The sequence below is a fragment of the Silurus aristotelis genome (genome assembly GCF_946808225.1).
Source record: "Silurus aristotelis genome assembly, chromosome: 11".
Taxonomy (NCBI): Eukaryota; Metazoa; Chordata; class Actinopteri; order Siluriformes; family Siluridae; genus Silurus; species Silurus aristotelis.
The window spans coordinates 15,673,021-15,778,195 of NC_139584.1; the positions used below are offsets into that span (position 1 = coordinate 15,673,021).

The 105,175-nt window shown below is 35.6% G+C and overlaps 7 protein-coding genes across 21 annotated transcripts; 2 read left to right on the forward strand and 5 right to left on the reverse strand.

The window, feature by feature from the left end:
• Positions 1-5,111: 5,111 nt before the first annotated feature.
• Positions 5,112-30,641, forward strand: prdm6 (PR domain containing 6). 2 transcript variants are annotated; one of them, XM_083554794.1, is made up of 9 exons: positions 5,112-5,372; positions 5,625-5,726; positions 5,978-6,515; positions 8,646-8,953; positions 17,866-17,993; positions 20,255-20,379; positions 22,063-22,408; positions 25,113-25,299; positions 27,909-30,641. In XM_083554794.1, the coding sequence occupies exons 3-8, from the start codon at positions 5,990-5,992 to the stop codon at positions 25,291-25,293; spliced, it is 1,614 nt and encodes a 537-aa protein (XP_083410920.1). In that variant the 5' UTR covers positions 5,112-5,372; positions 5,625-5,726; positions 5,978-5,989; the 3' UTR covers positions 25,294-25,299; positions 27,909-30,641. The 2 variants fall into 2 exon arrangements, with proteins under 2 accessions (XP_083410920.1, XP_083410919.1); XM_083554793.1 differs by lacking the exon at positions 5,112-5,372 and having other exon boundaries at positions 5,565-5,726; positions 25,113-25,289.
• Positions 30,642-34,322: 3,681 nt separating this feature from the next.
• Positions 34,323-48,453, reverse strand: cep120 (centrosomal protein 120). Its single transcript, XM_083553695.1, has 20 exons — positions 48,255-48,453; positions 47,461-47,617; positions 47,194-47,308; positions 46,955-47,090; positions 46,394-46,542; positions 44,840-45,037; positions 44,492-44,716; positions 43,228-43,435; positions 42,933-43,125; positions 42,692-42,841; positions 42,379-42,561; positions 42,002-42,098; positions 41,689-41,841; positions 41,429-41,518; positions 41,246-41,338; positions 40,980-41,141; positions 38,542-38,664; positions 38,122-38,220; positions 35,847-35,992; positions 34,323-35,000 (listed from the first exon to the last, which is right to left on the reverse strand). The coding sequence occupies exons 1-20, from the start codon at positions 48,301-48,303 to the stop codon at positions 34,799-34,801; spliced, it is 2,928 nt and encodes a 975-aa protein (XP_083409821.1). The 5' UTR covers positions 48,304-48,453; the 3' UTR covers positions 34,323-34,798.
• A 4,143-nt stretch (positions 48,454-52,596) lies between these two features.
• On the reverse strand, positions 52,597-60,249 carry znf608 (zinc finger protein 608). 3 transcript variants are annotated; one of them, XM_083553693.1, is made up of 9 exons: positions 59,292-60,249; positions 58,170-58,305; positions 57,304-57,391; positions 54,896-57,161; positions 54,207-54,594; positions 53,984-54,123; positions 53,749-53,899; positions 53,550-53,612; positions 52,597-53,459 (listed from the first exon to the last, which is right to left on the reverse strand). In XM_083553693.1, exons 1-9 carry the CDS (start codon positions 60,033-60,035, stop codon positions 53,440-53,442), a joined length of 3,996 nt encoding a protein of 1,331 aa, XP_083409819.1. In that variant the 5' UTR covers positions 60,036-60,249; the 3' UTR covers positions 52,597-53,439. The 3 variants fall into 3 exon arrangements, with proteins under 3 accessions (XP_083409819.1, XP_083409820.1, XP_083409818.1); XM_083553694.1 differs by lacking the exon at positions 53,550-53,612; XM_083553692.1 differs by having other exon boundaries at positions 53,388-53,612.
• Positions 60,250-62,550: 2,301 nt separating this feature from the next.
• On the reverse strand, positions 62,551-77,035 carry LOC310732863 (solute carrier family 12 member 2). The gene is made up of 26 exons (XM_083553561.1): positions 75,356-77,035; positions 74,146-74,268; positions 73,742-73,817; positions 73,549-73,644; positions 73,300-73,439; positions 73,097-73,207; positions 72,784-72,892; positions 72,508-72,635; positions 71,892-71,976; positions 71,648-71,799; positions 70,924-71,031; positions 69,883-70,006; positions 69,690-69,791; positions 69,302-69,457; positions 69,038-69,137; positions 68,842-68,953; positions 68,590-68,730; positions 67,581-67,687; positions 67,358-67,437; positions 67,110-67,241; positions 66,743-66,865; positions 66,505-66,616; positions 65,491-65,577; positions 65,267-65,402; positions 65,058-65,125; positions 62,551-62,989 (listed from the first exon to the last, which is right to left on the reverse strand). The coding sequence occupies exons 1-26, from the start codon at positions 75,851-75,853 to the stop codon at positions 62,854-62,856; spliced, it is 3,342 nt and encodes a 1,113-aa protein (XP_083409687.1). The 5' UTR covers positions 75,854-77,035; the 3' UTR covers positions 62,551-62,853.
• Positions 77,036-78,294: 1,259 nt separating this feature from the next.
• gramd2b (GRAM domain containing 2B) lies at positions 78,295-82,762 on the reverse strand. Of its 6 annotated transcripts, none has more exons than XM_083553564.1 (13): positions 82,593-82,762; positions 81,965-82,108; positions 81,723-81,810; positions 81,498-81,567; positions 81,284-81,387; positions 80,811-80,906; positions 80,663-80,734; positions 80,477-80,554; positions 80,264-80,378; positions 79,959-80,037; positions 79,722-79,826; positions 79,551-79,632; positions 78,295-79,435 (listed from the first exon to the last, which is right to left on the reverse strand). In XM_083553564.1, exons 1-13 carry the CDS (start codon positions 82,700-82,702, stop codon positions 79,394-79,396), a joined length of 1,185 nt encoding a protein of 394 aa, XP_083409690.1. In that variant the 5' UTR covers positions 82,703-82,762; the 3' UTR covers positions 78,295-79,393. The 6 variants fall into 6 exon arrangements, with proteins under 6 accessions (XP_083409690.1, XP_083409688.1, XP_083409691.1 ...); XM_083553562.1 differs by having other exon boundaries at positions 81,498-81,612; XM_083553565.1 differs by having other exon boundaries at positions 81,965-82,084; positions 82,593-82,761.
• A 3,292-nt stretch (positions 82,763-86,054) lies between these two features.
• On the forward strand, positions 86,055-93,167 carry nudt12 (nudix (nucleoside diphosphate linked moiety X)-type motif 12). 3 transcript variants are annotated; one of them, XM_083553699.1, is made up of 7 exons: positions 86,055-86,184; positions 86,703-86,918; positions 90,031-90,602; positions 90,807-90,974; positions 91,065-91,178; positions 92,233-92,432; positions 92,505-92,764. In XM_083553699.1, exons 2-7 carry the CDS (start codon positions 86,713-86,715, stop codon positions 92,613-92,615), a joined length of 1,371 nt encoding a protein of 456 aa, XP_083409825.1. In that variant the 5' UTR covers positions 86,055-86,184; positions 86,703-86,712; the 3' UTR covers positions 92,616-92,764. The 3 variants fall into 3 exon arrangements, with proteins under 3 accessions (XP_083409825.1, XP_083409824.1, XP_083409826.1); XM_083553698.1 differs by having other exon boundaries at positions 86,080-86,503; positions 92,505-93,167; XM_083553700.1 differs by lacking the exon at positions 86,055-86,184 and adding an exon at positions 86,265-86,378.
• A 969-nt stretch (positions 93,168-94,136) lies between these two features.
• On the reverse strand, positions 94,137-103,613 carry LOC310733305 (interleukin-6 receptor subunit beta). 5 transcript variants are annotated; one of them, XM_083554478.1, is made up of 17 exons: positions 103,210-103,612; positions 102,779-102,852; positions 102,622-102,675; positions 101,911-102,012; positions 101,511-101,625; positions 100,873-101,006; positions 100,610-100,764; positions 99,616-99,778; positions 99,443-99,528; positions 98,103-98,319; positions 97,555-97,731; positions 97,002-97,103; positions 95,984-96,124; positions 95,756-95,896; positions 95,577-95,661; positions 95,376-95,457; positions 94,137-95,206 (listed from the first exon to the last, which is right to left on the reverse strand). In XM_083554478.1, exons 1-17 carry the CDS (start codon positions 103,224-103,226, stop codon positions 94,922-94,924), a joined length of 2,130 nt encoding a protein of 709 aa, XP_083410604.1. In that variant the 5' UTR covers positions 103,227-103,612; the 3' UTR covers positions 94,137-94,921. The 5 variants fall into 5 exon arrangements, with proteins under 5 accessions (XP_083410604.1, XP_083410601.1, XP_083410600.1 ...); XM_083554475.1 differs by having other exon boundaries at positions 95,756-96,124; positions 102,622-102,672; positions 103,210-103,613; XM_083554474.1 differs by having other exon boundaries at positions 95,756-96,124; positions 103,210-103,613.
• Positions 103,614-105,175: the final 1,562 nt, after the last annotated feature.

The following is a 105,175-nucleotide window of genomic DNA, read 5'->3' on the forward strand; positions in this document are numbered from 1 at the left end:
ACCTGTTAGTGGGTGGGATATATTAGGCAGCAAGTGAACATTTTGTCCTCAAAGTTAATGTGTTAGAAGCAGGAAAAATGGGCAAGCGTTAGGATTTCAGTTTGACAAGGGCCATATAGTGATGGCTAGACGACTTGGTCAGAGCATCTCCAAAAGCTGCAGCTCTTGTGGGCTGTTCCCGATCTGCAGTGGTGAACCGGCGACAGGGTCATGGGCGACCAAGGATCACTGATGCAGGAAGCGAAGGTTGGCCTGTGTAGACCGTGTAGTCCAACAGACAAGCAACTGTATCTCAAATTGCTGAAGAAGGTAATGCCGTTAATGCTTTACAGGTCAGGACTGTTTTAGCAGCAAAAGGTGGACCAAAACAATATTAGGCAACTGGTCATAATGTTATGTCTAATTGGTGTGTATGTGTACCATGCAATATTGACTGCTTATTTTTAATTATATATCCAATAAGGTTAAATACAGGATAATTTGCTTTGTAGAGAATTGAGTAGAGTTAATTAATCAGAATCAAGAACCCTTGTCTCAGAATTTAGCTTTGATCGGTCTTTATAATTCTATTATAAAGAATGTTTTCTATACCCTAATCAGCCATAACATTAAAACTTGACAGGTGAAGTTAGTAACATTGATTATCTCGTTAAAGTTGGCACCCCTTTCAAGTGTGGGATACATTAAGCAAAGTGAATTGTCATTTCTCAGCATTGATATTTTGTATGCTTCTTTGACATGGGCCTAATTAAGATATGCAGTACCTACCAAAAGTTGTCATTCTACTCAGTCAACTGTAGCACAAATTGCTGAAAACATTAATGCTGGCTATGATATAAAGGGGTCAGAACAAACACACATATGGGACTGCATAGCCCATGATGATCCTGGTCAAACAAAAGCACTTAATATGGGCACATGAACAACAGACCTGAACCTGGGGAACCTTTTTTCATTTACATAATGTTGATAGCTGGGTGTCTGTGTGTCACTATCTTCTAAAAGAGATTGCAAAAAGTTGCACTGTGGTAAAAAGGCCAGCAAAGGCAATGCCATGCTCTGTGCAATGTTCTGCTGGAAACTTTGGGTCTTGGTATTCATGTGGATGTTACATCTTCCAAGGTAAAAGTTCATGCCTTTACAGGTCAAAGCTTTTTGGTAGCATCAGTGGGACCAAAACACTATTAGGCAGGTAGTAATGTTAAGGCGGATCGGTGTGCAGGTGTTAAACAACCAACAATGCCTTAATGAATGAGATGTGAGAAATAGATGTGTCCACATATATGAGAACAAATTTTGATTTTTTTTTACATGGTTTTATGAATAATGATATTGGGATGATTTTAATCCATAGATGCTCTATATGGTGTAGAAACTATAATGTGTTAACTGATGTGTTAACTGATTCCTAATTCTTTAATTCTTCCCTTAATGTCCGGTTGTTCAGTGTGTGGAAGTGATTACTTGTCTTTTAACAACTATGCCAAGTGTGAAATGTTGCAAGAAATGGTACATTGTGGTGCAGACTGTTTAAAACACTACATTCAAGTGGCAACATTATGCCACAAATCTAAATATCTTTAACAATGCAATTTTGATTTCAACCTTTTTGCTCTCTGTTTACTGTGCAGTGCTTGTTCAAAACAGTTCTGAAACACTTTAATTACTCAAAAGGGTTCAAAACCTGGCTGTAAATGTGACTTTTGGCCTGCACTGCTAATTAGCAGCCTCTTGTGGAGAACTTTAAGCTTTTTTAAGAGGGACTGAGTGTGGACCATGCTTCATATGACAAGTCTCGACTTTCTCTTTGTGGTTACTCTTATCATACTTAAAAAAAACAAAAAACAAATAAGCAATGGTAATTAAAGGACCACAATAGTGTGGGAATTATTTCATTTCAAAACTAAACCTTCTTAAAAGAAGACTCAATATTATACACCCATACATTTGCTCTTCAGAGCTGTAATAGGCAAAGCATACACAGGTATATTTTGATACATACATGAAAAATGTATTGGGAAACCGGTTTGAACTTATTGTGCTTACTATAGCATGTACGCTCGTTAAAAGAAATGATGTTTAGTTAAAAAATGTTATAGTGTTTACATAAATAGTTCAATATAAATACAACTTTTTCAAATTGGCCATTGCGTTTTTTCCTCTCAACAGATTGTTGGGCTGTAATGCATCTCCTAATGTATAAATACATACTAATATATGCTTGTAGAATGTAACATGCTAAATGTTTTCCCTAACCAGGTTGCACCATTTTGCTCTTCCCTTTAACCTTATTGATTTTTCAAACAGATATCAGGCATATGTCGGCTACAAGCTTCATTAAGCTCTCATTACAGGTACAAGCTAAGGCATAAACAATTCTGGAAAAGTATTGTCATTTTAAATTCAATTCAAAGTGACTGCTCTGCTGTCTGATTTCTTCACTATTCATTTATAACCCTCTCCCATCCCTGTTCTCAGGAAAATCTCTTGACTTTGCCTACTGTTCCACCTGCTGACATTAATGCTATTCATTTAATGACCTTTTGTAGGGTGTACACAACCAGTGAGGTCTGTTCTGTTTAATGTTTTTCATAATCATGATCAGTTATGTTTTTTTTTTTTTTTTAATAAAACCATCTGTTGGATTATTTAATGTTTTCTGTTACAGTTTTTTTGTTCACATTGTGTAAAATTAAGAACAAAACTGCAGGATTGTAAGGTTTTCTGTTTATAACCTTAAGCTGTCACTAAGTAAAACAGTGCTTTATAATCATTTTGGTGGTAGAACGTATCATGTTTCCTTGACTATTTTGGTTTAGTGCTCTGGGATATCAAACCTCATATTTTTTCTGTATAATATATACAAGAAACCCACAAAATTTTCACTAGAAACACTTGCCTGGGGTAAGATCAACATCTTTTTTCTTTAACAGGGGCTCGTGTAAATCCAAACCAGTTTAACACTTGAGAGTTTATTCATTGCTAATGATTTAGCTGGACTGAATCTTTGCAAACCTGAAATGAAACTTTCTAAAACACTATTGTAAATGTGCAACAAGCTTCAATTTAAATTAACGTTTGAGTTCAAATGCTCCATGTGAATGGTTTTTCTAATTGTAGATGTAGGAAAAATATTGTAGACCTTCATTAGTCATTTTTGTTTGTCATTAATGATCTCTGAGACAAACAGAAGCTGCTGCATGCTGTGATCTTGTAATAATCCCTGACAGATCAAATGTTTTATTTGAGTTTATCAAATAAAACATTTGTATATAAAAAATTTTTAACACGTTCACCTTTTTATCTACGTATATTAAAGCAAGGTTAAATTGAAAGATCACAATAAGAAAAGGGTAAAATTATTGTAAAAAAAAAAAAAAAAAAAAAAGTGCAGTCAAGTGGAAATCTGTGAACTGCAGATTAAGGTGTAACAACGAGGTAAAAACTTTGCAAAATAATAAAAACACTGTTTTTATGTATGTGATTGTAAATGCAGGTGAGAACTCAGGCAACTGTAGATAAGATGCAGCAGCAAGTTGTATAATTAATAAAAAGAGAGAATGAAAGTACATTTCAGTGCCATCAGCTGGACAACCTAAGAGACTGGAGATTAAGGTGCATTGATGAAATGACAGATTAACATTCTGGTTAATAAACACAGAGCAGAACAGGATCTGTGTCCCTATTTATAGAAAGAGCAGAGTTACAATTCTTACCTTTAAGCGTTTAATTCATCTCAAATTCTGTATTTGTTTTTAAGAAATGAAATTTTAAGATAAAACCAATAATTCAATAATTATGCAATGAACGTTACAAAACGTTACTTAATGCCATAATGCATTTTCTTTGCTTAAAAAAAAATCTCTAGGCATTTGTGAAAACTTAAAACTTACTTTTTCCCCTTCTCAGTAAGGAAAAAAAGAGAATCGAATATTATGTACGCACGTGTTTGAAAAATCATTAACCTATAACAATCAGCAGCTCTTTTCTAAATATATGTCTATGTTAATGAAGTATCTACTCTCACACAGCGTGACCTTAAAAACCATAAGATGAGTTATTGGGGGCACAGGGAGAGGTGGCTAAATTCTTTATCGGCCTCCTGTCACAGAGGACCGTTCATTCGTCTTTCAGGCATCAGGCGAATTAATTAACAAGAAACACACACGTCCTAATTGAATGCCAAGTGCCAGTGGCCGCTAAAGCAGTGCGCAGCGCGTGTTTGGGCACGTCACAGTTTATGCTATAATCCGAATAAAGCAGAGTTCATGCATGCTCCGTTTAGCCTTAATAATCCGTTATTCGGCCAAAAAAAACGACACATTTCAGCAGTTAATGTATCGATCCCCTGTCCCCTCTCGAGTGCACTTTATTTCAACAGTCATTTATCAACAGCACCAACACACTGAAGAATGCGCAACATTACGCGTGGAGCCACTGCGCTGTCACGTGCCGTGTAATGCGTGATTACTATAACATGACCTACGATGAGAAAGCAGAGAAATGTATTGTAAGGCTATGCTCTAATAATAATAATAATAATAATAATAATAATAATAATAATAATAATGTCCGTATAATCATTTCAAATAATTTTAATCGATTGTTTTATAAAGTAGGCGTGACCTCAAAAGTTGTATTAGAATCTTAGCTGTCTATGTTATTGCTCTCGAGTGGGATGAAGTGGGGGGGGGGGGGGGGTCAAATAAATGTGTCATTTCTGTGTGCGTTATTATTATTCGCATGTTTTTTTTTTTTTTTTTCGCAGAAACCGCACTTGTAGCCATGAATTCATTTTCAGACGATTATGTTTTTGTTTGGGTTTTGTTATCAATCTACAGAGACCCCGGCATGATGAATGACCCTGTCAAAATGACGCCAGCCCAAACATTTGACCACCCCTCTGGAGTGAAAATCGTGTAAAATGCCCTGCGTGTAGACATGTAGAGCCTATCCAAACAGCTATAACTTTCTCCAGCGTCTCGGAGAGTCGGGGGGGGGGGGGGGGGAACGAATCGGCTGGACATCGAGGCGCAGAAACAACACGGTGCGCTCCGTTATCTTTACGCACTCTTTTTGGATCGAGCCCACGCGAGAGGACATTGGGTGGGTGGGGGGGGGGGGGTGTCTTATTTTTTGCTTTGTGTATTAATAAGCAGAACAATCTGCGCCCACCCAACTTCTCAAAGTAACTCCAAAAGAGATGATCTCTCTATTCATTCTGACCCTTAGTAATAGAAAAAACTCAGTCCCAAACTGGAAACAGATGAACATTCATTTATTGATCACAGCTGCTCCTCGAACAAGAAACTAAAAACCAGGCTTTTCGCGCGTCTAAGGCCTGATGAAGGGAACACTTTCACTAATACGTGGTGCGTTCATTTTAAGGTGCCATCTCGACCACCCCCCTGCTGTCCCTCTGCCCTGGTCTCACGACTAACCCACGTGCTCCACCACATTAGAAGGAGGGGAGGGAAGGAGAGAGAGAGAGAGAGAGAGAGAGAGAGAGAGAGAGAGAGAAAGAGAGAGAGAGAGAGAGAGAGAGAGAGAGAGAGAGAGAGAGAGAGAGAGAGAGAGAAAGAGAGAGAGAGAGAGATGACTGCTTTTCTTTTCTCCATCCGCAGACTTTACGAAGTGTCTCCTCGGCCAGGACCGGTATGGTGTAAACGTCCAGGAATCGCAGTTGACATTGGTCGGCTCTGACACACTCACTTGGGCTTAATAAGGTAAGTTTTGTGCTATGACGTTTCTGCGCTGCTTTGAAGGAACAGGACGATAAGCATCGATTCATCAAAGCCCACTTCGATAGCTTTAATCCCCTATACATTGTGTTTTTTATTGTGTAAACACCTTTGTAAACTAGATTGCACACATATCATTCAAGTGGAAAGTTAGGTGATTTTGTTAACTAACCCTAGAGCAGGTAGATGAATATATCACACACATTAACCAAGCGTACTCGTCTATTTGTTTGTAGTTGCAGTTGGAAATGCTGAAACCGGGGGATCAGAGCGGTTCTGCTTTTCTCAAAGTGGATCCGACTTACCTCCAACACTGGCAGCAGCTTTTCCCTCAGACTCAGCTGAAGAGCTGCGCAATTCCGCAAATCCCGGTCCCTGATCGCGCACCTGGAGCCGTGGAAAGCCTCCGCCAGAGACCCAGCTTCATTTCCTCCTCCTCTTCCTCCTCAAACAGCAGCAGCAGCAGCAGCAGTGCGCCGGCCGCTTTAACGCCGTCCTCGAGCTCATCGTGCGCTCCGGCCGTGTCCGCGCTCGCGGGGTTAACGCAGCTCTCCGCGCCGCAGCTCGCGCTGTTCGGACACACTCTGTGCACTGAGGTCGCACCGGCCGAACACAGCGGCGCGTCTCAGCCGAAGGAACTTTGCCTGCAGTCCAACTTTAATGTTAAAGCGTCCCGCTTGAAGCTGACCTCAGAGGAACTGGACTACTATCTATACGGACAGCAGAGGATGGAGATAATCCCACTGAACAATCACACCAGTGATCTCAATAACCGTACGTAATTTTAAAAAGAATATGCCCACTTTTAAGTATGTGCGCTTTATCTGAACACACACACACACACACACACACACACACACACACACACACACACACACACACACACACACACACACACACACACACACAAGAGTATGATATTTACATTTTAAAGCCTATAAACAGCAATATTATATCCAGTAACATCCGAAATCTCCAGTGTCGTTAAATATTCAGATTAACTACACACAAGCAGCCTAAACATTGTAAAAGTTTTTTTTAATAAAACATCAAATTCAGCAGTGAAACTCATGTGTGAACACTAATAATCATTTCCACAATGTAGTTTTTTTGCCGCGTGGTCTTCACTTCTAAATCTGGTTAATTTGCAACGCTTTATGTTTATCAGAAAAAAACTTTTATCAAATTATTATTTTTTTATATGATCGTTTCAGAAACGGAGCCCAAATGGCTGCTAAATGTGACGTTATGAAAACATTTTAATTACGTGCAAATTATGTTTCATTAAAAGATGAATTCTATCTTTTGGATAAAAAAAAAATCTACAGGATTTATTGTTGATTAATTTTTTTTATTTAGCAGGTCATTAAACAAGAAAGAAAGTTCTTTGGATGTTGAGAACCTGTATACTAAAATCATCCATTCTAAAATAATATCTGCAATAAACACATGCACGATTCAACATTGTGTTTTGGTGAATTTAGGGTTTAATTATTAATAAAATATCATGTTTATGTCCCGAAATCCCGAAATTAATTTATATGCAAATTTTAATAATATAAATTATTTTTTCATAAAAATAAAATAAATGACAATTATATTAACTGATAATTTTTAAATGATAAACTGATTTATTTCATCACTCGTTGATATTTAAAGCACTTGCATTTTCCGTCTATTAAAACGAATCTTTCTGAATGTGAACGGTATTATAGCAGTCCATTCATTCCTGTAGGTTGATCTAATTGTCTAATAGTATGTAATCAGAAATAAATAAAAAAATAAAAAAAACAGGCTTTATATCCTAAAATTCCCAAAGCTGGAAATAACCATATTAGTTTGAAAAGGTGGTGACTGTTTATTTAAGGTGATAAAACAGCCCATCAGCAGTAATCTCCATCGATACGTGCCACGAGGAGATGAGGCATGGAGGAGGAGGAGGGTGGGGGGGACAAGCCACAATTAATTGCTGTATAGTTTTGTAGAAGAGAGTGGAGTGAGTGTGGATCAGAGATCGATCTGTCCCATCGGCCGCTATTCATCATCCCACCGCGCTATATGGGAGTCTCCCGGGGGCCAGCAGGACTGCTTTATCTACATTTGCTATTCTCTCCCATATTTCACATCGCCTGGGCTCATTTATAAAGAGCGCAGATTACAGAGGGAACATGCATTAAAAAAAAAAAAAAAAAAAAAACCGTGCCTTAATTTGTGTTATATACATGTTCAGAGCGGTTTATGTCAATCAGTCTGAGACACGGAGAAGATTAGGAGCGTTAATATCCCAGACGTTGTGCTAATTGCAATTATTGTCATTATTAAGGTAGATAAACCGTAATGAGTAAATATTGAATTAAACATTCGTTTCACACTGGTCTGCACATGACATTTGCTTTGGATGGATTTGGAAATTCACTTCATTCACAATTATAGACAAAAAAATATACCTAAATAGTGGAATAATGTAATATTGGCAAAGGGATTAGGATTAAACTTCAATAAGAATAACAATGGGTGTGGATTTCATAGAATGATATAAAGGCTTCAATAATAATAATAATAATAATAATAATAATAATAATAATAATAATAATAATAATAATAATAATAATGATAATAATGATAATAATAATAATCATAATAATCATAATCATAATCATAATCATAATCATAATAATATTATAATCAACTAAGCATATATTTATGTTATTTTAAACCTGAGCAGTTGATTTTGAGTGACTTCCTGTGTTTGACCACCAGAAGATAAACGTTTTCATATCCATTTTACAATGTTAGAGGGAGAAGTAGCTGGAGTAGTAATTAAGTGTAGTACTTTTATAAGGGTCCCATCTGGGTTCTGGGATGAGTAACAGTCTCTCACATGAGATCTGCACTGTTCTGCAGGCTGTGACATGTGTGCAGATAACCGGAACGGCGAGTGCCCCATGCACGGGCCCCTGCACTCGCTGCGGCGCCTGGTAGGGACAAGTAGTGCATCCACTGCTGTGCCTCCTCCCGAGGTTCCCGAGTGGCTGCGTGACCTACCCCGCGAAGTCTGCCTCTGCACAAGCACAGTACCCGGCCTTGGCTATGGTATCTGTGCTGCCCAGCGCATACCACAAGGCACTTGGATTGGGCCTTTTCAGGGTATTTCTCTGCTGCTGGATAAGGTGCAGTCCGGAGCAGTGCGCAACACAAGACACTTATGGGAGGTTAGTGTTTTCTTTTTTTGTTTTTTTCCAAAATTGCTGAGAAATGTTGCTGACTTTGAAGTGGCGAGAGGCAAAACATCTTTAACATTATATAAATTCAGGCGCCTTGAATTAAAAGTAATAGACATGTTTTCAATGGTTGAAAAGCTTTCTAGATAGGATTAATTAGAATGAATAATAAATAATGAGTCAAATGAATTTTCAGAAACTTGAAAATGTATCCATGTTGTTTTTTACTGGTTTTAATAAAATACTTTGAATGTTGGAATTCGACCAGCACGGTGAAAAGAGGGTTTCAAATAAAAAAAGGCCATGCACAAACCAAGAAATAAAGGTCACAGCTTTTAAAGATGACCAACCGACACATGAGATGAGGCAGAGAAGGAGGGAGAAAGAGAGTGAGAGATACTGAGAGTGAATTGCCATTCAGCAGAGGATCCAGAACTGTGGTTTAGCTGAGACATAAACTATCGTCGCTCAGACACGTTTACAAGCTATCCTTTCCTAGATTTTCTAATTATAGACATGGACGAATACAATGTATCTTCGTGTACGTCAAGTAGTTGCAACATGAGAACAAATCTCTAATATAGACCCAACACAAGCTGGCAACTACCACCAGGAGGCTGCTTTTTGAGATATTGGTGCAAAGTTTGTTATTGGTGTGCTATGGCTCTCTCCATTTAAATACAGGCCTGCTTTTGTTGAGGCCCACACAGACAGAAAGGAACATTATTACTTGTTATATATGTTCTGTGTGACGCCATTTTAAACACTTGCTTGGCCAGGGAGGGCTGTAAAAATTCCAGCAGCTTAAACAGAACTGAGGTGGGTGAGGGAAAGAAACTAACCCAATATTCCCTTCTATAGTCCCTGTTACCTTTTTCATTTAAGGACAGTGTTAAACTATTTCATTACTCTTTACCACAGATAAACTGCAAAATCACTCTTTGTTGTGAATGCAGATATACTTATACCCTATTATTTTGTGTTTTTGATGTAAAAAATCGACAGAAACAGTTGAATGTTAAAATGTTTTAGCTGTGTGGAAAAATAATCATTAGGTAAACGGTGAAATGGTGTTGGACGCTGTGCTTAGTAATTTGCTTGTAGTGCATTGGACGTTCGAGTTTTTCCAGCTTAACAGTTTTAGCATAAGTTAATCGACTTAAATACTCGATTTTGGTATCTCTGTTATATACAGCATGATGATTATCTGCACTAAAGAACTTCAAATGTCAGGGAGTATAGTTTAATTTAAATTTTCATCAAACTTCTATTTATCCTTGGTGACCCATTTCGAGTATTTCTCAGTGTCGCATTGTCAGACATTTCTAAAATAAGCATAGTATAGTATACTGTAGTGTAGTATAGTATAAAAAACTATTATGTAGTACTGAAACATGTGTGGGCCTCACATTAGGTTTACCATACTACAAATGCTGGCTGCATTATATGACACTGTTGTGCCAAAAAAAAATTCTGAACACTTCTTTTTTTTAAAAACATCTCAGCTTTTTAAAAGTTTATTTACTTGATATTGTACTAAATAACTTTGTGATTTTTATATGTAGTCTATTAATGACATATGTCTATTTTTTTTTTATTCATACAAACATTTCAACTTTATTATACGTTTTGTATCACACAGTAAGTGTTCAAATCTTTTTGTAGAATTTGATCGGGTTGCCTGTGTTGAGCAGAACCTTAATATATCTCTTTATATTAAAAACATTGGGTTCTTGTGTATTTTCATTTCGTTCATACTGGAGGCGTTTTGATGTTTGTACTCTCTGCAGTCTATAAGCCTGTAATTTTCCCAGCAGCTTTTGCTTCACCCAGGTTTTTTCATGTACTTGTCTGTGGAATGTCCATGCCAAAGTGCAAAAATGTTTTATCAAATAATATTAAACAAAGATTTTAGAACTACTATAATTTTTGGTTTTGAACGATTTTGGCAACCGTTAATTTCACGGATACCTTGTTACTTTTAATTAATACCTCAACATGTTGTCAACTATACAGTGTGTGTAATTGTATGTGTGAGGTGTTGGATAAATCATTCAACAATTAATTTTCATAAAAAATTAATTATGACATCTATGTTGTTATTATGTATTCAAAATAGCGCACCACCGCATAGTGTTAGAACACTGAAGCTCTGACATAACTCTTTGTGTTTTGCTTTTCTTTTCTGTTAAGTGTGGTCATCAAATTTAGCTTTCAATTAAGTAAACTATTCCAGCATGTCGGGAAACACTCAAAGCCATACTTTTGTTTTTACAGCTATTCATACTTTAAAATCACTTGCTGTAAGTGTCTTACAATGTCTAAAATACAAGTTATATTTAATGAACAGTAAACCTAAATTAAGTAATGCATTACCTAAACAGAAACTTCTGTTTTAAAAAAAACACTTGCTAGAACTATATATTGTTAATCAGTATAAAATACACAAAGCTCTATTATCTTGAAACATGGAAATATTTTGAGCATTTTTACAGGAAATATTTACGCAAGACCATTGAAATGATAAGGGGTCAGATAATGTATGAAAATAGTAAGTTGAAGTAGACACAAATATTGCAGATTAGGACTTGTTTAGATTGATCAGTCCAGGTGCTGAGGGATTAACTGATAGGAATAATATTTTGCACTAGTGGTCAGGGGGTCACTGGCAAAACCCCTGTATGAACTATCATTGTGTGAACATGACGGTTCACAATGATATCATCATTGGCAGGCACCAGTGGGTGTTCAAGAGTAATAATAAAGTGCCTAGGCCACAGGCCAGGATAATTATTTTTATTTGCTGTATGCCAGAATGAGGAGTGGCATGTTTAATGTCGGTTCACTGACATAGAAAGCTGCATAATTTGTCATTGAAGTTATTTTATGCTTCATTTCCCCCTTGATCCAAGGCTCTGTTGTGTGAGAAAGCACGTTGATGGTGGAACAATTTAATTTGAAATGTATCCGGATCTAAAAGGTAAACACTTTTAGAGACATTTTTTTACGTTTAGTTTCAACAGCAGCAAATAGGTGCTGAAAACGTGTCATTTAGATGTAAAACATGCTGATGTGTATGTTTAACAGCGCAACCTTACATTCATACTTTTTATTTTACCCACCATAACCAGAAATGAGTTTACATATTACCACTACTTTTTTATTTTATTTTTTCATCAATTTCCCTCTGGGATAAAAAAACTAAGTGATCTATCTACTTCTTACAGTGTTTAGATTAGAATGTTTGTTTTGTTTTTTCTTTCTATTCTTAGGTTTTTGTAGTCTGTTCTTTTACTAGCTTTATTAATGACTTGCGATTATGAGTTGATACACTGTCAACTAAAAATGTTTAGTTTGTTATATAATGTACATCTACTGTAAAAAGAAATATCAGTACATCAGTTTCTGGAATATAAACCCCCTAGTTACAGCATTCGTACTCTGTCCAGTAATTCAGATGCAATTTATTCTGAGAGCTTAATGTGGATAAAACCACCATGCAATAACCCACACAAAAAATTTTTTTTTCTATTTATGTATAATAGCATAATTGCAAAGAGAAGTTTAAGCACACTTTATTATTCTTTTGTATAGTTCTGCATTTAATTTCCCAGTTTTCTTATTGCATCCTTATTATACATTTATTAAGATCGATTGTGAAACAATTTATTACATCTTATTATAAAACATATAGAGAAAAAAGTGAGCTTGTAGGACAACCTCAAGTTTAACATCTACCAGAAGGTGTTTTTGTAAGCACATACCAGAACCACACTATCGCAGACATACTGAATCTCTTCTCAGCTGTACCACTTACATGCCCTCATCCCGTTCAGCCGATGGCTGCTAAGTGTTTCCTCAGATAAGGCATGCCAGTTCCATTACACAAAGTGTTCCATGCTCCAGGCTCACACAGACTTTTTCAGTGTAGCCTGTGCCACTGGGACCAGGGCTCTCTCAACTCAGAGCTTAATGGCCAGAGGGCCCTGATTTACTCACCATAATAAGGGCATGAGGTCAAGCGACTTTTAGCAAGGATTAGTTGGGCCTGAGTGTCTCTCTACCTCTCCTGCTATCTTTCTCCATGGCTTGGATATCGATGAACAGCTGTTCAAGGACGATTTACAGCATTTGGTCAGTGACAGGGTCCAATCAGTGTGCCGTAAATGTCGGCCCGAAAGACACTGAACAGTAAGTAAGGGAGTGACAGGACACCACCAGCCAAATCAATGGCCAGATGAACTAAACACAGAGACCAGTAGTAATACCACAAGAGTAGAAGTAACACAGAGAGCGTTTAGAATTGTTGGTCATTTGGTGTGTGTGTGTGTGTGTGTGTGTGTGTGTGTGTGTGTGTGTGTGTGTGTGTGTGTGTGTGTGTGTGTGTGTGTGTTTTCCCAAAGCATTCTTTGTCGTCTTTTTTCTTGCCAGTTTTTTCTCTGTTTCTGCTACCACCTACCAAAAGCATTCCTAAATTTTAATTTAAATACATTATAGCACATCAGTGCCTGTCAGTTAAACTGCTTAGGATTAATGCATGCTGTTCCATTCAAAACTACTTTTTCTTAGACTTCTTAGACAGATTATTAGGACTACCTGTTCAGCCCCATTAAAATCCCATATGAGGATATTTATAAACCACGCAATTTCCCTGATTATTGCAATCATTTACAAAATTGATTTCACCGCAAGTTATAGACAATTGCAGCAAAGCTATTGACACAGTTCGCTTCTGCAATGAACTGACCCTCCTCAATAATGTCATTACACCAGAGGCTCTTTAGCATACAGAGACATTCAGAGATCAGATATGTGTAGAAATTAATGTTTTTTATTATTATTTATTTAATTACATTTAATGAGGACCATTTAATGAGGATCATATGTAAAACAAACAAACAAAAAAAGCTGAACTTTTTCTTCATTTATTTTGGATTTTTACTTATCTGACGCTTATCTTTGCATTAATCCAGGTATCACTGATTTGTGCACTTTGATTTGTGGTAGTTAGTAGCGTTTCTGATATGTAATTAGAGTATGGCCAAGCTGGAGCAAAGTCAGATGCAGAGGCAGGACTAAGGTTGACATAAATTGCTTTTATAGGGCATTTACTGTAATTCTTATTTTGAGCTGTAACAAGCTGACTTCACTCAGTGCATTAGGGCACAATGATGGCTATCAATCAAAGTGTGTTTTCCACTCTGGTTTGCCATAAATTACGCATTCGTTGGGTCAACACGTGAAAAGCAATCAATTAAATTATATCAAATGCAATCCATGTGGTAAAACTAGACTTATATTAACCACAGCTACCTCTTTTATTTATAACATCAAGAGCTTATAAGCAGCTTAGCGAAAAAAAAAAGGAATGAGGAATGTACAATTGTAAATTTGAAATAGTGCACTAAAAAGCCAGTCACTGTGTTCACATTCTGATGAAACCCAGATGAACATATTACACTGAAATGTGAAATACAATGCCACACACAAATAATCTTTTAATGCTATGAAGTAAGAGGACAACATAAACAAACCATTCCACAAACATTTTTTGTGAGTGAAACAATGCATCTGGTCGAGTGATACTGCCCAACTGAAAGCTGAGTAAAAAGAAATAGGGCCAAAAAATCAAGAGTACTTTCTGTGTGTGGACAGATGGGAAAGGAAATGAATACAGATGATATAATCCAAATAATAAATATTGCATCTTGGTTATGAGCAACATTTCTTTAATCTTGAGTTTCTATGTTTTATTGCATGTGCCACTATGTTCCTGGTTTTTAGTAAATAAAAATTAGCAGATAAGTTGTTTAGTGGCCTAACAGCAGCTTACAAAAATAACCAAAAAATGCAAATCTAATTCAAGTCAGACGAGTTTGAATCATTCTGGACTGACTTTAATGCACTTTTTTTTTTTTAAGTAAAACTATGCAAAGCTACTTTTTTCAGTATATGTGCACAGAATGAATGAATCCGCATGGTGTCAGATGGACGTTTTACTTCAGATTATTGATATACACGGGATTAAAGGAAAAACAGCCATGTGTCTTGTCCTCGTCAGGAGGCGCAGCTCACAGAGCGCAACATGATAAAGTCACAAGATGCGCCTGTGGTCTGAGGATTTTTTTAAAGGTAAACCCATCGGCTTTTCCAACGCCTGGGAGAACGATCTAAACACACGCTGTGAGATTATTCACCGGTGAGCCTTTAAAGTCCGGGAATAAAATGGAAATACATGTAACGAATACAATATTTTAACTGATATAATGCACATCATGTAGTGACTCTAGGGTATAGGATAAAGGGTATAAATATTACCCTTTACCCTAATACCTTTCTTTTTACTTTCTAATTGTTTTTTTTATGGAAATGCCGAGTTAAAATTGCTCAGCTAAAGCGTTTTCTTTATTTTTCTTTAGAAAATTCGAAAAAAACCCAACATTTTTTATGCACTTAATATAAAGATAATTGATGAAAGTGTATGTATATTATTAAAAATGTTACCAAATATGGGCGACACAAGATGTCATTGGACGAGCATGTATTTCTTTTCTAGATTATTTCGTCACAATAATCTAGAAACATGAATAAAACATAAACAACACTGGCAATTCCAATGTAGTTTAGGTTTAATGAAAAAACACGCACCTGGCAACATTTTCAGCACCACGCATGCCGCAGATAATCGCTATAGTCATTTGCGCCGAATTCTTTAATGTGTTTTGCGTGGTTCTTCCGCAGATAAATATAAAGTGCGTGATTTTGCGTGTTTAAGCAATTCATTTGTATACTTATTCCGTCCGTGATCATTCCGTCTAACCGAGCAAGTGAACGCTAAAGCATGGGAGCAAAAGTTCCTCTTACACCTGAGCCACCAGGTTTCCCTTTAAATAGTCATGGATAGACTGTGATTTGGTCTCTGTCTTATTTCTTTTGCTGCTCTGGGAAAAAAGGTTTTGCTCTTCTGTAGGCGAATTTGGAGCATATCTTGCACCAAAGGGCCAGCACAGTGGCTAAAAAATAACTGGATGTTTTTCACTAGGACACAGTATGTATGTATATGTGTGTAATTAAGAATGGCATCTTCTGATGGCTAACCATTTTGTTGTGGCCTGGACTGATTTTATAATACACTTTTATTGTTTAACCAGTATGACCACACAAACCTAAACATGCTGCAGAGAGCTACCAAATGTCACACAATGACTAAATGTTTTAGACACATCATAGAACATCATGGCTAAAATTGGCCAGTTTTCTTTTTCTTTTCTTTTCTTTTCTTTTCTTTTCTTTTCTTTTCTTTTCTTTTCTTTTCTTTTCTTTTCCTTTCTTTTCTTTTCTTTTCTTTTCTTCCCTGCATGCAAGACATTAGTCTGACATCATAAGTTACAGCAATATGTTTTAAATAATCACAATTTTACAATGTATTGCTTACCAAAGAGGTTTAATGAATAGTGTGTGTGTGTGATCTAGAGCAAACCCTATCAGAAATAGCATGTTGGCATTTTAACAGCACATTTGCACAATATAAGCTTGCTCTTTTGCATCATACTTGATATTTTTATATTAGTTGTGATATTTATCTAGTCAGAGCTAAACAATCCATAAATAAAGTGTCTCTTTTTCGATAAAGCAGCTGGAAGGTTAGGCTCAGGGCTTGTGTAACAAACTGCTTTGCTGTAAGCAGTGTCCAAGCATTCTATCATGCTGTCAGAGGAGGTGGAGGTTCACTAAAAAGCCATGAGGAAAAGAAAGGGGAATGAGTGCAGACAAACTGGATGTCAGGGGCTCAGTGGGGTCAGAGGGGTCTCTAAATCCCATCCATTCAGGCCGGCTTCAGTGACAAGGCAGAAGGTCTCTTTTACTTCTGTACTCAGAGATGGATGGGTAGTGGTTTAGATAGAGAGTCTGAGATAAGGCTGAAAGCATGACTAGATGTTCTGTTTTCATTTGGCCTTAATATTAGAAATGGCCTTTATCTGAAGAAAATGTTCACACTGTACACAATTCCTCTGATGTACCATGGCTTGAAGATTGAACATTTTTAACCTTTGGCAATATTTAACACTTAACAGTGTTGAGCACATTGAAGTGAAAGGAAACAGTCCAGACCCTCCATTTGGTAACTTAACATTCAGCGCATTTTGACACCTTGTCTTTATTTTGTTTTGCAAAGCGAAACCATATTTATTATTTTATTGACAATGATACAAACTTTTTTTTTAAAAAAACATTAGGCATTGATTTTCCAAAACGCTTTTGTCTCATGGGACATTATTATATTTATGGGTGGGAGTCTGCAAACTGTTCTGATGCAGATTTCAACGGCTAATTGGGCATAAAATGGGTGTTTCGTGTGTTATTTGTTATGTGCTGTAGCCCATACAAAAATATGAATGCTTAAGTGAAATAAAATATATTGCTAGCTAAAATATTTACTGACTAGCCTAGTAGTAAATATAAGTTAGCTATAGTAAAAGAGTCCCCGCCCCTAAAACCAAAGCTACACCCAATACAAAACATTCATTCAAATTAATATTTTTTCTTAGCAGAAAATAATTAAAATTAGCACATTTTTTTCTGTGCAGTCTGAAAAATTATTCCATTGCATGTCACAAAGGTATAATAATTAAATATTTTTCATCCTGGTGCAATTCATGTTCTTAACAGAAATACACATCAAATTTTGACTAATATTTCTGGCTGTTTGTTTTAATAAATTATTTAACTAACTAACTAAATAAATAAAATAGTTCATAGTGTGTGTGTGTGTGTGTCTGTCTGTGTGCATGTGTTCTTGGAGTATTATGTGAACAACATACATGCTGCATAATTGCATGTGAAGTGTTTTTGGTTTTGATTACATTGGTTTTGTGTCTTGTGGTCTTCATTTGTCTTTTTAGATCTATGACCAGGAGGGCACGCTACAGCACTTTATTGATGGCAATGATCCAAGCAAGTCAAGCTGGATGAGGTACATCCGCTGTGCCAGACACTGTGGGGAACAGAATATGACAGTGGTTCAGTACAGGTAATGTTCAGAGTTTTGTCACATTCTGTATGATGTCCAAACACCCCCACACACGTGTGTGTTTGTGTGTGTCTATCTATCTATCTATCTATCTATCTATCTATCTATCTATCTATCTATCTATCTATCTATCTATCTATCTATCTATCTATCTATCTATCTATCTATCTATCTATATGTGTGTGTTTGTGTGTGTTTGTGTGTGTGTGTGTGTGTGTGTGTGTGTGTGTGTGTGTGTGTGTGTGTGTGAATGCAGACGTAAAGGTTTAATCAATGGCTGTCTGGCAGCCCTGGAATTTGAACTGAAAACCTAGCGGTCATGAAACATGGAACCTTAACCACTGAGCTACTAGTTTTCATATTGATATTTCCCATGGTATAGCGGATCTCATGCTGGATTAAGAATCTGTGTATTATATCCAGGTTGATATTGAATAGCTTAGTGTCTGTCTAGACTATAAGCAGTAAGGGCTGTGTATAATTTTGCTTTGATAACCATAAGCATGCTCTGTGTTATTGCTCTACTCTTAGTGCCTCTATTATTATAGCTTGAGGCTTTGGTGACTGTGTAGTGTCAGTAGAAAATCTGGGGCCACGATGTGGAATTATCGTACTTCTGAGCTACAATCGTCAGGGGGAGTTAGCTTTACCCAGTGCCACTTTGTGTCTTCAAGTGTTTCAAGTGTGTACTTTAACAGTACTTTGCATGGTGTCATTTCACTATTAAGCTCCAGTGACCCTTTAGTGCTCTAAATAGGTGTAAACTCAAGAGCACTGCTTTAGCGAACTTCAGAGGTGAGACTCCCCTTTTTCATACACTATTGTGTATACAATTTCTTGCTGTTAGGAGTTTTTCCAATCCTGTGCACACTGCATATTGGAATGTCCTCTCCGTCAGCTGGATTGAGTTCCAGTGTTATGATTTGCAATATCTAGATGGAATTCTCTTCAAAGCGTCTTGTGATTGATCAACCCTGAGCTGGCTGTTTTGTTTTGCCTTGACAATAATGTCCATTGGCATGTGCTTTACTTCACTTGCACTGGGGACGCCCCACCGTTGTCTTTATGACTCATCCAACCACAATACTAAATACATGTCAGCGCTGGAAATGTTATCCAAGACGAAGAGGAAAAAATGGCCTTTGATGTGCTTGGCCAGTGTGGAGTTCTGTGCACGTTTTGGAAGTGACGGCAGCGTTGTAAGAGATGGTGTTCGTTTACACTTGTTCAGCCTCCTCTGAAAATGCGCAAGACCACCCATCGCTCCAAAAACAGCCCTCTTTCAGCAGCCAACCGAGTCATTTAGTGTGAGTACATTTATTTGTGTGCTCCAGTGTTTATGTTAAGTGAAGCCAAACTGAGAGATGAACTGTTACAAGGGTATAAAGTACATGGTATACTGTATTTTTTTTCTCTTGTGGGTTGCAAGATGTTTTTGATTTATGGGCTCACCTCTTGTTTTATTTTGGTGTCTTGGTGAAAGGAATTAATAAAATTCACAGGCCTCTGCAGCTCTACAGAGACCAATGGAGCTTATTATCAAATATTTGTAGTGCACCCCAATTCCCAGTCCAGAGCCCCTCTGAACATGTGAGAACAAATTCTCTGCATATTACAAATGTTTATAAGTTAACGTATAAAAACCAAAGAGTAAATAAATACTACTCTTTGCACTACTAACATACAAATAAAGCATTATAATGTGACCAAAGGTAGTGACATGTGCCCCCACTGACTGCTGGAAAAATGTGATATGTGTAATATTACACATAGATTTAATCTAGTTAAACCTATCAAGCTATTAAAAAGACAAGAAAATGTGAGGTAATAGCTTAGTGGTTAAGGCATTGAACTTCAGGTCTGGACGTCATGAGTTCAAATCACAGCCACACCAGATCTGGGCCCCTGAGCAAGGCCCTTAACCCCCATATGTGCTCAGTCGTATAAATGCGAAAAATCTAAGTCACTTTGGATAAGGGCTTCTGCCAAATGCCAGAAACATAAAATAGGAATTTTGACAAAAATTTTAACGGTTCACTGGACCCTGGTAGTCTCATGCTTAAGATTCAAAGTTCATGATCAAATCATTGTAAATTCAAATCTTACCAAAAAAAAACATTGATGGCCATTACTCATCTGTTTGCCTGAGATTATTATTATTATTATTATTATTTTATTATTATTATTTTTTAAATATTATTATTAATATTCTGTTCAGTTCTATCCTCCCAGTTAAAAATTAAATTAAATCATATTTTTAGATCATGTATTTTCTACCGGGCTTGTATGGACATTCCACGCGGAACAGAGCTTCTGGTCTGGTACAATGACAGTTACACCTCCTTCTTTGGCATCCCCCTGCAGTGCATCGCACAGGATGAAAACTGTAAGTTTTATACGTTTTTATAAGCACGCTCATTTCAAATCTGCAGTGCTGATAACATTGTATGGATACATTAAGTAATAAGAACTTAGTACTCTACATACTTTGTTTGGTAAGCTTAATAGGAGATAATCTACACCACTGGATTTTATCGAATATGAAGAAATCATTTTATGTAATCACTTTTTATTTATCCACTTCTTAGCATTTCTTTAGTACTCAATCTATAGTTAAAGTTCATCCAGTTTGTATTTTTTTAATGACTTCATGGTAGATTAGCTCAAGCAGAGTTCTAGTTCCATGTCTTCATTTTTAAACCTGCGATCTAAAGTAAAAATTGTATAATTCATATGTGAATGATAGTTCGAAAGAATTCGAGTTTGTGCATATGAGGTTGGTGTAACTGCATTTAAGTCCCCTCCAAAGTTCATTGTACATTCCATAATTTATTTGAAAGTACTTGTGATATAAAATATTATTTTCTCTGCATAAATGAACGTTTACCACATACAGTTAGGCCTTGTATTTGTTGAGCCCACTGGCGAGTGAAACGCCTGGATATCTGACAGAGTCTGACAGTTTCGTGTTTACATGAGAGACATTTTATGGCTTTAGTCTGGTTGCTGTTCTGTTTAAACAACTTTCTTTTCCTCCAAACAGTTTTCAGGAGTGTACAGTATGATTTGATCAATGCAATTCTATTGCTAAAAAACACCATAAAGCCAAATCCCTGTGCAGCTGCTACACTATTGTAGTAGTTGTTTAATACAGATGAATAACATTTTATATTTAAACAAATATAAGGTACAGATAAAAGTAAAATTGAGAGATGTTTACTATGTATTTTGTGGAACTAAACATATACATTACTTATCTAAATTAAATTATTTCTTAATGATCCTTAATGCATGTAACTTATGAATGTGCAGTTATCATGAAAACAAACTGATCTCATGCAAAATCCAGTACTATAAGATGTAATTTGGCTTGAACTCCTATAAATGTAGTTCTAATAAAACCTATACTTAGCAACCATTGTCTTCACAATAAACTTTCACATGTAATCTTTCAGACAAATGTGGCTTGTCTCAAATCGTTTCATTTGTGAAAAACAAAACATACGGATGAACAAATGACTATATAAGAGCTGAATAGAAATATTTTGCTTATAGAATAGTTTGAAACCTGGTTAAAGGATCAAGAGTGACTTCTGCATCTTACATTAACCCCTGTGATACACTGATCCAGATGTTTTTCAGGAGAAATGCAACTTTAATGGTAACTCTGATCACATTGCTTTATTTTGTTCATCATCCAACATTGAATTTTGACTGGATACATCTTTATTAAATAAGAAACCCAAGCTCTTCTCATCTTACAGTTTGGTAATGTTATTTGTGTCTACAGCATGTTGCACTACTAAAGAATGTGGAAAATGGTATCATCTGAGCATGAGATAACTAGTTCTGCCCTATTTAATATAAACTTTAATATGAACCTAATATTTGTAAAAAAAAAAAAAAAAAAAAAAAAAAAAAAAAAGGGTTGCATTTGTTCTGTTTGATGTCATATTGTCATGTTGAATCTGATAGTGGCATATGATGCAGAAAGAACTCAGTAACTAACAATAATTAGCACAGAATACTGACTGATCAGCTTTGCTATTATTTCTGCTTCTTTGAACAGTGAATGTGCCATCCACTGTAATCGAGGCCATGTCCCGACAGGAAAGCTTGCAGCCTTTCGGGAAAACATCCAAATCCTCTTCACCGGCCATACTGCAGCGCTCCTTGGTTTTCCCTCACTCACCCTGCTCACGGAGCTTCTCTCTTCTAGACAAGGTGGGGAACATGGAGTCTGGCTTTAACCAGCTGAACACCAAGAACCAGCGGGTGCTGGCCAGTCCCACATCCACCAGCCAGCTTAACAGTGAGTTCAGCGATTGGCACCTATGGAAGTGTGGCCAGTGCTTCAAGACCTTCACACAGCGCATTCTTCTACAAATGCATGTGTGCACACAGAACCCCGACAGGTACTTTATTCCTACACCCTTTAGAAGGCAGTGGTTGTTCAGTAATAACAAAATAATTCAACATTACAAATAACATAAACCAGTTTTAGCTAAATTGGATTTCAGCTAAATAACTTACAATAAGAAACGTATGGTGCAGATACATATATAAGTCATATATATATATATATATGTTTTCTTTCTTTCTTTCTTTCTTTCTTTCTTTCTTTCTTTCTTTCTTTCTTTCTTTCTTTCTAAGGAAAGATCTATGTATTTTATTATTTGTTAAAATGAATGAGTATAGACATATAGTAAGAGCACTAAACTAGACTTATATTTGAATGCAATATAGTATGTTCTTCACATTATTCCCCAAACAAATGATCAGTTATGCAATGTAGAATCTACCATATACTGTACAATTGGCAACAATCACATTCTCATGTAGGTTAATGATTTTATAAGAATGCATGTTTTGCTGTGGTTCCTCCTGGGGGTTATACTATAAGCCAAATATTCTGCATGACCCTCATGACCATTAACATGATAATTACTTCCATTGAATTTTCCGTCATTACATTGGATTTTAATCAATTTAGGTTGGTTTAACTAAAGAAAATAATCACATTCTTTGACCTATATAATATATATAATGGAGCTTACTACTAAAATATCAATAATTAGAAATTGGACATTACATCCAACCTTTTTTCTGCTATAAAATTTTTATTTACATGCCGCTATATATATATATATATATATATATATATATATATATATATATATATATATATATATATATATATATATATATATACATAGTTAAGTTTAATTATTAAACTATTATTAAGAATAAAACAATATACGGTTTTAAAGTTTTATCTGCATAAATGTTTTTAAGGGGAAACAACATATGGTTGAATGTGTTCATATGAATTTGGATATAAATCAATTGACATATGGCTATTATGCACCATGTTCATTAAGAATATAAATTACAAAAAGTGTACAAGTGTATGATTAGGTTCAAACCCTAACCAAAAATTATATGTTTCAATATAAACCTGTGGTTTTATTCAGTTATTTTGTGCAGTGGAATTCTGCTGCTATTCTTGAACATGTATTTAAGAAGCGCAGGGCATTAAGACTACGTAAGCATGTTCATGTACCATAATTATGGGCATTCATTAGAGGGTTCCTGACTAGCGCAATATTTAAGAGGTTGGTAGGAAATAGAATAAATGTAACTTCTCTGCATCACTGTATAAGGGGGAGAGAATCGACAATTTACACACAGTTTTGCATCGCTGACCACTCTGGAATTTACTGTGTGTAACATCTCTAAACCTAATTAAATATGGTCCAGGACGTATTGGAAATTTTTTGCTTAGCACTATTTTTCTTGGGTGCATACAAACCTATAAATCAGTTGCTGCTGTCACAAAGAAATACCCACTCTAACGGTGATGCAGAGGAAAACAGATGCCACTTATTCAATAAACTAATATTCATAGACAAGAAAAATGTTGCTGGGATACCCTAGGAGTTGAAGTCGATGTGAAGGGTTGTCAATATTAAACTTTATGACCCTGGGGTGCAGATAAAATTTAGCTGAACAAGGGAATCTGGATCTGTTGGTATTTGGAGTTGAAGCAAGTGCCATAAATGACCCTGGGAACCTTTTTCCGAATGCTCTCAGATATGCTTTATGAGATTTGGCCTATACATATTTATTGATTCTTTGTTCTATATGAACATTTCAGAGTGGATAAATTATTTGGGTATACTGTCATGAAAGATTGAGCTTTGCTTACATGTTGCTGAGTAAACCACAAAGAACGTTTTTTTCTTGTTTTGTTTTGTTTAACAAGACCCAGTCATTTCTGTGTCCTAATTTTGTTGTATTCCTTTAATAAGCAAACCCTTCCATAGAGCCATTAATTACAGTATTGATCTGCACCATAAACACCCAAACACAAATTCTTATGAAATCCAAACCAATCCAACATCAAATTATCTGCCCTGTCGCCGGACAAACACAATCCTTGTGCACATTCAGGTAGACTACAGTAATACTTTTTTATCTATGCAATAATATCCAAGTTTACATAAGGCTTGTGTATGCTTTCAGTACAGAGTTAGTTCACTGGGCCATTTATCTCTAATATTGTGCTGCGCCAGGGCCCAGTGCGGCAATAAACAATATGTTGACATTAATCACAAGTGCCGCTGTAGTAAATACTCGGCAAACATTTATCACGTTAAAATATTCACAGTCAATGCATCTCCCAACAGAAAAACTTCAGTCACAAATTTCAGTAAAACGCAAGATGTTTGAGCCAATGTCTCTGTTTTTCTCCATCTCTCTCCCTCCAAATACATAATGTAATTGATGGCACTGTTGAATTGTCAATTCATCTAATTACACCTGTAAGTGCTTTCCTTTGTTGTCCCTAATTGTCAATAAATTCGTGATTTGTTATCAGCTCTCCATGATTAACTGAAACTGGGCTAATAATTAACAGAGGTCATTACGGCTGCAGCTACGCACTTGTGAACTGGACAGCAGAGGAAACCCTAACCATCAGAGCAAGTGAAATATTGATAGATGGCCTAAACTGTGTTTCTTTGCCCTGCTGTTGATGAGAGGTCATGCTGCCATGGTAACAGCGGTGGGCTGTCACTAATATTCTCCTGTGTCTGTGTCTCCTATGTGTGTTTCCAGACCATATCAGTGTGGACACTGTTCACAGTCCTTCGCCCAACCCTCAGAACTACGTAACCATGTGGTAACACATTCCAGTGACCGGCCCTTCAAGTGTGGCTACTGCGGCCGAGCTTTCGCCGGAGCCACGACGCTCAACAACCACATCCGCACCCACACCGGGGAGAAGCCATTCAAGTAAGTAACAGTGAGTACCACTGCTTTCTAGACATGCACTCATGTTTTTGGAATTAAATACAGACCAACAATATTAGGTAAAATGATTAGAATATAATAAGAATATGGAATATCTTGATAAGATCTAATATTATAAGATTATAGTTTAATTTTTTTTTTTTTTTTTTTTTTTGGCAGATGCTTTTATAGACTTGGAAAAAAGGTCAGTTTAAGCATGTAGCTAATATTAGAGCTGACAGTGAGACAAAACACACACACACACACACTAATTTATTGTATCTAAACAAATGTAATTTGAATCTTTTAAAAAATAAAATCTTTTACAGTGCCAGCCAAGCATACACACGCACAAGCTCCTTAAAGGTGCCATGTTATATTTAAACGGGAAAAAAGAAACCACTACACAAATAACAACAACTTTTAGAAAGTGTGCTGGTGCTCAGAAACATTAGAACCAAAATAAAAAGTTAAGCACTGAGTGACACAAACTATACTATGAATGATTTATTGAAGTACAGCTTTTGAAATAGTGTGAATATATCACTAACCACACTTTGCCAGTTCCCCCCAACTACAGGAGTGTAAACCACTATAATTTTTGTATAACAGTTCGGTTGAGTTTGGCCCATAATGGTATTTCCAACACTGACATTCTTTCAGCCATGGCTTATGGGAGCAAAATATTATTGTCTAGGTCTGGAATTCCCATTTTGTCTGAAGTGCCCAGATTTGTGGGAGGCAAGATGCAAGCTACACAGATTTCTATTAAAATAAAAATAAAAAAAGACCGAACAAGTTGAGCATGAACAGCATACAGTGGATGTTAGTCACATGTGACCTTTTGACGCTAGCTCATTTTCCCACTCCACATTAAATAGAGGTTACGTTTTTCTACTGCAGCTGATTTTTCAAAATTGAAAGAATTTTTACTTGAAAGGGTTGAATGTAAATGTCATGGCTGCTTGATTAAATATCATGTGCACAGTTAGACCAAATTTGCTTCGTAGAAATCTGAGCAGAAGGTAATTATTTAAAAACAAATTAGCTTAAATAAAAAAATGCCGTTTCAATATTTGACTTGGCATTTCACTGATGATTACCCTGGAATAGAAATGGCAAAGAAAAAAAGGAACCCCATAAATTAGATGAATACTAATTTTAGGTGATAGAGTAGATCTGTGGGTCTTTTGGAGTATTTTGCTACTTAAACATTTTTACTTTATACCATTGCTGTACATTATTCATTTACAAATTGTCCTAAATATTCTGTTCTATATTCTCATAGTGGTCTTTTTCTGGCAAGCCCCAAGCCTTGAAAGAAAGAACTTACTTATTTTTTTAGGCAGTTGCTCTTCACGTGACAAATCTGACATAGACCAGTAACTCTAATCTAATTTATACAAAGTTCATGAGCAAGTGTGCTTTGGCTGTATTTCATACAAATTAAGTCAAAGTTTTGATAACTCCTCATGCTCTCGCCTTGTCACTTTTATCTCAATAATTCATGAATGTTCCCAGCTTTTCGTTTATTTCAAATCGTCTATTGTTGTAAAGTTTAATTGTTTCACAAGTCTCATAAAGGACCATGGCGCATCATCACGCACAGTGATTTTAGAGCAGAGCAATCCAGTAACAAGTCAACTATCTAATAAGCAATCAGTGATACACAAATGTGTCATCAGCACTTCAGGAGCTTTAGAGAGAAAGAAGCACACAAAGACATTAATGAAACTCCCCAGAAATCTTTAGTCAATCAATATGCCTGAGTTATTCTTATTGAGCTGATGTGCTTGATAGGACAAGGCTGGCATTTTTTTCTTTGTTTGTAGACAATGCTGAAGTTTATTTATTTATTTTTTTTTACATAAAATTAATACAAAATGTTTTGTATCAGCAGAACAGTTCTCAATCTTCATTTTGGGAATATTATGTGTGAAAGCCTTTGGTGCCTAATTATTGTTAGATTAAATCAATAATATCTGGCTGTCCATAGTATAATGTTGGGGACAGAACTGCCCAATGTGATGTGTGACTTAATATATACATTTTTTATCAAGTAAAATGTAAAAAAGAAAAAAAAAAAAAAAAAGAAAAAAGAAAAAAAAAAAAAAAAGGAATTTAAACCTGGTTTTCAAAATCAAAGGGTTCATCACATTTTGAGAGATGTTTCCTAAACAAATTCGAATCCAGGGATCTGTATGAGCTAGATAGAGTTCACCTGATATAGAGCCCCATACCTTGCTCTGGCTTTAACTGCTTCCAGCTCAGTTAAAACCAAGCCATCAGGAGATGCTCGTCTTTGATATCCAACCTCCCAAAACTCGCTTTTTGTTCTTTATCTATTGTAAGTGACAATGATGCGGGCCCTTATCTAGACAGGCCTCTCTTGGGGCACCCCTTCTTCTCAGATTATTGACAGGCCCACATGTTGAGAGGCGTCTGAGCCTTCGCTCATCATCGGCATCAAGGCCCCTAGGTGTGGGCAGCAATTACACCTTTCTGGCCCAGTAAGCTTCCCAACCACTTTCAAGTGTCACTTGTCATTAAGGCAACAACAGATGATTCGCAACGTCTGATGGCCCTCGCTAAGTATGCTGTCTGTGTTTCGTGTTTGTCCAGGTGTGAGCGGTGCGAGAGGAGCTTTACGCAAGCCACACAGCTTAGCAGACACCAGCGGATGCCCAACGAGTGCAAACCCATCAGCGAGAGCAGCGAATCAATTGAGGTGGATTAGTTGATTGACCATGCTGGAATTAAACGGCGAGGGAAAGTCATGATTAAATGTCACGGACACTTAAGCAAAACCAAAGATTTCCTCTGAGAAACTCTCAATCAGCCCCAGAAAACCAAAAGCAGTAATAAAATAAGTAAGATGTTAAAAGATATTGATTCTGACACAGATAAGGGACTGGTTGTGGCTGGGGTGGGGGTGTACTGAGGGTTGGGATTGGGGGAGGGACAAGATTATTTATTCATGAAATACCAAAAACATGGCTTATTGCTTTATATCTTAGTCATGTACCTTGTACAATAATACCAAAGGTAGAAGACTAAAAGGGGTGCCGGGACATACCCCTCAAACTGACGATGCACAATATCTGTATAATTGCACCATTTAATAAGCAGGATTTTTTGAGAGAAACATTTGTATTCACAAAAAAAAAAAAGCTTCTGTATAAAATGTACATTTTGAATTATATTTCTCTCGTATCATGCTTTTTTGGCACTTTTGACTGGTATTATTTAATATTTCATTTAAAGAATAGTTCTGAATGTGATGATGGAGATTATTTAAATATGACTGGGATGGAAGGGAAAATGCAAAATAAAAAAAAACCAAACCAAAAAAAATTGTTACCAAATATAAAATGAAGAACCAGAGTTTTAAAGCAATACATAGAATGTATCTGTCATGTCATTCATTGCTTTTATGGCCACATTTATTTTAGTGGGGCCATTGAATGTTGCATTTTGCTGCAAAAAATTAAAAATAATGTTAAACACCATTTCTAGGGTAAACATTACAGTTTTGCGAATACTTTGGTATAGTTGCAATTTTCAGACATTTTCAACTCCCTGCCCCTCAAAGAAAGTGAGGATATTTCTCTACAGAGATAGTTTGCTTTTAATCAGTTGAATGATACAGCAAATGAACAAATAAACTAAAATGTATAGTTGCAGGATATATCAATACTACCCTGTCACAATTATTCAACCCGCATATAATATTGCTGATTATAAAACCTATTGCTAGTTAATATGACCTAAATCTAGGTTAAAGCACGGATTAACCCTATTGGGAACACGATAACAACTCTTAGCTTCAGCTGTGGTGTGTTTCTCACCACCAAGGGATGTATTAAAGGTGTATTGAAACCATGATTAAGACTAAGGAGCTGTCGCAAAAGCTAAGGAATTTTTCACTGCACCAAAAAGGCAGTGGGTGTAAGATTTCGAAGATCCTGAACATTCCCAGCAACACCATTGAGCGCATTTTACAGAGGTTCAGAACATCTAGCACAGCAACAAACCTGTCTGACAGTGTGAAAGTCTAGAATCCCAAAATGTTGTCAAGAGGCCTTTAGCCATCTTAACAATGAAGAAAAACCTGGAGTTAATGCAAAAGACTGATGACTGGCAAAAATGTGTCTGTGACCACCATAAGAATACATAAAAACCAAGACTCCAAGAGGAATGTCATTCAAACAAGAAGCAGAAGAAGGGCCAACTAGACCATAGAAGGAGGAATTCACAGTTTTGGTATATAGTTGTATAGGGAGACAAAACAAACCCAGGACTGTTTGGCCACATTGATCACCAGATTGTGTGGTACAAAAAAGGCCGAACATATGACCAGAAGAATAATATCTCCATGGTCAAGCATGGAGGTGGGTCAGTGATGATGTTTTTCTGCTGTAAGAATGACATGGCCATGTGTCAGTCATCATTGATTCACAGAAATGCCAAGCCATTTTGAGGAGGAATGTAATTTCTTCTGTGGTGAACTTGAATCTCGGTGATAATTGGACTCTCCATTGAACAATGGTCCCAAGCACACTTTCAAATCAACCAAAGCTTGGTTACGATCAGTCCAGGAATGTCCTCGTCTTGGCCTTTTTTTGCGTTTGGTGGGATATAAGGAAAACAGCTGCAGAACAGAGTCCATCAAACTTTAATGAGCTAGAAGCTTTTGCATTCAAAGAACAAGCACAGATTCCACATAAGAGCTATCAGCACTTATTAAAATCAGTTATAAAGAGCAAAAAGATGCACAAGTTAGTACTGAGGTTAGGGGTTGAATAATAGTGCACAGGGCCAACTAAATTTTGAGTTTACATGAAAAACATATCAAATAATAAAACTTTCCTGTACAAATCATTAAAGGTTTTATTCGTTTGGCTTATTTATTCATTTACTGAGACTTGTATATTTCGATTCCATCCTATACACTTTACCATAAGTTGAATATTGCAACTTTATACGTATACCATATAGGTTTTTGACACTTTTTATTTTTTCTAATTTAAAAACACAACAGACTGATCAAATTGTTCTCAGAATATAAAAAAAAAAAAAGATTTAAAATATAAGAAAGAAATCACAGTGATTTACCTCGGAAACAAAGCAGCTCAATCAAAGACAGGTACCTTTTTTTTTTTATAAAACCTCTGCAGCTTATTGTTTAATGGACTCGTCTTTTAAGTTGAATGAAAAAGTCAATCATGTATGATAATCATTACAGTGTTTCAAAATACGTTAAGTTCTGGAAAGTGTGATGAGCTCAGTCTTGTCCACCTTTGATTCCTGTTTGCATGATTTTGCCTTTTTAAATAAAAAATATGAAACAATAAACAGATTTTGCCTCGTAAATTAACTGTTAAGGTGGATAAAGACAGCCCTTTTTAATGGCATGTACTTATATATTTATTACTTGTTTTTATGAATTGTTTCCCCTTCATAGCACTTTTCCTATGTGAATGAGAGCATTTTATACTAATCTACATTTGGTAGTGTACAAATATGACAATATTACAATATAGAAATCTGTATTGTAATAATGAAAATATATTGAATATATACTGAAATATACTGATAATGCTGTAAAGCCCCAGAATATTAAATCTTGATCAATCACAACTGAAAATTAAAAAACATTTATATCACTGAATTGAATGTTAACGAGTAAATCATATGTATATTGTGTTACTCACCTGGTATATACTGTATTTTCCTTCTTTATTGTTTCCTAGTGTCCTATTAGTTATATTGAGGCACATTCAGACTTTTTTTTTTGTTCTCCAAAGCATGAAATTCATCTTTGGTTGTTGGTGATGTATCAGTGTGGCGTCGTAGGTTAGCGCTCAGGCCCCGGCCCCTGTGGTGCCTGTGCGAAAGGTCACGTCCCTGTGGGCCTCTGTTTCTGCGGTTCAGGCAACTGTCGCGGGGTTATGGATCTGGCCATCTGAACATGAACTCAGCACTGCTCACTCGCTCTGGCTCTGATTTATTACGTCTTGATATGCACACCTTTCAAGTGAAGTTCTTTCAAACCCCTGGTCTGGTCTTCAGACCATTTATTCTGCTAGCCACACATTAGTACTGTAAAACTATTGCTTGACATTTATCGTTGACAATCAAGCTAGAACATGAAAATGACTGGAAACTAGTGAATAAACATCACTTTGGCACAGTCTTGTTTATTTTGGCTTATTTAATGATATTCACTTACAAGTGAGATGGCTATGAATCTCAATAGGGTATTCAGCCATATATTTCAATGTAGGCTTCTGACAGCCAAGTTAAAAGTGTTTGCATATACACAAATATATATTCTCTGCCAGTTAGTGATTAATTTTCATATTATTTTCACAGCTCTAATAAACACTGATCTTGCTATAGAAGGCTGTAATAATTTGTTTTTGAGAACTCAGAGTGACATTTTACATAGCTGACAAGAAGTTATGTTCATGGGAACATTCCATTACACTGAATTATGGTAACATGCATAATGCTGCATATTTATCTTTAGCTGGACAAACCAGATGTGAACAAACAGTTCACAAGGACCCTGAAGTGCCTGGTTTACTCATTCTTAGTTTTTGATCAAGGAAAAATTCGGCTGATTTTCTTGCGTAGTAATCGCTACAGATTTGATACAGAAGAAAATTGCCCCAAAGGAGTATTAGCAATTTACAAAACAAATAGTTCAAATTTTAACTATCAATCACAAAAATTCGCTGTGGGAACATCGACCTGTGAAAAACTGCATGGCCCAAAGGCTCCACAAATAATCCAATGAAACATTATTTTGAAAACATACTCGAAGCTTCAGGGTTTCTATGTGAGTGGTCCACTTTCTATGGTATTTCCTGCAGTTGGAAACACTAAACGGACAAAGGACTCATTTTCAGAAGCAATTAGTGATAAAACTAAATTTTCTCATTTAAAATTCTAATTGGAAACATGCACTGCTTTGCAAAAGTTTGAAGAATCCTTGTTCTCTTTGGACTGTATTTGATTTCAGTACATTTCATCTTTATCACATTAGTGCGCCATTAACACCAACTTATCTTTTGAAACACAGTGGGATTCTAAATATCCTGGAACCAACTGCACAAGTGTTCAATAGACCATGTTCAGTAGTGAGCCTGTCGAGTGAAACCAATGTTCATAATCAACCAAAAGTTCATAATCACCTTGAGATATTCAAGGTCATATGCTTTCGATCATTTGTTGATGTGCCCCCAAAAACATCATGCGAGGCCACAAGTTCACAAACCTCAGCATGAAAGCTATTAAATCAGTCCATGTCAACAATCTGACCACATAGCAGGGTTATAATGCTGAAAATATGCTCAAGTGCATTTTTGTGCCTAGATAAAGCAGCTGATTGCACTTTCACTGTCAGCATTCATATTTCATTTGCTATTAGCCAGTAAAAATGAAGCCTGAGAAAATAGTCTGAATGTTGACAATAGTATATACAAACGACAAACGTCAGTCGCAGGCAATGTCTGTACAAACATGACGAGAACTGGATGCTTAAAGCTGTGAGGAGGACGGAAAATGAAAATAAAATAAGTTGACTGATTTAGTTTTTCATGAAAGACATATTTGTTGTTGTCTGAGGCAGTAAATTATAACCTGCTTGGCAGAGCCAGAGGAGCTAGGCCTACAGGATGCAATGGAAACTGGAACATGGAATGTGTGCGAGCTGAAGAACTGAGAACAAAGCTCAGCACTATGGCCTTTTAAAGGGGTATGAAGCTGCTCACTGTGTCAGACAAGCATTAATCCTATAGTTAAGGCTCTCTACATGTGTAGATAGGGCTGTGTGTCTATCCGCTCTGCAAACCGTTGCTGATGGACTGTCCTCGTAAGTGCCCAAAACAAGCATTACGCCACTATCTGCTTAAATGGCTTCACACAGCAGGATTGCTCCTGAGTGATGCTCTTCGCAGCCAGATAAAGTGCACTACATAGTGCAATTTATTCTTTAATTATCCCGCAACTGCATATGGCATGGTAAAAAAAAAATAATCAAAACACACGATTCCATTTGTATCCCTTTACCTACCGTCTTTTCAGGAGATTCTGCTCTGCTACGTTGCTGCATTTATCTAAAAGCTGGAAGTTAAAATTCTTCCTCAAGGACAGGATCAGTTTTCAAAAAATGAGCTAGGTTTGAAAGAATGCATCCAGTATAACATCATGTGTCATTTTCTCTTGGGCTAAAAATAAATGGCAACTATATAACCATATTCAGCTTGAAGAAGACAATGGCTCAATGGGGCTTAAAGTTTGTGGACACCTGACCATCATACCCGCAGCTGCTTTTTAAACAATGCAGACCTTTTCCCTAGTGTACACTATTTGTCGTATATAATAACTTTAGCTTTTTTTTTAGGAAGGCTTGGCACAAGAATTTGGAATATGACTTTTGGGCTTTCAGCTGCAAGAGCATTAGCGAGATCAGGCACTTTAATAGGCATTGCATGGTTCCTTAGACCCATTGAAGGGAATATGGGGAATATGTAATTCTACAGCATATATGGACATTTAAGACATCTTCCAGCTTGATTAATGTACACAGTTGGGTGTGATGGTCCACATACATTTGCTCATTATAGTACACGTATAAGCAGCAGCAACTAATCCAAGTAGACATGTACATAGACAAGTATGCATGTATATTATTTCTGCTAATCAATTTACATTCGGCATGATTTTTCTTTTTTGTGTATATAAATGTATATATATTTCTGCATTTCTGCAAAATGTCAAAGCATAACAAATGTTTAGTGTAAAAGTATTTAGTACTTTCATAACTCTTGCATAGGAAAAATATACAAATAAAATGCAGGATGTCAAAAAGAGCTACTGTTGCCATCCCAATCTTTATGTTCTATCAATACACATCCACGAATGTTTTATCAATCTTGTAAAGTGCATGTTGTATATTCCTTAAAAGATGTATCTAAAAAAACAACAGCTAATTAATACTTACACTGCTAGCAAAAAAAAAACCTAATAGCACATTAGAAATAATTTATTAGGACTGATGCAAATATAAAAGTAACAGTACATATTAATAAGAGTCATATAATAAATAGACACAAAAGAAGAAATTCAGGAATATTAAAAAAGGGTATGTAATATTTTTGCTACCATTTCTTGAGAGATAGTGCCACCTGGTGAAATCCTTCTTTCACCAAAAACTACAGGAATCAGTTAAGAACACACACACACACACACACACACACACACACACACACACACACACACACACACACACACACACACACACACACACACACACTACTGTGCATGGTGAACCGTTAATAATTTTCAATTCATTACAACGGACATATAAAAAACTAAAAATAAGAAAAGCTTAGAATGCATTATGAATTCTAATGTGCCAATGTATTCTACACTCAGCCGTTCCATCATTGAGTGTGCATATTAAGCATAGTATTGTACTTTATTGGGAAACACCAAATAATAATTTAGTTTGAAACTCTGTTAGCCATAGCCTCTTGGATCTGTCTGTTGAGTTCAGCAATGATACGGTCCTCGTGTGTGTACACACCTGTACGAAGCAGTGTGTCTCTCTCTTCCAATAAGCGGCTCAGATGCTCATCAGCACTCTCATTTAAAGACATGCTTGTTGGCTCCTTCCATGTTCTCTTCTCGTCCTGCTGCTTCAGCCTGGACATAATTGACAGGGAAATGAATAATTTTTTCATATAAAATTTTTATGAAATAAATAAATAAACAAACAAACAATAATGACAATAATCATTTTTATTAAATAATTATTAATAACATTCTTTCGGCTGCTCCCATTAGGGGTCGCCATAGCGGCTCATCCGTCTCCACACCCCCCTGTCCTCTACATCTGCCTCTTTCAAACCAACTACCTGCATGTCTTCCTTCACCACATCCATAAACCTTCTCCTTGGGCTTCCTCTTTTCCTCCTTTCTGGTGGCTCCATCCTCAGAATTCTCCTACCGATATACCCCATGTCCCTCCTCTGCACATGTCCAAACCATCTTAATCTCACCTCCCTCACCTTGTCTCCAAAACATCCCTCTAATATACTCAATTCTAATCCTGTCCATCTGCATCACTCCCAATGAAAATCTCTGCTACCTCCAGCTCCACCTCCTGTCTTTTAATCAACGCCACTGTCTCTAAACCATACAACAACGCAGGTCTCACCACAGTCCTATAAACTTTTCCTTTCACTCTTATCACAAATCACTCCTGCCACTCTTATCCACCCTGCACTCTTTTCTTCACTTCTCTAATGCATCTATTACATTGCATTGTTGAACCCAGGTTCCTACACACATAATATTATTATTATTATTATTATTATTATTATTATTATTAATAATAATACTAAGAAACCTAGAATTTTCAGTCAAACTTAAGTTGATCATACCAATTCCATATTCTGAAATGCAAAATTAATTTGTGATTAAAATTTTTTTGGCTACTGATGTTTTGGTTTGGAATATTTTCCTTTTGGTGGTCATGGTAGCTTTTACCTGTTCAGCTCATTGCGGATGTCCTGAAGCTCATGTTTCTCATTCTTGACAGCTTCCTTCTCTTGGGCTGCCAGATACTGTAGCCTCATGTGCTCCAGTTCTTGCTGCTGCTTCTTCAGCCGTGTCATAGCATTCTCCTGTTCTCTCTAGGAAAAAAAAAAAAAAACCAAAAATACCCAAGAGAAAATAAGAGATTCAACAAATCTATTATGCCTCCATGTAGAGAAAAATAAATACACAAAAACCCAAAACAAAACAGGAATGCATCAATGAGATTTGTCTAATATATATATATATATATATATATATATATATATATATATATATATATATATATATATATATATATACACACATTATCATAAATAAACAACATGGTGACACATTCCAGTGTGTATAATTTATTAGTTCACATTAGTTACACTGCCAGCTATTTATTTTGCAGAAATACTGTACATTCCTAATTCTAATTGTCACTTAATTTAATTTGACCCTTAGAAATAGCATGTTAAGGAGAAACTGATGAAATCGGAGGTTAAAAGTGGCATCATGATCTTACATTACCATTAAGTAACCACACATCAATATTCTGGATCCTTTGTTGACAGATGAAAGCCTGTGTGAGAATTTAACAAGCTCTTCCATAATAGCTAGCTTAATGACTTGGTTTAATTTTATCATGAACGGACATGTTTATGTATAATCTAATTTAATTTTGTCTTCTCATGGAGCATTAGAGGCCAGTAATAGATTTGCAAGAATCTAAATTACAAGAAAAACAAATCCACCAAGACACAGACATAGCATTTGAATCCAAGCAAATGGTGAAGAAAAACACTGAAACAATTATCCTGCAGATTTTCATAAGGTCCCTGGGGCTGAAGTGTTTCCTTTGCTACCTGAGGTTGATGGCTAAACTAAATATTATCAGAGCCCTAAACTGACAGTAAAAAAGGTGCATGTCAGCAGGATGGCCCAACTAACCATCTTAAGACCTTGACAAATTGTGTACACAAACGTATTTTGGGTTTCCTTGGCCTAGGGGTGACGGAGGAGTAAAAAAAAAAAAAAATAGCAATTGAGTGGCCAATGAATGACCTGTGGCTTTCCTCCAGAGGGGGTCAGGCAGAGGACTCGGAGTGGAGAAGGCTTCCAGACTGCAGCTCAACTGCAGTTTTCTGCTGAAGACTGAGTTGACAAGACCAGGACAAGCACCTGGGGAATTCATGGCTTAAGTTTTCCCAGCTTTTCAAATTGGCAAAAATATTGTTAAAGTCATTTTTTAAAAGGCAGGGCTGCTCCTTTGAGCAGCTAAAGACAGAGAATATTCCCTCAGTGGGTGAGAAAAATGCATTATGGCTAATAATTTTTTAAGTATTAAGTAACTTTAATGAATTCTGCCATCTGTTCACTTACGGCTTCCAAAATATACTATATTTGCTTATTTATTTATAAAACCCATCTAAAACCCATCAGTGAGTTTCTAGACAGGGATTTCGCTAAACCGGCCCATCAAAAATTACATGTGAATATTTAGATGAATGTAATAACATGTAAATGCAAGCATCACACCTTAAGATCTTTCAACAAGCAAAAATGTTCAGCTGGTTACTGTGCAGGCTAAAGCTTAGCATAATACAGATCTGATTTATAGGTCTCTTTCATATTAAGTTATAGACCCCTTTGTGCACTATAAATCAACCAATGTTTTCTTAACAGATATCTGGCACTTAAAGAGAAGAAAGAAAAAAGGCAAGGGGGGAAAAAGACAACTCAGACTTTCCAGCTGGACTCTGTCTTTAACAGTTATTAGTAAGGCCTGATAAGCTCTTTGCGTCTGCTCTGTTTACATTGGTATTAGTCTTTACAGGGTTCACTTGAGAAGGAGTTCAATGTTTCAAAGCAAACACCACAAGTTAGAGGCTGCCTTGCTACTTCTCAGAGCACCATGTAGAAGTGTTCTTCAACCCTGGAAAATTATAATATACTTCTGGCAGGAAATGCACTAAGAAAATACAAATTTGTCTTGAGCTGCCTTTACCTACATTCTCAGCTACTCACGTGAGATACAACACACCTCACTTTCCTTTGCTTTTGACCTAAGGCTATGATGAAAGACATACAGTATATACAACACGGAGTTTCCAAATTCAGCGTAGTTACTCGAAGACTATGTACAAATCTACAACCTTTATTTCATACCATAAACTTTGGTCAAGCAAATAGATCATGGCAACATACTAAACTGTGTTTTAAAGCATTTACAATGGCTTACCTGCTTAAATCTTGCCAGTTCTTTTAGAGCACGGCCCCACTGCTGCTTGTAGTGAAGTTTAGATTTTGTTGTTGATTCAAATTTTCGTTCCAGTTCAGACTTTAATAAAAAAAATAAAGTTACATAACACACACACACACACACACACACACACACACACACACACACACACACACACACACACACACACACACACACACACAGACAGATAGATAGATATTTTATCTATAACAGTTTGTCTCTAAAAAGAATTAATATCCAGCACACCTATACATAATCTTTTCACATGTTACTAATGCATATAAAATGTTTTCTGTTCCCCCAAGTCAAATTTCAGATTAAGCCATGGTATAAGATCAATGGTATAAAAGTGGTGGGTAATACTACTTTACAGGTCACTTTTACTAATCATTTACTAACCTTCTCTAATCGGAGCAAGTTAATCTCAGACTGCAAATGGATTTTGGGCCGAACGTTCTGCTGGTCACGATAATGCTGAAATTCATTTTCCAGGAGTTTGTACTTCTTTTCAGCATCTGTTACCTTTTGATGGAAACAAACACACACACTCAACATAAACAAAAGCTAAATAAAAAATAATAATAAAAAAAAAAAAAATACAAATAATTTTTTTTTTAAAAACAGTAAATTGTTTTAAAAGTCTATTTTAAGGATGCAACATATTGTTGTGTTGCATGTTGAAATAATAAAAAATAAAAAGAGTAATATAAAAGAAACACTTTTAAAATGTTGACTTTGTTTTATCTAAAAACTGGCAAAAATGTCAGTAATGGAAAATAAAGCTGGAATTACAGGACCTCAAGCATGTCTCTACTCAGGTGGAAAATAATCTAATCAATGGATCATCATCCTGGCACTAAATATTGCTCAGCTATTGAACATTACTGTATCTATTGACAACAAGCTAGCAGTAAGAATTGTGTGCATGTGTAATCTAAAAAGGTAGAATTGTCAGGATGCTTTAAAAAAAACAAAAACAAAAAAAAAGTTCACATGCATATCTGATTCCACATGTGTACATAGAGCTTAACACTTCTGATTGCAAACAACAGCTTATCACTCAGTTAATGAGATACTACTTCAAAACACACTCAAGAGGCACAGCACTTCAAGGGTCCTAGGCAGCATCTATTGTAACTAAATCCCAATGAGCTTTCCCCATTCCAGTCTTCCCTTTGTGATATAAACCAGACACCAAAAAACATAACATAACACACACACACACACACACACACACACACACACACACACACACACACACACACACAAAATAGCATAGTCCGACACAAGGCAAGCAGTGTCCAGCAGAACAGGCAGGAAGAATTCTGGTCTGATAAACTAGTTAGTGTGTGCTGACACAGGACAAATGTATGTTTACACGTTCCTGACACGGGAGGGAAGACAAGATATAGAGTCATGCGGCAACTTCAGCCGAGGATCTCTCATCACAAAGGCCCTTCTCCTTTTCGCATGTCAGAAACCTACTTTGGTTGATTTGTTAGATCCAGGGCCAGTCCAGATGTTTTGGGGAAAGAAATGAGACGGCAGACTGAACTATTTCAGTAGGTGGGCTGTCTGTGCAAAGCATGACACGAGTCTGGTTAAGACATGAAGCATTTGTCTGTTGAAAAAAAAAAAGCCTTGAGAAATATGGTCATAAGAGGAAAATGGAAAAAAGAAAAAAAAAAAAAAAAAAAAAAAAAAAAAACAGAAACACTGTCTGGCAAGTCAAGTCAAGTTAGGAGGCTTTAAAAAGGACTTGTTGGTCAGATGATTAATTAGATCAATGATAAAAATGTGCTCAAGTAAATACTGCGTGTAACATTCAAGATTATTAAAATAGAAAGCCAAGGTTTGCTCAGTGCTGCCAAGAGTCTGTCTGCCAGTGAAGCAATTTCTTCCCTAGTTCTCACTGAAAAGATTCTCTGGTAGAAACATGTTTGTGGCTGGTAAAAGCTGAGTGAATAAAGTGCTTGCAATTCTACTTAAGGTATGATTTTTCTTCATGCCACATTACCTGCATGGAAAACCTTTATTTTAATGCTAAATCCAATGTGATTTAAGACTAAATTTGCACTGATTGTAATATAGAAACACATTAAAAACATGCATCTTCACTACCAGCGCCGCAAATCACTACATGAGCCACAGTGATTTCACTGGCTCCGATGATTTGTTTTCTAAATGAAAATCCTTAATGACAAGGAGAATGAAGAAAGTCACTTGACCCTCTGCGCATATTATATTATATATATATATATATATAGCTAATAAGATTCATGCATCCTGTTATATGATGTGTAAATCAGAGGCCTTCTGGAGTGACTCATTCAAGGACATCTTCCAGAGTATTTTACATTTACATTTCGGTCAGATACTTTTACCCAAATCAGCTAATAGGGCAGATGACTGACCCAGTAATTGCAGCTTAAGTTGTTAAGTTGTTAATGATTAAAAGCCCAGAGCTCTAACTACTAGGCAACAACTACCTACTGAAAAATAGTGACAATTCTGTTTTAGTTTATTTATACAATAATGCAATAAAACAAAGAAAAGCCCAAGAATAGCAAATAAAACATTAGTAAAACTGGGAGCATGAGCTCATTCATTCTCTTCTTTACTTAAGCTGTGTTGTGAGAAAGAATACACAGTAGTCACTAAAGCCATAGCGTTCCCTTGGTCAATCCAGGCCTTAGTAGTACTTACTTTTTTAATCAGGCTTCAGGAGAAGGGGGAGGGGTGATCTTACGCCCCATTGACCTTGAGGTCAGCCCTTTCTCCTATGCTACTCCCTCTATTAAAGCATAAACTTGCTGCACAACCTCGGTCACGCCTACCTGCTGTTGACGCCTTGCAAGGTCCTCCTCAAGCTGCCTGACCTTTGATCTCTCCAGCTCCACCTGGTGAGCACAGTCTTCACGTAAACGCCTGGTGCTGTCCTGGAGCTCCCGCTTGAGGAACTCATGTTCCACGCGCATTTCCCGCTGCAGCCTCTGTGTCTAATAATACACATGCCCGTCACATTCAGTATCTCTGTATAGTGCTGCAAAATAAATATATAAAAAACACACCACCACCACCACAACAAATCAAATAAACCAACCTCCATCTCTGCATGAGCTAGAGTTTTTTCTCTTTTTTCTAGATCAGCTAGAGCCTTCTGAAGCTGTTCTTCCAAAAGATTATACTCCATCTCCTTGAGATAAAAAATAAAAAACAATCTTGGCAATCTGGTTTAAAAAAAAAACAACAACATACAAATCAACCTCAGTCCCATAAGAAGTACCTTCTTTTTAACGAGTGCTTCTCGTTCCCGATCTCTTTTCCTCCACTCCTCAGCCAGGGCCTGCATATGGCTCAGTTCTTTCTGCTTCAGCTACAGATATCAAAACCACAGCAGTCCCCGACTTAATGAAATGTTATAATGCACAAATTTACTCTCAAAATCAGCAAGGAGTGTGGTTATTAAATCAGTACACAAATATTTTAATTAAAATGATATTTATAATAATTTTTCTTAAGATTCATTCTTGAAAAAGAGGTAACCTGATTTTCAAATAGATCTTCTTGCATTTCCTTCCACATCTCAAGCTCCATTGCTGCTCTATACTCCAGGGTCTCCCGAGGTTTCGTCCCTACCTCATTCCCACCGTAAGGCTTAGAAGGAGCTGCTGGCTTATGGCACACCTGATTAGCACTCTGTAATATGAAAAGACTATCAATACTTAACCCAATATAACCCAAATCAATAACACGATATATGGAATTTATGGAAACATAACCTAATCAAAAGGTATTTACTAAAATCACTATTGACTGGGGGAAAAAGAATCAGTCATAAACATTAATCAAGTTTTACCTGGGAGGATTCAGATATGAGGACAGCCTGGGCTTTCACCAAACCCATATCCTCCAGAACTGCCACATAGCTAAGCTCAGCCACCTTCTCATTTGATCTATATAAAATAGAATAAGATCAGATATCAGGTACTCGTGAAATATAGTGAAATCAATTATTGCTATAAGTTATAAACCAGAATATTACATGCAATACAAATCTTATTTATTTTTTGGAAATGGAAGGGATTTAAGTATAACTAAAGTGCTGCATGTCTGCCATCTAGAGGTAGTTTTATGGTAATGCAAATAAAATACCACAATAAATTACAAGAAATACACAGTATTCACTTCGCATGATAAAAGCTAAAGTGGCAGAAACCTAAATACTATACAAACCCCGTTGTTCTGTTAACAGCTAGCCTCTCAGAGTAGGTCTGTCTCCAGTGCTGCTGTCCCGAATGGCCAAGGAAGCGGGTTTTCTCAGAAGTGAGGAGGTGGGAAAGCTGAACGCTGGCCATGCCAAGTAGGACATCTTTAGCAGCAGGGTCTCGATGCCACATTTCTACCAGCAGGGGAACCCTGGAAGAACCAGTATAATAAGGCGACTCTACGCTGTACCAGTGAAATGACTTTTGTAAACCCTTTTCTGTTCATATTCAAAACATTTACATGTGATGAAATGTGATTTTGAGAATACATGTGAAGTCACCTCAAGAATGTATCCTGTAATTGATTGGGCGGTGCAGCAAAATCAAAGGCACAGTAGGACTGAGGCAGGAATACCTCGGTGTTCTTCTTAATTTCCACTGCAGGGTTAGTCATTATTGGGGCTGCACTCCCAAAGAACTGGTAGGCATACCTACATGCAAATGTGACGAATTTTACAATGAGTTTATCACCCTAATTAGTAGAAAAGCCAACTTTTAACTGGAAACATAAATTAAGACTACCTCAGTATGCAGTTCACAGGGAAGCTCACATTAAGATCTCTGACACTACGCAAATCTATGGAGAAGCAGTAATGATGTGCTGAGGCTGGAATGGCGATCTTCGGAGCAGACACAGCAATGGAAGAGGATAGAATTTCTGGTTCACTTTCTGGTAGCACATTTTCAGATGCAGCCAATGGAGGCACAGGCAAATCTAAAACAGCAAAAACATCAAGCATTGGAATAAAAGTCTGTCAGCATCTCACTGAAAATACACATAATTTAACTGAATTATTAAGTCTGCCAACAGTCTCACCAGATTGTTCTGGCTGGGCTTCCCTTGCATCATCAGGCAGACTCTCAGCTTCAGTCTCTGAATTCTGATGTTCAGGGGAGGGTGACTGAGACCTTTGGGACAGGACAGGAGATGGGCTACGTTGTCTCGGCTCAGATGGGGTTGACTCGGGAAGGAAATGCACTGCTGGACTTTTTTTCACTGGAGTCTTCATGGGCAGCTCTAACAGCTTATCAAAAACAGATCATAACATTAACAGCAGATTTTTTTAGTGGTTATTTAAAAAAAAAAAACCTGCAATAAAACTTTAGGTTCTGTCATGTAAAAAAAATCAAACCAAGAGATATCATGTCAGATCTTTTTGCGTATACAAATGAAAAGAAAATTCAAATAAATTTTCCCATCATTTTGGGGAGTGTCACACCACGAAGCTTTGAGGTTGTTTTGAAATCAAAAAAGGCCCTATTCAGGTTTTAGCCAAGTGTTTGAGAATTTACACTAACATGGTTACGCAAGTGCACATACCATTTAATAAGGGTTTATGTGACTTCTCAGAACTAACCAATCAGATTCAATCTCATGTGCAAAGCTCATGTTCTTGATTTCATCTGTTTGCTGAAGCCATGAACCTCAAAGAGTTTAAAAAGCTGCATGTTCCTCAGATCATTGTCAAAAGGCATCAATCAGGACAGGGACAGAAAATGATTTGAATATAAAATGATCAACTAATGAAGAAAATAGTACACCCCAAAAAACATTACCCAGAACAGGTCTTTCCAAAACTGACGAAAGAAAAAGAAAACCAGGGAAGTTGACAAAAAAACAAAAAGAATTTGTTGTAAGTGAAAGTGCTGCAGAAATATATAAGAAAGGGTAAACTAAATACTTGCACAATTTGATTACTACAGTCAAATCACATCCGTGCAGATATTCTGCATAACTACACTCACACAATATTGCTTAATTAAGCAGGTGGAGTTCATTACTTTAATTAATTTACTTTTTTTTTAATAACATCACATAACATACTCAACAAAACTTATTTAAATATTTACTTCTTATTATTATTATGATGATGATGATGATAAACTCATATGTAAATGTCTATATAATTTGTATAATAATGGCTAAAGGCGATTAATATTCAGAGGAAACTAAAGATTGTTTCATTTTAGAATGAGACCGATTTACAGGTAAATTCTGCTTGTGATAGGCCACTCATTTAAATCTGATTCTAATCAGCTTTTAATTCCGACTGAACAACTGATTTAGGCCCATTATATACCTCAGCATCGACTTCTTCTCTTCTCAAGGTCACTGCCACTCCAACTGTTGGCAGTAAATCCTCTGGAACAGCCTGACGATTCTGTTGAATGCGATTTGGTGGTTTCAAGACAAAGGCTCCCTCTACAGTGGCCACTTGTTTGACCAGATCCAAACTATTCTTCATGAGTGCAGCAAGGGAGACCTCAGTGCTTCCTAAAGACTGGTTTCCACAGCAGAGATGGATCTATAGATAAAGATCAGTGTTTATATGCAAACGTTAAAGTGACAAATTAAATACATGTGTAGAAAATACAGAACACCTCTCCATAGCCAGAAAACATTCCAAATCAATGAGCTGCAGAATTACCTGAAGGTTATGCTGCTGGTTGAAAAAAACTCGTAAGACTTTGTCGCTGCTGCGGATACGAACTGAGGCTCGTTCTGGCTCAAAGTTTGGATTCATGAGGTTTTGAAAGGGTTCGCTGGTGACATCATTGCCCAGCAAAGTGTAGAAGAAAAAAAACTCAGAGCCTTCTTTTGCCAGCTTTGTCGAACTGGAGATTAGCTAAAGCATTAAAAAAAAAAAAAAAAAAAAAAGAGAGAGCGCCAACACACACACATATACACACACACACACACACACGCGCACAAACAAAAGAAATTCATGACACTGTAGTACAGAGGTTCCATGCTGTACTATTGCAGAGACAGTTCACACAATTAATAATAAGTAATGTTCAGCTTTATTAGGTTTACTGGTTCAGTAAAGTCATTTATCTGTATTTGACCAGTTGTGGACACTAATTAAGTAAATTTAATTCGTTACTGTACTTATACAGCCTTTTCACGTTTCTGTACTTTACTAAAGTATTTCCATTTGTGTAGATTTTATTTTTACTTAACTACATTTCAAAGTCAAATATCTTACTTTTACTCAATTGCATTTTACGAAATCAGTCGTTCCTTTTTATTTACGAGTGGATAAAAACGTAACTGGTCAAGCGCACAGAAAGTCACCAATCAGGGTAAAGTGCTTTCTGTTTTAAACTTGTTTTGATTGGCGCTTGGTGGTTTTTACTGAACACCAACATACAGTTCAGCGTCAGTTCAACAGCAAGCAGCACATTTTGAGAGTAAATAAATGATGGAAGAAACTCCTGACTCTAACCTGCCACAACTCCAGGGTCTTATTTGCGTGATTGTTTTTGAAGTAAAAGAAAATCATTTTTGGGCTCATTATAATTGTAATAGATATCAATCAGTGTTTGACTCTGTGTTTGAATTTTGATTTAAATTATTATTCTATTAAAACACTGCTGTGCTGAGAGTAACATTACAGTCTTTACACATAAACAGAGTTGATTAAGAGAGTCTTGTGACAAAAATGGTAATAGGAACACCACAGCCATAACAAATCATAGTAATTTGGATACTTAAGTACATTTAAAGGCAAATACTTTTGTATTTTTACCTGAGTAAAAGTTTAAGGGAGCACCTTTAAATTTTACTGGAGTAATATTTTACCGAGGGCATCTCTACTTTAACTCAACTACATAGTTAATGTTCTTCGTCCACCACTGAATTTGACTAACCATTTCCGACATGAAAATGCAGTACTGTAATCTGTTAACAGTTTCAAAAACATCTCACTACAGTATCTATATCCATGGTTTAATTATTACATTAATATTGGATTCATTTAAGCCATTTCCTAGGGAGCTCTGGAAATGACCAAATACAAAAGATCTTTACTACATAACTATTATAATAAATGATATTGCTGATTTTTACTGTATTTAAAACACCTATTATCAGGAATCACTAAAAGTACTTCCATGTAAATATAACTCTAGCTTAATAAAGGTTCCAAAAGAAATCTCTAAGGGGTTGGTGTATGTCACATCTACAAATTTAATTTTACCTGTTCCAGTCTGGATGCAAAGGCTACTGTTACAGACAGAACAAACAGGTCTTTGCAAAGGTCTGCTGGCCCAATTTGATGATATCCTTCATCTTCGTTCAGGATCACCTCTAGTTTTATTGACTCGAGCTTTGTCATGCTTGGAGACCCTGTAGAGCATTGAGGTAAATTAATGGTTACATGTAGCATTTGTAAAACATTGCACACAAAGGTACTGCAATAGCTAAAGTTCTTTAACATCATTTTGCTCCATCGAAGGAATATTTTGGAACAAGGAACAGATATAATCAAATTCAACTAACAATAAAAAAAAAAAAAAGAAAACTCAATGGGAATGCATTCATGGTGCCTAGTAAGGCATTAATATGCAAGAAGCCAAAAATAGGCCTGGTTTGTGCATGCTTTTAACTACATGTATGCAAGATGGCCACCATGTATATCCTGCATTCAATTAGACGTTTGATTGTGTAGCTGCATGTATTGCAGTTACATTGCAAATAGAAAGCAGCAATTTTTTACTTTTTCCCTTTTTTTGAAGAAAAAAATTAAATAAAAAATTACCTGGTCTTGGTGGAGCTTTCTTTGCTTTTAATTGTTCAGGTGCCTGTTTGGTGTCATTTTCCAGGACCAGGCTCAACAGCAATGATGGCTTCAGTTTAGTGTACTTACTACTTAGCAAGGAATACCATTTCGGAGGCTGCCGACAGAAAATATCACGGGCAAAATTCAAAAGAGATTTCACTTTGTGTTCCTCAATGGCATGTGAATGCAATTCTGTTCACATTACCCGCCAGATTTACCTGCTTAACTTCCTGGACTGATCTGAGATCCAAGACGATGTACCCGACACATTCTCTCGCCGAGGTATTCGAATCAATTGCGTAGCACTGTATCTTGATGGGTGTCCGCTGGAGTCTGGAAAGCAGGAAATCCATCAATACATAAAAAGCACACAACATGAGCAAATTAAGAAAAAAAAAAAAAAAAAAAAAATATATATATATATATATATATATATATATATATATAATTCGACAAATTGAAGAGTATAAACACACAGAACCAACCTATGCTGGTGAAGTGTTTTGCGATCGAGCTCCCATGCCAGCTCTGTAGAAAACTGTGGCTGTTCTTTATGCTCCACAGGGTCTGTCTCTAGCTGCTCCCCATCAAACTTTGCTTGTACGACCAAAGTTTGTTGCTGTCTCTTGGGAAAATGACGACCTGTTTCAGTAAAAAGGAAAAGAATAACAACACTTCATCATTATATTGTATAATTCTATGTGTAGACCACGGCAACCATATTAAATATCGTTATATTTATATATTTGAAGAAAGACAAAAAAAAGTAAATGAACTAGCTTCTTCACCGTTTTTTTTTTTTTTTTTAAAACATAGGACATGAATTATATATAACACATTGATTTAGACTGCTATCCTAAAAAGCATACATTTGTATTACGACAATACCATTACAACCATGACAGCAAAAAGCTACAGTTATTTTTATATATTAGGTGCTTAAACATAAATTTAAAAGCTGCTGTTAGTTTTTAACTGGACATCATTGTGCTCAGAAAACAGGGTCTGGGTTACAGTAGGTTTGTTTCTTCACATGTTTGCTTGGATACAACAACAAGCCGTTTAAACTGTCACATGATTGGACATTGAAGTAAGTTAACTAGATATACCGAGTAAGCGCTGTTAGATTCTTATTTAAGAGTTAAAGTATTTAAAGTAGTTAAAGCATATTTGCCACACTTTTACACTAGTTCTTTTTTTCTGTCATCTGCAACTGGCTAGTTCGCAGGCTAACAAAGCTACAGGCGCACAAAGGATTATGGATGCAAGTTGCACAAACCTTCAAGAATGGAAACGACGATAAGAAGTTGGTCTGATTTCGAGGCCATGACATTCGTGACCAATTTTAGTTTGTACGCATTCGTAATTTTCTAAAGATGCTCATATTGCCCGTTCGGCACCAGTGTTTACACCCCGCTCCTTGTTTAAATCCGAACGTCAACGAAACCTGTGGCTCTGAGTGGCGTATGTTTGTATGTGAAAGCCGTAGCCGGGGTCACAGCGCCCCCTGCAGTACAGGATGTGCGTGTAATATATTAATACAATTGAAATCAGGTTTATTTGTATTAATAACAATGTACAACCCAGCCAGTAGGGTTGCACAAGCCAGTGCGCTCTTATGTACATTGTCCCGAAGCAGCCGTAAAAAGATTAATAGGTTATGCTATATTATATATCATATATAATATAAGTGCTTATACATTTATTTTTAAATAGCAAGCCTATGTTAGGATGGCAAGGAAAAACTCACTGAGATGGTATGAGGAAGAAACCTTGAGAGGAACCAGACCCAGAAGGGCACAGAATGCCCATTCATTATAGTCTGATACACGCTTAAATGCAAAACAGTTCATGCCAATCGTAGTCCTAAGCCATTGAAGCAATCAATCCATATTAATTACAGTCCCTACTGTGTAATTTGCAGTGGTGGACAGCAACCAACAAAGTAAATTTAATCTGTTACAGAACTAAAGTAGCTTTTTTATTTCAAAGTCAAATATTTTACTTTTGACTTTTACCAACTTTGTTTAGATTCGCTAAAGCATAAAAAAGAGAGAGACCGCAAACACACACACACACACACACACACACACACACACACACACACACACACACACACACACACACACACACACACACAGTTTAACACCAAACAAAACATTTAAAAATAAGTATTACATTATGGAAGAAACTCCTGACTCTAACTTGCCACAACACCTGTAGCCTTATTTGCACAAATTTTATTTTAAGTAATTAAAAAGATGGTTTTGGGCTCATGGCCATTTTGATAGATGTGGAGAAGTCTTGCTCTGTCACTCAACAACACACACAACAGGGCTGCGTAAGATGATTCACGTATTTTTGGAAATAGTAAACAAGTTTTAGTTGGAATGTGTAGTATTTCAGGCAATAGTAACAAGACACTGATGTCATTGTTATTAATAAATAAAAAGGTAAAGCCTTGCGATCTCATCTGTGGTTAATGTCTTTTTTGCATGAGTTCATCTTTAGCTAAATCATCAGTAAATCTTATTATGTTTATGAAACAGGTATGAATTTGCTTAGCTAGCTCATTTCTCATAGCGTTGGTCACCAGGGCTGGAAATAAACACAAACACACTCAACAAACTGGGTGGCATATATCACACAATCTGGATGACTTCTGACTTTTCAGCATGCTGATATCCACATTATTCAACATTATCATGTTCGCTGTCATGTGCATAGGTATTACTGAAGCACTGTTGAGAAAAATGTGATTAGCTGGCACATTGTTTATGGGTGCAAACAGTGGTCACAGAGTTAAATTAAGCAAACTAGTAATCCTTTAAAAAGCAGACAATACCAAAGTTGTGGAGATGAGACTCCATCACTGGACCTAAGTTTGAAGCCCAGAAGTAACAGTGTGGGTTTAGCTCAGACCATACTTCCCAGACAATTTTTTTTACTCTTTTACAGATTTGTCACAAGTTACTAGAAGTGTTGGATAAAGTATGAAACATGCAGACTTTAGTAAAAGTACTGCTACTGTCATTATAATTAACTTGTGTAAAAATAAATATAGTGCTCAACAATTATTATAGCGAAAGTGATTTTCTTCCCAAAAAATTATAACAACATTCTGAAACCAAAAAATCAAGCACACACAACATACTTTAACAATCCCAAAAAATAATTAGCAGTTAGGTGCTAATAAAATTCACAAGATTAATTAATCACCAAGAAGTGTGACTTCCTCTATCTTTTTATACCTCGACACAGTTTGTTGTTCTGGAGCATTCAGGTATGTTCCTGCATCATGCCAAGAAAGCATGACACAATTTGTGTCAGAAAAAGATTGAACTAGTAATAGTCTAATAGTAGTCTAATGGAAGGAGGTTAGTAAAAAGCCTCCAAAAGTATACATGGCAGCATTACTTTGCAAAATTGCATCTGAACAAACTACAATATTTCTGAAACAATATCTTTTGAGCTGCAGAGTCCAAGCTGGAGATGTTTGATCATCATAAACAAAATGAAACACAGCATATAAGCTTAACACCTCCTGTCAAGAATGGTGCTGAATGGGGTGATGATTTGGACTGATTTGTATTTACAGTTACAGAACCCAGAAAGTCATTGAGACAGAGATTAACGTCACTTTACATCAGAATGCTCTTGAGTCAAATGTTAGACAGATTAGGATGGGATTAGACTGGATTCTGCAGCATTACAACAGTTACAAGCATACCAGTAAATCAACATTTGAATGCCTAAAGAAGGCTTTCAAGAAGGCAACTCAACCAACTGAGATGCTGTCACAAGAACTGTGCATAAACAAATACCCTTAATGGTCAATAAAAATAATTTTATATAAAAAAAGAATGGGTCGAAATGTCTTCAAAATGATGTGAAAGACTGTTCAACTTCAGCAGTACACATTTACATCAAGTTATTGTTAATAAAGGTAGTGCTGCATGTGTTTATATTTTTTCCACCTGGTTTCCTAATTTTGGTTTACTTTTGTGGGTAAACCAGCACACTGTTAATTGTGATTTTCTCTAGAAAAGCTAGATATTCTGCTACAACAGGATGCCCTACCACACAAATGGCCTCACCACTTTTTCTAATCTAATACTGAATTCAGCAGAATTCACAATTCGACAACAGTCAACTTGCTTTCTTAGGCTTACAAAGCACAATGGCAGCCTACTCATTGTTCTTCCAAACATAAAACGATATATATGGCATCCTCATTTAAATCGCTTGTCTGTAGGTCTGGCCTCTCTGACTAAATTGCTTGCTGATATGTGTGATTTTTGAGTTTAGGACACAGGAGCCTTAACATGTGGGCCATGTATGTGCTTAAGTGGAAATTCTGCAAACAGGGTAATGCTGCAAATGGACATTATTACCTGGAACCTGTGCATTGACTATTTCTGTTTGGCTTTAGCCAGTGGTGGACAAAGTACACAAATTATGTACTTGACAAAGTAGAGATATAGTAGGTAAAATATTACTCCGGTAAAAGTAAAAGTGCTCCCTTTAAACTTTCACTTGAGTAAAAGTACAAAAGTATTTGCCATCAGATGTATTTAATTCTCCAAGGTACTATGATTACTTATGAATATAATGTTCCTATTATCATTCATTTAAGCAAGACTTTTGCTTAGTCTTTTGCTTATCAACTTAGTTAATGTGATAAGACTCTGTTACTTAGCACATCAATCTATTAATAGAATCAAATTAATTTGTCAAACACTGATTGATGTCTATTAGAATTATTATGAGCCCAAAACCGTCTTTTTTAACTACATAAAAAAATTTGCTAATAAGGCTATGAGTGTTGTGGCAAGTTAAAGTCAGGAGCTTCTTACATAATTTATTACTCTTAAAACATTATTCTTGTTGTTGATCTGAACTGTATGTTGGTGCTAAGTAGAAACCACCAAGCAGCAATCAAAAAAAAAAAAAAAAAAAAAGTTCAATAGCGTGAGAGCTCTACCCTGATTGGTGCCTTGATACATGGTTGACAAGTTAGGTTTTTATCCAATTAAATATAAAAAAGAACAACTAATTTCACTAAATGCAGCTGAACATATTTGACTTTGAAATGTAGTGAAGTCAAAATTTTTCCAAAATGGAAATATTTCACCTTCCCGTGGGCTCACCACCTGCAGGAGGGACCGTAAGGGACGGTGCTGTGAGGATTGGGCAGCAGTCGAAGGCGGGGGCCTGCTTAGACTGCTGCCCCCGCGACCCGGATTACGGATAAGCGGGAGAAAATGGATGGATGGATGGAAATATTTCAGTAACGTAGTGATACGTGAAAAAGCTACTTAATTACAGTAACAAATTACACTTACTTCATTACTGTCTACCAATGACCTTAGCCTAGAGGTGGGCTAGATGCTTAGCTTCTACTAGGACATTCCACTTTTCTAGTAGCTATCCAGAGGTTATGTGCTGCTGCTTCATGATAATCACTATACACTTTAGTTTCATGACTTGTGGGTGACATGGAAAACATTTAGCTGGAAATGTATATGGCAGTGTAAAATGTGACATATGCAAACTTTACCAAACATGCAGGTGAATCTTTCTGTGGTCGGGTTAAATGCAGCAAAATGATTAAAGAAATCTACAAACAATGTTTACCTTTATTTGGGTTGACAAACGTGTTAAGGCAAGAACAGTATAAAAAAGCAACATAATTTCATGGTACAGTATAGTTTACATTAAGTAGAACCTCATGACTAAAAGGATGAACCAAACTACAACACTGACATATATTTCCAAAGATGTGCTTGTAAACAGATTTAGGTAATGCAGCACGATTCAAGTAATAAAGAGTACTACTTTATCCATGTAGGTGAGGTCGGATAGACAACCATACATTGCACTGAAAACAACTGTACATAAGTTAGTATTGATTGCTTAATAAACTATGTACAAAATGTACATCACAATAGTACAATATGGCACTGAGACATGTCGAGTAACTCTTTTCACTGAACACGATACAGTCGCTTAATGGCTATGGTCAGAGCAATTTCATGTTAATAGGTTAATGCGTAAAGAACCACTGTACAGTCACTTTTAATCTACTGCAAATCATCCTTTAGCACATAGAGGTTATAAAATATCAAATACATTCAATATCATGGTACACAGCAATACATGTGCATTCTACCAGCTAGATGTAGCCATGTACAGGCAGAGTAATTACAGATAGGTTTACATGTTTGTTGTTTATTACAGGCACCCAAAAAGCAAATAGCATATTTTACAAAACTGTATTTCACTAGGGTAATGCTGTTACATATCTATACAGTATTTCATAATATTATTAGCACTGCATTTTACCTCTAATATTACATTCGTTCATTACAAAAATGAAAGTAGCCTCACAAGGAGGCAATGAATAACACCATGGAATTGATGTCTATGAGTCCTTGTGTGAGCCAGGAACATGTAGTTTGAACTCACATCTGCCCATCATTCTCTGCAATTGTAAAATGAAACATAAGTATTTACAAAACACCTACTAAACAGACAGTAGCTTTTTCCAGTCAAGCAGTAAGACCATACATACCACAGGAAGTGGTCTGTATGGTTGCCATTTGCTGACTGGCACACATGGCTACTGTACTCAGACCTTCGAAGATGGTTAAACCAAAAAATAAATAAATAAATAGAGTGATCCTATTTATTTTTTTCCACATGGCAACCAGCTTTTATGTCTTTTATGAATATTTAGTGGTACCACGGTTTTGTTTAGCTTTTCTTTTCACCTTGAAATTGGTCATATTGTCCTGACACAAGAGAGTAGCTCATGCCCAGATGAGTATGATGATGTGTGTGAAGGTGGTGAGCAAATGGAACAGTTTCTCTTTCATGCTCTGTATCCCTGTCCTCTTGTTCAGTGCCTCCTGGCTCCCCAGGCTGAAAAACATTCTGAATGATATCTCAGTTCAATCAACATAACAACATAGATTGTTTTAGTAATAACTTTCAGAAGACACTCACCACAGGACATTTTCCATGGTATGGATGGGTGTGATGTGGAAGCAACTCAAGGTCTGTAGGGTCAGAAACTGTCTTGCTGTGCTGTATCCCACTTGAATCCTCCCTCTCAGGTGTCTTCCCATACAGAGGATAATGGAAACCTAGCGAGCATAAATGTTCTGAATGTTTTTTTTTTTCTGGTAAGAATAAACTGCATGTAAAAAGAAAATCCCTTCAACATTACCTGGATAGTTGTGCACCAATGCTGGCGACATCACACTAAATGATGTGTTATTTGTCTCACACAGATGTAGGTATGGATAAGAGTGCTGGTACTGTATGTAAGTTTGTTGTGACGATGACACAGCCACTCTTGTGCTCTGTGGGTTTTCAGAAGTCTCACTGGGTGTCTTTTCCACCTCTGCCCTGGTACTCTCTTCGATGTCCTCAGAAGATGTCTCACAATGTACATTTTGAAGCTCAGCCTCCAGTCTGGGCTGTGGCTCAGGAGGCACATGCCAGTCTTTCCCCTTGTCTGGGCCTATTTCCTGAGAGACCTTGTTTACCTCTTGATTTTGTTGCTTCACATATTTGGACTGAAATGAGTGGCTCCAGGACTGTGATTCTGAAGCCTAAACCCAGAGGAACATCTACCGTCAAACAGTTTATGGTTTACAACCAACGCAATCAAACATCTACAAAGGGATCTCCATTGTCATACAACAATAGTGATTATTAGTTTTAAAGGATCTGATATTTTGAATTCAATATTAGTTACAACACCAGTTAGGTTCCTCAGGACAAAATAATAAATTTATTAAAATCATACACAATGTTTAAATTCTATGAAAAATGACACCTAAATCAAAGACATTTCTAAAAGTGTTTTAAAAGCACATTTTCAGAAAATGTGTAGTAATATCAGAGACTTACATTTAGATATGGTACATTTGTATCCACATTTGTTTTTGCACTTTGACATTCTGAGTTGAAGTCTTCAGACTCCTTGTTAAGCCCCTGGTCTTTTGTTATTGATGTAACAGAAGACTTCGCCTGGGGCTGCTGAAGAGATAACTGTTTGTCCAACTCTACATAAATGAAACCAGGTTTTGCACAGTTTATTTTAACTGAGTTTGTCCCCTTATGAATGGCTGCGGATGACGTTATCATCTGTTTTGCATCCTCTTTTGTTCGTTCTTTCTGCTCAGGTCCACGTCTAGCTTGGACTCTGCTATGTTTGCTGCATTGCACATCCTCACAGCATGTCTCACTCTGCTGCCTGTGATTGTTCGGAACTATCAAAACCTTTTGATCTATTGCCGCATTACGAGTGTACTGTCCATAGTACAAGGACTGAACCAGAGCTGTCTGTGTTTGTGTCATCGCTAAATGAAGCTGTGACGGAGAGCTGGTATCAGCACTGGATTCTGAGGATTTTGAATCCTCACTTGACTCTCGAACATCCTCCTTAGTTCTAGCATAAGATGTCGAAGCCTTTAGAAAAGCAGCAGAGTTTCCTTGTCCAGAGGTCATGTAACCAGGAAGACCATAAGATTCATATCCATGACTGTGAGATGCATAAGTATCTTTTCCCAGGGCTGTTGTGACAGAAGTAATTGGAATCTTGGGATTGATATTTCCATTCAGACTGGAATCAGGAGCTGAGTTTCTCCTTGATCTGGAATTTAATCCACCATCCTCTGCCACATCGGATATGTCAGAGTATGCTGGACTGTTGGTCTTGGTGGTGCTACTATCACAATTTGAAAGTGTGCCTGAATCCATTCTTGCAGAGCTCCCAATAGAGGGACTGGGTGCATTGTCAGTAAAAGTGTACACCTTGTCAGCCTCAGCTCTGATACTAGCCATTCGGCTTTCTTGCGTTTCACTAAGACCGTTAACAACATCCTGCTTGCTCAGGTGCTCTTTTAACAAGCTAACCGGTAAGTCCTTTCCTATATTTTTCATGTCATCTGCCTTTATGAAAGCAGGATCAACTTTTGGACTTCTTAAATCTTTATAATTCCTGTCCTTTAGCCTGTGCTTTTCCTTTCTCCTATTTTCCTTGCTTACCACTATGGCTGCATTTGCCATGTTAACTTGTGCGACAATATCCATTTTTGGCTTAATGGGTTTCAGTGAAAGATTCTTAGTTTTTGTAAGAGCAACAGATGGTGACGATTGGTGAGAGGAGCCATCTGTGATTTTACTAGGAAATGTAGGGATAGCAATCAGTTTTGGAGGTGCAGGGGTAGAAACAATAAACCTGTTTGTCCTAGTTTTCGCTGAACACCTTTCAGCGACTCCATTTTCCTTTTTAACGTCCCTCTTATCAATGGCACCCTCAGCTTCAAGTTTGGGCATCTCTATAGATGAGTTACGTTCTGTTATAAGACAGTTTTCAAGGACTACAGACATATTTGAAATAAGTGGCAGGTTGTTTATGTCATCACTGGGCCCTTCTTTGCCTATCACATTCCTGCGTTGCTTGGAGTTTGCTGTGGGACTGTGATCACTGGTGAGTAATAACTTTCTGTTCTTTAAAGATCCACTAGAATTAAGCTTATACATTGTTCGTGGCTTCTTGGAAACAATATCGACAGTCTCACTGGAGTCAAGGGGCAGGTTGCTAACTGATTCATCATAATCAGAGAGTCGGTCTTCGCTCTCTGCCTCAAACTCTTGTTTGCTGTTGCTGTCCAAGTGCGCGTGCAATTGGTGATAGCGAAGCCCATTAATATGCTTGTATTTTTTGTTGCAGTTAGGGTGTGGACAGTCAATTAGCATTGGTGAGGCACACACTTGGTCCAAAAACACTGGATCAGATTTCCCTTGCGGAGTGGATGGAGCACTCCTGGATTTGGTGCGTATTCGTTTCCCATTTCCATTCCTAATGTCATCAGAAAGTAAGGTCAAATCTAGATCAGGTGGAGCTTTGCTTATCCTTTTGCCACACATAAGTGAACTTGACTTAATGTCCTCTACCGAAAAGTAGGTGGGGGTTCTACATGTACTAAAGTTTAGACTTCCTCGTCTCCCTTTGTTGCCTATGCCCACACCACGTCTCTTATGCGTCAGTCCTCTTATCTTGGAGAGACCAGGTTCTGTCACAGGCTGATCGGACACTGCCAGTCTCATCCGTTTACCACGTCCACGCCCACATGTCATTTCAGAATCGCTCATTGGAGACTCACAAAACCTATGTAATAAAATTAGACATAAGAATATTTGCATTAGAGATTAAAACCGTACCAAACACACAGCATTTGTTTAAGCCTAATCTAAAAAGAGGATTAAATCAGAGATCTATTTGTATTTATAAGATAATAGTGAAGTGTTACCGAGGGGGAGCCCAGTCGTGCTTGGTACAATCTAATAGAGTTCCAACATAGGTCCTTTTTCTCCATGTTACATTCACAACAAGTACTCCTGAAGTCAAGCAATGAGAAAAAAAAACAACAACAAAAAAAAAAAAAAAACAGATTATGAGTCATAAATCTCTTACATAAATAGCCAAAAAGTAGAAACAGTTTTGCATAATAATGTATTATGCATGTGCTATGCCTTATGTGTCCTTTCTGTATTTAATTGATCACATTTGTATAATAGCCAAGACAAATACACCCACTTAAAATACTGTTGAAACACAACATATTCATTTAACCCTCCGATATAATTGTTCTTAGCTCTTATATTTCTATATTTTAACTTATTTTTCTTATCTTATGATATACAGCCTACATTATAAGTGACTGCTTTATAGTATGTTATCTGGATTCCCTATGAGATTGATCTCAGTCAGAGTTGTTAAGATGGTGTTCTAAAATTTTAATTTGCGCAATCAATATGCAACCAGTGTCTCCACTGCCCTCGAATGCTTAAACGCTTTAGTAGGTGATTCAGTCTCCCAGCTGCTTTGTAAATGGAGCCCAATGGTGCTTGTGTTTTATGGCAAGACCGGTCATTTGCCCTAATACATGCATTTAGCACAAATGCACAATACAAAATAATTGATCACATTGTTCCACTTTAATTTACACCTAGCATATGAAATTGAAAAAGGTATTCTTTTATTTAAGGCTCAGCTAAACAATAGATACTTACATGGTATACAATTATTTATTATTTATTTTCTATCGCGTTATGTGGTACCTTTAAGGTAATGCAGCATTGTCTGCCATCCAGGAGCTCAAGTATTTATGCTTACCCTCCTCTGTTTCATGCCACACAATCCCTTCCAGGTTTACACTTGTTCCTGGTTGACATGGTTCCATGTAGTTTGACTCAACAGCTCTTTCAGCCTCTTGTGTATTGGTCCCCACTGACCTGGTTTTTATACTTAACTGATAAGAAGAAAAAAAGAGCGGGTCGATATTGCAGTATACTTAACTAAATCCTCCTTATACCATGCATGTAAATATATATGAGTGCCAACATCTTGAATCGGATAAAGGATGTAAAATAAATATCAGAACAATGTAGACATTGAGGGACAATAGAAAGCAATGAGCAAGAGAGAGGGGGGGGGGCTTCTCACTCCTCTCTATATTAAAACAGTAAATACCACATGAAATCCCATCAAACACACACACACACACACACACACACACACACACACACACACACACACACACACACACAGTGTGCTTTTGTCCAAATAGGAAGGAGTGATGTTGCTCAGGTCTCCAATAGCAACAGCCATGAAAAAAAAAAATCTAAAGGGATGTCTAACAAAATACACAGGGAAATGGCTGACAACAATTGAATACCTAGAAGTGATGTATTTATAACCAACAACCCCCTTGTTTAATTTTTTTTTTTTTTTTATGAATAAGGAAAATAGAGATGATTTGTGTTTTACTTTCTATATTCATCTACATGTGGAAGATGACTATAATAAATGACCATATCATTGCTTGGTTGGCAGACAGCATTTTGTGTTTGCTCATGAGAGATTGCTTTAATGACAGTTTACACACACGCGCGCGCGCACACACACACACACACACACACACACACACACACACACACACACACACACACACACACCTTTACATTTGTTTAAAATCCTGCAGCGTATTTGACGATGAAATTAAAATCATGACAGGTTTTTATGATGATGTCGTTCACCAGTAATGATCATATATATATCAGCCTGCGGGATTGAATGATCGATCACACTCATCAGCAGCCTCGGATGAGATGTGACAGACGGCACGATCCAAACCCCTAACGTGTTTTTCCCCCCTCTATATGCTTATCAACAAACAGACGCCATTCGTGTTGCGGAGAATGGCGCAAAGAAAGCATCTTAACAAGGCTGTCTTACCGTTTTCTGGTTGGGATCTCGCTCGCAGCTCGCTGCATCCTCCTCCACAACAAAAGCACCAGCCCTTATTCCCTTTGCGTCCATTTCGTCCCTGTCCGTGACCGCCGCACCTCCGTTTGCACAATAGTACGCGCTCTCGTCGTTCCTCCCGAACGCACGGGCATTCTCGAATTCGTAGGCTTCTCCGTGCTTGTCTTTCCGCGTCCGCACGCACTCCTTCTCTTTTTTAAGTCCCTTGCCTTGATGCTTTCCTCTCTTGCCTTCTTTGCCTTTGGCGCAAGGAGCGTTTGCATCACTCGAATTCATTTCAAAAGCCTCTCCGGGGCGTCCTTGAGCGTCACGCCGCTTGGCGATGCACACCTTAGGGACGGCGCGCGGCTGTGGCTGCGGCGGCGGCACGTGCGAGCGCGATTTGTCGCCGCCGTCGCTCGCGCACGAACTGCGCCGCTTCTCTTTGAATCGCCTCACCTCGGGGCAGATACCGGCGGCGGGACCCGCGAGGCCGTCGAACGCGTCGGCGCTGGCGCTCTCAGCTGCCCCAGCGAACGGCAGCTCGTCCGCGGGGCTTTTCACGGAATGCAGAATGCGTTTCATCTCCGATTTCCGGCGATCCTTTTCCAAATCGGCTTCCAGGTCGATGATCAGATCGCCGAGTCCGATCTCCCAATCATCGCCGCTGTCGTACGCGTCAACTCCGTTTGCTTTACTACTTAGCCCAAAGGAAGTGACTGACATTCTCCACATTGAATATCTGACAGATAAGCGGGATGAGTCCTAAATCAACAGAATGGGAGGGTATTAGGTTTTAATCACTCATTATAGTTTCACTGTAAAATACAGCACATGCCACTTTTCTTTGCACACCTGAGCCAGCGTTTACCTGACATTTCTACTAATCATACATTTATGATTATGGCTCATTTTCCGCGCGCGTGCAAATGTGCGCATGGGTATATTTAAGTCACTCACTTTTTGTTTGTGAATTTTTTGGACCCTGAGGGGGTGGCATTGCCCCCCTTAAAAATATGATGGGCCACCCCAGGTGCCCCCTGCCCGAAGATTTGTTTTTTCAATTGTCAATCACAATCCTTGTACTCCTGTTCACTAGGTGGCGGTATTCACGTTAAGTTGTTTAAACAAGGCACCAAAAATGCAAAGAACAATACGGCTGCATAAAAAATATAATCAATAGGGATGGGCGTAAGCACTTGTTTTCTTCTTGATCTAATATTAAGTACGTTCAAGATCAGTATCGTCAAAATATTTATAACGGTATATATAAACCTTCCCTCCTCTTTCTAGTGTTTTTTTTTTTTTTTTGTGAAGGAACAACAAAATGTTGAGTCGGTTTCTTCTTTAACTGATGAACTCTCATGCTTTATTTAAAATAAATAAACAAATAAAAAACCCTCTCAAAATGTATAAGAAAATGCAGCTGTTCAAATATTAAAGTCGCTACTCTAAAATCCCAGGTATGGTCAGGATTGTAATGTGAGAGTTGATAATCTTGATATCACCAGTAATCCCAGATACTTCAAGATCTGTCTGCCCATTCCTAACAGCTGACTTCCCAAATCCCAAATGGTGAATTATCCATGTTTATGAATTAACTGATGCTCCACTAGATCAAGATCAAGATCACAATAACAAAAACATTGGCAAAAATGTTTTGTCTTTTTGTTTGTTCATGTTTTTTTTATTTTAGAAGTGTTAGCTGATCTCCAATTACAGCTCACATTCTCATGTCTGAATTATTGTTGTAAACAAATGTTCATGGACCAGTACTCACCAGTAGCTACCACGATTAATGCTGTTTAAAAGTGCTATAGTTATTATATACAAAGTCAAAGAGAGTACATTTACACACTGCACAGATTAGTTTTCTGTTTTTGACATTTTAGTGAAAATGGCACAGATCAGTTAACACATACTGACTCATGCCTGGCACTAGTTCTAGACGGATCATGCCGGCAGCTATGCAGTTTAAACAGGAGAGCTGTAAGTTAGCTATAAAGCATAATCTCATGGCTATTGCAACATAGTTTTTTTTATTATTATTATTTTGGCCAACCTTTCTGACCACAGCATCCATGCCATGGTCAAAGCCACTGAGATCACATTCTCTCTCTTCTGATGTTTGATGTCAATATTGACTGAATCTTTCACATTTGTTTTATATTTCACAGGTCAATACCGAGTGTCTTGTCTATGAAAGTCACACTTATTTCTAGAAATGTCTTTGACATGGTACTATTGATTGCATATAAATTTCTATAGACTGTTTGTAGCTAAATTACATTCCAATTATGCAATAAAAACAAAAACATCACACAAAGGCAGTAATGTTGTTAAAATAAACACAATTATTTAATCAGTTCAGTGTTGCAAATACAAAACAATATCCATTTAGCAGTGCTCTTTCTTGGAAAGTCATCATGTACATAATTGTTATGTCTTGTAAGTACAAAATCGGTAATGCTGTTGTAACTGACAGCTGAATGTTAGATGATATTGTTGGTATCAGGGATTGTGTAAAAACCATTAATGCAGCGGCAGAATAAAATGAATTATCACATGAATGCAGTGGTGGACGAAGTACACCATTACTGAGGTTGAGTAAAAGTTCAAAAGTATCTGCTTTTGAATGGACTTGAGTATTAAATGTAAAAGTACCGATCTATGAAAATTAGTTCAATCTTCCATTCTCCTGCACATCATACCTTTTCAAGAAGAGTTTTTTGTCACCTGATTGGATATGCTTGTGGTCTCAGGACAGGTTAAAATTTAACTTTTAAATTTAACTAAACTTTTATGTTATTATGCAGTCAAATGAAGTGAAATAAAAGTTTCCCAACATAAACCTCAGATAAAGAACAGATTTTTTTTTAACAAAAAAATACTTTTTTAACAATGTAATTAAGTTAAAAAAAAAAAAAAAAAAAAAAAATATATATATATATATATATATATATATATATATATATATATATATATATATATATATATATATATATATATATATATATATAGTTTCTGTCCACCATATATTCTGCATACAATCCTGGAAAATGTATGAAGACATAATGGTTAAACTTTTATGTAAATTCAGTGTAATAAAATTTGTGGCATTGCAAAACATTTCATATATATATATATATATATATATATATATATATATATATATATATATATATATAAATATATATATATATATATATATATATATATATATATATATATATATATATATATATATATATTTATTTATTTATTTATTTTTTCATTTCTGTCTAGATCCTAATATTGCCTCAAGTCAGGCACCTGATCAGCTTTTACCAAAAATGGTTTCAACATGTGACCCAACAAAAAAAAAAAAAAAAAAAAGAAAAACATTTAAAATAGAATATTGGTTTGTTAAACTGGCTTCACATTTTTTATGTAAAAATGAATAAAGATTTTGCAACACTGGACATAATCACCGTGCACCATACTACAACGCTCTACTGATTGTAATGGTGTCCTTTTCTTTGTACTTGTAAAATGGTAAAGGCATGACTGTATTTTATGAATAGAAAGTTAGGACACTCTGATGGTTTCCTCTTACAAGCAGAATTGGTGGAAGACCATTTGACAGTGTTTCCTGCCAGCACATGTACAGAGCACTAGACACTGTTCCTTTCCTGGCAAGAGGCATGCTCCTGTAAAAAAAAAAAAAAAAAGGAAAGGGTGCACATAAATGAATCATTTTGTTATAATATATGAAAATGTATGTATACTACGCGACTCTATAATAACCGCACATTCCTATTTTATTGTTTAGTCCCTAGTTCATGTTTATGGTTTAGTTATTTAAATAGCTTTGCCAGAATCCCTTTTTAGTATATATTTTATGGTCTTTATGCAATTATTCTGCACAATGAATATTATTGGATATTTTTTATTAAATAATAAAGTCCTATCTGTTTTATGCCCTAGTACATTCTTCAGATACCAATAATTCTCTTATTTTGGTATAGCAGTAGTCTCACTGATTATTTTCTGATGATCATAAAAAAAAAATAAAGTTTATTCAAATTTGTAAATGAATGTATGATAGTGTGTTAGTAAATGAATAATATTACCTGCCAATCCCTCAAGAGTTTTGAACCCTTATTTTAGATTGAATTGTGACTAGTCATCTAATGCATCTTATAGGGGAGAAAATGTGGATAAACCTTTTCAAAAAGCACTTGAGCTAGATTGCTAAACTGAGTATATATATATATATATATATATATATATATATATATATATATATATATATATATATATATATATATATATATATATATATATATATATATAAGCTTGGGTATGTTCAATCAAAAATCCCCACTGTTTAACACATGTAGATATCAACATCAGGACATGGAAGCTGACATTCTTATCTATTGTCTCATATTTACTATTTGATCTCAAATCCAAATGCCTACAGTGTCCTTTAGAAACAGTATCCCCTCCTCATGGGCCAAATGTGCTGCTTCAGGAAATATTAAATTCAATTCAATTCAAACTTTATTTATATAGCACCTAACAACTAGCAGGTAGAACCTAGGTGCTCAACAAAGTGCAAAAGGCAATGTGCAAAAATAGTAATAAAATAAAGCAATATCATAAATGAAAAAAATGTAATATTAAGAACTAAACAGATGAAAATAAGCAATGTACAGTAATCCCCCGTTTCTCACAGTGGTTACGTTCCAAAACTGCCCGCGATAAACGAAAAAAAAAAATTTGTTTAAGCCGTAAATCATCCTCCTACCTAGTTTAAACATTTGCAAGAATATAGCAAGATGTATTTTGTGTAAATCCGCAGAAATACAGTACACTGTATCACATTTATAGTGGGTACATGTACTGTACAGTATACAGTTTTCTAATAGCGTAGCCTATGCGTAGTTTCTCTGCTTGTTGAAGTGTCCTATGACAAGTAAAAGATACACGTCACTGCATCCTTTACTTTCCATACTGTACTGTATTAACAGTTTACATCATTTTATAATGAATAATTATATTTTTATTAATACATTTTATTATTTCAACATAAAACTACATAAAAACAATTCCCTATATGGTTTTGTCTTTCGTGCAATCAGCTAAACAAATTCGTTTTGTGGCAAATGCAATTCCGAGAAATAAACCGGAGGCGCGAAATTCGAACCTCTGTAAAGCGGGGGATTACTGTAAATATTCTGGGAGAGGGTAATATTAATGGTATTAAATATTAAGGTAAGCCCTATTATTTAAGATACTGTTAGTAGATACTGTTGGTTATCTACTGTATGTGTTTATCTCAGCCTTTGGCAGGTATGTGGGTTAAAAAAGATTGCATATATGACTTACTTTAATGACAGCTTATTAGTAAGTTTGAAGTATATGCACAAGAATCCTTCAATGTTCCCAGAAAATAGTAATTTCTTTCACTTTAGAGATGGTCCTCTTTTTTTAAACTATTTTTTATTTCTTAAATTTAATTGATGAACAGTTACACTGCTGTGTATAAGACACATTGTTTTGGAATAGAACAGTAACAGGCAATACAGAGTTATTTAAGGATGGGTGTTAATATCTCATTTTGTTCAGAATCAACACTTGCGAATTTAAAGATAATTCAGATAACAACATGAAATCGGCTCCATTTTGTGTTGTTTAATCTACATAATGAAATGTGTGCCTGAAAGTAAGAGATTCAGAATGACAAACAGCATTTATAAAAGTACTACTCACATGACAATGAGGTTTGCTGTGCTTGAGTGCTCCTTTAGCAATTCATTCAATCTTATTTGGCGATTTGTCTAATTTGAAAACAAAATATGTATGAATATACAGAGATACAAGCACTTTATAAGAAATTATTATTTATAATAATTACTAATAGGAACAGCATTTATTAATAAACAAACTAGAATCAATACATGTTGAACATTCAGCCTCACCTTGGACTTGTACAATTCTAGTTCATTATCAGTAATCCTCCATGGCTCCTCTGCCTTCAACTTCTCAGCATCCTCCTGCTCCATATCCTCCTCCTTCAGTCTGTATGGCTCAATCATCTCCTTAAATTTCTCTTTACTAAAAGGAAGGGGACATTAGGCAGCTGTCAAGCAGCTATAAGTTGTACACTTGTTGGTTCTGCATCAGATAATCATTTCCAGCTTACTTATGTTTCTGTGGCTTTATGTTGATGTCTCCAAGAACAGTAATGTCAGAGAAGTCAATTCTGAACTTGCTCAGTAATGTTGCCATTCTGGAATCAAAATCAGAATTATTTATCTAGTTTGATTGACCTACAATGCTTAAATCTATTACAGGGACAATCAGAAATAGTACATTCTAAACTACAGTCATGTGAAAATAATTGTACACCCTCTTTGAATTATATAGTCTTACTTATTAGGACATTAAAAATCACCTGGTCTTTAGCAGGTCTTAGAAATAAGTGAATACAACCTTGGATGTACAACACGATATATGAGACAGTGTTATTATTTATTTTATAAAAGTAAAGTCAAAAGGTAAAAGCCGTGTGAGAAAAATCACCTTATGATTCAATAGCTTGTAGGACCACCTTTGGCAGCAATAAGTTGAAGCACTAAATTGTTTTCTGTAGGAACTGATCAGTCTTTCACATCATTGTTCAGACATTTTGGCTAGCTCTTCTTTACATTGTTGCTTCAGTTCATTGACTTTGCAAATGGCTATAAACATGAACACAGCATGACTATGTATGTTTTAAGATTATATCAATACAATTCTCTTAGGTTGTATTTATTTTTTATCTCCCATGGCCGTGGGGCCTAAGAATTATTGTTTTTTCCTTAAAGCAATTTATTTACATTAATCACAAAAATTATTTAAAGCTATCAACAGTTTTACACATAGGGTATTGAGAGAAGTTAATATGAGAATTAATTAATTTTATTTCAAATCTGACAACCTTTTTGTATCAAATCTGATTAAATCTGAACGAAAATCATTATTGGTGCTTGAAAAGCATCACTATTATTTGAATTACTGTTTGTAATGTTTATTGTATGAAGGACTAACATCCCAATGCACAGTATGTCTGCAGTTTGATGAGAAGATTTGGTTATATTTATAAAGTGCTAATAATGATTTGTTAAAAACAGTCCACTAGCTTTCGCGTCCTGCTACACATTTTATGGCAACTTACGCTCTGCGATCATGATCAATCCTGTTTATCTTTCCACCAATGAAGACACGAATCTTGCAATCCGCCCATTTTTTCTTGTTAGTCAACAAATATGGTATCAGCAATGTCAGCCCTAAAAGAGCAATTTAAATTTCTTTCAGCAATGCCAAATGCAGGAACTGGAGGTTAAGTATTAAATGAAAACTCTGCAATATACATTTAATTAATATAACACATGAACACTGTTTTTTAATCCTACCGCCATCATCAAACAGCCACCACACATCAATGGTTCCCTTGCACTGCTTCTTTTTGAACTGCTGACTAGCTGCCAGGAGTTTTTCATCTGCAATGCTAAGCTGACCCGGAGGACTCTTGGTGTCTGAATGTATACCAAGAGAGATAAGTATTTTCAGAACGAAGCAAAAAGATATTAGGCAGCCATAAAAAATAATTAAAAATCACGCACATCACTTTCTTTTAACTAAGAATTTTGTATACTGCAATTGTAACTACGTACAAAAGGGCCAAAAAAAAAAAAGCAAAGGTGTATGTAAATGAATTACTATATACAGTTTAAGATCAGTTTCTGCCATATTTATAGAGAAAATTCAGAGAGAGTTGACCTTTGATAATGAGTGGACTGCTTTGACCACTGGATGATAGTTTCAATGAATCGTCCGTATCTTTTCCTATGTTAATAGCCACCAACATTTCCTTCATCCCAGGTGCTTTCTCAGTGGAAGACAGAAATTCATCTGTGTGAAAATGAGAATAATCCAAATTTGAATAAACAATGAAAAGCAATTATTTAAAAAATATATTTTAGTGCATAGTAATAATATTATAAGTTAAGTTCACTGGTATGATATACCCTGGCCTTGGATGTGGGAAATGTCTAAACCCTCCTTTAGTCTTAAGATGACCACACCATACTGAAGGTCAAAAGCATCACTAAAACAAATAAGGAAAATGTCAATTACTTTATATACTTTCAATATACATATATTTTTGGGATACTGTTAAACTCTACCTAAATGCTACCTAAATGCAAACCAAAGTATAAAGATTAATATAAATGATCTGAAATTACTTACTGAATGGTGTTGATATATATTTCCACATCTTTCATTTCACCATCCTTCCAATTGTTTTTGTATCCAAGTATCATTGTGTTTGGCTTTAAACGACCCAAACCAGAAGCCTTAGGAAAGAATCAAACTTCATTGACTATTGACTTACACATACACTGCAAATTATTGGTCAAATATGAGAAAGAATAAACAATTAGATAAATTAACTTAGCATAAAATATCTTATCCATTTGGATTTTTTTTAAACATTAAAGCCTTGTGGGTAAATTTGTAGAAAAAAAAAAAAAAAAAAGAGTGTTAATCTTAACTATTTCCCTGGTAGTTTTTGTTTAATGTAAGACCAAATATTTTTATTGGGTTCAAATCTTGACATTAACCAGGCCAAGTCCTGATTGTGATATACTGGTACTCAAGCCACTTTCTGGTGGTCTTTAAAGCATTGCCTTTGTGAAAAATAATCGAATCACTACTATTTAGAAAGCAGCTTTTTAATTGAGATGCAAACATATCTGTGATATTCTTCTGTAATCACAGTGTAACAACTTAACAGTACCAGCAGCTAAAAAGGCTCCCCACACAATGATGCCTCTACCTACATGCTTGGTTTTGGTTGATGCATTAATCATATTTCTCACCAGATCATTAAAGACACCTCTCTGGAGCATTCAATTGTGATTCATGACTCCACACAGCTCTGCTGAACCACTCTGAATCAAACTTTTAATATTTAGGCAAAGGTCCCAGGAGAGTATTTGCTTAATTTACTGTAATTTTCTGAGAATGATTTATTGTTAAGACCATTAAATAATTTTGCCATTTTTGGCTTGGACAATTTTATTTGCCCAGGAGTGTACTTGTCTCAGCTCATAAAGAGCTGTATAATTACCCAGTAAATAGAAATAGTTTGAGTAAGCAGAATGTTAAATGTCTAGTGCCTGGGAAACGTTCTGTATAAGTTCAGCAATAACATTTTATTTTCACCAGGACCTAAAAAATCTATGTAAAACTTTACTTGTAATAAATATTGGGCTCCATGTCTCAGATCCTCAGCAAACACTGGATTATAAAAAGCCTTGATCCTTTTCTTTAGAAGCCAGCGTTGATAACGCACTTGGTCATTCATAATATCCTTATAATTTGGTCTTCTGGAACCCTTTAGAGAAAATAGTAAGAAATATAATGTACATTATTTATATGAGTATATTTGAAATTTCTAACTTTACAAACTCAACTAAGTGTCAATGTTTGTGTTTTAGGTGCATACCATACGAACATGGCCACAGATCATTAGGCCCAAGCTTTTTGTGAAAGCATGCACTAGATGAAGTAGTGCTGGTCTTGCATTTGGGGCACCAATCATTACTAGACACTGAGGTCTAAGGGACAATTATGGAAACATAACTGTCAGTGTGTTATACTTTTCACAGGATACAGTATAATGTATTTTACAGTATGATTACCTGAAGTTCTTGATATGATCTTCTACACCAGTGAGATGCAGACAGTGTGACAGTGCCTGGTTGTACATAAGAGCTTGTGTGGATGAGCCCCAGTTAACATCTATGGTAAAGAAAGCCTTGCTAATAATCAATATATTTTATCTAATATTAGCATTTATAAATACGTATTTTTAACCAATTGACCAATGAAACATGTAAAACAGAAAACTGCATACACTTCATAGATTCTGTATAATGACTGCCCTCTATATACAAGTGGTTTACCTGGTTTCTTGTAGCTTACATAAATATAGAGTGCCAGAACAATGACATTAGTAAGGAGGGCAGCCCACCAGTTGATCACGAACATAACCACACAGCACAGCACAGCTCCTGCCAGTGATACCCATTTATTGTAGTATTTAAAACTTGGACGCCATCCTGGTAGGTTATGTTGAGGGTAACAGAACACAATGGTCAGGCACAACCATAAAAGTGATGAACAGATTATTCTGGTCAGTCGCTATATCAGTAATGCCAGAAGACCACATACATACTATCACATAAAAACAATTACTAACTGAAAAAAATATTCCTGAAACAGCTTTTAAATAGCAGCTGGTTAAAAGTTAGGAAAGATATCATTCTAGCAAATTCGCTTTACTGCACTCACCTGGCGAATTAGCCAACGATGCATGGAAGACAGAGAAATTGATCAAGGCATAAGAGGCCAAGAAAAAGTTGGAAATGATGGGAGCAATGACATTTAGCTCAGCTAAAGAAACAGCAATACACAACAGTCAGATTAATTAGTCCAACGTAAACTATAATCAATTCAATTAGATTAATGCATTAGAGAAACTTACCAATTAGTATAAAAGCCAGACCAATGATGAAAGTTAGGACATAGCCACGCAGGGGTTCATTGTTCTTGCCATAGCCTTTAGCAAAAACCCGTAAGCCTGGGTAGATGTTATCCTTACACAAAGCCTGGAAGCACATACAAAACCATAATCCTAATTAAATAAAATATTTCTCTTTCGGCAAAACGTTACTCATCGATGTGGTGTGTCCACATTTTTTTTTTAACCTGGGTGGAAAGCTGGTAATAAGCATACTACATGAGGATACCACTAAACTATGCATTGACCATAAATGCTTTTACAATTTGCTGAAATTTGTTGCTGGCCACAAAATGAATGTCCACACAATACCATCTTTTTATTAGTTTCATAGCTGCTCTGTAATGTTTGGTCAAAATACTGTATGTACTGTATAATGCAAATCAGATCTCAATGTTATCATGGTTTGATCTCCATGAATGCAAGTGATGGTTCTAAGAAATATATAATGTAAAACATGTCACACATCTACCAGGTCACTTTACAAGTCCTAACAGCCAGCGTAGTCGACAAACATGGCCACTATTGGACTATGACACCCAAAACACACCCTCCTGCGCTCATTTTCACAAAATTCCTGTTACTCAATTTATACACACACACAAACACTCCAGAGTATGTAAATTACTTTGAAGAATACACTCTGTCTGCCTTGCCTTTAGCTTTTACAAAGCTTGTTATTCTGTGGTTAAATAGTTTGGTTTTCTTTTGTGGCCTCTTGTTTTTGTGGGTTCTATTCATGCTGTTTTATGATCTGCCTGCCCAAGTACCTGTTTTTGACATTGTTTTTGATTCATATTTTGAATCTGTCTGCTTCTTTTTTTACAACTGCCAAACTGCACCTGCATCCATCTGAATCTTCATTAAATGACACCATCTAATTGTTTGCTTGCCAACATAACTAACAATACTTGCTTTTTTTTGACAGGACAATAGCAAAGTGCACCTGAACAATGTGTGTAATTTAACAGGTCAATGTTAATACATGAAGAAGGATGTTGTCACCTGAAATACTTTAGGAGCACTGACTAAAGATGCAAGAGCTGATGAGAGAGTGGCAGAGAAGATTCCAGCTGTGATAAGCGGTCCAAAAACAGAAACCAAGCTCATGACCTAATAATCACAACAGAAATGTATGAATTTGTATGTAATTATAAGCAGTTTATATCTCAGAATTTGTCATTTTTTTGTTGGGATCCAAGAGGATCTCAGAACTGAAAAAGTGGCTATACACCTTTCACATTACCCATAAAATATAATGTATCTTTCGACTTATATGTCTATAAGTAGAGACAGCAAGTGTATTTTAAATGTCATGCTTGACAAACAGGTCACAAGCCTTTTATACTGCTCTCATTAAAACATTAAACAATGTTTATATGACTTAATAAAGCAAAGCATAACGATAACAACAATAATAATGCAAAAAAATATTGTGACTAAAATATTAGAATATTGTGAACTAAAACCTTGCTCACACAAACATTCACTAATATATATATTTATTTTAATTATTTCTTTGCAAATCCTAGCTTGTTAGGAAGCTGGGGTCAGAGTAGGGTTAGCCATGGTACAGTGCCCCTGGATCAGGGAAGATTAGGGGCCTTGCTTTAGGGGCACAACAGTGGCAGCCTGGCAACCCTGACCTTCTGATCAGTAACCCACAATCTTAACCACTGAGCTAAGAAGATGGATTTAGATAATTGGGTATGAATTGGAAAGCTTGTACCTGGAAATCATTCTGTAGCCCATACTTGCAGCCCCCTTCTTTGCAAATGGAGAAGTCATAACCAAGTGTACAAGCTGCATCTGTGCAATTCTCAAGAGAGCCTATCATGGTGTCATTTGCATCACCTGTTGCATCCCGTAAAATGCAAGAACCTTAAAAGAAAGATTAACAAAGATCAAAACAACAATGTATTTAAAATTATTATTTTTTAAATTAGGAGTATAATTATATTAATATTTATTACCATTAGACACAGTGATTGCAATATATACAATCCCAGTAATGAGAATAGCCAGTAAGGTTCCTTTTGGAATAGCAGACTGTGGATCCTGATTGGACAAAAGAAAATTCTAAATTGAAATCACATTATTGTGGTATATTAATAATTCTAAAATCAATACTAATTTTAAAATAGATTGCAATCTCTCAATAATTTCAGGCAGTGATGACCTACAATTCTTGTATTCCTGGTTGGTTTCCTGTCCTTTTCCTTTATAGCTAAATTCTTTAAAAGCAAAAACTTTCTGGCTACACCTTATCAGAACACATTTTTTCTCTCACTTATCAGAACTGGTTATAAGATTATAGTTTATGACTTTTTTCTTATCAGAATCGTACCCTAACACTAATTATGGTCAATTTCTTATCATCAGAAATACAATAAAAAACAAAGCAAATCTAATTTTACTAATTATATTAAAAAGAAAATATTTCTAAGTATTTTGGACTCTTGACACATCTTGAATCAATAAAAAATCACATAAATATCGGAATACTCAAGGATGCCAGTGGTTTAATAAATTCCTCATTCCTTTTTAATACCTACTGTTTAATAAAAATCTAAGGAAACTCAAGCTTACTAAGAGATCCCCTGAGATATTAGCTCCTGCCAATATGCCAGTTGCAGCAGGGAAGAAGATTGCAAAAACCGAAAAAAATGTTTCCTCATCTTTAAAATCTGGACCCATGTTCTCCATCATAATTGCAGCTGTAAGGAAAGAAAAAAGGTGACCTTTTATTATATTTTACATTCTACACTATAGGATAAATGGAGAAGATTCAAATAAAAGTCAGTTCTATTTACAGTGACATAAGAAAAATTTCCTAAAATCTAATTTAATTGAAATAGTCCTAACCATTATATCCAAAGAATCCTTTGGGCTCTTTTGATTCCATGGGGATGAAGGAACCGATAAAGTAGTTAAAAATTGCTGCCAAAAGAATGATCAACAGCACAATCTGGGCCTGTGAAAACAATCATCAATCACACCATGATGAAAATCCCAAAGGTGCTTACTTGACTTGGGTCGATATTCAGCATTAATGAGATTTAATGATATTTAATGGATATGGATCAATGATTGCAAAATGTCATGACTGCTCATATACAGTTTTGTGGTTGACATGATTTACAACATAATTAAAAACATGGAGTATTTTTATCAGTACCTTAGCCTCCCATTCCATTCCTGCCATAGATATGCCAAGCAGCAAGATGATGGTTAGGGTGCCAACTATACGGATGTCATTTATCTCATCTGTGATAAGAGCGTCTACACTCTGTCATACCAAATATAGCAATAATCAAACAATTACAGATGCATTCATGTCTAGATTCTATAGTGTGATTCTATATATTTTTGCATACTCACATCAAGGAGTTCTACCACAGTTTCAGCAAAACCCACAACATACATGGCAACAGCAACAGCATTGGCGAAGGCAAAAATGAGGCCAATAGATCCACCAAACTCTGGACCCAAACTCCTAGATATCAAGTAATATGCCCCACCTGTAAAGATAATTTTCTGGACTCTAGTTCATGTTAATTTGCTAACATCATTTACATCTTTCACAAGAACAGTACATGTACAAAATATCTGAGACAAAACTATTCTAACCTCCTCGCACAAAGCCATTGGTGGCTATTGCTGACGTAGAAAGACCAGTGATAGTAGTCACCAAAACTGCCATTAGAACGATAGCACATGACAGAGCTGGGTAGGGAAAAAAATGTTTCACATTAAACTTTGTAGCATTGCAATTCTATAAATGTAATCATTTTTGATGTCTTTTAGTCAGTAAAAAGATTACCAATGCCAGCTTGACCAACAATCCATGACATTCGAATGAAGAGCATCACTCCCCAGATGTTCAACATACATCGTACCTATACGGATTACAGATAAATGACCTGAGTGTTAATCTAAACAAAAGAAGAAAGTAGCACATTGTTTGTTTATCAGTCTTTCTCCTTGAGTATTTATTTGCCCCTTATTGCTCAGTGACCCTGTTAAAATCTCAGCAGGTAAAGTAGTGCACTAGTGACAGCAAATTCATATATTTAACATGAATGGCAGTCAGACAGCCACAGGATGTACACTGCTTCACATATAAGTTTAGGTGCCTTAAGTGTCTTAAACCTATGATTATTCAGTCATACTCTTAATTTTTGAGAGTGGAATCTTAGAACTACAAATCATCCAACATATACTAACAAGGACACCCTTTATCCACCCAAACTTCACTGTGCCCCCTTTGGACTCGGGCACGTCCTTTAACGTGGCCTCATTTGCAGCCGCTGTCTCCTCCGCATTTGCTAAGCCATCCTCAAAAAGTTCCTGTAAAAGGCAAAAAGAAAGGCAATTTTAAACACCTGAGGTGAAGTGTTTTAACTTTTTTTCAAATTAAAGTAATGCAACTAAAAAAGAAGTATTGTTAGGAAAATACCGTTTGTTCCACTTTATATTGAATATTAAGGTAACTTTTTATGATACATCAAAATTATATTTTACTTTGTTTTTCTACTTTAAAAATGTTGTTTATGTGTGTATTGCCCTCAAAGAATTTTTTTTTAATTTTACTAAATAATCTATATGAGTCCACAATGATATTTATATATTATAAATATATTATATATTTATATATATATTTATATAATTTATGTGCATAACAGTCTTTGGGTAGCCTAGTCTTTTATTTTTGCAGAAAAATATCAACAGTCATAGAACAGCTTACATTAAACTTTTATTTGCATTTGTATTGCATACTAAATGTGTTTGCCTCAAGCAAAATATGTCACATCAAGTCAGATCATGTGATAACCTGCCACCACCCTAAAGAAGTCACATTATCTCCACAGGAGAGCACTACGTTTGTCCCCAGCAAGGAGACACTAGGCCATTGACATAAGCGTTTCAGTTACACATAGGGTTATTGTTATGGGTTCCTGTGTTCTGGCCAAACGTCCATGGTGCTGCATGGAGTGGGTTTAGGAAGAAAGACTATTGTCTAAAGACAAGCGTGTGGGTAAGATCTCTGACATCACACAACCCATTCAGTTGAGGACAAACATGCATGATAATAAACAAATAGAGAGACAGAAGGCATTATGGCAATATATAAGAAAGAATAGTCATTTCCAATCCTTTTTTTTTGGTTCATTCTTATATTTAAACAGATAAATATTGTGAAATGGGGGTATTATTGATATTGTATAACACAATACTTATAGAGTACATTGAAGCAATGCAACTAATGAGATAAAAAAGAAACAAGTAAAGGCAAGTTTATGATAGGAATTTATAAACTACTTTTTAAAAGTTTGTATTAATCTGTTTAACTGTTTGTTTGTTCATGTACATTTTTGCAAATTACTCTCCAGATATCCAGCTATAAATTAAGAAGAAGAGTTATTAGATTGCTTACTTTATCAAGTTCATCATGAAGTTCAGATAGTGATGGCCGAATAAGCTTCTCTCCGAGAGGCGCCTCCGTTTGCCGGTAGAAATCGATATTTGGTACGGCATCGATAGTGTTATGGCCGAAGGTTCGCATATAATATGTACTGGAGTGTGTGTCTGAGAAATGGCTGAGACCCCCTGTAGAGGAGTGCAGACTGGCTTCGCTGCGCACCGTATCGCCTTCAAACGCCACATCTGACCCCCCATCTGCAGGAGCACCTGTCGGGTCCAAAAAGTTCACGACACGAAATCGACCCTTGGCCTCCTCTCCACTTGCAGTAGCCGACCCCTCCGCTGCTTTACCAGATCTCTGAGCTGGTGGAGTTTTTGGAGATCCGCTTGCAGCAGCTGCAGCAGCAGCAGCCGCCTCTGCCACGCGATCCACCTGAAACCTGCTGGTCGTTCCAGTGGACTTCAGAGCAGGTTTCTGGCCCGACGGAGGTGATGATGGTGGACCTGACATGATGAAACAGCCTATTTAGATGGCACTTGTGGTTACTCCTGGCGCACACGATGCTGAATGACCTCGACCCATGGATTCAGAGGAGCTCGCGCGCGCATCCGCTCTCTGCAAAGGACGCAATTCATGAGCTCGTGACTCATCAAGCAGGCGCACTTGGTCACACTGAGGCCAAATTACTTCAGTGAGCAAGTTCAACAAGGGAGTCGAAAATTGCTGAATGCTTAATTGGGAACATATGCTAAATTACACATTTAATTCAAATTCCAGTGTCATCAGAAGTAAAAACACCATTGCATTTAAAGATAGCATGCAGCTCTTTAAAGGTTTACCATGTAGCTAAAAGAGAGGGATTTTAAGTGCGTACTTGTGCATCCTCATCACACACACACACACACACACACACACACAAAATCTCATTTAGCAGTTGACCTCAATGAAACCCATATGAACAACTTAATAGTTATTTTCATCCTGATATGAAATAAAGAAATGAGAAACATTAAACGTTTCCCACGTGCTTTCACATTTGCATTTGCAAGTCAGAGGAATACAATTGTTTTCTGTACGGAGGGAAGATGACACAAATGCCCATTACCATCGAGCACAACACTCCTTTTTAGCCTTTCTTCCAAACAGAACTGGAACTGATCTTTAATAGATATATTTTAATATGTATCAATTAGGGCTGTCAAATTAACTCGTTAATAATGCGTTAACACTAATTAATATTAATGCCACTAATTTTATTAACTCGTGATAAATGCAGTGCACTTTTCAGTTTGACTATTTTTATAAAAAAAATATATAAAATATATATAAAATATAAAAGAGGCAAAATTAAAACCTTTAACGAAACACACATTTATTCACAATGTTATAAAAATGTGATTAAGTTGCGATTACTCATGGGTTAACTCATGACAATCATGGAATTAATTGCGAAATTAAAAAAAATTTTATTAAACTTTTTATCAACAGATGTTAGTACATATCTAGATGTAGTATTTCAGTGCTGAGTCTGAACGCATGTAAAGCACAATCATAATTGAAAAAGAAAACATAAAACATCCTGTATTGAGATTTAAGGATGTCATCAAATACCTCTCAGAAACTTTCCCTAAGGCTATTAGCCTGCCCAGACTTCCATATAGTACAGACAGCTTCCTACTTCCAAAGAAGTATGCTTTTCATTGGCAACAAACAGGTCTTTAGGAGAGTATTTTGGTAAAAAAACTTGAAATTCATGTCTCTGGATGGAGTCTTAGTCTTAGTTTACATGTCGACAACCACCTCCTTTGTCCTGGTCACAATCAGCGTGGGCCTTCTGACGTCAAATGGCTTGCTGAATGCATATATGTACTGTGGCACATATCTGCTTACAGTGCTTTATTCACTAATCAGTAGTCAGTACATCTGTGAGTGCCCCAACCATGACGTATAGGGCCTTAAAATTATGTCATACCTGTGGAGGCAATGAACGAGTTTAAAGGAAATATATAAAGTAAAACAATAAATATATCTGTGCATATTCTGCCTACAAAATAAATGGATCACAGGAACTGTTGGAGCCTAAAATATTAGCATTCTACATTAAATGCATTGCCTATGGTTCAAGCTTAACTTAATATTTGATAATTTGTTTATCAATAAAGAGGAAAACTGCCCTCAAATTGTCCTTAGTGAATTGAAGCATGCTGTAAAACCTTCTGCTTCAAGATGGCTAAATGGTTTGGGTAAGAGGGCTAAGTTACCAACAATGGTTGATGATTACCATCGAGTTAGATTGTGATTTTAGCATTTTGTATCAATAATGATTTCGAGGCAACTGTGTTTTGGACTTGATAATGATAACTTAAAAATTAGCAATTTCCCTGACTATTAATATTTAACGTTTTACCCCACAATAAATCACCACCTACTGTGTTTTTTGAATGCCAAAGTACCCAAACCTCATCAAAGTATGCAGCCATCGTTACATACTTTGTTACATACAGCAGAACTCGTTATTGACATTGTTGTGTGCAAATGTATGTTTTAGACAATTACATTTTTAAAGGGCCAAATGGCTTTTGTCCAAATGACTTTCTTGGTTTATTTGTTAACATGTGGGTTAAGAAAGAAACCAGAAGAAATTGATAAATCTAAGAAATCTTTTGTAGCATTTCAAGCTGGGGATAAGTCACCTTTATCTAGGTCTTTTTGATGTAAACCTCTTCACAGATGATATGCCCCCAAAACAGCTAAATAGCTGTCATTTGTTGACAACTGTTGATATTCATTGATACAGTATTTGTAGGAAGCTGTGATCTGAGAAGAATGACACTTGGATGACTGGATTCTGTAGCTTGTATACATGCTTCATGTACATTACATATTGAAACACTGAACCTCAATAACCAATTCTTATAACGTGGTTACATTTATTACAGTAAAACACCTACTCAAGAGAAACATGACTTCTTTTAATTTATGGCTATTTCTGTCCAAGCATTCATTAAGCCGATAAACTACTGTACTGAGTTTCCAGGAATTCAGCTCAATCTGTCAGGCAGCAAGGATGAAAGCATGAGCTTCATTTAGAAAACTAAAAACAGATCCAAATCACTATACAAACTCATAACAGGAAACAGGTAGTTGCCAAGTGATTAGCAAATGCAAGGTAAGAATTAAAACCCATAAAAAACCAAATAGGATCAAAATTCTATATATCAGATTCATCATATTGTTTACGGTTAGCTGTAGGGCTGTGTGTGGATTTATGGTATGGTTCATGATTGGGTTAAGTGTGTGACTATAAAGATGGTAACAGTGAACACAAGTCTGCGTATTTTAGGTGTTGTTGCTCTTGGTGTCCAAGTTTGTAGGCTGTGTTGCATTCTGGGAATTGAACTGTGACTGATTCTAGCATCGATAAGACAAAATCAACATATTGACACGGCATATATATTTACATTTACACAATATGTTATATAGTACAAAAATCCAAACAAAGAAGGAAAAATACAATGTACATGTAATTTTATCGGAGTAGATTATTTCCTTATAGATTTGCACTGTATTATAACTAAATCTGTCCCTTTTCAATAGTATGGGTGCACTACTATATTTTAAGGAAGCGTCTAAAGTATATATTAATGCGTTATTGTATAGCATGCTTTTTTCCCCATCCAGCTGTTAAAGTTAGACATTCAATGGTGAAGTGGTATATATTAAACCCACTGTGGTCTATCATTGTGTATCTCTAGCACATGCATAAACAAAATGATAATTTCCTGGATTGAACTAAAATCCTACAAAGCATTTTGTGCATGCAAACAATCCTGCTTTTGCGTGCTTTTCAGAGACAAAAAAACATTTATAATAAAAAAAAGAACAACAACATTGTTGTGAGCAGTAAAACAAAGTTGATTGTTGTGCTTTTACGTAGAGGAAAACACTCACTATGTTAGTCTGTATATTTGGACATTACCAGACTTGCAATACCAATACACAGAGACCTTAGCACTTAGTGATGACTGATATCTGAGGAATTATCGAGCATCACTTTGTTGTATCCAGTAGTTTCTGTAGGCCTCTCTGAATCTGTGGAGAAAATAAAGACCACTTTATTAGCAAAGGCTACATTTTCACACAAAACTTTGCAGACCATACAGTTCTTGGAGAACCAACCACTTTTTTCACTAGGTCAATTATGTACCTTTTCCAGCTTCAAAAGGTTATTGGAAACAGCAGAATAGATCCTAGATGGATCCTCAGAGTATATGTTGTCGTATTCATCTCTGTAAATGACACATAGCATCCAATTGATCAAGAAACATGTATTTCATCTTAATTATAGAACTGGGTATTATTGGAATTATTTTATTACCCATCATAAGTAAATTCAGCCATATTGCCTAGAGAGTTTAACGTCTTTTCCAGAGAGACGATCTTGAAAGCCATGTAACACGAAGATAAAACCAAAATGCAGATGCTGAATGGGAAACCAAAATTGGAAATGAACCTTCTTTAATTTGATATATAATTTGATACATTTTTACATAATTTTATACATTTCTTTTTAACTGATTGAAGCAGAAACTGAATAATAAGGCATATGACTCACAGCAATAGGTACACCATCAGAAGAATGTTAAGTAAGCTTGGTCTCAGTCTTTTACTGTCATAAACCTTCTGTTTGAGTTCTAAAAATATAGATAAACATACATTTATCAGCTGATCATTGCGTTTGTCTAAATTGTCAAATGTTATTAGATAACAATAAAAAAACTCCTTTGATATTACATCTCTCATATTATGTCTGATAAATATTTTTACAACTTTTAAAATATTTGAAGCTGTTTTCATTTGCCATATTAAACGTTACTCAGAAGTAGAATTTCCATCAATATAATCTTTTAGAGAACTGACCTGGCATTTTCTCATACTCTGGTGAATCTGGAGAGTCTGAGCTACTGCTATATCCAGTTTCTTGTCTCCTTTGAACGACTGGACCATCCAAATCTGACAAATCTGCTGAGAAATTCTGACAAATCCAAAAGCAAGACAACTGTGTGAAATGAAACTTGACAAGTACCAAGTGACATTTTTAAACATTTAGAAAAATATATTCTGCATAAGAACCATGGGAAGTCTTGAAGGTAACAATGTGTAATTGCCATCTACAGAGGAATGAATAGCGATGCTTCCCAGACACTTGTCCTGTGACAAAATAAGCAAATGAGATGCTACCCTGATTATAGGTACCAGCAATATATTGAATGTATGGAATTAAAACAAAATATAAAATATGCTGTTTCAGACACTTACATCCAAATGGGAGCACACTGACATCAAAACCTTGTATGTTGTATCTCGGGACAAGAATGACACAAAAACAAACTGTGAAAACATTAAAAATCTGAATTATAATTCATTCCTCACTAGCGATTTGCAACTCAAATGAAAGCAAACTTACCCTTTCTTGTGCTGTGGCAATAATCAGTGCATTTGGTACTAAGATGGCAGTTTTAGTTTTTTTTATCTCTGATACAGATATAACTGGAATGGCAATCTGGAACATGTAATGAATTGAGTAAAGGTTAATTATATAACTGAACATAGATCAACAAAACAGATATTTACCAAAGTACTGCACATCAAGGTCATGCCATGGACAAGAAAAAACAAACAAACAAACAAAAACCCCTTAACCTTAAAATTAAACCTAAAATATAAAATAAATAATACATGAAATTTAAGATAAAAGCTCTATCAAACTGCATAAAAATATAGACACCTAATCTTTCAAAATGTATAAAAATAAATAAATGCAATAAAATATATACTACAAAACTAATGAAGACTTTCACAGTTTTAACCCAATATAAACCAATCTAACATTCTGATAATTCTTGGTGCAGAACTTATCAGCGAATGGTATTTGAATACCTTGGTGTCTTTACCAAAGACTTTGGAATGGAAACAGATCCAGTTATCAGATACAAAAAGTCTCCCTTGATAGAGAATATCTTTCTGCAGTGCACATGTGTAACCTGTGGACACAATACTTACTAGATGTTGACAAATTTGACCATTTAAAAAATTACATAAAAATGAAGCAAGTAGGTGAACTTTAATAACAATATAAGAAACGTTTGCTTACTTTGTTTCAGCAGCTCATTCTCACTAACATCTTTGAAAATTTTATGGTATTGGGTGTTTGTCCGAGGAAACTGAAACATCATATGATAATATTTGATCTGAATCCCAGCGTCCATCTAAAGTTATTTGACAAGTGCACAAACCTACTTGTTGAATATAAGTACTAAAAAAAGTACTTTATTAACTTTTAACGTTTTCACCATAATTTATACACACGGTCACTCACATTGCAGCCTTGTTGCTTTTTTCTTTCTGTCTTTGACTCTGTGTCACTTTGGCCATGTGACAATAATGAGGGATCAAATGTTCTGGACCTGCAAAAAGGAAACAAACCGAATAAATTACATATGTGTTCTTATAAGGCATTGTTTCAAATTTTAAAAAAATATGATACATAATCAATAGGAGCTGCATTAGATGAAAATAATGATATTGTTCTTACTTAAACTAGTCATATATACATTATACCTAATTAGTGTTGGTTTTCCTCTTCTTTCCAAGATTTCAGATTGAGAGTCCACTGACATGGGCACATTTGATTTGATTATTTTCCTTAAGTTCTCATCTCTTCCATTTTCAGTATTATGACTTAGGTAAAGAAAAGAACAGAAGCTGTACCTCTTCATTTAGCATGCACATTTGCAGTATGTATGATAAAAAAGAAAAGTGATTAATATATCTAATATAAACTGTTTGAAAATGAAAAACTTGCAATAAGAAGCTGAAAAAGTATCTGTAATTTCAAATTGTATTTTTAATTTTAGTTACAATTAAAACATTTTTTGGAGGGGGGCTCTCCCAACAACACCTCTAACAAACATTTAGTGGCTGTGGGTCTTGTAGTGTCTGCTTTATTTAAAATTTAGATTTAGAGTTCCGATTCAAAATGTAGATTTTTATTTCAGAAAACAAATACAGTGGTGTGGATTGATCTTTGTGCGCTATTTAAATTCAGTTACAAGATGTCTTTTAACAGCAAGACCACAGCATATTAGATTTGTTACCATTTGTTGTAGCTTTGCTTTGTGAAATTGGTTGATTTTGCCAATATAGAAAAATATAGTTATGTCAAATCAAACACATTATCTGAACTTACCATTGCAGCTTGTGCTCATTCTGTTGGCTGGGTAAAACAGAACATGTTGGTCTTATTGAATCCGTTTTGTTTCTGAGGACTGAATCTGCACAGCTAAAAGGTATTTCCATCCCCAAAAGTATCAAATGATTCTTCTCCCTTCATGAGTTTATTTACAAAGACCCTTTTGTGTTATCAGATTTAAGCCAGTTGGGAGGTCTCTGACCCAAATGCGGTCAGTTAATAAGTGATTTGTTTGCTTCTCTAAAATGACAAACAATGATGTGGCTACTGTGGGTAAAGGTTACAATTCTGCTAAAAGATTGTAGGGTCTGAAAACTCTCTGTACATACACTGGCACACATTCGGTACATGTAGAGTACACAAAACGTATCTTGAGTTACATATGTCTTTATTATACAAAATATATTGGTTTGTAATATATAGTATACAATACATATAATATGTAAACTTGCTGAGAAGTAGAGGACCATTACCAACTTGAAGTTTCCCATAAAATCATATTTGGAGAGTTTAGTTCCTATTTATACTAAAGCAATTTGCCAACAATTATGATTTTTTTTTGTTTATTATTTAAGAATTAGTCACATTTCATAGATGTTTTCACTTACACAAATATAGTGGAGTATTACATTATTATGGCTATAAAGAATCAACACTTTTCCAACTGTTGAAAAAGTTACCTCACTGTGCCGACACAGTGTTGGGCATAAATATGTTGCTATAGTGTCATTCTTTACGATGGATGCATGTACATTATATGGAGAAAGGTGCTGGGACACCTGACTCTTCCAGCCATATATGGTTCCTTCCTAACTGTTACAACAAAGTTGGAGGCACGAGTTGTGTTTAATGTCTTTTGATGTGGTCATCCAACAGGTTTGGGTTTGCTACTTCAAGCGAAAAGAAACGTAATGCTACCCCATCTAAGTACAGAAAAATACACATTTGGCTGGAAAAGTCAGGTGTCTCAATACTTTTGTCTATATAGTGTTTGTATGTGGTATATGCAAGAGTAAAATATTTCATCCTGTTTTAATGAATTACAAGCCATAACCAGCAATGTCAAGCTATTCATGGCCAAGGGCCAATGGAACAGTTCTGCTCACAGTGACACTAGATCAGGGTGTCAAACTCAATTGCACAGGGGGCCAAAACTCGAAGCACACTTTAGGTTGCGGGCCGAACAGGATAAATATTTATTGAACACACTAAAACTAAATGTTTTTTGAACACGAGTATGAATAAAAAAGACAGGGATATTATTCCAGAAAAAATCAAACTTGAAATAACTTAAAATATTTCACTCAGCATAGAAATATCTCCTGTCAAACACAAGACGTCGCACACCTTCATCATGCAGCTCTTGAGAAACTCTCCCTCTGTAAATGGCCCAGCTGATTTGGCTCTGATTTCCCACAACAAAACTTGCTGAGTTGGACACATATGCACTAGATAATTGTGGACATCTGTAAGCGAAAGTCTGTTTTAGCAGCTCAGGGGTTAAGGCTCTGGGTTACAGAGGAGACGGTCAGGAGTTCAAACCCCAGCAATACTGAGCTTCTAATGTTGTATACTTGGGCAAGGTGCTAAACCTTCCCTATTCCAAGTGTCATTATCATGACTAACCACAACCTTCTAATAAATTAGTGTATGTGAAGAAAAGAATTTGACTGCATTGCTGTATTTGCTTGTGTAAAATAAAGGCATTATTTTTTTTTGTGTCTCATTCAGAAGTTCTTCGAAATATATTGGGGTCCAAATGTCTTCCAGCAAAACATTTTCACTCGAAAATGTTTGCCAGAAAAACATTAAAAGCTGTCAGCACTGGCTAGTACACACAAAAAATGGTGCCATAAACTTAATTTTTGGTGCCAAATTCTAATAATTCTCATACAATAAAAAAGAATCTGGATTCATCTAACTAGGCTTTTTTTAATGATTTAGTTTTTTTCTGGAGACATGATTTTTCTGTTCTTATCCCTAAACACTGGTGTCTAATCAAGTCTTATTAACGAGGTTAGAGGTTTTACTGTTACTGTGCATACTAATGATGACATTTGATGTGATTTGTGGCTTGTTACTTTGCTTTCAATGAGCTTGTTTGTTCTTTTGTGACTTCTCTGATTCACACGCTGTTCAGCTGTTCAAAACACCATGAGCAATAACGTCAATCCTCATTATGCAGTCAATAAGGACAGCTGTGATGTTGTTATACTGTATATCAGTCAGTAGAAAGATATTATGCTGGAAATGCTGGTCTGCCTAATTTATACCACACACTGTAATGCATGCCTTGTTTGTGTAAAGGTGAAAGTGAGGGTTCCAATTCCTTTTATGTTTATGTAAACGAAAGAAAATGCATTCATAACGCAAGGATATATTTATAACACTAAAACAGACAGTGAACATTGTATGTGTTTTATTAATTGAGATATTTCTAATGTAAACTATGCTTTAATGCTTTTTAAAAGACTGTTTATAAGGTCTACACATACTGTAGTTGGTCCCTTACATTTTCTAATACATTACAGATATGTACATACTGTATATAATTCTTGATTTAAACATGTTTGTGTCCTAATGAAGTAGATGTGCCCTGGTGCCTTACATTAGGGGACCAAAACCACGGCCCTCTGAACAATGCCAGTGATACATTTTGAACATTTAATTTTCAACTCATATAATATCAGTATTTAATAATAAAGGTTGGCTTTCAAGCTTGAATTTCCCTTATTCATTAATAATTATATAATCATATTTATTCATGAATATATTCATATTTATATTCTTTAGCACATTTTCATGTAGTGTTATTATTATTATATTTTTTGTAATAAAGTTCCAACCTAGCTATCGATATTGGTAAAATCCACTAACTGTCAAACTGTTATTATTATTATTATTATTATTATTATTATTATTATTATTATTATTATTATTATTATTATTATAATAATAATTATTATTATTATTAGTTATCATTTTCTTACTGCCACTGCCTTATAGCTATTTACTTGTTGTATATATACACACACACACACACACACACACACACACACACACACACACACACACACACACACACACATATATTTATATTGATTTCGATAGCAATGAATAAGAAAAATGTCATTATGACAGAGTAATAATGCTCTTCTAATATATATATATATATATATATATATATATATATATATATATATATATATATATATATATATATAATTTTTATGTAATGTTCATTTGTCTGTACGATGCATAACAAAATAATAACACTAGGAGGCATAATAAATGCATTTTAAATCATAATAAAATCTCCACAATAATACTGTTAGTGTCACCTGAACGTGACCATGTGGATGGACTACACAGAAAAAAAAAGTCAGACCCCTGCTTCAACCACTAGGGTCCGCATGTGAACTGAGCTTGCCAGGCCAATGTGTCACGTGATGTTTACGTCATCAACATGCGGCGGCCGACTCTTGTTTACAAGTGTCTGAAATCACACCCTATTCACTACATAGTGCACTTTTTGTGGACTTTTGTGCATTGTTTTGATTCCCGTCTAAAACACTGTGGAGAATATCTGGTGATGTTATTTACATTTCTACATTTACACATTAAAATAGGTTCGAGTCCAAGCAATAATCTTTAGAGTGTAAACACATTGTAGGGAATAGGGAGTAGGGCACCATTTCAGACGGAAACCGTCCACCTTACTTATGCAACCCTATACCATGGTGCATAGTACATTCTTTGTGACTTTGGAGTCAGATTTGAAAGGTTAACTTTTATTAATATTAAACATATTCTTGCATATACTTTATGCCTAAAACCTACTAAGCCTAAACCAGATTTCTGCTGACTGAAAGCTCTCATATCACATTCCACCAACTGATCCTTAACAAGTAAGTGATCAAATTAAAAGTAGTACAAAAGCTGAGATTTAAAAATCCTTCTACTTTGACCGTTCACTTACATGACATTTAATGCTAGTAAACAATGTGTTAGATAACTTAATGTATTTCTCATATAAACATACAATTAAACATCCATTTATGTATGCTCCAATGTTTTTTATAATTATTATTTATTATTTTGTTTCAGTACTTAAGACATGACAAGTGTTCAGATGAGTGCTAAGGATGAGCTGCTTGAACAGTTCCTGGATTATGCTTCCAGGGGGGACTTGGCCACAATTTCCAGTATGATCTCTCACTCCAGTCAGCTACTCAATGAAAGTGGGAGACAGGGATGGACAGCCTTAATGCTGGCTGCGAGAAACGGACACTTTGATGTGGCAAAAGCGCTACTTTTAAATGGGTACGTTTTCTAATGTTTACTTATAATCTTTTGTTTCATGACACAAAGGTATGTGTGTAGTCTCAGCATTACCAGAGAAACTGTAATGCAAGGACCTAAACCTCACTTGCTCTCACACTGCTTGAAGAAAAATGTCATATAACATAATATAAAGTGGATTTTTTTAAGTTTTGTCTCGACACAACTTGTACAGAGTGAAACAAAACAACGTTCCTTCTGGACCAAGATGATGCATATAATATATAAAACATAATATACAGATGAATATATATATATATATATATATATATATATATATATATATATATATATATATATATATATATATATATATATATAATATAATAATATATATTATATAATATAATTACAGATGAATATGAATATTATTGTTCATAGTACATATATATTCATATTCATCTGTAATTATATTCATAGTACATATATATATATATATATATATATATATATATATATATATATATATATATATTAATCTGTATATTATGTTTTTAGTACATACAGTGCCTTGCGAAAGTATTCGGCCCCCTTGAACTTTGCGACCTTTTGTCACATTTCAGGCTTCAAGCATAAAGATATAAAACTGTAATTTTTTGTGAAGAATCAACAACAAGTGGGACACAATCATGAAGTGGAACAAAATTTATTGGATATTTCAAACTTTTTTAACAAATAAAAAACTGAAAAATTGGGCGTGCAAAATTATTCAGCCCCTTTACTTTCAGTGCAGCAAACTCTCTCCAGGAGTTCAGTGAGGATCTCTGAATGATCCAATGTTGACCTAAATGACTAATGATGATAAATAGAACCCACCTGTGTGTAATCAAGTCTCCGTATAAATGCACCTGCACTGTGATCGTTTTAGAGGTCCGTTTAAAGCTCAGAGAGCATCATGAAGAACAAGGAACACACCAGGCAGGTCCGAGATACTGTTGTGGAGAAGTTTAAAGCCGGATTTGGATACAAAAAGATTTCCCAAGCTTTAAACATCCCAAGGAGCACTGTGCAAGCGATAATATTGAAATGGAAGGAGTATCAGACCACTGCAAATCTACCAAGACCTGGCCGTCCCTCTAAACTTTTAGCTCTTACAAGGAGAAGACTGATTAGAGATGCAGCCAAGAGGCCCATGATCACTCTGGATGAACTGCAGAGATCTACAGCTGAGGTGGGAGACTCTGTCCATAGGACAACAATCAGTCGTATACTGCACAAATCTGGCCTTTATGGAAGAGTGGCAAGAAGAAAGTTATTTCTTAAAGATATCCATAAAAAGTGTCGTTTAAAGTTTGCCACAAGCCACCTGGGAGACACACCAAACATGTGGTAGAAGGTGCTCTGGTCAGATGAAACCAAAATCGCGTTTTTTGGCAACAATGCAAAACGTTATGTTTGGCGTAAAAGCAACACAGCTCATCACCCTGAACACACCATCCCCACTGTCAAACATGGTGGTGGCAGCATCATGGTTTGGGCCTGCTTTTCTTTAGCAGGGACAGGGAAGATGGTTAAAATTGATGGGAAGATGGATGGAGCGAAATACAGGACCATTCTGGAAGAAAACCTGATGGAGTCTGCGAAAGACCTGAGACTGGGACGGAGATTTGTCTTCCAACAAGACAATGATCCAAAACATAAAGCAAAATCTACAATGGAATGGTTCACAAATAAACATATCCAGGTGTTAGAATGGCCAAGTCAAAGACCAGACCTGAATCCAATCGAGAATCTGTGGAAAGAACTGAAAACTGCTGTTCACAAATGCTCTCCATCCAACCTCACTGAACTTGAGCTGTTTTGTAAGGAGGAATGGGCAAAAATTTCATTCTCTCTATGTGCAAAACTGATAGAGACATACCCCAAGCGACTTACAGCTGTAATCGCAGCAAAAGGTGGCGCTACAAAGTATTAACTTAAAGGGGCTGAATAATTTTGCACGCGCAATTTTTCAGTTTTTTATTTGTTAAAAAAGTTTGAAATATCCAATAAATTTCGTTCCACTTCATGATTGTGTCCCACTTGTTGTTGATTCTTCACAAAAAAATTACAGTTTTATATCTTTATGTTTGAAGCCTGAAATGTGGCAAAAGGTTGCAAAGTTCAAGGGGGCCGAATACTTTCGCAAGGCACTGTATTTAGTCATCTGTATACTACATTTATAGTACATATACATCTTTAAATTACTGTTTATAGTCTATATTTCATTTTATTTAACTATGTAAATTCATGTCAAAACTATATATCCTGCACTTGCTGTTATTGCACTCTGGTTAGACCCAAACTGCATTTCGTTGCCTTGTACTTGTACATGTGTAATAACAATAAAGTTGAATCTAATCTAATCTAATCTAATAAAAAAAATAAATACATAAAAACAATCAGAATCCGTTTTATTGGCCAAGTACACACACACACACACACACACACACACACACACACACACACACACACACACACACACACACACACACACACACACACACACACACACACAAGGAATTTGATTCCAGCTGGTCCAGAAAACATAAATTCACAGTTGACACAAAAATAACTAGAACATTTAGAGCTATACACAAGACTATGCATGTACAAACAATGGCACAACAAATTACAATGAGGCAATAAGACAGTGAACAGACACAAATCAGAGCAAAATGTGCAAAGAAAATCGTTCATATAATAATAAATACAACCTGAATTCCATTAAAGTTGGGACATTGTGTTAAATGTAAATAAAAACAAAATGCAATGACATGCAAATCTTATAAATCCATATTTTATTCACAATAGGAAAAAAACATATCACGTGTAAACTTAGAACATGTACCATTTTAAAGAAAAAACAAGGTCATTTTGAATTTGACGGCTGCAACAGATCTCAAAAAAGTTGGGACGGGGCAACAAAAGTCTGGAAAAAGTCATTGTTACAAAATTAATTATGCTACTAATTCAGTTAATTGACAACAGGTCAGTAAGTTGATTAAATATAAATATGAATTTTAGAGAGGCAGAGTCTCTCAGCTGTGTAAACATTTGATGATAGTGTTAAGTGTAAAGTTCCTTGACTAAAATAAACCTTTCTTGTCGACAGGTGTAAGAAAGACTTGATGAATAAGTCTGGCCAGACTGCACATGACATAGCGAAATTCTGGGGACACCGACACATTGCTCGTTTTTTATCTAGCAGTGGAGATGGCACTCTCAATGGGATTCTACCAAGCAATAAACCTCCAGAGAATGAAAGTTACTTCAGTAGAGAATATCTCAACAGAATGAGTGATAAAAGGACTGATACGGAATGGCTTTCGGCTAAACAGGCTTCTCCTGAAACTGTGTTCATTGTGTTTCATAACTTGGATCCTTTTGTTAAAACAGAGCAAGAAGAAATGAATGAAATTCAGTCCAAGTTAAAGCTCTACAGGTTTGGAAGGGATTCTGTGAAAGATGTTCTCGAAAAAAGTGACACAGTGGTTGTTTTTTTGGGAGTAGAAAATCAGGAGTGTACTACTTCTTCGCCGGTGTTGAAGGAAGACGGACTCATTGCGTGGTTTGCTCTAAATACCAGGGAGAATCCCACAGAAAATCTTAAAGTCACAGCTTCAAACAGCTTCTTCCTTACAGGACCAATGCCAAGGCTCTTAATGCTAAATGAAGATGAAGCAGGTGGGCCATCTTTTTTATTAGGTCTACATTTAATGTTTTCTTTATCTTGCATTTTTTGTTACTTTATAAGTGACATTTGAGGATCGTATAGAAGCAGTAACTTCTGAATTCTGAAAAATTGTAATTCCATGTATCTGAATCCCCTGTACTCGGTTTTCTCTTTTAATCTACACATCATTGCATTTTATTCTTTGACATGCACAGGTATCATCGCACAAGCCAGGTCTGTCCTTGCATGGCACAACCGGTACAGTTTCTGCCCAACATGTGGTGGTAAGACCAAAGTGGATGAAGGAGGTTACAAAAGAACTTGCTTAACCGAAGGCTGCAGGAGTCTCCAGGGAATCCACAATACCTGTTATCCTAGAGTTGGTAAATAACCTCCTTGTTTCTTCTCTCTAGCAGAAATCATGATCTTTACCAGTGAAATAATCACTAGATTTATCGGCTTCTTTACTACAGATCCTGTTGTGATCATGCTGGTCCTTCACCCAGATGGAAATCGGTGCCTATTAGGAAGAAAGAAGGCATTTCCTCCAGGAATGTTTTCATGTCTTGCTGGGTTCATTGAACCAGGTAGATGAAAATCAGAAGTTTGCACTTAACACAAAATGTAGGACTCTCTTTTAAGTATAACAATAGAATAAAAAAAAATACTTATTATAAAATAGAGAGAGTCAATAGTGTTACTTTTTAATTATTAATTTTCTTTTGAGGGAGCAGCAGGAAAATGTGTTAATTAATTTAATTTCTTAAAGGTTAAAGCAATATGCGTTCTCCCCATTTTGCCATAAATACATTTATGTAAGTGCATGCATGTATTAATGTGTGCGCGTGTGTGTGCGTGTGTGTGTGTGCGTGTGTGTGCGCGTGTGTGTGCGTGTGTGCATGGTTCTTTGTGATGGAGTGGCATCTATTTCATAATGTGTATTTCTGATTTCTGCCCAGGACTGTCTTTGAATCCATTACAAAATCAGTTACTGAAGATTAAACTTAAAATCTAAAAATGAGAAAAAGTGCTTAAAGTTCAGAGGGGATTCCAAGTAAAACCCATATTGAATGCTAGAATCAGCAACCATACAAAGAACCTATGAGAAACCCCTCTGTTGTAAGTGTTATAATGTAGAAGAACAATGCACATCTATGCATTCATTTATATATTTTTTTTTTATTTTGGTACTAGAGGTCGACTGATAGTGGATTTTACAGATACCGATAGCTAGGTTTAAAATCAACCAATAGTTTTCTAAATGGATTCTGGATAAAAAAAAAACAAACACTAGTAATGAACAAAATAGTGCTGAACTTTATTACAAAAAAAAAAAGGTAGTGAATTATAAAAATATATAAATTAATAAATATCATTGTTAGCCAATAGGGTACCGGTGAAAATTGGGCCAAAGGAGGAAAAGGAAATTAATAAATATAATTATAATATTATTAAATTATAAATAATAAATATAATATACAGCGCTCTTCGTGTAGTCTCACGTGTAAAAAACAAAAACAAAAAAGGCAGCACGTGGTGATTCGCCTCTAGATGTCGCTCTCGTAATGACACCAGACCTGAAACCAAAAAATCTGGTGTTTTTTTTTTTAACTGATTAGGTTGCTGTTCTTTTTAAAACAGGTGAGAGCATTGAAAATGCAGTAAGGAGAGAGGTTTTTGAAGAAAGTGGAGTTACTGTTGGCCCTGTCCAATATATTTCCTGTCAGCCATGGCCAATGCCTTCATCGCTCATGATCGGTTGCTTTGCAGTAGCAGAATCCACAGACATAAAGGTGGACAACAATGAAATCGAAGATGCTCGCTGGTTCACAAGGCAAGAGGTAAGTGTCTAAATTTTTGGCTTTTTTATTTTTATACATTTGAGAAACTTATTAACATATAACATTTTGCAGGTAATAGACGCTCTTGTGAATGGTAAGCAAGCATTTTTTTCCATGCCTCCAAGACAAGCTATTGCCCATTACCTCGTGAAACACTGGATTGGTATAAACTCAAACCTTTGAACTGAATGTTAATGTGAAATTTAACAGAATGAAATGAATGAAATTTATTGAGGTTTTTTTTTTTTATGTTTGTGTAGTATGAGAGTGGGAGATGGGACCTAAAAGTGCATCTTACACCCGTAATCTTAAACCAAATCTCTGGTAAATTCATATAATAATTATAAATGAAATTGTATTATTGCTGTAGAAATAGAAGTGACCAGACTATCATTTTAAAAGTCTTTAAAAATCACTACAGCTTTCCCTTAAAATTAGCATTTGTTCATTTTTTTCCAAGGTATTACCAGCAAGGTTATCTCTTGAAATCATGACAAGCTAACCTATAACTCGTTGATATAAAGGAGTTGAGGTTGTAAATTGATAGGGTTGAAGGGTCTGCCTTGTCAAAACTAAACTTCTGCTAAAAGCTGATAAATGGCCAAATCCATTCCATAGTACAGCTACTCAAGCAAATTACTGGGCTGTTCCACCATGTTCAGATATAATTAACAAGCACTTATGTGTAGAAACCAGAGTTTGCTTAGGCCACACTGCACTGCTCCCTCAACCCTGAAGACACCTTGTGATATGCTACTTTAAATAACAAGTAATAGGTCTAAGGTTATGAGTTCAGACATCATTTTAATAAAGTTACAAACCATAATAATATTTATTCATTCATTTTCTCCCGCTTATCCGTAATTCGGGTCGCGGGGGCAGCAGTCTAAGCAGGCCCCCGCCTTGGACTGCTGCCCAATCCACACAGCACCGTCCCTTACGGTCCCTCCTGCAGGTGGTGAGCCCACGGGAAGCCATAATAATATAAATAACATAAATGAACAATAAACATCAATTATAAAAATGAGGAAGGAGGTGAAATTGAAAAGGATTGTGGAGAGACTGTGAGAAAGATAAGATAAAGATTCCATTTGAAATCTTAGACAACAAACATGGCATTGTAGCAGGAAATCTGTTTGTTCAATTTAATACACAAATAAGAAAAAGCATAGCCTGTAAGAGAATGTTACACACTGATATCATATGTCTTGTCTCTATTGCTGCTCTTAGGGCATTTATTCCAAAAATCTATTAGAAATAAGTATACTACAGAGAAATTACACGAGATTTGAGTGTACTGGTCTGTAGCACTGACTGAACATGAGTGGTACATTGCGTGGGCCATGAATAATTGAGAAGACTACAATTTTTTATAGGAGAATATTACACCACTCTGCTTTACTTTCATGATCTGGTGTAAACTGAAGCTGTATCTTTTCATTAGTGTCTACATTAGTGGCTACACTGGCACTTGCAGGACATAGAGCGATACACACAGCTGTATACAGCTTTGTTGTTGGTTATCATTGAGTCGATGTTGACTCATGGTGACTCTGTGAATAGTAGTCCTGAATTCTAAACCAGAATTCTTTGCCAACACTATAGTCCAAGATGCCCATCTTCTTCACTTTCCAACTATGGTCAGTTTGACAGCAAAGGATGAAGGATGGGCCTGAATTCTTTTTCAGTATGTTATTTCAGTTATTTTTACCTTTTAAATATTTTTTTCCAAATGGATGCAAATGTGTGTACTCTATACTGTTTAATGTCATCTGATGTGTAAATCATTAAAGAAAACTTGTTTATTTAAAACGTATACATCATACGCTGTGTAATAAAACATAAGTGTGTGCTGCTATAAGGATGTATCTTTTTGTGAAGCGGAGGGCCATCACCAGTCTGAAGCTGATTGTTGTTTTATAACAGCATATGTGAATGTGCACATACCACAGCAGTTTTCCAGGGATTACTCTTTTAAATGTAAAAAACTACATACATCTTTTATGTTTTATATTCACAATTAGTGTTATAACTTGACACCTTCATATCTGAGAACTCAGCAGTGTGTTATAAATCATTCTGCAGAAATGATCTGTAATTAGAGATCATTTGTAGCTGTTATAACGTAAGTATTGTCCTATAAAATTATCAATATCTATAAAAGAGAAAAAACAACATACTGTTTGTTAATAATCTTTATTAAAAATTGTAAAGTTGCTGTGGTATAGCAGAAATAAAACACTTTGGGATGTGATAATGCACACTCAGTAAAGGAAGTATAATTGCATTTTCATGTAGTATATTAACAATGTATAGCATTAAATGGATATTATACAAATTAGAATGGGAAACAAAGTGAGAGTAAAATGGATATGGGAGGCTATATACAGAAAATATTGAGTAAATAAAATCAAATCTGTCTCAAAATGATAAGAAGCCATGATAATCGGCTATGAGGTTGCTGAACTGCTAATAATGCTTTTTCCCAATTATTTGTTTTCTCTTGGAATCTCACAGGTTTTAACATAACCAAACATGGCATGAAGCATAGGCATGTCAACATACTCAGTAAAACCAGGCATAGAATTCTCTAAACTGTCTTCATTTTCAGTTGGGTTCTTGTCTGGAAGGGAAATCTTGGATATGGTCATGTCTTCCTCAAATTCCTCTCTATCTAAGGACATTTTTGGCTCTATCTGAATATGGCCTTTTTCAATCAGGTGACTGTTCAGTGAGAAATCCTCCAATTTCAGCACATTCTCATCAGCCCCCCACTGTCAAACAAATCAAATTAAATGAACAGATGTCTGTAACCACAGTAAAGTTGCATCAAGTAATTAAAAAAAGCATGCATACACAAAACCCAGAAGAGAGAACATATAGTTTAATTCATATAATATTGATCACTGCTGTAGCTGAAATGAGAACACAAGAAGTTTTTACCTTATGAGGAGAATTTAGCAGCCAGTGTCCAATAAGACTATGTCCAGGGTTGGCAATTTTGGGGAAAAAATAATCTTTATAGCTGTGAGAGAGAATGTTAGAATATGTAAATACAGATTTACATTTTTAATCCACAGATTTAGAGAACAAGACTGAATAAGTATGAAAGCATGAATTAATTAAACACAATAGGCTACTTACACGGATCTGGAGAGAACTGAGAAAATGCCAAATGCAATAATAAGTACTACTATTGGAAGAGTAGCTTTTATTATTTCATCAGTTTCTGAAAACAATCATAAAAATGCAACTGCACTTATTAAAATAATCAAATGTATTGTTTTTACCAACATTGCTACATTGCATAGAGGATTACTCACCAAGAAGAGGTGTTGTAAATTCAGCATTTGCCTTTAAAAAGGTACCAACTGTAGTCTTGCCATAAATAGATACCATGTACTTGGCATTTGCCCGTAGGTTCTGGAATGAATGTTGCCACTGATGTGGGAACACTGTTATTGCTAAACAAAATAATAAAATCATTTTTAACGCAGTTTGCTCAGTATTAGGATGTAAGTTTGAATTAAATATTGCATCTACAGACTTACAACTTGTTCCATGGGCACCACTTAACACAAGTCTGTAATGAAGGACATTTGTGGTTAGGGATTGTTGTTGCCACACCCACTTGACGGTTACAGATGTTTTTGTCACTTTTACAGGTTGCAGGTGACCAATGTCCAAAAGGGCTGAAAGAAATAGATAAAAATGTGTGTGCATGCTATGTACATAGGTTTGGAAATAGTGGAAGTTATACTGTATACATTTTATTATTATTATTATTATTATTATTATTATTATTATTATAATTGTTATTATTTTTATTATTATTATAAAAAAAAATAATAGTAGTAGTAGTATACATGATATTGTATTATTTACAGATGTAGTGGGTGTTTGGAATATGTTAGTAGTTTATATAAAAGTCAAAAATGCAAAAACAATCAAAAAAGACAAAAATAAAATAAATGTGTCTATACATCAGTGATCACAGAAATACAAAAGAATATTAAGGCTAGTTGTTTGATATACCTCAAAAAGATTATTAGATGTGATAATAATCTTTGTATGAAACATCTTCTGACAAAATGATTAATTGAAATTATTTTCTATTCATAAATCAATTCTGGAAAATCATGAACATATATTACATTATTTTCGTATGAAATTTTTATATGTTAAATGTTTTGTGAAATATCATAGCTCTTTTGGACCATTTTTGTAAGTATTATGAAAGATAAATATATAAAAAATAATAATTATATATATATATATATATATATATATATATATATATATATATATATATATATATATATATATATATATACATACATATATATATATATATATATATATATATATATATATATATATATATATATATATATATATATATATATATATATATACACACACAAACTAAGGAGTTGGCACATTAGTTTTTTGATCATTGGTGGTACTGTAGGTGTAGTTTTATGTTCAATGTCCTCATCAATATTTAGCACATCACAATATAGTAAAAATTACATAATATAGTATTGGAATATGTGTATATTTACTTACTGCCATTCTCTACACTGGCATGAATTGTTTCTGGAGGTGCACACAGAGTCCCGAAAAGTGAATATACACTGATGCTGTAGGTATTTTGGGGCTTGATGTTACCTGAAATACAATTTGAGGCAGAAATAGATATTGAACCCATTTCAGTTACCACAACCTTTAAAAGTGAGACAAATTATACTATGTAATTTATGATTATTTACCAATTAAATTTTATAAATTTAATCCATGCTATAGCAAGAATAATTGACTGTTTGGTAGGCATAAGTTATTTTTATTTCTTTCTCCTTACAGGGCTTATGTATTATTTTTCTGTTCCAAAATGAACACCTGTACTTATGTATGTAAAGATGCACAAAAGACACTGTGTTTTGTTTCATTTCTAGCATCTGATTGCAGCAACTGCACCTAATTGCGTCATTTTGGCTTAATCGTGCTGGTATCAACGTTATATATTGGCGCAATACTATTTGAACATTCACATATTTATCCATAAAAAAAGTTTTCACTCATCTTCCTGGTGTACTCCTGAATTATCAGTTGCAGATTTTACCTGTCAGAACGGTTGAAAACGTTGAGCCGTTTAGTCTTTTCCATTGTTTAGAGGCAACATCACTGAAAGAGAACCACTCAATGGCGAACTCACTAACATTCACAGCTGTTGTCTCCCATCGAATCTTCAGTGAAAATGTTTCACCACTGGCCCAGAGTCCTTTTACCTTAGGCAGACCTATAAGTAATATTGTTAGAATTTTATTTTATTTTTTGCTTTTCTTTGTTTGTTTATAGTGTGCATGCATTTTGAACTTGGTTTCATAAATTTTCAGTGGCTAAGACCATAATACTTAAGTAAATCAAAAAGGACCAATTTCAATATACATTATATACAATATAAACCATAATATAAGCTGAAAGTAATTCTTTACCATATGAAAGGCACATAACACTCATGACACTGTATTGCATAAACAGGAAGCAGGGCTGTTTCTTCTAAAAGGCAGTTAAAGATCTTATCTAACATCTTTTGCAGAAACCGAAAAGTAACCTTATGTGTTAAAATGTGATGTTTTTTTTAGATCGTTAGAGAAGGAAAAGGCTCACTTTGAAAAACACCAGCACTGACTCGAAGATTAGCTGAAGGAGACTGTCCAGCTTTATTACAGGCCACTACTGTCAGGTCATAATCACCTGCAGTCATCTCTAAGGTTGCTTTCTGATCCGTAGTACGAATTGTTCTCTTCATACCTGGCTGTTTGGTAGGTGTGTAGGTTACCACGTATTCGAGAATAACTCCTCTGGCCTCCTTTATTTCCAAAGCCTAATGTACAGGGATTAACAGCATATTATAGTTAAACATGTAGTGAACTTTTTTTTATTATTATTATTATTACTTGTAACCCCATTTACACAAATTGGGCCTTATTCACCATTTGTGTAGTAATGTTTTGTGAAGATGTTTATGTAGGATACAGCGAATATAGTGGGATACTGCCTGATTTAAGTTTTTGTAACACTGACTTTCTTTTTGCTTTAATGCTTGGGTTATGAATGGGAATTGACCATTAAGTTAAAAGCATATTCACCACACAGTTGATTTGTAATTAATGATAGCCACAAAACTCTATAAAAGGCAAATGTCACAGAAAGCTGAAAGCACAAAATTAAGTTATTTTGAATCACATCTATGACAGTGATTTAAAAATATTATTAAGCACCATATTACCACCTATAAATGATCAAATCGGGAGACAAATTTTTACAAATGTTAATTTGGTGTGAATTAAGTGAAATAAAAATTAAACAAATCAAGTGATCATGAGCATGACATTACATAAGAAAACTGCTGTGTTTAAATGACCTAGCAAGCAGCTCTCTCTTCCCAATGCAATTTCAGTGGCCTGCTAATGGCACACAACAAACCAGAGGTTTAAAGGGTAATTTATACTTGAATCAAAGACTGGCAAATAGCTTAAATTGCTTTTTATATTAGTGCTGGCTCTAACGTGTTGTGCAGCATTAAAAGAAGATGCCAAGCCTAATAATTTTTTAACCACCCAATATCAGCTGTGCCTTTGCATATACAGTACAAACACATAAAAGAATGACTAGTCATATCCGTTTTAATTTATGTGTTATTCTGCATCCATGCTTTTTTCATATTTAATAGTTATAAAGTTAATGAAATATTACAGGGTTTTTTACAGGGCTACTGGGTTTTACACTTTGCTTTTATCAAATGTATATGTGCAGTTGAAATAAACTTAAAATGCAATTTAGAAATAAAATTGCAGCAACTTGTGCCAATTATGCAACATAAAAGCCTTATATGCAAATGTATACAAACTCAGAAACTCCAAAGGGGATTCAGATGTTGTTTTTGAACAACAAATTTTTCCAAACAAGTTGAGTAATAAATGAGGCCCAGTGTAGCTTGAACTTACCTTCCAGATAAGTGTCAGCTTTTGACCCCTAAATCTGTTGCCAGTGGGCTCCAAATAAAAACTGACAGAAGGTGCTGCAGTGGGAACTAAAAACAGAAATCAACAAAAATAAAGTTTTTTAGAGGAACTTCTTTTTGTTTATTTTTGGTTTTTACATTTCCTTTTCTACTTACAAGCTTCTAAAGTCTTGCTTTGAAATTCTTCACTCCAATCACTCCATAGCCCATAACCCCCACTGCAGGAAACAGCAAGGCTGTACTGGCTAAAAGGCTGCAGGCCATCGATTACATATGAAAAATTATATTCTTCTTCTTCCTCATTGATAGAGTGTAAATCCTGAAAATGGATAGGTGTTTATATATATATATATATATATATATATATATATATATATATATATATATATATATATATATATATATATATATATATATATATATACACAGTACAGACCAAAAGTTTGGACACACCTTCTCATTCAAAGAGTTTTCTTTATTTTCATGACTATGAAAATTGTAGAGTCACACTGAAGGCATCAAGGGCTATTTGACCAAGAAGGAGAGTGATGGGGTGCTGCACCAGATGACCTGGCCTCCACAGTCACTGGACCTGAACCCAATCGAGATGGTTTAGGGGTGAGCTGGACCGCAGAGTGAAGGCAAAAGGGCCAACAAGTGCCAAGCATCTCTCGGGGAACTCCTTCAAGACTGTTGGAAGACCATTTCAGGTGACTACCTCTTGAAGCTCATCAAGAGAATGCCGAGAGTGTCCAAAGCAGTAATCAAAGCAAAAGGTGGCTACTTTGAAGAACCTACAATATGACATTTTTCAGTTGTTTCACACTTTTTTGTTATGTATATAATTCCATATATAAATCCACGTGTTAATTCATAGTTTTGATGCCTTCAGTGTGAATCTACAATTTTCATAGTCATGAAAATAAAGAAAACTCTTTGAATGAGAAGGTGTGTCCAAACTTTTGGTCTGTACTGTGTATATATATATATATATATATGCTTTTCATTTATGAGTGGTATATACATTTGGTGCACCCTGGATTATTATAATCTGATAATTTAAAAATAAATCTTATTTAGATTTCAAAATCATATTTAGAACAACAAACTGCATTTCTTGTATATTTCTTTTGCCAAGATTTTGAGCTACCTTTAGTACTAAAAGCACCACTGTCCATTCTTCTGTAGTGGAGCTTTTGTAATGGATTTGGCATTTCGTGCTGTGCCAGTGACCTGTGTTCCAGGTTACATTTAATGATGTTACTGCTGGATTCACTGATGTGATGACAGGACATGGAGCTTGTGCTAAAACACACATTTGTTATACATTTATTTGACAGAAATAAATTAATATGAGTAAAATAAGTACACAATGAGATATGTTCAGTGCAACTATAAGAATCGTGAACTTACTTATTGCTTTTATGGATACTGCGTAGGCTTCTGAGATGAACTGTATTTGGTTGATGATATCCTTTGATATTATATTCATATTAAAAGCAGCCACTGGGTTAAAAATGCTTGGACAATGTATGAAGTTTTTACGTCTGAAAGAAGCCAACAAATTTTATAAATTTTCTTGGTTGTAGTGATTTTAAAAATGGGAAAATGGCAATAGAAAGCATAGATACAGAAGCTTCTGAAAATGAATTGTTTTCTGATCGATGTTCATAAATAAAATATGTAAAAAATTATAAAAAAAAGAATTAAAGTTTTTTTTTCTTCAAAATGAAATACACACTCAGCTCATGTGTTTGTATGTATCACATATTCAAGTCAAGTCAAGAGGCTCTTATCATCATTTCTACCATATATAGCTGACACAGTACACAGTGAAATGAAACGATATTCCACCAGAACCCTGGTGCTACATTAAACAACATAAAGTTACATAACAGAACACAGAGCAAGGACTAAAGTAAGTGTCCTTGCCACATAAAGTGCATCATGTGAAACCTAATGTAAACAGTGCAGACAGACAACACAAGACAGTGTGGGACAGATGCACAAAACATAACATTCAGTAGGTAAACAACGAAATACATACTTACCGACTGAAAATCAATGAGTTTATTGTTTTGGCTTTGCGTTTATTTAAATAAATCCATTTGCAGCCAAAGGATCTTTGTAGAACATGATAACGGCATGATGTATTCAAAAACCTGTCTGAGGTGGAGTGAAAATACAATTGAGCAACTGTATGACATCTGTGCTCAAGTATAAAGAAATGATGAAATCCAGCCTTTATAACTATAGTACTGTACTTCTAATTGGATTGAATAGATAGATAGATTGATTGATTGATAGGCCACTATATTCAGCCTAGAGGGAATTTAACAAAATCACAAAAGAATCATAATATACTGATGATATTTGTCAAGCAAAACAGGAAAACACACAATGTAAACTGTGTATTTAATAATATATATTAGGAATAATAAAACTGTTTACCCTGCCCATGTGGTGTTATTGAAGCACAGTCTTTTGTATCCATAACGCACACATTTCTGTGGTTTTTGCATTTTTTCAGGTGCTTACCACTCACAGTAAGCTCTTTAAACAATAAAAACATAACATTAACATAACTAGTACTTACAGTTACATCTCAACATTACTTCTACACTCTTCCATTTCAAAAGGCTAAAGAAATAGCACATTTGTTATTCATATAATTAGAAATTAATTACAAATCATCTTAGTTATTAGATCGCCTCATCTGGTAAAATCTATATATTTAGCCTATTGTAAAACAACATTTGCTGTAAAAAGTGGTTTACACTTTTCACCAATTAGAGTTTAACTTCCCCAAAAACTTTTGCTTGCAATTTCCTTATAGTGCCTGGAAATATATATTTGTACATTTCTGTGTACATAGTTGATCATTCGTTAAATTTAGTGTATTGTGTATTATGCTTAATACTATTTCATTACTTTCATGTTACACATCAGTCTCCCTGTACTCACGCTCGTTAGCCCCTGCGTTGTGTTTTTGCTCCATCGTTGTCCTTAACACAACACATTTCTTGCCATAGTACAGTATACTCTATAAAACTAAGTTCCAAGTTCTTCAGATGTTTCAGTTTTTGAAGCACTGCTTGAATTTTAGACCTGTATTCCAAACCAAAAGTTACCTAAGAGCTTACAGAGCTTATAAGTGTTTACCTGCATAATTTTGTGTAAGTTCTTTTCCATGCCACTTTAAGGGAACTCCATCTACTTATTCCAAATATACAAGAATTAAACTTGAACTATCTTGTAGTGAATGTATTATTATTATTATTATTATTATTTTGTCTAGTTTCAGTACTATATTGCTTACAATGATATAGAGAGAAGATGCAGAAGAGCAGGCCGAAAGTGCATCTGCACATCTTCCTGTGCACTGAAAGCAACCTTAAAGAAATAATAGGTTTGTGGCATAAACAATTATGACATTACATACATAAGTTTAAGGTTAAGAGTGGAGTTAAGAACTTCAGAGTAGCGAAATCAGAAGCACATTTAAAAAAAAAAAATTGTTCCTTGCAAAATTACATTTAAAACAGCAAAAGTGAGTTGTTTTCATTGCAATTTATACACACAAAGACCTTTTACTCATCTGTGAACAAAGAACAATTAAATGATTGAAATATTTTGTACAAACTTGAATTTTCCGTATTTACCAACAAACAAAATATCCAGAAAAAAAAAAAAACGCTTTAGAAAATATAATCTAAAAGGTAAGGAAATAAAAAAAACTACTTGCCCTACTTGTTATGATCAGACATCTGGAGTGGAACAGCTAAGAAATGGACAACTGTGATGAGTGAGTTGTTGAAAACATTCAGTGGTTAGCACGGTTAGAGAGTTGCTCAATTACAGTGAATTACGTGTTTCATGAAAGAGAATTTTGAATCAAGACCATGACTTTTCATTCTAGAGCCCAGATCCTGTGATATGCAACTAACATAGTATTCCATTGAGCAGACTATACCAGCACACTTAATGTAAGTCTCAAAGAAAAAAAAATAAACATATTTACTAAAATTGGCTCTTGAGGTAAAATGTTAATAGTTCTTGGAAGATGTGTACTTGAGCGACCCTCTGTTTACTGCAGACACATTGTATATCTTTGAAAACAGATTTTACCCATTTCTGCGCATTCATTCACAGCTCACATCAAACGCTATTTTGAGCAATTTTATTTTCTTCAATAATTTTTTTTGAAGAAAAATGTTTTGTTTTACCAATTACCTTTATGTATTACAGTATGATTTGTTTGTTGCTTAGCCCCATTTTAACAGTTTAGTGAAAATAATTAACAAACATAAAAATGTAATTAAAATAAAAACCTTATTTATCAAAAAAAGGGGGGTGTAATGTGTCATATCCTGTGATAATCTCTTTTCAAAGTGCACCTGATTGCTATGATGTACTTGTGTGTGCCATGTTTTAAGCTTGTTGTGTTTTTGTGAGAACACTGGGCACAAGACAGGCATAAATCCCACACATTCACACCTAGGGGACATTTTAGTTAGCCAATATTGTACACATAACCATGTTTATATGCTTTTTCCTCCTATGAAGCCAAGGACTGCCAAAGATTTCAGTTATATAAGACACTTAAGGTCTTAAAATTAAAACCGATTGTAGCGCCTCTGTGTGGCAGACTGGGGCATGATTTTATGGATCGTTGTAGACTGGTAAAGTAACATCCTTTAAAGCAGGGGTCACCGACCTTTTTGGGTACCGATTAATGTGAAGGGCTACCAGTTTGATACGCACTTCTGAAATAACACATTTGTTTAATTTACCTTAATTTAACTTACCTAATTAATGATGTGAAGAAACTGATCATGTGAATGATTTCTCACAATAATTGTCAACAATGATTTAACAAGGTAGGAAACAGATAAATATCAATATGCAAAGCTTTATGTATATAGCCTATATAAACTTATATAACTATATATATATAACTTTATACCAATCCAAGTGTGATTTAAAAAAGAATAGCAACAAAGAAAATTAGATGCAGCTCACTGGTAAGTGGCGCTATGGTGAGCTATTTTTAGATAAGACACCATGTTGGTGACCCCTGCTTTAAAGTATTTAAGCCTTATAGTTTAGCATACCTTTTCTTATTAGAGGGTTAAACACTGTCGGTAAATAGGCACTGAGCAAACTCTAAGGCAATTTTAAAATGAGTTGACCTTCTGTCTTACCAATTTCGTCACATGAAACACCAAAGAGATATACATTATGCGCATTTAAGATAAAGATGATACAATCCAACTGTTTGCAAACACTGTCCTATATCTATTATCATTTTTCTAGGACATTTCTTAGATGGGCTTTTGCTAATTTGCTTTCTGAAACCATTGTGAATTAAGTAGCCTGGGGTTGATATTATTATGTTAATTGCGTCGGACCTGGTAAGACACTCCAAGGACTTTTGGCTTTTCAGTTCTATTTTTCCTACATTTAAGGATTGCTCACTCAGTGCCTATAAAATCTTAATGTGTGTATCATTAATTAGCCTTGACTCTAACATAAAACAGCACATTCTGATGCATAATAAATCCTAAAAAGATACTTTTGTCTTTTGTTCTTGGCTCATACAGCACCCTGATGTTTTTTTTTTTATTTTGTTAATTCTTATTATTTCTGCTAGTTCAACAACTTTGTCCAATTGCATATGTCTTTTCAGGGTAATACTTAGAAAACTTGCAAAGAC

What these genes read in the sequence shown, in the direction of transcription:
- znf608 (XM_083553692.1), bottom strand. Translation starts at nt 60,035, where the DNA reads ATGTGGAGAATGTCAGTCACTTCCTTTGGGCTAAGTAGTAAAGCAAAC. An exon ending in CACGACTGGGCTCCCCCTCG is followed by an intron (nt 57,162 to 57,303) that starts GTAACACTTCAC and finishes TTTATTACATAG; the next exon opens with GTTTTGTGAGTCTCCAATGA. An exon ending in ACAATATGACCAATTTCAAG is followed by an intron (nt 53,613 to 53,748) that starts GTGAAAAGAAAA and finishes CCATCTTCGAAG; the next exon opens with GTCTGAGTACAGTAGCCATG.
- LOC310733305 (XM_083554474.1), bottom strand. An exon ending in CATCTTCTCTCTATATCATT is followed by an intron (nt 102,676 to 102,778) that starts GTAAGCAATATA and finishes ATTTGGAATAAG; the next exon opens with TAGATGGAGTTCCCTTAAAG. An exon ending in ACTTACACAAAATTATGCAG is followed by an intron (nt 102,013 to 102,621) that starts GTAAACACTTAT and finishes TATTGTTTAAAG; the next exon opens with AGCTTACTGTGAGTGGTAAG.
- nudt12 (XM_083553699.1), top strand. Translation starts at nt 86,713, where the DNA reads ATGACAAGTGTTCAGATGAGTGCTAAGGATGAGCTGCTTGAACAGTTC. An exon ending in TGCTGGGTTCATTGAACCAG is followed by an intron (nt 91,179 to 92,232) that starts GTAGATGAAAAT and finishes TTTTTAAAACAG; the next exon opens with GTGAGAGCATTGAAAATGCA. An exon ending in GCTGGTTCACAAGGCAAGAG is followed by an intron (nt 92,433 to 92,504) that starts GTAAGTGTCTAA and finishes AACATTTTGCAG; the next exon opens with GTAATAGACGCTCTTGTGAA.
- gramd2b (XM_083553562.1), bottom strand. Translation starts at nt 82,702, where the DNA reads ATGGAAATACCTTTTAGCTGTGCAGATTCAGTCCTCAGAAACAAAACG. An exon ending in AATGAGCACAAGCTGCAATG is followed by an intron (nt 82,109 to 82,592) that starts GTAAGTTCAGAT and finishes GAAGAGGTACAG; the next exon opens with CTTCTGTTCTTTTCTTTACC. An exon ending in GCTGAATTTACTTATGATGG is followed by an intron (nt 79,633 to 79,721) that starts GTAATAAAATAA and finishes TGTCATTTACAG; the next exon opens with AGATGAATACGACAACATAT.
- cep120 (XM_083553695.1), bottom strand. Translation starts at nt 48,303, where the DNA reads ATGGCCTCGAAATCAGACCAACTTCTTATCGTCGTTTCCATTCTTGAA. An exon ending in GAGAAGAAGTCGATGCTGAG is followed by an intron (nt 43,436 to 44,491) that starts GTATATAATGGG and finishes GTTTTTGATAAG; the next exon opens with CTGTTAGAGCTGCCCATGAA. An exon ending in ATCCGCAATGAGCTGAACAG is followed by an intron (nt 35,001 to 35,846) that starts GTAAAAGCTACC and finishes AATTATGTCCAG; the next exon opens with GCTGAAGCAGCAGGACGAGA.
- LOC310732863 (XM_083553561.1), bottom strand. Translation starts at nt 75,853, where the DNA reads ATGTCAGGTCCACCATCATCACCTCCGTCGGGCCAGAAACCTGCTCTG. An exon ending in TGCAATCACTGTGTCTAATG is followed by an intron (nt 71,800 to 71,891) that starts GTAATAAATATT and finishes CTTTCTTTTAAG; the next exon opens with GTTCTTGCATTTTACGGGAT. An exon ending in ATTGATCATGATCGCAGAGC is followed by an intron (nt 65,578 to 66,504) that starts GTAAGTTGCCAT and finishes TTTTGATTCCAG; the next exon opens with AATGGCAACATTACTGAGCA.
- prdm6 (XM_083554793.1), top strand. Translation starts at nt 5,990, where the DNA reads ATGCTGAAACCGGGGGATCAGAGCGGTTCTGCTTTTCTCAAAGTGGAT. An exon ending in CACCAGTGATCTCAATAACC is followed by an intron (nt 6,516 to 8,645) that starts GTACGTAATTTT and finishes ACTGTTCTGCAG; the next exon opens with GCTGTGACATGTGTGCAGAT. An exon ending in TGCACACAGAACCCCGACAG is followed by an intron (nt 22,409 to 25,112) that starts GTACTTTATTCC and finishes GTGTGTTTCCAG; the next exon opens with ACCATATCAGTGTGGACACT.